Source organism: Myotis daubentonii, chromosome 17 (assembly GCF_963259705.1).
Source record: "Myotis daubentonii chromosome 17, mMyoDau2.1, whole genome shotgun sequence".
Classification (NCBI taxonomy): domain Eukaryota; kingdom Metazoa; phylum Chordata; class Mammalia; order Chiroptera; family Vespertilionidae; genus Myotis; species Myotis daubentonii.
This window is the reverse complement of record NC_081856.1, coordinates 13,377,501-13,521,679: the sequence shown is the minus strand read 5'-3', so window position 1 is coordinate 13,521,679 and position 144,179 is coordinate 13,377,501. Positions and strand designations below refer to the sequence as shown.

Genomic DNA, 144,179 nt, shown 5'->3' with positions numbered 1-144,179 from the left:
TTGTCTCATCATGATAATAAGGCATCAGGTTTTTAACATTCAATATATTCTGAAATGCAATTTCATAAAAAGAGGTGCAGGGTACTGAAACAGTTGCTACCCATGTTTACACATAGATTTCACTTACATTCATATTTCTGAAGGTACTGGCTGCTCTGTCTAGTAATATATGAAAATTAAATCATGGTTCTGAAATATGGGTGGCTCATTGAAAATAAGGCAGGAATACCCAATCTCATTTTTATGTCTTAGAGGTAATTTTTTTATTCTACATTTAGAAATGCCCCAGAGTTTATCCTGTAACCACAGGCAACTCATGAAGTAGGATGGGAAGAGGCGGTGTATTGCCATATGAGATTTTTGAAGGAACATGCATGGTTTTGCTTGGTTGGGTCACTTGCAATCTTATTATTACTTCCTGAAGTTCTCCCACATCCTAAGCCCATGTAAGATAGCTGAGCCACACTGTATTTCATAAGTTCTGGAATTATCACCCTATCAAGAGAACTCAATGGGAATAGAGCATTCTAGTACTTTTTCACATAAGGATAAGGAGCTCTTGTGTTCCAAAATTTAAGAACTCTCAAAGATTTTTAAAAATGGCTTTGCCTTTCAATATAAGATATGGTTATATATTTTGGGACTAGAGAAATATCCAAAAAATCAGAAAAATCATAGTGATTTTAAAAGTTTTTTGGAGCCATCTTACCTAATAATATACAAACATGTAAATTGACCATACCTTCACTACGCTAACCAGCCAATCAGGAGAGTATGCAAATAACCCAACAAAGATGGAGGTTAATTTGCATACGTAGGCTCCAAGCAGGGGAGCGAAGACTAAAGGCGAGCCGGAGCAGCGAAGACAGAAGGCGGCTCCGGCTAGAGCGAAGGCCTGGGTCCCGGGTGCCGGAGGAAAACCGGTGCTGGCAGCCAGGAGAAGGGAAGGCCTATTGCACGAATCTCTTCGTGCAACAGGCCTCTAGTAAATAAATAAATAGATAATGAATAAATAAATAAACAAATAAATAAATAAATGTATGTCAGGATAAAAAAATCTTATGAAGTTTGGAAAGAGTAGAATACTTTGTATGTTCTCTGTTATAAACCTTCCCATTTAGTGATTCTACTCTGTGCTATATCATTAGCTTCATGAGAACAAAGCCCTATGTGTACTGTATGGCTCTCAATAAAAGTCTGCAAAATTAATTAGTATTTACCTTTAATGTTCAATAAAGAAAACTGAGTGGAGACTGCAGATATATTAATAAGTTCTAAAAGTAATAATGCCAGCATTATTGTATCAAATATTGAGGTAATTAAAGAAAAAACAAGAGTTTGTTAATAAAAATATAAGTAGAAAACCTGAATGCGCCATTTGGGACTCCCTATATAGCTTCTCACACCCTCTCCCCTCACTTTTATCATAGAAACTTTTAACTAAGCAGCTCTATTTTTATTCCAAATTTCCTTTCCACATATTCTCCTAACAGGGGCAAACTGGCTTCACTCCTGTACCAGCCATGATTGATTGATACTGGCGAGGACTGTCTCAGTGCAGAGGTGAGCATGCTGGACTTTACTAGAAATGTCTGCAGCAGGTGAAGGTACTAGGTGGGGCAGCCTTAGCAGTGTACATGCTGATGGCCTGTAATCTTCCTTGTCTTCAGTGGTTTCTCCCTTCTCTATGCTTATCCAAATGCCAGCAAATCATCACATGCCATCTCTTGTTTAACAGCTTTCATAACCATTAATCCTAAATCAAGTCCTATGGGGTGTATTTGCCTAATTTTATTGTCTATGTGTTGGTTAAACTCCAGACATTTTGGTATTTTCAGTTATCTTTCTGTTATTAATTTCTAGTTTAATTCCATTGTGGTCTAACAGTAGACGTTGTATGTTTCCTAGTTCTTTAAAATTTGTTATTGTTATGTTTTTTAATGGCCCAGAATATAGGTTATCTGGTGAATATTAGATGTGAGTTTTAGAGGAACGCAAATTCTCCTGGTGTTGGCTGAAGTAGTCTATAGATATCAATTACATCCAACTGATTGATGGTGTTGAGTTCAACTATGTCCTTACTCATTTTTTCTGACTCCTAGATCTGCTCATTTCTGATAGAGGATATGATATGGATTCATCTATGATAGTGCATTCATCTATTTTTCTTCTTTCTGTTTTATCAGATTTTTCCTCATCTTGATGCTCTATTGTTTTAACTATATACATTAAGGATTATAATATCTCCTTGGAAAATTGAACTTTTTTATAATTACTTAATGCCCTTCTTTACCCCTGATAATTTTCTTTGCTTTGAAGTTTGTTCTGCCTGAGGTTAATATACCTATTCTGACTTTGTTTTGATTAGGGTTAGCATGGTATATTTGTTTAAATCAATTTATTTTTAATTTACATGCCTTTATATTTAAAGAGGGTTTCTTGTAAACAGTGTGCCATTGGGTCTTGCTTTTTGATCCAATCTGATGGTCTCTGTCTTGTAACTGGTGCCATTTGGAATATTGACATTCAAAGTGATTATTGATATAATTGGATCAATATTTACCATGTTTGTTACTGTTTCTATTTGTTGCCTTTGTTCTTTGTTCCTGTTTTGGACTTCTACTCTTTGTCTGTCATTTGTGGTTTTTATTGAGCATTTTATATGATCCCATTTTTTCCTCTAATCCTATATCAGTAATTCTCTTTTAATGTTTTTATTGGTTCCTCTAGAGATAGAAATATACATTTACAACTAATTCAAGTCCACTTTCATAACATGATACCAGTTCACAGGAATAGTGAGTACTTTATAAGGATAAAATAATCCTTAATTCCTGCTTCCTGCCCCTTGTAACATTGCTGTCATTTCACTCACATATATGCTGAATGTAAACATGCATTTATACATTAGATGTGCACATAAGCATACATATGTAATAGAAATGATTGTTGCTATTATTTTTAACAAACTGTTGTTAGATCAATTAAGAATAAAAGAATTAGAAAAAAAATAAAAGTTTTTATTTTACTTTTTCCTTCTCTGATGTTTTTTTCTTTATGTAGATTTGAATTTCTCACCTATACTATTGTTTTTCTTTCTAAAGAATTTAAAAAAAAAAAACATTTCTTGCAAGGTCTACTTGTGACAAATTCCCTTCATTTTTTGTTTGTCTGAGAAAGTCTTTAATCTCCTTTCTTTGAGAGGATAATTTCACAGGGTACAGGTTCTAAGTTGGTGGCTTTTATCTCTCAACACTTGAAGTATTTCACTCCACTCCCTTCTTGCTTGAATGATTTCTGAGAAGTCGTATGTAATCCTTATCTATGTTCCTCTTGAGAGAAGAAGATTGTTTTCTTTGGCTTCTTTAAGGATTTTTTTCTTATCTTCGATTTTTCTATACTTTGAAAATTATCTGCCAAGGTATCATTTACTTGTCATTCATTCTGCTTGGTTTTCCTGCAGATTTGTGACTTGATGCCTAATATTAATTTGGGAGCATTCTTAGTCATTGCTTCAAATATTCCTTCTGTTTCTTTCTTTCTTCTCTTCCAGTATTCCCATTTGTGTATATTTCATCTTTTGTGGTGGTCCCTCAGTTCTGGAATACTCTGTTCTGTTTTATTTTTCAGCTTTTGTTCTCTTTGTTTTTCAGTCTTGGGGGTTTATATTGAGATAGCCTCAAGCTCAGAGATTCTTTCCTCAGCGTGTCAAACCTACTGAAATGCCAAGCAAGGCATTCTTCATTTTTGTTACATTTTTTTTTATCTCTAGCATTTACTTGTGTTCCTTAAGGTTTTTATCTCTCTGTCAACACTGCCCATCTGTTCTTGCACGCTTTCTACTTGATCTATGAGAGCTCTTAGCATGTACATTATAATTGTTTTATATTCCTGTCTGATCATTTCAACATACCTGTCATATTTGGTTTTGATGCTTATTCTGCATCTTCAAATTATGTTGCTGTTTTTTTTGCCTTTAGTATACCTTGTAATTTTTTTCTTGATAGACACAAGTGATGTACTGGGTAAAAGATTATGATAAATTGGCCTTTAGTAATGTGGTGGTGAGATATCAGGGAGGGAAAACATTCTGTAGTCCTATGATTAGGTCTTAATCTTTTAGACTCTATGCCTCTACCAGTGGTCGGCAAACTCATTAGTCAACAGAGCCAAATATCAACAGTACAACGATTGAAATTTCTTTTGAGAGCCAAATTTTTTAAACTTAAACTATATAGGTAGGTACATTGTTATTAACTTAATTAGGGTGCTCCTAAGGCTTAGGAAGGGCCACACTCAAGGGGCCAAAGAGCTGCATGTGGCTCGCGAGCCGCAGTTTGCTGACCACGGCGTCTAGACGATAAACTTCACACGTGTTGCTCTGGTTTTCTCTCCCCCGTTTTAAGTAAAATAGGATAGCTAGGGGGGCTGGAGTTGGGATTATTTCTTCCCCCACGTTGGCTAGGCTCTGACAATACCTCAGTGGGTTAGGCTCCAGCTAATTAGCATTGATAAGAACCAAGTGCTCTGGCATACATCCCAATGATTCCTTTCTCCTCCTCCTGCCGGAAGAGTGAGGGGATTTTTCTCTGATAATTACTATGAGGACCTGGTCAGGCTCCTGAAGCTAAAAACCCACAGAAGTATGAGCGATCTCATGACCAGGTCCCTTAGAAGTTTTTAATGATCAGAGAGAGCTGTTGTCTACCTGGAGCCTCTAGCAATTTGCTAGCTACAGTTTGGAGTTTCTTACCCGGACACAGGTTCAAACAGCGATTCCTGCTGGTGAGTCTCTCCTCTGGGAAGCTATGACTCCCTGTGCTCAGTTTTCTGTGTCTCCAGTATGGGAGCCACAGTATGCAAGGTGTCCTCCATTCTCTTATGGATCAAGAAGAATTGGCAATATTTCCCTCTATTCAGCTTTTTACTTTAGGATGGAGTGGTGACTTCTAAGTTCCTTACATGCAGAACAGAAGCCAGCAATCTTCTAAATACATTTCCTATCTTCTAGAGTTTTCTTTCCATGCCTAGAGATGCCATTCATGGGAGAGCTCATTGGAGCTAAATGGGAGCTTAAGGGCTAAGAAGAGATGCATTAAAAACAACTAACCTAATCAAACCGAGGCAACATCTTGATGTTGTAAATATTGAGTAAGAAGAAAGAAGACATAATTGTAAAGAGGAATGATATGTTTATACCAAAGGGAAAATTAAATTTTGCCAAAAAAATTGAAATCAGAAATCCTGCATTTGAGTGTATCCAGGGTTTAGTTATAGAACTTTCTTAAAGGTTCTTAATTCCCATCATTTCCTTAAAAGGCCCGTCAGCCTACAGCATCAGAAAAAGACCAAATAAGATAAAATTCATGAAATGATTTGGTAAATTTTAAAAGTCATGGGGATATTATATGATATTATTAAACAAAGAACAATATGAAAAGCTGCTTAAGATCTCTTGAGCTTATTAATCTGTAAGTACTCATTGGTGATGTTTTTGAAGTATTTATTGTGGCAAGAAATGGAGCTATAAATTGCCCATTTTGGGCATTTAATTATCACAATAAATTATCAATGGTTAAAACATTAAAGTCTTCACTTTTAGAACTGGTGTGTGTGTGTGTGTGTGTGTGTGTGTGTGTGTGTGTGTGATTTTAAAAATTCCTTCTATCTATTAACTTGTCATGGTAAGATTTCTGAGAACTACCCAGTCTGAAATTCCTATCCAAACAAACCTACCTTTAATATAGTCAAGGTTCTATGCATTAAGTTATGGAGATAAACTCAGGTTTCAAAAGAATCTTCCTTCACTAAAACATAGATACTCTGGCTTTCTGACTTTTATTAACTGGGTCAAAATTAAATTTCAAGAGTAAGATGTTTCCTTAATGTTTCCTTAAATGAACTGTTGACAACTCTTTGGAACATTTCAGTATTAAAATTGGCTTCCCTCACAATAAGGCTTCTTCTGCACAGATTGTTAAAATCTAGTCACCACACAACCATAGATCCAGAATTTTCATTTTTGTTCCAAAATGTCACTGGATGGGATTTTGTCCTTGCAAATGGCATAAAATTTACAGTAGAATATTTGTGAAAGCAGGATGCCGAACTAGATCTGCTTTGATTCCTTGGTAAAGAGAAAAGACGGGCAAGCAGCTTCCGCTTCTGTTTACCCTGGCATTAACTCAAGATAAGCCTGAAAATGACTTTTTAGTGCACAAACAGTGTGGTTTCTCCATCAAAAGGTTATTTGTTATAAAAGGGCTTTATTCTGTAAGATATTGGGTACATTCATTTTTTAATTAGAGGTGCCAAATGCTAGGCCAAGGGGAGGTCAAAATCATGCTATCTTATTATATTCTCTCTCTTTCATAACATGAAAGGGAGGAGGGAGGGTGGGAGAGAGAGGGAAAAGAAAGAAAGAAAGAAAGAAAGAAAGAAAGAAAGAAAGAAAGAAAGAAAGAAAGAAAGAAAGAAAGAAAGAAAGAGAAAGAAAAGAGAGTGGAAGGAAGGAAGGAAGGAAGGAAGGAAGGAAGGAAGGAAGGAAGGGAGGGAGGGAGGGAGGGAGGGAGGGAGGGAGGAGAGGAGAGGAGAGGAGAGGAGAGGAGAGGAGAGGAGAGGAGAGGAGAGGAGAGGAGAGGAGAGGAGAGGAGAGATAGAAAGAAGGGGAGAGGATAGGCAAGATAGAAAGAAGGGGAGAGGAGGGGAGGGGAGGGGAGGGGAGGAGAGGGGAGGGGAGGAGAAGGAGAGACCTTGGCTGTAGTGGCTCAGTTGGTTGTAGGTCAGCCCATGCACCCAAGGGTTGCTGGTTTCATTCTTGTTCAGAGATTGATCCCCAATAGGGGCATGCAGGAGGCAACCGATTGATGTTTTGCTCTTGCATTGATGTTTCTCTATCTTTCTCCCTCTCCTTTCTCTCTCAAAATCAGTACAAATATTTTTTTAAAAAAAGAAAGAATCCTTTTCAGTTCACAAACATTGAGCAAAGCTTGCGATTCTGAGTATAGGGTTTTCCTATAAAAGCCATAGAAGAGAGGATGTCATAATATAAGGAAAGCCCCTGCAAACCAAAGGGACAAGGGCAGTTCTTGGGGTGGGGAGATTTGGAAGAGATGCCTTCAAGATACATAAACAACTTTTCCTTCATTCAACCACTCAACTCAACCCTAATGAGAGGGACTGAAACACTGGAGAGTGATGAAGAAACGGAACTCAAAGGCTTTTTGTGTGTGTGCTTGGCTGTTTTGGGAAAGCCGAGAGGAGACTGTATCATTGGGCTCGTCATAACATCATGGGCAGCCAAAGCAGGGTGACCGGAGAGATTTCAAGCAGTGCGGGCCAGTTCCCCATAGTCTGTGACACACAGTAGAGGTTCCCGAGGGCTTAGAGAGGGGACCGAGAAATGAGGAGAAGCCTGCCAGACACCATCCAGGATACCCAGGGACACAGAGGCACCAGGGATGTTGCCATGGCGAAAGCCCATCCCCAAAACTTTTCCTTCCCAACCAGGAGGATAAGGACCCTTTGTTGTGCATTATATCACATCTTGGTAAAGAGAAGGAAGAGAGAAGATACCTCCAGATGGGAAGAAATTTGAAATGACCATCGAAAAGACACTAAGAACAGGAGTAAATACTAGTAATTAGCCTACCAAGGTTAAGGTTTGATTTAGTTTTGCTGTTTTTTCATCTGTGAGAAAGGGTGCTTAAGAGCAAGATGAGATCAGTTATAGAAAATTAATCACACCCCACTGCACCACGTCTGAGCTGTAGTACGTCTGACCCTGTGAAGGGGCGTTACCCAGGCATGTTTGGCACCCTTTCCCCGACAAGCTCTGCTTCTGGTCTTTCCCGTGGGCCTATAGAAAGTTGGTGATAACTGTCCCATGCTAACAGAAGCATTTATTGAGAAACAACGTGACTTGTTCATTCTGAGTGAGATCTTGTAATAGTGAGCATGTACAACTGTGCTCTCCCACAAAAAAAAAGGAGAATGAAGGTCAATTAGCTGAATTAATCATTGGTTAATGTTAAATAAAATCTTATGATAATGTAAAGATATACACAAAACTAAAACCAAATCAAACTAATGGAAATTGGACAAAGTTGAGAAAAATTACATCAAAATGAATGTTATTCTTGGAAAATAAAAATATGCTAAATTAATGTACATTATACAATACCTTCTAAGAAATGGTTATGATAAATACTAATACTTAACTGAGTTGCAGGACTCTTATTTTAGTTCTTTTTGTGTGTGTGTGTTTTTAGTTTCATGTATTTCTTTCTTCTTTTAATGTTTTTTAAATTGATTTCAGAGAAGGAAGGAGAAGAAGAGAGAGATAGAAACATCAGTGATGAGAGAATCATTGATCTGCTGCCTCCTGCCCCCCCCCCCCCCTACTGGGGATGGAGCCTGCAACCTGGGCCTGTGCCCTTGACTGGACTCAAACCTGGGACCTTTCAGTCTGCAGGCTGACACTCTATCCACTGAGCCAAACCAGCTAGGGCTTATTTTAGTTCTTTATATGTTAGCATAAAGCTATTGCTTTGTAAAAAAAAAAAAAATTGTATTCCAGAGCAAAATATGCTAAGATTTAATCATTTAAAAAATGTTTTAGTCTTCTATTTTGCCAAATTTCCCCTATAAGTGAACTGACAGATTGAAAGCAAAGTGAAAATTTCAGCATTTAGACTTATATAAGGTCATGAATAATTTAAAGAAATAAACCTCTTATTTTTTCCTTACAGAGTTACAGTATTTTTGATGTCCTTTTCTCAATCCTGCATTTGAATTAGACTTCAGTTTGCATGTGAAAATAAAGCCCAAAAGATGAAGAAATGCATATCTTTTAGGTATCAAGTTCTTAACCTATAAAATTAAGAGTTTGGACTTGAAGATAGCTAAATATTTAGAAGTTCTGTGATCGAGGGGTTCTTTAAAATTTATCACACTGGTCTTCAGTTTTTATACTAAAATCAAAAGAAAAAAATACATACATCATTGTATTCATATCCATTATATCATCACACTTCAATTATTTTAAAACTCTATAAATATTATGCAAAGAATAGCTTACATCTTTAGTTTTCTAAGGGGAAAAATCCCAAACACTAAAATTCAAAACAAGAAAGGGCCCAGGTAGCCATCTGGTGGCTACTTAGGGAAATACATCTGAATATGCCCATCAATATTTGAATAGAGGAGAATAAATAATTCTTATACTAAATTAATGTTTGTATGATTGTAAAGATTATCTAAAATGTTTTAATTTATTTTGAAATTTATATTTGTTTCATATTTTTCTTTAAAACATATAGTTTTTCCCATTCTAATACTAGTAAAATATACTATTGTCCTTTGCTAATTATTGTAAGTTAGGTCATCATTACATTTTCAAGATAATAGCTCTTCTAAAATATCAGCCCTACATAGACTATGCACTTAAAGTTGTATAATTATGGGTTATATTTTTATAAATATCTATCTATCTATATATATATATTATTCATATTTATATATAGAACCTTTCAACCAATATGCATATATAAATACATATATACTAATAAGTGCCAGGTTTATAATCACATGAAAAGCATAGCTCAAGTTTTATAAATAACAAAAAAGTACATGAGTAACAATATATAAGCATACATTAACATTGTTAAGCTTCACTAAAGTATAAAAAATCAGAGAAAGATCATATCATTCTAAAGAAAGATAATTGTAGGAAAAATCTGCGTATTATTGCTTTTATATACTATATCTCAGCTACATAATTTTATAAATATTTAGAAAAAGAGTTTCTTTTCAATGTATCTCTTTTAAGTAGTGAAATAAAAACAAGTTTATAATTTAATATGACCATGATGAAATGAAAAAACCCCATAGATATTCTTAGTGAAGTTCTGTAGGCAGAGACAAAACAAATATATAAATTTACCAGAGGATTGTTTATGCTATATGTCTACATAAAAAAAGAAAAGAAGGAAAGAAAACAAAATTAAAAGCTATGAAAAATAATCCATGTGGCATATTTTTCCCAAAAGGCAAATAATATTCTCAATATATTTAAATAAGTGTTGTTCAAAAAGCAAGTATATGAGGTTAGCAGTGCATTTGCATAACGCAATCATTTTATTGGTAACAGAGTGTTTTGCTTGGCTTTTGCAGCATCATTGCAGATGAGATTTAATGTAATGTTCACTTAAATATGGAGGCTTGTCTACACGTATTACCCTGGTGAAAACCCTGCTTAGAATTGATTTTTAAATGTGTAATATTTCTATCCTGTATGACTTCATTGCCAATTTTATGAACAGTGAGTTTTTCAGTCAATAAAGCTGAAAGGAGCCATATACAAAGTTTTAGTCAGGCGAGGATGCAAATTGAGAAGACGATGAACCTGATAACCAAGGCAAACATTAAGCACTCAACCGCACTTATTTTGCAACTCCAACATCTTCCTCTAGAAATGTTGGTGTGAATAAGTTCTCATGAAAACTCGTGGTTTTTTAACTGGTTTCTTTAATTCCTCGCTTAAGTGCAAGTTTGTTCACCTCAAGCCAAGAAAAAAAAAAAGAGGACATTTTTTAAAGATTTTATATTTTTACAGTAGTTTTAGGTTCATAGAAAACTTGAGAGAAAGGTACAGAGATTTCCTGTATACCCTCTGTTACCCTCTGTTCCCCTGCCCCCTCCCCACACGCATAATCCCTCCCCCCCCCCCCCCGTTATCAACATCCCCCACCGGAGTGGTACATTGTCACAATTGATGAACCTGCATTGACACATCATAATCACCCAGAGTCCATAGTTTACATTAGGGTTCGCCTTGGTGTTGTATGTTCCATGAGTCTCAACAAATGTGTAATGACAAGAACCCATCATTATGGTGTCATACTGAGTATTTCCCTGCCCTGAAAGCCCCCTGTGCTCCACCGATTCATCCCCCAGCTCCTGGCCCACAAGCACTGATCTTTTTACTGTCTCTACAGTTTTGTCTTTTCCAGAACAGTTGGAATCATATAGTATGCAGCCTGTTCATATTGGCTTCTTTCATTTAATCATTTATGGCATGATAGTTGATAGCTTTTTAAAGCGAAATGCTATTCTATTGCCTGAATGGTTTATTAATTAGCTCACCTACTGAAGGGCATCATGGTTGCTTCCAGGCTTAAGCAATTATGAATCAAGCTGCTAGTTCCAGAAGCCAAAACCTGCGGTCATCCGTGACCTTCCATCTCTTCACTTCCCAATAATCATATCCATCACTCTGGCTCTTAAATAGCCCCTGAATCTGCACCCCTCTTTCCATCTCCACTGCCAGCACCCTAATAAAGACTACTCTCATTTCTTGCCTAAAATCTTGCAATAGTCTTTTAACTGATCCACGGATAGTTTCTTATTTTCTCTATAAACTACACTGCAACAGTAGTGGTTTGTCAAAAGCACAAATTTTATTAAAGTCCTTCTACTGTGCCTTGCATTCCCCCACTTCTTACACACACACACACACACACACACACACACACACACACACACTCACACACTCACACACTCACACTCACTGAGAACCCATGGGTGTGTTGAACTGTCTCTCATGATAGGGCCTTTTTACATGCCAGGTTCTTAGTCTGTGTGTCTAAACGTTCTTCTTTGTGCCTAGATAGCTCTTCATTCTCTTTCATATCACAGATAAAAAGAGTATTTCCTCAGGGAAGCCTTTCCTAATACCTCGGTCTTATGTGCTCTCAGTGAACAGTAATGTGGGCACCTGGACCCAAATCCCATGCTTTCAATTAGTAAGGTCCCCATCATACTCAGCTCATTTCCTCCTCCACTGTCTCATAGTTCAAGTAAGGCTACACTATTGAATATAGAATCTTATTTTTAAAATGTTTCAATTTTATTTAATTTTTTTTAAAATTTTTCTTTATTGTTGAAAGTATTACAGATGTTCCCCCCTCCCCCCCCATTGGTCCCCTTCACCCACTCCACCCCCTCCCCAGATAACCCCTGCACTATTATCTGTCCATGGGCTATGCACATATGATTATAAGTTCATTGGTTAATTTCTTCCTGCCCCCTAACCTTCCCTCTGAAATATGTCAGCCTGTTGCATGCTCCAATGCAGGGGTCCTCAAACTACGGCCCGCGGGCCACATGCAAATACAAATATTGTATTTGTTACCGTTTTTTTTTTTTTTTTTTACTTCAAACTAAGATATATGCAGTGTGCATAGGAATTTGTTCATCTTTTTTTTTTAACTATAGTCCGGCCCTTCAACGGTCTGAGGGACAGAGAACTGGCCCCCTGTTTAAAAAGTTTGAGGACCCCTGCTCCAATGTCTCTGGATCTTTTTTGTTCTTCAGTTTATTTTGTTCATGAGACCATGAACCTGAAGAGCAATAACCTGACCAATATTGAAAAGAAGAGTTTCTGTAAAAGCATTAATGTTTAACAGTTTTTGCTTATGCCCCAAGTAGACACTTAATAGAGGAGAACCCATAGGATTCCCAAAGCTGTGCTGTACGGACAGGTACACCAGGTGCATTCGTTAGTCAGCACGAGTCCTGTCCAGAAGCAGGGCACGTGAAATGAAGCATTGACATTGGGAGGGCTCTCACAGCCATTAGCCCTCGTGGGAAAAATACAAGAACACAATAGGTAACTTGGCAAGTCATCTTAGCAAGTAAAAGAGTAAGTAAGTGCCAGCACCGGTTTGGCTCAGTGGATAGAGCGTCGGCCTGCGGACTGAAGGGTCCCAGGTTCGATTCCAGTCAAGGGCATGTACCTTGGTTGCGGGCACATCCCCTGTAGGAGATGTGCAGGAGGCGGCTGATCAATGTTTCTCTCTCATCGATGTTTCTGGCTCTCTATCCCTCTCCCTTCCTCTCTGTGGGAAATCAATGAAATATATTTTTTAAAAAAAGAGTAAGTTAGAAATCTTCTGTCCTTGGAGAAAAGAGGTGAGATGGACTAATGAGGCAGCTTAGAGAGGTTTGCATTTTCACTGTTTGTGCCACACGATAGATAAAAGGGCTCCTGTCTCCAAGGCTTGTCACTCCATCACCCTTCACAACACTAAATTCATTAATTTATTTCCTCATTTTAACAGCTAAGGATGTTATCACTTACGCTGAGGTCACTGAGAGGGTAATACTACTTTAGTGGCGCTAATGAAAAGGTACAGTGGTGACATAAGTTAATTGCATAGTTACCACACAATTACCAATTTGTGCTCTACCGATGTTAACAGAGAATGGAAGACTCTGAATACTGCCTGATATAAGAACAGTCTCTTGGTAGGATGTGACATTTCCATGAACAGGTTTACTCACACAAATAAAGAGGACTCGGGCAAAGTATGTTTTTCCATGTGTACTGGTCTAGTGCTGCTTTAAAATGGACCTTTCTTTGTACTTGCCCTCTTAATCATTCAGGTCTCAAATACCTGGTTGCTAGAATTTAAAAAAGAAAAATTAATGTCCAGCTACAAAAATAGCTCTTTTACTCCTAAACTTTAGCTTAAATTTGACTTTGTTTTCCTATCATGAAGTATCATATGATATGTAAGAAGTACAGAGGGAAGAAATAGATTAGGTTACATGGACTGGGTTTCCATAACAGAAAAAAATCTCATTAAACAAATTCGTTGGATGAAAGTAAATCTCTGTTACTAATATTTGAATAGTTCTTTACTTCCACTTATTTTTCAGGATCTTAGTATGTGGTTTATATTAACATTTTCACAAATCCCTGGAAAATCAAAAAGTCCCTATTGTTAAAAAAATGTTTTGATTTATTTTAAGAGAGAGAGAGAGAAAAACATCAGTGAGAGAGACACATTGATCAGCTGCCTCCTGCATGCCTCCCCGACTGGGGATGGAGCCCACAACCTGGCATGTACCCTGACTGGTAATCGAATCGGTGACCTTTTGGTTCCTGGGTCAATGCTCAACCACAGAGCCCACACTGGTTTGGGCCTACTTTTTTAAAATACTTTTTTAATCGGCATCATTGAGGTATAACTGACATATGATAGAATTAATGTATTTGGAGGGTACAGTTCAATAAAAACAGACCAATTTTAAAGCAGGGTTTATTTGGTGGTTCTCTGAAGGCTGGCTTCAGTTAGCACTGGGAATTGATTGCTCTATATGGTCATCCATAGCATCTCTAAACTCATCTCTTGAGAAATTTAATTCTCAGAACACCAAGCGGAGTACATATCTTACCTTTCACCTACACAGCTATCCTAGTAGAGTGAGCATAAAAGTGAACTGTCAAAATAATTTTGTGCTGAGAAGTTTTTGGTTATGTCGAAATATAACACACACATTTGCTGATAATGAGGCACAATGAGCAGAGTGATACGAATCAAAGCCATGAATGCTTGGCATTATGCAATCAAAAAATATGTATTAGATACAAGTTACCTGTGGAGAGTACAGACACAGTAATGAACAGAATGACACAGTCCCTAAAATTTGTTCTTCACCTTTCCTAACATTTTATAAGTTATTTAATACTATGTACTAAAACCAATTCCTGCTTAAACTAATACAGTTAGATCTGTTCTCTAAATGCTAACCAACACAGCTACTAATGCTTGTTTTTCTATTTGCCTGCTCCCAAACCACTCTGTCTTTCATTGAGTGTGTCTTGACTGCTGACTCAGTATATTGTCTACTCTGTAGAGTACATATGGGATTATTTTCCCTCTCCATTGATGGGAAAAGCAATTTTCCAGTTGTTTAGGAGCCGAATAGAATACTCATTGCGTAGAAAAGTGACCTCCATGATGCTTGTTCTTAAATTGTTTCATGCTCATAGTTATACGTCTGCAAAAGAATATTCAAGTTAATACTGGGCTATGTCAGGAGTGGTTAGATCAGGTTCTCAAAGTGTGGTCAGTGGACCCACAGCATTAGCATTAGCTGGGAACTCGTTAGAAATGCAGATTCTTGGGTACCAACCCCAGACTTACTGAATCAGAAACTCAAAAGGTGAGGCTCCCAATCTGTGTAGGAACAAATCTTCCAGGTAATTCCGATGAACCCTTGGTTGGAGAAGCTCTGCGCTGAATTATGCTTAGTTAATAAACTCCGTGTGACCTAAAATGCCACGGGTTAATGTCTTGCCCATGCAGGATACTTTTTGTGTGTTACCTAGCTGTTCTGTGATGTCCTCACTTCAGAACCCAAGTTGAAGGAACAGGGCTGCCACCATTTTAGGCGGGAAAATATATCTGGCAATTAAGTGTCCTGGCCTAGAAATACACATGTCGCTTCCAGGGACTCTCTCTACGACACTTACCACCAGGATGGCGACCTTCTCACTTGTCAAAGAACCAAGTGATCTAGGTTTATCTTTTACTCTTGTAGCTAAGAAATATTTGAATTTTCCAACTCTACAAGTCTCCTAAATTTTTCTATTCACTTTTACATGTTAATCAGCTAAATCACTTCTATAATCATGTGGTGTTTTTTCCTGTATCATTTTGCCAAACATAGCCAATATGTTTCCTGGCAACTCATGTAACTAGGTGTATAATCTGACTTCCAAGTTAATATAAACAAGAGTTTACCAAATACTTCACTGAAACATTTCATTGGAAGTGTGTTTCAGTCTTCTGTCTGTGTCATGCCCTGGGGGTGGTAGCCTGCCAAGAGCTGTCTCTCTGATTGTTCCAGTCCTATAGGCCCCCAAACACAAGCTCCTCTGGCCACCAAAGCCAGGTGCTCAAAGGGTGTCCCCTGTGTAGACTGCATGTACCCACTGGCTTTAGCGGGGCTGTGAAAGACCATGGGGAAGGGGTGCACCTGCCAGCGCTAGCAAGGTAGATGAAGTGTGCAAAAAGGGTGCCCACTAGTACACCCATTCCCAGAGAGAGTCCCGACAGGCCCCTGTGGCAACCTAAGGACCTAGAAAAAGAACAAACAAAGCCCAAAGGCAGTAGATGGAAGGAAATAATAAAGATCAGTGTGGAAATAAATGAAAATAGAGACTAAAAAGACAATAGAAAAGATCAGTGAAACTATGGAATGGTTTTTTTTAAAGATAAATAAATAGATAAACCTTTAGCTAGGATCACTGAGAAAAAAAAGGGACAGGGATAAAATAAATAAAAGCAGAAATAAGACATTGTAATTAATACCTAAGAAATGCTAAGGATCATAAGAGACTATTATGAACAATTATATGCCAACAAATTGGACAATCTAGAAGAAATGAATTTGTTTCTAGAAACATACAATCTTATAAGACTGAATCATGAAGAAATAGCAAATTTGAATATACCAATTACTGGTAAGGAGATGGAATCAATAATAAAAACCTCCCAATGAACAAAAGCCTAAGACCAAACATTCAAAGAAGATTTAAATTTATCCTTCTCAAACTCTTCTGTGAAATTAAAGAGGACATATTTTTAAGAACATATTAGCAAATGAAACTCAATAATACATTAAAAGAATATATACCATGATCAAGTGGGATTTATTACAGGTATGCAAGGATGGTTCAACATCTGCAAATGAGTCTACATGATATATCACATTAACTTAATGAAGGATAAAAATCATATGATGATATCAGTGGATGCAGAAAACGCATTTGACAAGATACAACATCCATATATGATATTTAAAAAACCCTTAATAAAATGGGTACAGAAGGAAAGCACCTCAATATCATAAAGGCCATGTATGACAAGCCCATAGCTTGTAGCATACCCAATGGTAAAAAACTGAACTTTTCCTTCTAAGACTAAGAAGACAAGAATAAGCCACTATTATTCTACATAATATTGGCCATCCTAGTCATATCAACCATTAGGCAAACAAAAGAGTAAAAGGCATCTAAATTGAAAAGGAAGAAATGAAACTGTCTCTTTTTGAGGACAACATGATTTTATATTTGGAAAATCCTAAAAGCCCCACTAAAAAACTATTAAAAGTAATAAATTAATACAGTAAAGTTGCAAGATACAAAATCAATATACAAAAGTCTGTTGTATTTCTATACATGAACAATGAACTAGCAGGAAAAAAAATTAAGGAAATTATCTCATTTATAATTGCACCAAAGAAAATAAAAAACCTAGGAATACATTTAACCAAGGAAGTGAAAGACCAGAACACTGAAAACCATAAGGAAGTTGAATTTCTCGCCACCCCTTGAATCTTCACTTGGCCCTTTGGATGGTTTGACTGATGGGACATTCACAAACATATGACTAGATGTTTAAAAAGTATTAGGACATTAGGGCTTGCCTTCTTTTGCTTTTGGAGACCCTGAGACCACCGAAGGAAGAAGAACTTGCTGCCTGAAGGACGAGAGGTCACATGGAGAGGAGGGCTGCTCAGCCATCTCAGCTGAGGTCCTAACATGAGCATAAGATCACTGCAGGTCACTCAGCCTCAGCCGAGCCTCTCAGAACTGCCCCACCCGACCCCCAAAGAACTGTGAGACACAGTAGTTATTGTTGTCTTAACCATCACATTCTGAGGCAGCTTGTTACAGAGTGAAATCCAATGGACTAATACATACTTATTTACAAAGCCCCAAATATATTTTACTGGGACATCTGGCTCAGAAAGATACCATCTTGTGATGTGTAGCTGGAAACAGTAGCTTGGTGATCAATTCTGGCCAAGGAGGCATAACGTGAATGGCTGTTTGGCGTTTGAGAGTGAAGCAATCTAAAGGGAGGCATGTTGAGAGTGGGCAAAATACTTAGACCTTCTGATAGTGGGCATGGTGCTTAGACCGTTCCGATAGTGGGCACAATACTTAGACCTTCTGATAGTGGGCATGGTGCTTAGACCGTTCTGATAGTGGGCACGGTGCTTAGACTGTTCTGATAGTGGGCACGGTGCTTAGACCTTCTGATAGTGGGCACGGTGCTTAGACCGTTCTGATAGTGGACACGGTGCTTAGACCTTCTGATAGTGGGCACGGTGCTTAGACCGTTCTGATAGTGGGCACAGTGCTTAGACCGTTCTGATAGTGGGCACGGTGCTTAGACCATCTGACAGTGGGCACAGTGCTTAGACCGTTCTGACAGTGGGCACAATGCTTAGACCGTTCCGATAGTGGGCACAATACTTAGACCTTCTGATAGTGGGCATGGTGCTTAGACCGTTCTGATAGTGGGCACGGTGCTTAGACTGTTCTGATAGTGGGCACGGTGCTTAGACCTTCTGATAGTGGGCACGGTGCTTAGACCGTTCTGATAGTGGACACGGTGCTTAGACCTTCTGATAGTGGGCACGGTGCTTAGACCTTCTGATAGTGGGCACAGTGCTTAGACCGTTCTGATAGTGGGCACGGTGCTTAGACCATCTGACAGTGGGCACGGTGCTTAGACCGTTCTGACAGTGGGCACGATGCTTAGACCGTTCTGATAGTGGGCACGGTGCTTAGACCTTCTGATAGTGGGCACGGTGCTTAGACCGTTCTGATAGTGGGCACGGTGCTTAGACCTTCTGATAGTGGGCACGGTGCTTAGACCGTTCTGATAGTGGGCACGGTGCTTAGACCTTCTGATAGTGGGCACGGTGCTTAGACCGTTCTGATAGTGGGCATGGTGCTTAGACCGTTCTGATAGTGGGAACAATGCTTAGACCGTTCTGATAGTGGGCACGGTGCTTAGACCGTTCTGATAGTGGACACGGTGCTTAGACCGTTCTGATAGTGGGCACGATGCTTAGAACGTTCTGATAGTGGGCACGGTGCTTAGAACGTTCTGATAGTGGGCACGGTGCTTAGACCTTCTGATAGTGGGCACGGTGCTTAGACCGTTATGATAGTGGGCACGGTGCTTAGACCGTTCTGATAGTGGGCACGGTGCTTAGACCGTTCTGATAGTGGGCACGATGCTTAGACCGTTCTGATAGTGGGCACGGTGCTTAGACCTTCTGATAGTGGGCACGGTGCTTAGACCGTTCTGATAGTGGGCACGGTGCTTAGACCTTCTGATAGTGGGCACGGTGCTTAGACCGTTCTGATAGTGGGCACGGTGCTTAGACCTTCTGATAGTGGGCACGGTGCTTAGACCGTTCTGATAGTGGGCACGGTGCTTAGACCGTTCTGATAGTGGGAACGGTGCTTAGACCGTTCTGATAGTGGGCACGATGCTTAGACCGTTCTGATAGTGGGCACGGTGCTTAGACCTTCTGATAGTGGGCACGGTGCTTAGACCGTTCTGATAGTGGGCACGGTGCTTAGACCTTCTGATAGTGGGCATGGTGCTTAGACCGTTCTGATAGTGGGCACGGTGCTTAGACCGTTATGATAGTGGGCACGGTGCTTAGACCTTCTGATAGTGGGCACGGTGCTTAGACCGTTCTGATAGTGGGCACGGTGCTTAGACCGTTCTGATAGTGGGCACGGTGCTTAGACCGTTCTGATAGTGGGCACGGTGCTTAGACCTTCTGATAGTGGGCACGGTGCTTAGACCGTTCTGATAGTGGGCACGGTGCTTAGACCGTTCTGACAGTGGGCACGGTGCTTAGACCGTTATGACAGTGGGCACGGTGCTTAGACCTTCTGATAGTGGGCACGGTGCTTAGACCGTTCTGATAGTGGGCACGGTGCTTAGACCGTTCTGGTAGTGGGCACGGTGCTTAGACCTTCTGATAGTGGGCACGGTGCTTAGACCGTTATGATAGTGGGCACGGTGCTTAGACCGTTCTGATAGTGGGCACGGTGCTTAGACCGTTCTGATAGTGGGCACGATGCTTAGACCGTTCTGATAGTGGGCACGGTGCTTAGACCTTCTGATAGTGGGCACGGTGCTTAGACCGTTCTGATAGTGGGCACGGTGCTTAGACCTTCTGATAGTGGGCACGGTGCTTAGACCGTTCTGATAGTGGGCACGGTGCTTAGACCGTTCTGATAGTGGGCACGGTGCTTAGACCTTCTGATAGTGGGCACGGTGCTTAGACCTACTGATAGTGGGCACGATGCTTAGACCGTTCTGATAGTGGACACGGTGCTTAGACCGTTCTGATAGTGGGCATGATGCTTAGAACGTTCTGATAGTGGGCACGGTGCTTAGACCGTTCTGATAGTGGGCACGGTGCTTAGACCGTTCTGATAGTGGGCACGGTGCTTAGACCTTCTGATAGTGGGCACGATGCTTAGACCGTTCTGATAGAGGACACGGTGCTTAGACCGTTCTGATAGTGGGCACGGTGCTTAGACCGTTCTGATAGTGGGCACGGTGCTTAGACCGTTCTGATAGTGGGCTCGATGCTTATGTCCTTTGCTCTTCCTCCTCCTTCCTACCTGGAATGCAGATAAAATGAATGCATATTAAAAACCAGGAGTAGGAGAATCCCGCACTAAAGTTGGAGGAGCAGGAAGATAGAAAAACTTGAGCCCTGACTGCAGTGTTTGTTTAGCTTCCCTGTCAGGTGAGAATGACTCACCTGCAGATATTTATTTATTTATTTATTTGTAATTTTTTAATTTTATTTTCAATATTTAATTTATTTATTGATTAAGGTATTACATATGTGTCCTCATCCTCCCCCCCCCCCCGCACACACACACACACTAACCCCCACTCATCTACTGATGGGCACTTAGGCTGTTTCCAAATCTTAGCTATGGTGAATTGTGCTGCTATGAACATAGGGCTGCATATATCCTTTCTGATTGGTGTTTCTGGTTTCTTGGGATATATTTCTAGAAGTGGGATCCCTGGGTCAAATGGGAGTTTCATTTTTAGTTTTTTGAGGAAACTCCGTACTGTTCTCCACAGTGGCTGCACCAGTCTGCACTCCCACCAGCTCACCTGCAGATTTTTAGTTATGTGAGAAAAATAAAGCCCTTTAAACTGGTGGTCGCCAACCGGTGGTCTGTGGACGACTGGTGGTCTGTGAAGTCTGAAAGGTTGGCGACTGCTGCTTTAAACCACGGGGCAAGGATAGCTGAAATACCAACTCTGGGTAACGGAACATGAGGAGTCACTGATGGCATCTATGTTGCTGGCTTAGGCAACTGGGTGAATAATGGTGCCATTAATCCAGAAAGAACAGCACATTTGGGAGAAAGATAACTTCGGAGACTTTTGGAAACATTGAGCTTGAAGTGCACATGAAAATAAAAATACACTATTTAAAAGTTAACTGGAACTCAAAGCTCCTAGAATTCTGATTCTTAGGAGAAAGTTCTGGGTTTGAATATAATTTGAAGAATCAGCAGCCAATTTTGTGGTAGGGAACATCATTAGAGTGCCTGGGATCACCCTGGAAGAGTATGTAGAGTGAGAAGAAAGGAGTCCAAGAGGAAAGTCTTAGGAAATAGTAATTGTTATAGAAGGTTGGAACCAAGTTGTAAGAAATACAGATAAAATAATGTTTAAGAGGGTTGGAAATAGACCCTGGTGAACTTGATACAACAACCGAACATGTGCTTGTTGGATTACCGACCAGGAGGCCACTAAGGAAGGCCCTAATGAAGAGCAGGGGAGTGGAGCCACGGAAGGCCAGGATAAGGTGGGGGAGGAGTGAATGAAGGTGTTGCTAAAGGGATCATAAGTCACCCTGACTAGGCTGCAACTGACAAAAATAATACAATAAATAAATAAACTAAATAAATAAAATATAGGGAAATGCCAAACGGGAATGGAGCAGAAAGAGCAAATTCTATTTCTTTAAACAATTTTTTTTTTCTTTTAGTTTATTGGTAGGAATTGAACATATTTATAGCCTTCAGGAAAGGAGTCATTGGAAAGGGAGAATATGAAGATATAAGAAAAAGAAATAATTGATAGAACAAGGTCGGGCCTAGGCAGGAAGGGTGGGATCAAGAACACAGGTGGAGGGATTAACCTTAAAGGGGACTTGAATCTCCTCTTCCTGTGAGAGTGTCAATATTTCTTCCTGAGAGGGGAGGTGCACTTAGATCCTCACGGATACACAGCAGAGACACGGATACACAAAGGGCCTGACTGCCATAGTCTGGAGCTTTGATCTGAGACCTGATCTTGATTGAAGGTGTGTGGGAGATCAGGAAGACACAACTAGGGATATCACTTGTAAAGATTAAACCATAGCAGGAATCCTGAGCCAGCTGCTGTCAGCTTTTGAAAGCATTCACAACTCTTAAATTCATATCTACATAATACAGTGCTACTTAATTAATATTTCATATGTGGACTGAAACAAACAAAAAACGCAGCTCACCTAGGGTCACCCTACAGTTTCTGAAATTATCAATACTTATCAATACGCTTCTAAAAGTGCAAGCTGGTTCTCATGATACGGTGGTGTGGAGAGGATCTGAATACATTTCATTGTGATGATTTCAGATTCTTAACTCTCGAACTAGCTCACATTTATAAAGTAGCTGTCCTGAAAAGAGGGGAATATTTTGCATAATTAGAGAAGAGAAAAATAGGTTCACAGTGTATACACGTTTTGCTTGGGGCCAGTTCAGTTCAGGGGTAAATGTTTGGCAGTATGTTGGAGGGCTTTTCAAGGATGGTTTAGCTTAGCATTGGTGACTCCATTACTTGAAATTAAAGTACAAGTGGGCATTGAATCTCGGGCAAGTCTGTGGTAAAAGTTTGCAATAGTATCTGTTCAAAACTGTACTAGACAGATGAGGTAAAGGAATATGCCATTTACTATGACCATATGTTTTTCTTAGCAGTTGATTTCACAGTGGGGGTAATTAACTGATTTTTATGCTTTTTGTATGGATATCTAATATTTTTCAGATCAAATTTAAAAATTAAAATAAATGTTTCTTGTGGATGTATCTCCATGTCTGTTTTATCCCATGACAATGGTCTCTTTTTGCCTCTTTTCTCAGCTTCATAATTCTGATCTTCAGCTTCCTCACTTATAAAATGGTACAAATAATATAAATCTTCTAGGGTTTGTAAGTACTCAATGTGTCAACTGATTAAAAGCCCATAAAACAGTCCCTGGCACATTGTGAGCATTCCCCCAAAAGTCACCCAGCTATTAAAATATGGTCAAGATCTTTTAATGACTTTTTCACTCAGCAAACCTTTTACATATGCTCAATGTAAACCTCAAGGAAACACAGTTTATGTTGCCATAACCAACTAGATTTTAACCTACTGTGTTTTGATATTTTATGAAGTCATTTTTTGAAGGAGTATAATTACTTGTAACAAGGCATCAAGAGCAAGTATATAATTAACTCCATCTTCTCTCTTTCTTTTCTTTCTTTTTTCCCTTTTTATTTTTTCTCTCTCTTCCTCTCTCTCTTGCAAAGTGGAAAGGCTTTTGTGGATATTTTAAGAGTCCAAAAAGGAAGGGGATATTTAATAGTTTCCCTTTAAATTCTTAATATGAATATTAACTATATCTAAAGCTTATAATAAGCTTAATCCCAAAGAAGACAAACAACATAAAATCTATGTGAAGAGGATATGCAGAAGAAAAGTGAGTATGATAATAAATTGATTATTTCAGCAAAGATCAATAACCTTAATGATTACTCAAAACAAAAGGAAATTGGGGTGCAATTGAATAATTATGTTATGAAGTCCCTGATCCACTTGTTTATTTCCTTTCCTTTACCTTTAAAGTTACATTTTTTTTTTTTTATCTTTTAGACTTGTCCTGGTTTATACTAGTAAATATAAAAAAAGCTAGAGACTGAGTCCAGGATGTCTGGAATCATCACTTTCCCTTATGCCCACTAGATGGCAGGTGTAGGACTCTGAATACCTTCCAGAAACTAGGTGTCAGCTGTTTTATTGGCAACACTAGATGAGAAAACCGATTTGGTTCAAAGTAGGAAATTTAAAATGAGTCTCTTTCTTTCTCCTCCTCAACCTCCTACACATAACCTTAAAAAAAGGAACCGGTAAAACTGGTAACGGAGTATAGGATTACTAATAAGGCTTTTAGGTTCAGTCTACAATTACAGAGTAAAAACAACAGCCCTCTTGCGTATTTATTTTCTTTATTGAAAAATTGTAAAACTAAAATCTAGCAACAAATCTGTACTTAACTAGCCAACTATTTTCATGGAAAACATTAAAGCTTTTTTTCTTTCCCCTTTGGGCCATATGCTCTGAAATGGTGTGCTGTCTCTGAATAATCTCAGTCATTTTATTTTCTCACAGTGGGAAGGTCCGGTGGATCTCTGTTATGTAAGGGGCAGTTAGAGATTACACTGTAACTTGGAACTCAATTTCCTTTTTTGTTTCTCTTTATGATAGGACATAGTAGGGAAGTAAGAAACTTTAAAAAAAATTATTTTTTCTTTTTTTGCTCTGTAGTTTTGATAAGGAATTTTTTCTCCTGGTTTGAAATAACCAAAATTTCTGCTTTGAACATGTGTGCCTTCCCATTGAGGGGCCAAAGCCCTGGAAATGTGAAGGGTCAGTCTTAGTTACAGAGGGGTTCATTGCAGAGAAGGGCGTATTCTGCAAAGACAAACAGGTCCCACTGATAGTTGCCAAGGGCACCGAATACATCTTTGCATTACACCTTGAAAGAGCATGCTCATATCGCCTTTTTTTTATTGCATGCACCATAAATGACTGTAAAAGTTTGCAAATCTTGCAGAGACCTTGGCAATCAATACTCCAGCAGGAAGTCTACAAACAGAGGGGGTGGGGAAAAGAGATGCAGCCTAGCAGTTTGCTTTTTGGGCCCAGAAACCTAACGTTGACATGGAGAAGTGTTGAATGTACTATTTTCACAGTCTCAGCCAGATGCATAACATATGCAAAGCAGTTTCCGTTTAGACTCTCAATCTGAAATCTAGGCTTTACATGTATATTACCAGGCTCTGTAGTCTGGGGACATTCCTGTGGCCTTATTCACATGGGTTTCCTCTGGGAGCTCCTGATCTGTGACCTGAGAATATAATAAAGACTAATTTTTTTTATCTGTGTCCATGTGTGGCCAAGCAGGGCGCCCAGTCCTGGAGGCCATGCCTGCGGCTTTTCACAAGTGTTTTTAAGCGCCTGACTCCCCAGAAGGGCCAGGCAAGGTCTGGAGGTTGCTTTTTAGAGACTCCAGGGTGTTGATGCTGGAGGGACCTTAGTTAATCCCTCCTGCGTATTCGATCTGCCTCCTCTACTGATGTGTTCGACCTTGTTGAAGGTCCGACAAATCAAGTAGCAGACGGGGTATCAGAGCCCTGGGGTGCGGGCAGACCTGGCTGGAGGCCTTGCGCAGGGTCAGAGGAGATGCAGCAGCTGTGGCTGTTCCACTTCCCAGGGGTCGAAGCCTGCAGCTCTATCCCCTGATAATCTGTGTCCCCTCTTTGGGCTGCGCTAGGGACGGAAAGGACTGTGCTACACTAGAAAGAGACGTGGGTGCGGGGGTAGTGATGGGCGGCGGGGGGGGGGGGGGGAGGGGGGAGGGGCAAGGTCCTTGCACCCCGGGCCTGGATAGCTTCAGGCTGTTCTCGCCCCCACCCCCGCACCACCCTGCTGACTGCGCCCTTCCCCCTCCCAGTCCTGGTGACCGGAATCCCGGCCTCCCTTCTGATGCATAAACGTTCAGTGGCCTCCAGGGAGTGTTTGAAATTCTGGTGGAGGCTGCTTTACGCGTCCTTTCGCCCCCAGGGTCAACCACGGGCCCAATGGTCGTGCTTGGGGGATGCACTTAGCAAGGCTCTCGACTTTTGATTTCACCTGCCACCCGTGGTCCCTCCCCGCCTGAGGTCCTTTACAAACCAGCGGCTTGGAAGGGGTCATTGGGCTTTATCCAAACCAGAAAGGACCACCGGCGAGTGAAGAAAAGGTTTTTTCTGTTTTTCTCCTGCGCACAAAGGTGCGTAAGGGTGAGTGGTAGTCTCCCTGGGTTGCGCCCGCGCCCAGCGGTTGCCGGATGCACTGTGGGCGCCAAGGCCGCGCCTAGGACCCCGGGCTTAACCGGGTCAGCAGAGGTGGAGCGCCGGGCAGGAAGAGGGCACGTCCCGGTAGCAGTGTGTGACGGTGTCATGTACAGGGCGACCTCGGATAGAGGGTCTCCATGCTGGTATCAGGAAGACCTTTGCCCTGCAAGTCCCGCGCCCGCCCCACCTGAGCGCTCTGCCCAGCGCCACCGTTTTTAATAGTGTCAGAGCCACTGGTGGGAAAACCCAGTGTCCATCTAGATCAGTGGTTCTCAACCTTCCTCAAGCCGCGACCCTTTAATACAGTTCCTCATGTTGTGGTGACCCCCAACCATAAAATTATTTTCGTTGCTACTTCATAACTGTAATTTTGCTACTGTTATGAATCATAATGTATATATCTGAGATGCAAGGATGTATTTTCATTGTTACAAATTGAACATAATTAAAGCATGGTGATTAATCACAAAAACAATATGTCATTATATATGTGTTTTCCGATGGTCTTAGGCAACCCCTGTGAAAGGGTCGTTTGACCCCCAAAGGGGTCGGGACCCACAGGTTGAGAACCACTGATCTAGACGGTCTGGAGGAAAGAAATGGTGCCAAATAGGTGATGGAGGCGGAAAGGAGAAGCATGGGCTACATAAGACATTTAACTGAAAAGGGAAGTAAAGGGGTTTTTAATGCCGAATTTTGTTTAGGTTCAAAGATCAGATGTGGCATCAATAGATGTGCATATAATTTCTTCCTAAGCACTAACTATTGAAACAGAACTTAGTGCCTGAGACTCTTTCCCTAAAAAATGATCCTGATCTCTCTCCTTCTCGTAATGCTCCCCCCCCCGCCCCCGCCCCCATGCATCAGGAACAGCTCTCCATTGAGCGCATTTTTCATGTTCAGCATCATAAACCGACGCCACGAAGAATCCTAATCAATTAGTTTCAGGAGCATATAAGGGATTCGCTAAAGCTTGGTCAACTGAAATTGGTTGGTCTCTAGTAAAAACTGCCTGGAGCCCAGCGGCTCCCGTTCTTGCCGCTTGTTTGTTTATTTATTCTGTCACCCGAAACCACTCCCTTCTGCCGCCTGTGCGAGAGGACCGGCACCGGTCCACACACTCTCGGAGAGTTTTCAAAATTAGGCAAATCAGTGCTCCTTCGGATGGCCACTACGCCTCAGCAGAATGGGTTATCCGTCCACGAAGGGGCTGCTCATTAGTCAGAATCCTTGCGCTGATAAAATCCTCCGGCAGAGCTTCTACATATGGCGCCAAAATACCTTTGAACACACAACATGGGGTGGGCATTTCCTTGGTGATCAGCGCATCCACCGCACAGCAGATGTTGAGCTGATTACCCAAACCCACCGAACATCCAGAATTCACAGAGAAATAAACTGTTGAACTAAAATAGAGTTTCTCTGGTGGAAACAAGTGTCCAATGGCATTAAAGCTTCCGTGAATGGGGGATATGGAGAATTTCTGTCTCCAGACTTTCAGCGTTTTATGGGAACTAAATGTTTAATATTTTGGCATATAATGAGGCAGCCTTCACTATCCGCGTCGCTGGAAATGTTTTTAAAGAGACTGTCCACAGGTGATGTATAAACAGCGCACCTGCGGGAGATTTGCATCCTGAACAGGACCCGCTAATTGTTACTTTTCCGCCTCCGCCGCCTCTGAATGGGTTCCAGGGGGACAGAGGCCGCTTTCCTGACACCGTTTGCGCAATGGAGACCCAAAGAATGTGTTTTGTTCAAGAAGATCGACCTACAGAAAATAGTATAGGACCTCTCCCCTTTGTTCTGATTTCTAAAACAACCTACTACTTGTTTTTAAAAGAGTCTTTCGGCGGCAAGAGATTCAGATCGAGGAAACCAAGTTTAGTAAACTCGATCTAAAAGGGAAAAACAACAACCACAAGGCAACAAACCCTAGCCCTTTGATGTCCCTGGCATGGTTATTAAGGTCTTAAAATATCCGCCAACCCCCAGGTCGGAACAGAAAAATCTTACGGATTAAATAACTATTTATCTCATGCGGATAATTACTTGTTTGACCTGAAGTCATTCATTCCTGAAACCACCACGTTAAATTGTTAAGATGTTTCTAAGCGCCACCGCTCCGGGGATAGTGCGTGGTTAACCAAAGCCTGGCCCAGGCGGCCCGCGCATCTCCGCGGGTCTGAGCAGCACTTCTCCCAGCGCCCAGCTGTGAAGGTGCGGGCAGGGGCGGGAGGGGATGGGAAGCTTCCCGACGGCGCGCAGTAAAGAGGCGCTAAGGAACGAAGCCACAGGTGGCCGCGCCGCCCGGGATGTGGGACGCCTCTCCCCCTCCTCCCGGACTCTGGCCGAGCAAGGCGGTCCCCAGGGCCAGGGCCGGAGTGAACCCCAGCGGCTCAGGTGCAGTTTGTCGAAATGGTTGCGTTTTCCCCTGGTGCGGTGGCCGCACGGCTGTCTCTAGGAACCTGTTTAATTCCCTTTCATCACACTTCCGGCCCTTGCCTGGCCCTCATTGGCCCGGAGTTAAACCTGCGATCTGGGGGGGGGGGGGGTAGGGGGGGTAGGGAGTGGGGGCAAGCTTCCCCCCGCCTCCGCGCTGCTCCGGGTCCACGCCGCTCCAGCCGGGGCGCGCCTGGGGGTTGGGGGGGCACAATGCCGGGTCTCCCGAGGCCACGCTGGGCCACGGGCGGCACCTGGCGGGGCTCCCGAGGCGCGGGCGGCGGGGGAGCGGTGACTCCGGCCCCGACGGCCGGCCGCGGTGCGCCCCGCGCTGGCGGTGGGCGTCAGGCACGTGGCGTGGCGCTGGCGGCCCGGCGGCCTCCGGGAGGGAGGTCCGGCGGGGACTCGCTGGCCCGCCCGCCCGTCGCCCGGCGCTCGGCCCGGGGAGAGGAGCGCTGCCTCGCCGCTTTCAGTTCTCCCCGAGGCCGCTGGTTACTGTTTAACATCCCCACCCACGCCTCCGTTTGCTCAGGGGATCGATCGGCTGGTGGGAGCCGGGTCGCTGTCTGGTCGCCACCCAGCCGACCTCATATCCTCCCGGCATATGGTCCACAGTCTGCGCGGGAGCCCGGGGGCCACACACAAACAAACAAACAACCGCCGCGTCCCCGGGCGCCTCTCCCCCGCGCACGGCCCCGCCCCCACCCCCGCGCCCGCCCCCGCGCCCGCGGCCAACTTCCCCGACTCGGAAAAGTGCGGCCCCGACGCGGCTGCGGGGCGGGCGGGGGACCTGCGGCCGGAGATGCGGCGCCGCCGCGCAGCTGACCGCGACGCCACTGCTCCGCGCAGGTAAGTGTGGCCCCGCGCCCGGCGCCCCGCGCCCCGCGCAGGGGCTCAGCCCGCGCCCCCCGCCCTCCGCGAATCCCCGAGCCCCCGCAGGCTTCGGGAGGAGGAGGGGCCAGGCAGGTTGGAAACAGATACCCCGAGGCCTCCCGCAGCCCGCGGAGCGGGAAGGGGAAAGGGCTGCAGCAGAGGCCGCCGGGGGCGCAGGCAGCCTCGGGCACGCGCCGGCCGCCAGCCCTGCCAGGACCGTGAAGGAAAGTGGGATTTGTTGGAGAGAGCGCTCTGGTGTCTGCAGAGGGTCACGTGGCTGCCAGGCCCCTGGGGGCTTTGGTGGATGGAGTCTGTGTGGCCTGGGCCTGGCTTGGGCTCCTGGATGCCTGTGGACAGTGCAGATTGGTGGGGAGGGGCTTGGTCTTGGAGCATCACCCCAAGGCTTTGGCTCCAGGCTCAGCTTCTGTGGGTTCCCTGAGAGACATTTGGGGAGTGGGCGTCTTCCGGTGACCCTGCTGGGCTGTTATAGGAAAAACTATATATATACACACACACACACACACACACACACTTACCTACATGTACATTTACCTGTAGGGACATTTACATATATCTACATGTACATATAGATATATTATTTACCTACCCATACATAAATACATGTATTTACCTGTAGATACATTTACATATATCTACATGTACATATAGATATATTTACCTATGCATACATAAATACATATATTTACACACACATATATATATATATATTTAAACCGTTTAGCTTCCTTTGGGAAGAAATGTTCTTTGCAAGCTTGTTTAGACAATGCACTCGTTAAGCGATTGTTACTCCGTGTCTAACGGGCTGAGCCAGCACGTGATAAGACCTTGGCTTTGGATATCATAGGTGTTTCACACCTGATGTGCCCTGTTCCTAAGGCTTGCTCACCACCATCGAAGGCCCTTCTCCAGCATTCAGACAGTGTCTAGTCCGCCTTCAGAGGAGGCCGAGAGCTGGAGAGTGCGGCCTGCGGAAGCTCTCAACTCCTGGGAGGCCCTGAGAACTGAACACCTCACTGATGGGAACATTCCTGTTTGGTTTTGTTACTTCTTCCTGATTTTCCACTCATTTTCCACGTTTCTCCTCTCTGCACAAGCATTTATTCATCGTTAAAATATTCTTCCTCTCCAGCTATCACCATTTTCCCATCAAGTCCCCACCCTCTCTGGACACACCTTCTCTGTTTTCCTCTTCTGTGCACCTGCTATCACTCTTCATTGTGCCTTTGAAGTCAGAGGCCAAGTGTAGGGTTGGGCTCCCCTCTGGTACCATTTGGGGGAGAGGGGAGAAGAGGGAGGTGGCCAGTAGCAGTGGTAAGATCTCATTTTTCACTTTTCTCCCATTCCTCCTAAGCTCCGTTTTTAAGACTACAAATACAGAATTTTTCTCAGTGTGCGTTATGAAGGTAGTGCAACCCTTTCACTAAAGTGTGTCTATTAACATCTCATAAGCATTTTATTCTGCAAGTGTGATTATCCTATCTAATAAAAGAGAAACATGGTAATTAGAGTACGACCGCTACCCTTCCCATTGGCTAATCAGGGAGATATGCAAATTAACTGCCAGCCAAGATGGCGGCCGGCAGCCAGGCAGCTGGAAGCGAACATGAGGCTTGCTTGCTTCAGTGACGGAGGACTCCAACGTTCCCCACCTGCCTTGCCGGCCTCTGAACTTGCATTTTGAAACATTGTTACAAATATAGAAGATAAACAAAACCCCAGAAACCTGCTTTCAGCCAGCCCTGATCTCAGAGCTGGAGTTGATACAGTGTTTCGATAATAGAACCCAAACAAACCAGATACCTGCTTTCAGCAGCAGAGGCCTCAAGCTGGAGCCAGAGCTAAAGCTGGCCCAGAATAAAAAAAAAGAAAAGAAAAAAAGGAGCAGTTGGGAGCTTCAGTCACCCACCAGCCTGAAAACAGCCCTCAGCCCCTCACCCAGACTGGCCAGGCACCCCAGTGGGGACCCCAACCCTGAAGGGTGTGTGACCAGCTGCAAACAGCCATCAGCCCCTCACCCAGGCTGGCCTGGCACCCCAGTGGGGACCCCCACCCTGATCCAGGACACCCTTCAGGGCAAACCAGCCGGCCCCCACCTGTGCACCAGGCCTCTATCCTATATAGTAAAAGGGTAATATGCCTCCCAGCACCGGGATCAGCGAAGCCGCTAGGCCTCCCAGCACGGGGATCAGCGGAGCTGAGAGGCCTCCCAGCACCGGTATCAGTGTGACAGGGGGCAGTGCCCAAACCCCCTGATCGCCCTGCGGCTCTGTGTGTGACAGGGGGCGGGGCCACAACCTCCCTATCCACCCTGCTCTGTTGGTGACAGGGGAAGGCGCCCCAACCCCCTGATCAGCCCTGCTCTGTGCCTGATAGGGGGGAGCTCCCTAACCCCCTGATCGCCCTGCGGCTCTGTGCGTGACAGGGTGCGGCGCCCAACCCCCTGATCGGCCCTGTTCTGTGCGTGACAGGGTATGGAGCCCCAACCCCCTGATGGGCCCTGCTCTGTGCGTGACAGGGGGCAGCACCCCAACCCCCTGATTGGCCCTGCTCTGTGCGTGACAGGGTATGGAGCCCCAACCCCCTGATCTGCCCTGCTCTGTGCGTGACAGAGGGCAGCGCCTGCTCTGTGCGTGACAGGGTATGGAGCCCCAACCCCCTGATCTGCCCTGCTCTGTGCGTGACAGAGGGCAGCGCCTGCTCTGTGCGTGACAGGGTATGGAGCCCCAACCCCCTGATCTGCCCTGCTCTGTGCGTGACAGAGGGCAGCTCCCCAACCCCGATTGTCCCTGCTCTGAGCCCGACCAGGGGCTGCACCTAGGGATTGGGCCTGCCCTCTGCCACCCGGGAGCAGGCCTAAGCCAGCAGGTCGTTATCTCCCAAGGGGTCCCAGACTGCAAGAGGGCACAGGCCTGCCTGAGGCCCCCCCCCACCCCCGCCCCCTGCACAAATTTTTGTGCACCAGGCCTCTAGTAAGACTATAAGACAGTGCAAATTAACTTTGAGGACTACTAAGATTTTTCTAAATGCCTGCATGTAAATAATAACTTTATTTATTTATTTATTTTTTATTGCTTAAAGTATTACAAAGGGTATTACATATGTATCCATTTTATCCCCCCGCCCTAGACAGTCCCCTAGCCTCCCCTATCCCCCAGTGTCTTATGTCCATTGGTTATGCTTATATGCATGCATACAAGTCCTTTAGTTGATCTCTTACCCCCCTACCTCCTGCCCCCCAACCCTCCCCGGCCTTCCCGCTGCAGTTTGACAATCTGTTTGAGGCAGCTCTGCCTCTGTATCTATTATTGTTCAAAAGTTTATAATGGTCTCTATTGTCCATGAATGAGTGAGATCATGTGGTATTTTTCCTTTATTGACTGGCTTATTTCACTTAGCATAATGCTCTCCAGTTCCATCCATGCCGTTGCAAATGGTAAGAGTTCCTTCCTTTTTACAGCAGCATTAACTTTATTTTTGAGTTCCCTGTTTCTTTTGAAAATTCTTATTATTTCTATGAATTCTGAAAGTACTACTTGCTTATAAAGCATCATGAAAATTATTGTAAAATACAAAGTGAACCCCTTTCTTGTTTTACTCTATATGTGTAACTACCATTGCTGGCTGGGTTTATGTCCCTCTTTCTGTATAAACAGGAATTTTTCCTTCATTATTTAAAAAAAAAATTGGATAATGGTTCTGAAACTTATTTTTCTTTAATAGTTTCCAAATATTTATCTGTCAATATATGAAGAATTTTTTTTCCTAGTGCATGTACTCTGTGTAGCCAGCTAATATCCCCAGAATATTCGCTTGGATTTTCCAATTTCTTACTATTACAAACAGTGCTGCCACGAATATTTGTGTTCATTATCTCTGCACCAGTGCTGCAGAATGTTTATTCTGAGAGGGTTGCTGGCTCCAGGGGCTGTTTACTTTAAATTGGCTAACTATTGCAAAGAGCCTTCCTCACTCCCCACCGGATATTGACCATGCTCTTACCCACACTGGATAATAATGATGGAAGATGTTGCCCATCTGATTGCTGAAAAAATGATTTCTCATTGTTGTAGTTTAATAGTTAGAAATTATATGGACCAGTCCTGGAACGCCTGATTTGCAGAGTCTGAGAATTTTGCTTTAAAAATATAATAAAGTAGAAAGGGAATTAACTGCATTTCAAAATACTACCTTATTTTGAGCTTCTAAAAGATACTACTGCGTTAGTTGTTATCTCTCCATTTACGGAAGGGCTAGAGATACTGGTGCATGCTAAGTGAGATGTCTGTGTTGCAAACAGATGACTACAGTGTGCCTACTAGTTGGTGGTGTGATTTTGTGGCTCTTGACTTACACGTTTGCCAACTTCCTTAACACGGATTCCGTTCTCTGGGAATGAAGGCATGGTCTTCAATGAGATATCATAGCTTTGGATCCTTAGGAAGTTGTAGATGCAAACAAAACAGCAGAGTGCACAAAGATGCATCCTTGTGGAATCACTTCTCTCCACCCTCCCCATGGGAACTCTCACCTGTTAGTATTGATCAGCTCATGCACAGACAGGAATGCTTCACATATGGTTTACTCTTAGAGCTGAACAAACGATTTAGGAATACAGTCGGGCCTTGACTTACGAATTTAATTCGTTCTGAGACCGAGCTCAAGCTCATTAAGGAGCTCGTTAAGGAGCTCGTTAACTCAAATTACTCTATCAACTCAATGCAAAAAATCGGCTGAGAGACAGCTGGTTATCTCAAAAAATTCGTTAGTCGGGACACTCGTAAGTCAAGGCCCCACTGTATTTGTAATACATATATTTAGCTAATACTTATCGAATCCTTAGTATGTGCTAATAATATTCTAAGTCACTTATAAGCATTTTTTTTCTTTTAGTTTCCTTAAACAACCCTGTGCAGTTCATGCTAATATTCTCCCCCTTTTCAGATGGGGAAAAATGAAGCAGAAATTTTAAAAGTTGAGTAAGGTCACACATCTACAAGGGTAAACGTGGAGATTCAAATCCAGGCACTGTGGCGCTAGGCTGTGAGAGTAACCAGGCTGCTCCATCTGGTCGTTGGTTGCTCCCTGCACAGGGGTGCCCCACAGAGGGAAGTACAAACCTGAACCTTGGCAGGACCCACAGGCCATGCCATGTCCCCTTGCTCTTGGCTGGGCATTCCAGGGGAGGGCACTTTTCTGGGTCACAGCAGGTCTGTAAGGGCCCACAGCACCTGCTCCTGATGTATCAGGAGCTGCAGGTGTACACATTCGGATGCTCACCTAAGTACCTTTGGAACTCAACACTGTCTTGCCCATTCATTATGGATACATCTTCAAGAACAAAGACGGCCTTAGTTACTGCCTATCCTTCCTACCTTATATTTAGTACTGGGTGGCCCAGGATGTTCTCCACATGGGAGACTTAGCTCAGAGCCTGTGGTGTTGTGTTGCTGTGAATATCTTTTGTTTTATCAAGACATTTTTCTGGAAAGGTATAAGAAGTTTGTGTGTGTGTGTGTGTGTGTGTACATGCTTGTGTGCGTGCACACATGAGTCTTTTAACATTTGGAGGTACATGAAGGTCTTTGAGGATGCATATAAGCCAAGAGAGAAGGCTTTATTGTCACATAGGGAGTTTTATATTCTTGTTAAGCTATTTACTAAAGGGGGGGGGCAGAGGATGGGGGAATTGGGCAAGTTAACTTTTTTGAGGCCCAATTTTCTCATTTTTGAAGTTAATGATTGTAATACCTATCTCATAGACTTAGTATGATTATTAAATATGTTAATACATGTAGACCTTTTGAACAATGCCTGGGACTTAGTAAGTACCCAATAAGTATTTGGTATTGCTGTTGTAGTTGTTCTAGAATGAGATAAAGCATCTAAACACTGCTTGATTCATAGTAAGTTCTTAATGTGTCACCTGCTTTTATTGACACTATCTCTGGAGAAATTGTACTTACATACTCAAATTGTACATGGCTTCAGGAGTTTATGAATCCATAGAAACCTGGCCACGGCCTCTAATAAGCCTTGGAGATACAATGATGAGTAAGAGACACGGTCCCTGAATTCATGGGGCTTTTAGTGAGGCAGTGTAGAAAAGGATTGTCCTGCATGTAGTCCAGTGGTTAGAACCTGCCCTCTCCCAGCTGTGTCCTAAGCAAGTTCTCAATGCCTGTGCTCAGTTAAAAAAGTTGTAAAATGAGAATAATAGTCCTGACTCTCAGAGTATATTTAATGGATTAATTAATTCTTGTATTATTTAAACCAAGCATGTTATTTGTTGAATGTTTGACCTTTCTCTACGCTCTATTTCAATCTAGAAGAATCACATTTATCTATGATAGCAAAACGTCCACATGGACATCTAGGTATTGTATCCCCATCACTTAAAAGTGTCGGCTGAAAACATCATCTGGGCCTGGCAGTTTAGTTATTTTTAGTGTTTTGAATCTTTGAGTGTTTTTCTTTTCTGGTTGCATACTGAGTGTGCTTTGCTTGTGCCCTTGACTTCCTTGGGTCATGGCTACAGGTTGCAAATAGTTGATGTATATTAGTTTAGCAGGAATGAACTTATGTGCACTGTACCAGGTGCCTGGAACACAAATATAAATAAGCCGCATCTCCACCCTCAAACACAAGTAATTTACTTGGAAGAAAAACATGTATCCCCTTCTATACCATATGTGATAACTTTGGCATTGGTGCCATAGATAGAAATACCGTGGGAAATGGGAGCACGAAGCATAGTTTGAAGAGTCTGGAGAGATTTCACGAAGGAGTGAATGACCTCCTGATTAGAACTTGCTGAATAGAGAAGAATCAGAAAGATGTTTGGGGCAGAGGATATTACATGTGGAATAGGTGGCGCAACAAGAGATAAAATGGGGATGGAACACTGAGCCAGATTTTGACAATCTTGAATGTGGGTGACAAAGATTTGGGCTATGTTATCTAGCCCAGCGGTTGCCAACCTTTAGGACCTCATGGACCACCAGTGGTCCACGGACCACCGGTTGGCGATCGCTGAGGCAGTGGGGAGCCATCAAAAGTCTGCAAGTAGACTGAGTTATGACAGCATTTTGGAGGACAGATTAAAGAGGGAGAGACAAAAGACAGGGCAACAGTAGGAACCTTTCACAAGAGTCCCCTGGCCACAGTGAAATGCAAACAGGATAGGATAGAATCTAGTGACGCTTCAAAGGTGTTTAAACTGAATTTAAGAACCGTAGAGTGTGGAAGAGGAGAGAAAGCAGGGGATTGAAGCTGACCTTAAGTCCATATTCCTTAGGATGGTACAGGACACTTTGATTTGATTATGCTTATTAGGAATTTATAGTTTTTTAACTATTCTTACAAGTTATTTTGGATTTAAAACTTAGTCTGTATGGCAAAACTAAACTTTTCGGTCATTTAACTGAGGTTGTTAGGTATGTAGGAAGACTATTGTTTCCATAGTTTGGGCTAATTTTCAGCAAAGTAATTATTATTTCTAACCTGAATTTTTGCAACAACCAACTGCTCCCCCTTCCTTATCTTCCTGGCCTCCATTCAGGTCCCCAGATGACAGTTAGAGTGACAGAGAGAAAGCCAATGTGATCATTTCCTTTAAGTTGTTAAGCCATGGCTAGTGTGGCTCAGTTGTTTGAGCATCATCCCGTGCACCTAAAGGTTTCTGGTTCAATTCTCTGTCCGGTGGTTGGTTCAATCCCCGGTTGGGGTGCATATGAATGAGAGGCAACCAGTCTATGTTTTTCTCTCACATCAATGTTTCTTTATCTCTCCCTATGCCTTCCTCTCTCTCTAAAATAAAAAAAATATATATATATTGAAAAAAACCACCATTTGTTAATTTTTTAATGCCTTAATACCCTTAGTCTGCAGTCCATGTGACTTCCACTCCATGCCTCATCTCTCTCTTTTTGAGGTCCCAGACTTAAAACTTCAGCTGGAATAAGTATTTTAGTTCCACAAATGCACTATTCTCTGTACCTTCAAAAGTGATGTTTCTATCATTTGAAACAGGCACCATCCCCATCATTTCCCCCCCATCATTCTAGCCAACTTCCCTTTATCTTTGCTCAAATACCACCTTCAAAATCTTTTCTAATCTACTGACCCAATATAACAATTTAGTGTATCTTGTTCTTTCCCTGTCATAATTACCAAGTTCATCACACACTGTGGTTGGATGTTTGACAGTAATTCTCCCAGACTTGACTGATAGACATCTGAGGGTAGGAACTCTGTTATTCTGAACCACTTTTTAAATTGGACCTTTAATTCAAGCTTAATGAGGATGTGTTCACTGAATAAATGAGTAATTGTAATGGAGAAAAAAGGTGAAATACCAATAAAATAAATGTGTTGAGAACCTCATTTTCAAGCACTACATTCTGTATTGGGATCAAACAGTGACTATAACTGTTTTCTCCTAAGATTTTCATGTCTGGTTGGGGATATGAATGACAATATTTCTACTCACTGTGATAAGAGCAAACGTGGAATACTGGAGAAAGATTACAGGAACCTAGCAAAAGCCATACCAACTTTTTCTGGAGTCGGTTACACAAGAGATGACATAGGAATTTTTTATTTTTTATTTAAGAGGGATATAATTTATTGATATTGAATATAATTACTCAGATAATTATATTGAGATGTAATTTACATTAGTTAAAATCCATTATTTTTTATAGCATACACTTCAATGAGTTTGACAAATGTATGCCTTCATGTAACCACTGCCACAATGAAGATATAGAACATTTTTTGTCCCTTCCCCCTCAAATTGCCTTATGCCCTTTAAGCAGTCATCCCTTCCTCATTTCCCCAGGCAACCACTGATGTGATTTCTGTCCCTAATGTTGCCTTGTCTAAACTAACATATAAATAGAATCACATAGTGTGCAGCCTTTTGTGCTTTGCTTTTTAAATTTAGTATAATCATGTTGAGAGTTAGCCATCTTGTTGTATGTATCATTAGCCTATATTCCTTTTTAACAAAACAGATCTAGGAGGTACAATTGGCATACAATAAACTGCACATATTTGAAGTGCACAATTTAGCAAGTGTTGACACATGTATGCACTCATGAAACAGTCGCCACGATCAAGACAGTGGGATTGCCAGCTCTGCAGGTGTGCTCATGCTCCGTTGTAAACCCCCTTTCTGGCTCCTGAGACATCCACTGATCTCCTTTCTGCAAATTAGTTTGTATTTTCTTGAATTTTTATATCCATGGGACCATTCACTATTCTATTGTGAATTCCTCTTAGATTCATTCATTCTGTTGGACCAATCCCTTTTTTTCCCTTGACTACCATGACATTGTATGGATGTGCCTCAGTTTGTTAATTCATTGACCTGTTGAACATTTGGATTGTTTGCAAATTTTGGCTTTTAACAAATAGAGCTGTTATGAACATTCTCTTACAAAGTCTTTGTGCTGTCATTTGTTTTATATAATTACCTAGGAGTAGAATGTCTTCTCCTCACACCTGATCTGATTTGTCAGCGAATAGCAGACCTGCCAGTATGACCTCCAATGAGCCCCGCTTTTCCCACTTTCCCTCCCTTCTCCTGCTCAGTGTCATCACGGGAGTCATGGTGATTGCATAGGCAGACATCTGCCCCAGTCTATTCACTGCTCCCTCAGTTTCCATATCATTCCCTTCAGGGTTGATCTTCCTAAACCACGAATAAGAACATGTCATCTCCCTGCTTAAACCCGGCCCACGGCTTCCCACAGTGCCCGGAATAAAGGCCATACTCTGAGGCATTCGGTGATCTGGCCTCCCCATCTTCCTCACTTTTACCTCTCACTCTCCTTTACTCCCTGGGTTCTGGCCACATCAGGTTTTCTCAGGGTTCCCCAAAAGCCACGTATTTTTCATCTGAAGGCCTTTCTCCTTTGCATTTGACCTCCTTTCAAACACCCCCACCTCCCACACATAAACATCACATGAGTATCTTCATGCTTTGGTTCTCGGTTTACATGTCACTTCTACAGAGACAGTTTCAGGAGTTTCCTCTGATTTCTAAACATGCCTTCCTCCATGTGTATTGCAGATCCCAGATAATCACACCCCCCACCCCACCCCAGCCAGCTAGGAGGTCTCAGCAGCAGAAGCTTGGGTGCACATTGTAAAAGGGATAAAACAGAAGGCCAGGGGAGCAAGAGAAGGGAGGGAGTCGGGGTCCTCAATAGTTAATAAAGTAGAAAAGAATGAATGACACATTTCTTATTCTACAGATCACTTGAAAACTGATATTTCATGACACATTTTTGTGTGAATACTGGGTAAAATGAATGTTAAATTTCTGAGTGATGCAAAAATCATGACTAAGCTAAGTGTAGCAGTATAGCTTTGATAAAACAATGAGTTTGACTTTTTTACAAAGCCTATTAAATTGGAGGGAGGGTGGAAATCCAGTGAAATAAATCTTTTCTCTTTATTTTATTTTCAGGCTTTAATTTTCTTGTTGCGTTATCTAATATTGACTGAGCACTTGTTATTGGCAGGCATTGCTTTCCATGCATTACCTGCAGTACCTCATTAGTCCTCCTCACAACCCAATGGCTCTATGATTAGTGTTCTTTCCAGACACAGGTTACACAGCCAGTAAGTAGCAGGAGTGATGTTCTGAAACTCTTAACTGCTTCATTTTATTCTCTCTGAGATCCAGCCTTCATTTGTTCCAGTAAGGCGGGATCCACTCTCCCTTGATCTCCTGCTATTCTACAAATTTATATCCAACTACACAGCCACTTGAGTTTTTTGCCTAGAACTTTTCCACTTTGCATCATTCAGAACTCTTGTTTCCTCCATGTCTCTCCTAAGCCACTCACTTTATCTGAAAATATCATCTCTGTTCTTTTTCCATAGATCTGCCCTTTAATAACATTTTATATTAATTAGTTCTTAAAACTCTCAGTGTATTTAGACCTGTTCTTAATGATCAGAGGAGAATCATAATGACATTTGAAGAATTTTCTTAAATAAAAATTTAAGTTGCCCATAATTCAGCATACACGCATTTCCTTTTTTTTGCACATTTTTTGCCCAGTCTCACGTATGTGTGTCTGTGGGCATGTCTTGTTATTTTATTCACCATGATTAATTTGTATTAGGATTTTTTCACTGATTATTGAATTAAAAGTTTTTATTGAGTTGTAGCTAATATTAACAATATACTCAAATTTCTACGTACGTAAAATTTAACCATTGCCATCTAAAATAGAGTATTTCCAGTTCCCTAAAAACTACCATTGGGCTCCTACTCAGACATAGATTACATTTGCTTATTTTACTATGTTGCTGTGTATATTAGTAGCTTGTCCTTTTTCATTGGTCTATAGTGTGACATTGGATGAATATGTAATTGTTCATTTACCAAGTCTACTGTTGACGGACACTTGAGTTGCTTCCAGTTTGGGGCTATTACCAGTAAAGCTGCCTTGGTCATTTTTTAGTCTTTTGTTGGTTATATACCCTCATTTGTGGTGGGTATATTCCCAAGAGTGGAATTACTGGGTCACAGAGGATGCATATGTTTAGGAAGTATTTTCTTTAAGTTTTAAAGTCTATTTAAGGTACTAGTAGACATATTTCTATATTGTAAAGTGGTAAGAATATTATACTCATCATACAAAAGGGGAGAGAATGAATAATTAGAAAAGTGGTAGCCTGGTTGAATGTACAAACGCATTTATGGCAAAACTTAAAAAGTTCCTCCTTTCAGTGCGAATTTATTGCAAATGAAACTGAATAACTATTAGTTCACATAAACATATTCCTAAATGAATTTTTAGTAATAAAATTTTTGTTGAGATATTGATATTCAACTATGATTACAAATACCTTTGTTTTTATTCTTCAAGGATTTTGCTCATGCCATTCATTGTGTCTGCCCAGAATCACATTCTCACTAGTCCCTTCATGTTCCCCATTGCCCTGTGTGACCACTTCACACTCCCTAAGTCTGAACACACACTGTCCACTGACAGGTAAGTGTTTGTTTATGGTAATGAACCCAATGAACCTGGGTTTAACTAGAGTTCATAGGTGAGCACAGCACACAGGACCCTTCCCTCCCACACACACAAATCCTGAGCTTTACTGTCGATCAGTGAGCATGATTTTGAAAACTTACTTTTTATTTCGGTTATGACAACAATACATTTAAAATAACTTAATCCATTCTTGTGAATTCTTTCTTCTGCTCTTTGTATGGCCAAATGTTCTCTAAATGATTCAAATGATTCCTTTATGTCCTCTCTCATACCTCTGAACCAGGAAGTGGGCACCAAAAATTCCTTCCGCGCTGGCATTCATGCGTCCTCATTAAGCAGCTTTTATTTGTTAGGGTGTGTCAGCAGTAAATATTTTCTCTCCAGTCACCCAAATTAGAGCCACGGTTTGAGGCGTAATAATATCGTTGAGATGCAGCTCAGACATGTTTCCATGGTTGCAATTCTTATTTATTGAAAGATAAAAGGACCTGAAGTGAAAAGTAGATGGGAAGTGATCATGATTGGCTGAGACTGTGCCGCTTCCTGGCACTGATCGAACCGTGTTGATGTTTCTTCAATGCCCAGGAGTATTTCAGTCACTTGTTAAAGCTCCATCATGTGAAGGCATTTCCAGGCCTGGGGTCATGATGGGGTGGGAGAGACATGCAATGATTTATTTTGAAAAGAAGACAAAAATCAGATTTAAATATTTCACATCTGTTTATTCTTTTCCCTGTTGTTATTTAAGTGATTTTACTTAAAAAGAAAGTTTTGGAGTTAATATTTAAAGGCATTTGCTCTTACATGAGAAGTGAGACCATAATAATGTGATTATTTTAGGGCGCTTTTTATCAGCAGTTTACAACATAACCTCTTACTGGCTATTTGCAGGCATCTTTTCACTTCTGCTCTCACTCTGGTTCTTAGTATCAGGATGAAGCTTATTTTCTTTTCTTTTTTTTTTTTTGAAGCTTATTTTCTGAAGACCAGTGAGTGCTGAGCCTCTAAGAAGCAGGACATAAAAAACTCAGAATAATTTAACCTCTAGTATAATACCTGACACATAGTGGGTGCCTCAATAAATATATGCTGAATGAGTTAATATATTAATGAAATAGGTAAAATGTCTTGAATGTTTGATTTAGATAATAGCAGGGTTATTTTGAGAAAAATGTAGAAAATAAAATCTATATAGTACTCCTGTCAATGCATAGTATAGCATATGAAATAACTTGTATTTGCTAATTTTCATGAACTCTGAAGTTTGTGTAGCACTTCAAGCCCACAGTTCTTTTCTTCTATGTGCTGTAGACGAGCTCTTGGACATGTATGAGTCATATACAGCAATACAGGCAACAGACATCAACCGTCAACCCCAGTGTCACCAGTAGGACGGCAAATAAAACATTGCTTTATATGTTTCTAAGATTTAACCATGTACCTCCCATTCAGGTGTACAGCATAGTGGTTAGACGATCATATGCTTTACAAAGCGATCATGAATGTTAGATTTATTCGTTACATTCTGTAAAAGGAAGAGTGGGAATAATGATCAAAATCTCATGTTAATGCTTAATTATGTTGGCATATACCTGGCAGTTGGGTGTGCGATTGGAGAAACACGCACATGGGGCTCTCGTAGACTGGCAGTGTTCTTTCTTCACTTGGGTAATGTTACTCAGTGTTTCACTTATAATTAACATTTCATCTCTACCTGATTCCTTTTCTGACATATTTCACAATTAAAAAGAAAATAAGTTGTTCCTTAGAGATAACAGTATGTTAAGTAATATCCTTATATTCTTGGAGCTTTCTGCTAAAGGTAGACATTAATTCATTCAACAATTGCAATTACTCTAGGCTCACTGAATGAGAAGCATGTGGTACCATCAGACTGCAGTAGGAGGTGAAATGATGTACTCAATGATCATAATGCACAGATATTTATATAATATGTGTGTACTCATGTTTTCTCCAATATTCACTTTTGAATTACAGTTGCCAATCAAATCTTAAAACTATCACGTGGTCCTAGCACTCATGACTCCTTTGTGCTTTTTGTTGATATTGTGACTCACGACCTGAGCTGTCAAACTGGTAAAACCCTGTTAAATGAGATGAGTTCACTGATGGTGAGCTTGGATAGTACAGCAGGTCCAATTACTATTAAAGCTTCTAAATGATTACCTTCCCTTTCTGTCTTACCCCATCATGGACTTGTAACACAATTCATGAACTGGCTTGGATCCGCAAGCCACGTGTTGATATGTGTACCTGGAAACATGCTCTGGAATATTTATAGCAGCAAAGTTTGTGAAAGCAAAAATTGGAAACACCCCAAAATGTCTATCAATCGTAGAATGGATAGTGCATTGCGGTGTGTTCATGTGATGATTTACTAAAAAGCAGAGAAAGTAATAAATCACTCCACTGTCCATCAACAGAGAAATCTCAAGCAAAATGTTCAGTAACAAAACAAAACAAAACACAGAAGATCAAGTCAAAGAAGAATATATTATGGAAACATTTTCACTTATATAAAGACCCAAACAAACAACTAAATTGGTGCTTCCTTGTAATCAATTCATAGATATGTGTTAAAGCTCAAAAGAAATGTAAGAAATTATTAGCACAGGGTATTAATTTACCACCTGGAGTGGAGGTTCAATCAAGAAAGGGACCCAGGCCCTTCATTTAATTATTATTATTAAACTGAACAGATATTATATTTTATTATATATGCATGTATGTATAAATATTTAGATTTACATATAAATAAATCAGGTTTTGTAATAAAATTACTAAAATTATAAATATGCACGACTTTAAAAAATAGGACTTTTCTGAAAGGCTTATATAAAGATGTGAATAGGAAGACATTACCGAATGGGAAGACTCAGGATTATAAAGCTTTGAGTCCACCTGAATATATATACCTGGTTTGGTTCCCATTAGAAAAACGATAAACAAATAAAATTCAAAAATCAACACCAATAAATATTCTGAGGCCTAGGAGGGACAGTAGGTCATTACTTTATACTGAGTTTCAGTGTAGGGATTTGATCATGACAGTCTAAAAACTTTGTTCTTAAAGTGTTTTGGGATAAAAAAAAAATGTAATCAAGTGTCCACATTAATTGAGTCGGCCAGACCCCTCGTAGCACAAATGCTCAGGTCACTGTGGCCGAAAACCAGAGAGCAGGTGTCCAATCTCAGGCTCTGCTGCTCAGTGACCTCATGATTTTAATTGAAGCACTTAATTACTTTATCCAATTTTCTAGTAACTAAAGTAAAACTAGCCGTAGTATGAAAAACTCAGAATTATTGCAGAAACTATATGAGAAAACACATTAAAAGTCTAATGTTATACTTTAGTAGACAAAAATTATTAGTCTCAGCCTCACTCTAATGAATAATTCTGTTGAATTGGATATTTTGCAAGTTCACTTTTCAGAATGAGAGCGTATGGTATAAGTAATGTAATGTATTTGTGTGTTTTTAATCTGTGTTGTGAACATCTGTTCATCTTTCTGTGGATGTGACAAGTAAAACCAATTATAATGTATTTTATATTTACCACATGACAAAATTAAATTTCAAAAAGCATCCCCCTCTTCACCCTCCGCCTAATGTTAGAAACTGAAAGTATAGATAAATAAGGGTGATTTTCCACACTGAATATAATTGAATTCCTACAACTACAATTATTAAAATGCTATGATACCGATTTAAGAAAAGGATACAGCAATGGAACAATACAAAAGCTCAGAAACATCTGAATGTTTATAAATGTATAACACACGATTACATGATATAAATTGAATATACGGCTCTAATATGTAAGTTATTATAATACATCTATGGAGAAACTATTCAAAAAGTGATGCTGGCTGGATGCCATTGAAAATGAAAAATTATGAGTGAAATTTAAGCATAATAAAAAACACAAAAAGAACAAATATCTATCTGATCTTGTGATAAGGAACACTTGATAAAACAATGTAAGGAACTGTAAGAGAAGGTAATGATAGGTTTGCTAGAAGACAAATATTATAAAAACTATATAGAAACATAATATAAAAATCAAACAACTCCTCAACATTATTTTCTGTAAATACTACAAACTTAGGTTTAAATCTCTAACATACAAAGAGCTCTGTAAATTCAAAAAATTGTCTGGTGTAGGTTGAATATTTATATTTAACATGGTCATTTGGGGACTCAGGTTGTTTCTTTTTTTAATATATTTTATTGATTTTTATACAGAGAGGAAGGGATAAGGCTAGAGAGTTAGAAACATCAATGAAAGAGAAACATCGATCAGTTGCCTCCTGCACACCCCCTACTGGGGATGTGCCTACAACCAAGGTACATGCCCTTGACCGGAATCAAACCTGGGACCCTTGAGTCCACAGGCTGATGCTCTATCCACTGAGCCAAACCAGCTAGGGCTCAGGTTGTTTCTATGTTATTGCTTTGCCATCTCCTAGAGCAGCATTGGGCACTTTTTTTTTTGTGAATGTATAAAGGCTCAAATAGTAAATATTGTAGAATTTGGGGACCATATGGTGTCTGTTGCAATAACTCAGCTTTGCAATGGTAGGGTGAAAGTGTCCATAGACCACACAGGAACAAAAAGGCATGACCGTGTTCCAATAAAACTTTATTTACAAAAACATGCAGCTCCATAGTTATGTGACCCTTGCCATAGGGCATTGTCTTGCCTTGCCTCCTTGATGCTAAATCACAGGCACGTTTGCATTCCAGATTGCAGGAAGGCGAGAGTAGAGGATTGCATGCACTGTATTTTAACGCCTAGACACTTAAGTGGCAAGCATCACTTTTGATCACATCCCATTAGTGGAAATTTAGCCACATGGCTACACCCAGCTGTGGGGTGGCTGGGAAATGTGGTCTCCACTTCCAAATAGTGCCCAATTACAAATCTTGCTGTGGAACTACTAGTGGTCTCTGCCAAACTGGTAATCAAATAAATTCAACATTATTTTACAGTTTTACAATAAATGATATAAATAATATCAAAGAACAGAAATAATACTCAGAGTTGGCATTGCGCCATTACTAGTTGTAGCAGTAATCTATACTAATAAAAGGGTAATATGCTAATTAGACCAGACGTCCTTCCGGACAAAGCCATGGTGGCAGGGCCAAGGCAGAGGCAGTTAGGGGTGATCAGGCCTGCAGGGAGAGCAGTTAGGGACATCAGGCTGGCGGGGGAGGACAGTTATGGGGATCAGGCCGGCAGGGGAGAGCAGTTAGAGGGAACAGGCCGGCAGGCAGGTGAGCTGTTAGGAGCCAGTGGTCCCAGATTGTTAGTGTGATGTCCAACTCCCAGTTTACGCCCAATTCCTCTGGGATCAGGCCTAAATTGGGAGTCAGACATCCCCCAAGGGGTCCCGGATTAGAGAGGGTTCACGCCAGACTGAGGGACACCCCCTCCCATGCACGAATTTTGTGCACCAGGCCTCTAGTGTTTGCAATAATAATCATTGCAATCTTATAGTCAAGAGATGAGTACATTTATTGTCACTATTTTCCAAAGCAGTCTCTGAAGTTTGAAACATTCAAAGACGAAAGTCTGCGGTTAGTGAATATCTGAGCCCTGACTCCACTCTGTGCACTCCTACATTAGCGGGTAATGAAAATAACCGCCCTTGTGGAGAGTGCATTGACATTGTGGGTCAACATCTATAAAGAAATTCATAACATCTGACTTAATGATTCTACCTTTAGGATTGTTTTTCTCTTTGAACATAATTAATGATGTAGACAATCTTTACAGTTTGCCATGGAGCCATTAAAAGAGTGTTTTGAAATAATAATTATATAGCAGAAAGTACAGGGCATAATATAGTGTTAAAATAAATAAAAAAGTTTGGCTTTTTACGAAGATGGCGCCGAAAGCTAAGAAGAAAGCCCCTGCCCCTCCCAAAGCCGAAGCCAAAGCAAAGGCTTTGAAGGCAAAGAAAGCAGTGTTGAAAGGCGTCCACAGCCACAAAAAAAAGAAGATCCGCACGTCACCCACTTTCCGACGGCCAAAGACACTAAGGCTCTGGAGGCAACCTAAATACCCTCGGAAGAGCGCACCCAGGAGAAACAAGCTTGACCACTATGCCATCACCAAATTCCCCCTGACTACCGAGTCAGCCATGAAGAAGACAGAAGACAATAATACACTAGTGTTCATTGTGGATGTCAAGGCCAACAGCACCAGATCAAACAGGCTGTGAGAAGCTCTATGACATTGATGTGGCCAAGGTCAACACCCTGATCAGGCCTGATGGCGAGAAGAAGGCATATGTCCGACTGGCTCCTGACTATGATGCTTTGGATGTTGCCAACAAAATTGGAATCATCTAAACTGAGTCCAGCTGCCTAATTCTAAATATAAAAATTTTACACTGAAAAAAAAAAATTAAAAAGTTTGAAAAACTCCAGGTAGAGAATAATCTGTATGTAGCAGATATTTATATACATGAATGTATGATATGTGTATGTATGCATTCATGGATAATGAATCTGTAAATACATATATATGTGTATGTGGTATTTAATATAATAAAAGATTAAAGGAGTAATTTGGATGATAAAACTATAGGTTATTTTATTCTTTATATTTTCTACATTTTACAAAATTTTTGATAATAGACATACATTTTGTTTACATTGAAATAAAATTATTAATTAAAAGTAACTTTTACCAGTCATATAATTTTTTAGTACTAATAACTATGGTTATTTTAAAAAAAAAGAATGAACATTTTTAGAAAACTGATCAGATCAAGTAAATTAAATTTAGATGAAATGCATTCTATTTATGGACATGTTTCTCACTTAAATTGGTGTGTTTTCCTAGCATATATATGTCTTTCATGTGGCTGCTTTTATATTTCTACTTCGCTAGCTTTTGGTGCTATATGCCAATTGGTAGGCCATCTTATTTTCGTTTTAGTTTTAATTTCTACCAGGAAAGGGCTTATCTCTGAAGTCCTATTTGTTTTAGTTTCTAGCATAGGACTAATACCATTCCAGCCCATTTAATTGAGTTCCAATTATAGTTGAAGACAGAGTCGATCAGTGTGGCACCAAAAGCATTCACAGTGGCTCACCAAACACTACTTCGAAAGTTGTGAATTCTATTTTCCTTTTTTCTCTCTGATAATTAATTTAGTTATTATTTATCACACTATTTTAAGTTTTGATAAAAGTGGTTGTATTGCAAACAATTTAATGTCCGGAACCAGGAAACTTTTGAGACCTAAATGCACGCTAGTTTTAATTACGCTTTTGCAACAGTCAAAAACTGACACTCCCTTGTGCAAACTTAGACTCCTGGTCACCATAACAAGATTTAGTTATAACCAGTAAAATTTACTTTCAATATTCAAATGGAAGATTTGTGATTCAACAATTAGGAAGTAATCACAGACTCCTTTTAACGTAGCATTGGTGTTAGAACAGGACTTGATTTTAGTGATTCCCTCTATTAGAATGGTAACAGCATTAAGTTTCACCTTTATGTTATATATTAGAGGCCCGATGCATGAAATTTGTTCGTGATGTGGGGGGGTCCTCAGCCTGGCCTGCACCCTCTCAAAATCCGGGACCCCTTGGGGCATGTTCGACTGCTGGTTTAGGCCCAATCCTGCAGGGGTCCCTGTGCATTGGACCTAAACTGGCAGTCAGACATCCCTCTTGCAATCCAGAACCGCTGGCCCCTGACTGCTTGCCTGCCTGCCTGATCGCCCCTAACCATTCTGCCTGCCTGCCTGATTGCCCCTAACCACCTCTGCCTGCCTGCCTGAGCTCCCCTAACCTCCTCTGCTTGTATGATTGCCTCTAACTGCCTCTGCCTGATCACCCCTAACCACACTGCCTGCCTGCCTGATCTCCCGTAACCACTCTGCCTGCATGCCTGATTGCCCCTAACTGCCTCTGCCTGCCTGCCTGATCGCCCCTAACCACTGTGCCTGCCTGCCTGATTGCCCCTAACCACTCTGCCTGCATGCCTGATCGCCCCTAACCGCCTCTGCCTGCCTGCCTGATCGCCCCTAACCACTCTGCCTGCCTGCCTGATCGCCCCTAACTGCCTCTGCCTGCCTGCCTGATCACCCCTAACTGCCTCTGCCTGCCTGCCTGATCGCCCCTAACTGCCTCTGCCTGCCTGCCTGATCGCCCCTAACTGCCTCTGCCTGCCTGCCTGATCGCCCCTAACCACTGTGCCTGCCTGCCTGATCGCCCCTAACTGCCTCTGCCTGCCTCCCTGATCACCCCTAACCACTCTGCCTGCCTGCCTGATCGCCCCTAACCACTCTGCCTGCCTGATTGCCCCTAACTGCCTCTGCCTGCCTGCCCGATCGCCCCTAACCACTCTGCCTGCCTCCCCGATCACCTCTAACCACTCTGCCTGCCTGCCCGATCGCCCCAACCACTCTGCCTGCTTGCCTGATCGCCCCTAACCACTCTGCCTGCCTCCCTGATCACCCCTAACCACTCTGCCTGCCTGCCCGATCGCCCCAACCACTCTGCCTGCTTGCCTAATCACCCCTAACCACTCTGCCTGCCTCCCTGATTGCCCCTAACCACTCAATGGGGGTCAGTCAGCCAGGGTGAGGGGCCGTGGTCATTCTGGTCATTCGCCATTTCAGTCACTGGACTTTTATTATATAGGATTATGCTGTTTTGAAGAGGGTGGAGACTGTAGGAACTGACTTCTTTTTCCATTTGGAACACTGATGAGTTCCTTTATGTCATAGCTCCAACCTGAAATTCAATATTTTACTGACTCATTTATCTAAAATATTGCTTTTCATTTTTTCTCTCCGCAATATTCTTTTCCCCTCATCACCATATATCTCCCCTATACCCTCTTCCACCCCTCTGTCCTCCACCACCACCCCAATCATCACACTGTTGTCTGTGTCCGTGAGGTATTTCTCTCTTTTTTCTTTTTTGCTCAATACTTCTGCCCCCCAACATCCCCCCTCCCCCAACACCCCTGTCACTGGAGTTGTCTGCCTGCTCTCTATCTATGAGTCTGTCTCTATTTTGCTTATCCATTTCTTAGGATTCTGCATGTTTTCTTTGTTTTACCAGCACTATAATAGAGAAATGAGATTTTAGTTCCTTCAGAGGAATGTCATACTTAAGAGAGAAAGATAAAGCTTCTTCAAGATGGAGTTTCTGAGTTCAGCTTTGTTCACCCTCTAGTTCAGAGAGTTACTCCTACAACTTTTTCTCTTATCTAGAGTTTTATTATGTGAGCCTCAGCACATAACTTATCAGAAGTCAAGCTCCTTTCTTATTCCTGGACTTACGCAAACCCTCAAAAGTTAATTATGTGGATGCAAGGTATCTACAGGAGATGTTACTGAAATTGCATGTCTTTAGTTATATAAGTTTGAGCTCTTCCAAGTTTATTTCCTCTAACATTATACTCTGAAAACCTGAGTTTATTCAGAAAATGTTAAAGGAAAGTGGAATATGCTTGCACTTACTCTTTGTATGCACACATTTCATTTTTGAGTAATAGCCAATGCTTACATACTTAGGTTAAATTCTTTCCATCCATTATTATTGTTATTAATCAAGAAATTCATGACCTGTGAAGATTTCTGAGCATCTGACTTATTATTAGAAAAATAATTTAGAATTACAGGGATTGTTACAGGAAGGAGAGAAAGACGAATCCAGTATAGCCAATGCCTGCCAAAAAATATTACTATTGCTTTCTCATGGGCTGCATAGAATGTTACTCAATGATTGATGGTTGGAATAACATTATATTAGGAAGGCCCAGGGTGATCATGTAGCTTAATTCCTTCATTTTACAGAAAACTGATGGACAGGCAGCATTGTGTTTGGCTTGATGTTTCCATAGCATGTTTTCTACCTATTTATTGGACTTAATATTATCTTGAAGGATATGCCCTTCATTGGTTCGCTTTCCACTTGAGGAATTCTTGAAGGCACACTCAATGATCATTCATTATAATTCTGGTTCACATTGGTCCAGTGGTTGGCAAACTCATTAGTCAACAGAGCCAAATATCAACAGTACTTCTTCAAAATAGACTCGCCCAGGCTGAAAATCAACTTCTGCGCATGGGCCATGAAGTTTCAATCGCACTGTACATGCACGCCTGCACGTGGTATTTGGTAGACGAGCCACACTCAAGGGGCCAAAAAGCCGCATGTGGCTCGCGAGCCGCAGTTTGCCGAGCACGGGCTTAGTCTATAATCGGCCTTCCTCAGTAGATATGTTCAGAATGCATTAATGAGGAAATGATGATTATATAAGTTAAATGTTAAGAGGTTAAATGATTACTCCTCATCACCCACCTGGGTAGCAGTAATGCCAGGTCACTTCAACTTGAGCTCCCTGTTCCCTTGACTGGGCTGTTCTTATATCTGCAGCCAGACACGCTGGTCCAGGATAGGAAGTTGTGGCTGTATACCTGCTAGAAACAGAATAGCACAGGAGCTAAGAACATTGATTTGGGCCACGTGGAACTAGGTCCCTGCTCTACCTCAACTGTGGGCAAGTTATTTCCTATTTCTGATCACTTACGCTTTACCTTGCAAAATGAAGAAAATAATGCATGCCACATAGGATGCTACTGAGGATTAGATAGGTATAAAATGTTTAGTACATTTTCTGGTACAGCCTACGAACTCCAACTGTGTACTATTTTGTTATCCAATCACATCAGCCAACCTGAAGATTCCAGAATACGCACAGATTGTTACTGCTTCAGTGTTGTGCTCTCCACAGAAGTCCCTTTTTTTTCCAGTTATTTGCTTCCTGAGTGGTGAATTCTTAGAGAGGTCTTTCTAATCAGTTTACCTAAAGTAGCCCTGATCATGCTATCATCGCATCTTCCTGCATTTCTGTTCCTTGTACTTAGCAGTCACTGACATTTTGATACAGATTTTTACAGTGTTCCTCTTGCTTATGAGAATGAGGTCCGTAAAGGCAGGGACTTTGTCCTTTTTATTAACTGCTTTGTCTCCAGTGCTTAGAAAAAGTACTGGCTCTGTAGCACCATTAAACACCTATTTTTTTTTGACTAAATGAAAGGCATTGTTTAAGAAAATGCTGCTATTAAGAATCTAATTATGTAGAAAACTCCTAACATATATATATTACTATAAATGTTAGCATTGTGGAGGGAATGGCATAACAATGTCAATCATATATGAAAAATGAGATGTAGGTATTGAGTCCTTCTCTCCCAGTTGCTCCCACACCCATTGCTTTTGTGCAAATAACAGGTTCCTTAGATGCATTTTTCTATTCCATCAAAAACCAAACAACTCATCTTCCAAATTATATAGATCAGCCCTCAAAGCAATAAAATACTAACCAAGTTTCTGGGTGATTGACTTCCTAAGAAATGACTACCACATTACCATGCTCTTCTTGAGAACACTGCAGTTTTTGAGAACATAAAATTTATGAACTTTTTAAACCTAAGTGTTATATTTCATAAAGCTCTCCCATCTGTCTCTACTTAGAGATATTTTATCTATTTATTTTTAGGTAATCACATTGCTTCTAAATGGATAGGAAGTGAATAATAACTAAAATGTTTCATAAAATGTTGGTATCTTTAGTTATACACATTTTCAACAATGACAATCAATGTGATGAGTAACGTTCAGGTAATTTATGCTCCAGAGAACAATTAAATCAATTGCTACAACCTGGTGTTTCCCGTTATGCATGAACATGGAGAACTATAATTTTCTGGATAATTCAGCTTAAAGCAAAATGAAATGTGCAAGTAATTAAAGAAAATGTTCCACTAACATTTATCTTGATAAACTATTTCAGTTCTATGTTTGATTTTGCAGACACATCCACGATGTCATTGAATTAGTGAGATAATTGCAAGAGCTCATAAAAGTGGTAATTTCCTCCATATTTTCTGCTAGGATGCACTGTTAACACAATTTCGTCTAGAAGTTACTTTTGCTTCTTTTAAAATATTAGCAGTTTGCATATTTTCTGTATGAAGACAGATTTCATCTCATCACCTTCTAAAAACTATCTTGGCCTTAAGCTAGATGGGAGGTTGGTGCCTACCCTAAGATATGTACCTTAAAGCCTATCCCTCTCTATACCCCTAAGGTAAATCTTTCTAGGACCGTTATTTAGATGAAGAAACTGAAGTTGTTCAGGATGAGACAACAAGTGGCAGAGCCAGAACTAAAAACCTGGGTCTCTGTAACTCTAAAGCCATTATTCGAATAATTGGAGGAGAGAGCTGATATCTTAGAGAGGTTGAACCTTTCCTGGAGCCTGACGTGTTGCACTGAATCTAGGAGGTCGGTCTCCTGCTCCATGCTTTAGAGAACACCTCTGAGAAGCATGTGCAAAGTCTGGGTTGAGAAGGTGGTGGTGGTGGGGTTGATGGCTGTGCAGGTCTTGCTCAGCACAGAGATATTTCCTCATTGGAACAACGCCATAGGGTAGGATGGAGCCATTTTTGGAAATGAGGTGGCAGGATCTAAGATCTGATGGTTCTGGGCCTGATTTATTGGGAAGAGCTGTTGGAATTCAGTTGGTGGTTGAAGTGAGGTGTGAGCTACAGAGGTGAGCCATGACCAGCTTCATGGGGAGCCTGGCATCACCTCTAGGCTGGGTTCAAGAGCCTCACATGGGATGACTAAGTGACAGAGAAGTGAGCATGGTAAGGTAGAGCTACTCATTAGATTGTTGAAATTTTTATGAAAATAAGAACTTGCTATTACTGCTACAGAAATTAGGTTCTCCTTCCTGAGGAATTTTCAAAATGGGTTCATGATAAATGCAGTATATAAAAGGAAGGACCGGTTATACTTTAAAAAATACATACACACATGCATACATACAAATATATATATACATACATATGTATATACAAATGTATATATTCCTAGGAGTGAAATGATAGCCATTTGCAATAGAGGAAAAATTAGAGAGTGATGCTAATTTTAAGGAAAACATAAGGAGTTGTACATATACTAGTACTTTAAGACTCACCTACACACTGGGAGGTGGTTAGGATTCAAAATATAAAATAATAGTAGCAGCTCCTATGATGTTAGATCCCTGAATTAATAACAAGACAGGGTTAAAAACCAAGTCTTGGATTAAGGATGGGAGGAAAATGTGAAACTTGACTGAGGAGATGAGGAAGGAAGAAAATAATCGGAGAAAAAGGACCACTGTTTGTTTACCTTTAATGAGCTAACCTTTATCTACACCTCAAGGAGACATAGTTGTCAAAATGAGGGAAACCCTGCCCTAGCCGGTTTGGCGCAGTGGATAGAGCATCGGCCTGTGGACTGAAGGGTCTGAGGTTCGATTCCGGTCAAGGGCAGTCCTTGGTTGAGGGCACATCCCCGTTTGGGGGATGTTCAGGAGGCAGCTGATCGATGTGTTCTCTCTCATCGATGTTTCTAACTATCCCTCTCCCTTCCTCTCTGTAAAAAAATCAATAAAATGTATTTTTTAAAAAATGAGGGAAACCCTAAGAACAAAGAGACGCAGACTGATTTTCAGAGACTTCCTTTTCCCAAAGAAAGCAGGGATCAAATAGTCATGGTTTCTACTGAAAAACAGCAAACCTGTTCTGACTTTGACAATTCAAAAAATATAATACACACACATATATCTACTGTCCTGTAAGCTCCTTGAAGGCAGGGGTAGTGTCTTCTTCATTTCATTGTTTCCTGAATGTCTGGTACATGCAGCGCATTCAGGGCATTGAATTTACACCCTCGTGGGAAGAGGCAATAACCTCCGCTTCCAGGTTGGCACTCGGGGCAGAGTTCAGGTGGCTTCCGCATCGTAACTGGGTCAGAGTTAAGAACACAGTTTTCATCTCATGCATGTTTTTTAAAATCAAAAGTGAAAGCTAAAGAGAATAATGATAATCCTTCTTGCTCCATTTGATTTTTCTAATGACTTTCTGGTATTTTTAACTACTGTTTAATGGATATATTAACCAAAAATGCTGGTTATCTTAAAGTGTATATTTTTAAGAGAAAGTAGTGCTCTTTATTTCCGGTGGTAAAGGTTATGAAGAAGCTGTTGTAACCATATTCAAAACACAACAATATAAAATATTACACATTTTTCCATTTATTTTTTGTTCTTTTATAATGACTACTAGAGGCCCAGTGCATGAATTCGTGCACCGGTGGGGTCCCTCTGCCTGGCCTTCAGGGATCGGGCTGAAACCGGCTCTCCGACATCCCCCAAGGGGTCCCAGATTGCGAGAGGGCGCAGGCCAGGCCGAGGGACCTCACTGGTGCACGATCAGGGTGGGGAGGGACTGCAGGAGGACTCCAGGACATGTCCGGTCCATCTCAGCCAGTCCTGATCAGCTGGACCCCAGCAGCAAGCTATCCTACTGGTTGGATTGTGTGCCCCTGGTGGTCAGTGCGTGTTATAGCGATTGGTCGAACAGTCGAATGAACGGTTGGACACTTAGCATATTATGCTTTTATTATACAGGATATTCATTTATAACCAGTCAACAAATATCTGTCTATTATCATCTATCTATCTATCCATCCATCCATCCATTTTTGTATGTATCTTTTACACCTTTCTAGGCAGAGTGAAGTATATAAGGGGACTTAATTTATATTCCCTAGTAGGAATGCATTTCATAGGAGCTAAATAAATAATGCCTATAAAATTGAACAGAATTCAGGCTAAATAATAATACCAAACATATCTTGCAGCAGCCTATGGCTGTATCCTTTGTCAGTATGATATTCCTAAAGTATCACAAGTTCTTAGGAAGGAGAGAGCCCATTTGGCCTGTCAAGAATATGAAGCCTAATTTATGTACAGAATTTTAAACTTGTGCCTGGATTTTTCTCATTATATAAAAAAATATTCTGATTTATCTGTGCTAAACACACAAACTATATAAAATCTGATCAGGAAATCAGTAGGAGCACAAAGAAGAGAGCTGATTTGTTGGGTGACGAGATTCTGATAATAAAGTATTTATTCCAGCCTTGACTCCATCGTGTTGCTTGTGTAAAGGTGTCTAGAAATGCACCGTGTACGGTGGCTTCATTTTAGTAAAGGGAAGTGAATTCCGCCACATTCTGGTGTAAAAATCAAGTAACTGATTTATAGATATATTCACTCAGGGGACGATTGTTCATTTATGCATTTACTCATGTACATATTCATTCATACCTTTGTCTTAGTTTGGGCAGCTCTAACAAATTACCATAGGCTACGTGGCTTAAACAACTGATTTCTCACAGTTCTGGAGACTGGAAGTCCAAGATCATGGCGCCAGCATGGTGGGGCTCTGGCGAGAGCCCTTTCTGGGTTGCTGACCTGTCATGTATCTTCCAGCCTCTCCTTATAAGGGCACTGATCCCACACATGAGGGCTCCACCTTCATGAATTATTTACCTCCCAAGGCCTCACCTCCAAATACCATCACATTGGGATTAAGGTTTTGACAAGAATTTGAGGGGGGGGGGGGACACAGGCATTCTGTTCATACACAGTGACCCAGACACTGGTGAAGTGCCGTTAGCATGGACAGGCACCTGTCTTCAGAATGCTCACAGTCTAGAAGAGCTCCCACTTCTGGGCTGTGAACTCATTTATATTTGTGTGCGTTAATGACCTTGCTGTTTGATGATGTCTGAAATTCACCCTCAGATGCTAGATAAGAAGTACCCGAAGCAAAAGTTTACTTAGACCAGAGCAAAATAACTGTGTAAGAGCTCTGAGCTCTTCTTTTGGTTGATATCAATGATGGTTCCCTAAAGAATCATCTTACAGTGACGTAGGTCATGTCTTGAAAGGATGCACCTATCATTGAAAAACTATGCACCATGGGTAGGGAGAGCCACGTAGTAAAGCATATTTCCTTAGTCACAGCTTATACTCTGTAGAGTGATCATGGTTTTTTAGTGAGACTTTGCCTCGTTGTGAGGCCTCCTGAATACTAATTAACTCACGCCCTGTTGTGGTCCTGTACACAGAAAGCTTAAATCAGTACTTTGCATCTGAGGGGGGAAATCTCTATATCCACGATCTACACAGAAAATTCCTGAAAATGATAGGTAACTAAGTGGTTTAAAAGAGTTAATCTCATTCCCCACAAGTCTAGTTAATGAAGATAGTCTTGAACATGGACATGACTTTCAAATCTAGTCTGTTTATGTGGGGAGAGTGTGGTGACAGAAAATACTTATTTCCTTTGAGTTTACCACTTAATCTGTAAATGTAAACCATGTTAAAGGATGCTTGAAAAAAAAAAAATAAACCTGAAAGCCAACATTAACCTCCCAAACCCATTGAAGGTGCTCCAAAGACAATAAGAGTGAAATTTCATTATACAGACTTCAAATGCGGTTTTAAAAAAACACATAGGTTTTCCAACTAAAATGATGAATGCTGTTCTGATTCTAATTGACAAGTGTTATATATAAAAGAGATCTTGCCTTCTTTCTTATCAAGACTGTGGGGATTTCCAATGATGGGACAATATTTTGTGGGTGGAAACATCTCAGAAGAATAGAGAACTTATCAGTATTTACTTAGGTTCTATTACATTCACAGCCATAAAAGCAACTACACTCATAAATTTATAGCCAGTCAAGGATATTGCCTCTTCTCCAAAGAGGCTAGATATTAAAGGAGTGAGTGAATAAGCTCAAATCATGAAGTGGTTTCAGTATTGGAGCTGTTTTCCTCAGTGTTTCAACTTGTAGCCAGTATGTTATGAAGAATCCCAGGCTGATGAACTCTGGGGGTTTGGAAGCAAAAATACAATTATAATCATTCTTTCTTACGAGTTTTATTTTTCTCCTATAATTAGTAGTTACTATCTACCCTCTAAAGCAAGCATGTCAAACTCACAGCCCGAGGGCCACATGCCTCGTTTATTTACAAAGGCTAACACGGACCAAAAAACGAGGCATGCGGCCCACTGGCTGTAAGTTTGACATGCTTGCTCTAAAGAATTCTTAACTGTAGACTAATAATCATCACATTTTCTTGAATAGATGTATTTATCATTTCAAATTTGCACATAAAGAAGCCAGCAGTCCATAGAGGTTAGGAATCTTGCCCAAAATTACATAGCAGAGATAAGACTGACGCCCAGACCTTTCTGATTCTCTTAGCAGACCCTGCATTAGATTTCTGTTTCTGCTGTAACAAACCACAAACTGTTTGCCTTGAAATAACACAGACTCATTGTCTTAAAACTCTCAAGGTCAGACGTCCCAAGGAGGTCTCACTGGGCTAAATTCAAGGTGTCAGCACAGCTGCATTCCTCTGGAGACTTGGGAGAGAATTTCTTCTCTTGCCTTTTGCAACTTCTAGTGTCTTCCTCAGTTCCTTGGTTCATGGCCCCTCCTTCTATCTTCCATCTTTCAAACTAGCAACCCCATCAGTCTGACCTCCGTTTCTGTCTTCGTGTCTCCTGTTTGGACTCTTCTGACTCACTGGTCCATCTTTTAAGATCCTTTTGATTTGGCCCCCTAGATTATCCAGGATAATCTTATTTTAAGACCTTTACCTACATCATATCTACAAAGTCAACTTTTGCCATTAAAAGTAACATATTCACAGCTTCCAAGACTTAGGGCATCTCTGGAAGGCCATTATTTCTCTTACCACAGAAGCTAAAGAAGATATAGGTAAACATAGTGCAGTTGTAAATTAATATTTTGATAATATAATTTATTAGACTCAAAATATACTCAGTGAGATTAATGATCAGTAAAATGATTATAGTGGCATGATTTAATAGAAGTAGTTTTGAATCTAGAAAAACTCTTGCTCCATCATTTACTAATGTCAGATAAATCTCTTAGTGCCATTTCTTTAGCGTTGATGTGGTGGGAAACTATACCAAATTTTATTCCTCAGGACAAATGGAAACATATATCAACACACCTGGTAGGAATCAACAAATGCTTCTTCTCTCACTTTTAGAAAACAACAAAGAGAAGGCAGGTAACATAGTACATGGCCTACTCAAATGTCACCAATGCTATCTGATAATAAACTTGCAAAAACTGTTATTTTCTGGAACTGTTAAACATCCCAGAGGTCTTTTTTTATTTAACAAATGGTATACTGCCATCCAATATTCTGTTCTTTTCCCCCTCTGATATTCGTTTCTCTTTGTCAACAAGTTTATACTCTACACTTTCTAAGACAAGGTATTAATATTCCTACTCATTTCCTCAACATTTCCTTCCCCCGTGGCTTACTTTGTAAACTAAACTTTCACTTCTGTGTTGGCAAGCTTGTTTATATTTACATTTTTTCCTATAACCACTAACAAGTCTTCCTTTTTAAATGTGTTGACTGTAAAGGTTGAAAACGTGTAAAACATGTTAGCCCTTCACAAATATTGTCCGAAGGTGAGTCACGTAGTGTGCTGTGTGTTCTTGTACATAGATCCACCCGAGGTTTGAAACCTCAGACATATTTGGGGAAAAGTTTACCATGTTCAAATGAATTATCTTTTTTGGTGTATTTTTTAACTCAGTGGCTTAAAATCTTTTCAATTTACCCTTCTTTAAATCTGGGCCTTGACATTTTCATACAGGTTTGTTTTATATCTTGACTTGAAATTGTGTTTCTTTTTGCTTCCTGCTCCAAATTTGTTGTTAACTCTATCCTCATCTCTCATCCTCAGGTTTCTTTTCTTCCCTGGAAACTTTCCTTGTGGAATTCCACATATTTTTGAAAATCTCACAATTCATAGTGTCCCAAGATTTCAAAAGAATGTGTGTGTGGGCCTTTTTCACTCATTGTCTTGGGATCCCCATGGCCTGTTCAGTTTTGAAATTGATATTCTGTGCTTTAGTTTGGGGACATTTTCTAGCTTTTTCTTTGATGATTACGTCTTTCCAGTTTTTTTGTTTTCATTTTCCCATTCTCACTTTCTATTAGTGGGACCTCCTATATTCCTTTTATTTGAGTTTTGTCTTCTATATCATATTTTTTATTCTCTTTCTACTTTTGCTCTTTACGTAAGAAATATTTTCATTGCTGACTTTTTAGGCTTCTGATGCATTTGATGTTTTGGTTATTATATGTTTAACCTCTTTCTAGTTCTATAATTATTTCTATTAATTTTATTTCTTTTAATTTTTTAAAAGTATAATGAATATTGTACATGCATAGAAGCAAATAAAATATTGTCTTCAAGATTGTCTTGGCTATTCTTTTGAATTCTGTATAAATGGTTAGAATGAGCTTATTAATATTTATTATAAGTCATGCTTTGATTTTCATTGAAAATGCTGTAATTTTATTGATTAATTTGCAAAGAAGTGAAAACGTTGATTTATATAATTCATGAACATGATATATTCTTCTGTTTATTGATATCTTCAAGTTGGGGCATTCTGTATGACAACATTACATATATGTAGCCTAACAAGTAGATTATAATTTTATAGAAGACCACAGTTTGAAGGAAAAACAAATTTCTTTGTTTTTTTACTCCAAGGTAAAGCGGAAGCTATATTAGTCAACTATTGCTACAAAAATGCTGCATAACAACAACAACTAAAATCCCACACCATGAGATGCTCAGTGGCTCAGTGATGTTGTATTTATTTTTAAATTCCCAGGGGTACAATATGGCTGATCCTGGCCAGGCTCTGCTGGACGAGGGCTACACTACAGGCTTCTGATTGGCTTTCAGGTCTGAGGTACAAGCTGAAGGACCAGTGGATGGGTGGCTGTGTGTGTGTGTGTGTGTGTGTGTGTGTGTGTGTGTGTGTAGCAGATCACAGGTGCACTAGAGAACAAACCACGCCATGCAAACAAAATTTCTGTTACATCATGTCCACGAAATTTCTATTAGTAAAAGCAATTTTGTGGTAAAACACAACCTGAGTGGGATGGGGAAGTGTAGTGCACCCACAGTGGGAAGCACCATAAAAGTACATGGCACTGGGTGTGGATGTCTGACCTAGAACAAGACACTGAATAATTGGAACAGTAATCCAACTTATATCCGAAGGAAAGTATATAAATATGAGTATTCTTGCTGTGCATAAAGTTTTGTTTGTTTTGCCATTATGAGAAACTTCAAGTGTTGTGGTTTTTTTAGAGTTTCACTTATAAGATTATAAAGGTTACTCATTTACTCATTAGAGTCATATAATTAGTGTCATAGAAGAGAAAATCAGAGGTGAAAGGACCTCAGTGTCTCTCATGAATACAGGACCTGTATTTCAAAATGTTAAATGGCCCTAGCTGTTTTGGCTCAGTGGCTAAAGCATTGGCCTGCAGACAGAAGGATCCCAGGTTCAATTCCAGTCAAGGGCACATGCCTGGGTTGCAGGCTCGATCCCCAGTGAGGGGCGTGCAGGAGGCAGCCAATCAATGATTCTCTCTCATCATTGATGTTTCTATCTCTCTCTCTCTCCTTCCTTTTTTCTCTGAAATCAATAAAAAAAAAAGTTAAATGAATATTCCTCAGGCACCTTATTCACACTATGCACCAGTGATGTCATTAATTCTCGGTTTACCCTAATCCTCAGCCCCTTAATTTCCCATCATGAGATCGCTGTGAGTGATCCTCAAGTTTTCCTTCTTCCTTATCCCTATATCCAATAGGTGAAGAGGTCTGTCCGTTCCAACTCAATGCACCTTTCAAATCCCTCTCTATTTTATTCTATTAGAAGCTTTTGTTTTTAACCCAGAGTTTTACTTCACACACCTCTGGAGCTAGTAGCATCCCCACTGGCTACGGGATGAAACCCAGGTGTCTATAGGATGGCATCTAAAGCCCTTTACATGTTGGTCTCAGTGTTTTCCCGCCCAGGGAACGTCGACTTCTGTCTCCTCTCCCCATCCACCACTCAAACTAGTGGAATGATGACTTCAAAACTTTTCTAGACAATCGTCTCACTACCTTGGCTCTCACCCCCTGTCTTCTCCACTCAGCGACCCCCTAGTCACCCGCACCCTAGTCACCCTTCACAGCCAGTGCAGATGCCACTGTGCCCTCAGGCGTGGTCTGGCTCACATGCAGGGTCCTCTCCCAGGCTGCTCCCAGCATTCTGCTCAAATATCCATGAGAGAATTTCCTTCTCAGATTCTTTTTTTTAAAAAAAAAAATTTTTTTATTGATTTTTTACAGAGAGGAAGGGAAAGGAATAGAGAGTTAGAAACATCGATGAGAGAGAAACATCAATCAGCTGCCGCCTGCACACCCCCTGCTGGGGATGTGCCCACAACCAAGGTACATGCCCTTGACTGGAATCAAACCTGGTACCCTTGAGTCCACAGGCCGACACTCTCTCCACTGAGCCAAACCGGTTAGGGCAGATTCTTTACTTTTGATTATAAAAATGTTTTTTAAAATCCTTATGAAAACCAGATGTCATATATGATTTCAAAAAAAGGAAGTCTGTTCTTCTTTGCTTCAGAGAATACAGTTAATATTGGGGTACTTCTAGTGTTAAGGTTGTTTGCTTCATTTAACAATATGGCATAGGCATTTTTGATATTGCATTCTTTTATGATAACGAATTCAGCTGTTTGTCTCTCGCCCTACATCATTCATTCCTTCTGGAGCCTCTGTTCTTTTTTCACACCGTTTCCAGTGACTAGTGCAATGTCTGCAAGTAGCAAGCATTTAACTCACAGTTTTGTGAATATTAAATGAACTGGGAACATATTTCTAAGTCCAAGTAATTCAACAAACCAAAAAAAAAAAAAAAGTGTAACTAGAATCAATGATAAATTCCCGAAGGGGCAGTGGTTTACTAATGTCAGCGCCTCTTGTTATGTTAAGTATCATTTTTTGGAATCCTGGCCTTGTGACGAGGCGATAGTTATGCTGTAATTCTGTGTTAATCCTATTTTCCACTGTTTTGACCTTGGGAAGTTATTTGCCATAAGGAATCTAGTCATATAGGCTGTGAATATTGATCAAATCATGCCACAGGTTTAATGCTGGTAAAAGATACAGGGAGTTAAATCATTCTAGTTCTTTTTTTTAATTTCTTCTTTTAAAGACACGTAACTTCTTTGTCTGATCTCCTCATGGTCCTTGTCACAACTGTATTGCTTTTAATCACTCATGCACTCTGTGAGTTACTGCACTGCTGGAACCTTAATAATGTTCTAGTTTGTTTGGATGCTCGTCCTGATAAAGTCCCTACAATCTTTCAGTATAATGGGAAGACAATCAAAATAAAAAATGCTTTAAGAGTTCAGGTAGTAGAGCATGCTATTATTTTCACATGGTGCAAGGGTATTGAAATACTGACTTTCATGCTTTTGATTGAGTTTGTGATGAAATCCAAGAAAAATTGAAAATTTGAATTATTCTACTGCCAGTAGGGGCTGTATATCATGAACAGAGAGCAGGCATATGTAACCGACTCTTGTATCATAATCTCAAGAGTGTCAGATTGTCCTCCTTTTGTGTGATTTCCTGTAGGCTGTCTAAGCAATTAATTCATTATATAGCCCTCTTACATTTGCAGTCACCATGTGGAATTTTATAAAAATATAAAATGTTATCCTCAGAGCACACTGTTTAATAGTTAATAATAACGACTTCCTTTGACAGGGTGTTCAGATTTTTCAAGGTGCTTTCCATTCAATGAGCTCATGTAACTCACTAACCTTCTTAAATAAGCAGTGGAATTGTTATAATTCTCCACCTGTCCCACCCTTTCTGCCTCCCCTCTTATTTTCCCCCGTTTCTCTTTCTTCCTTTTAAAGAAGGCAGTTTGGTATATGGAAAGAGCACAGAATGTGAATTTAGATATTTAATTAGGTCTTTGCCCCATTGAATGACTTTGACATTGGGCTGGTCAATTTCAGTTTCCTAATTTCCTGAAATTTGGTTTCCTGATTGGCAAAATCAGAATAATGCTGATGTCTTCTTCTCAAAGTTGTTAGGATAAAGTCATGTGAAATATGAGGGAAAGTAAAACACACCACATGCCATGTCCCTGTTAGCTTCTTTTAAGGTAAGTGGATAACGGAAAGAGAACAGATTTTGGCCTCACTGCTTCTTAATTGGGCACTTACATCAAGTTACCTGACCTTTCTGAACTTCATTTTCCTCATGTGTAAAATGGCCTAATGATTCATATCTTGTGAAGTTGTTGCATGGAAAAAATAAGGTAACATATATGCTTACCCTAACATAGTTCCTGAAACATACCAGTGTAGTATACTCTACCACAAGTACTTTCTCTTTTTCCCTCCTTCCCTCTTAACCATCTCTTTTTCCTCCCACCTTATTCTTCTTCCTCCATCTCAACCTTGCATGGCAGAGAAGGCGGGGCACATGATTGCACAATCTTGAGATTTAATAATTAAAAAAATAGCACTCAGACTATTTTGAACAAAATTCTAAGCTCCAATGAGGCAGGAGATGGGGATCCAAGCCCCCACCCCCATTTTTTGAGTGAAGATTACTTACTGTCGTTCTCTGGAACCTCCAATGAATCCCGAAACCTTGGTGTGGTAGAATTTGAAAACCACTGATGTAGCCCAACTTCTTCTTTTACAGATGAGGACCCTGAATTTGAGAGAAGTTGATTGACTGGCCCAGACTTGCACAGCGGGTAAGTGGTGAGCTAAGGCTGGAATGCAGTTGTTTTTTGCTTTTGCCCAATTGTTCCCCTTACTAAGTGAAGGTACAGAGTGCAAATATGTCAAATTAAGATTTCACTCTTAGAGGATATTACAGCTTATTCATGGAGATGGAATTCTGATGCGAAAGATGAGTAAATATAAAGTAGCATGATATAGCTCTGAAATGGTTGGAGTAAGTAAATACTTAAAGAATGGAGGAACAAGGAGAATCATTGTCTTTTGAGGATGGATACTGCAGATTCCTGCGGGCAGGGAATACTGTTTGCTCATTGTCATTTTATCCCTGGCACATACAGAAATGCCTGACTTCCATCAGGGGATTATTACCCACCTCTTTGAATGAATGAATGAGTGAATGACTTAATGAAACATATAATGAATCACATTTAGGAGAAGATCAAGGATTTAGATAATCAGGCTGTTTAAATAGTGGGTTGCACTTCCCTATTGGGTGATGAAATAAGTTTAGTGGATCATGATTTACATATAAAAAGTTACAGTGTCATTATGTCATGAAAATTGTTTAGATTTACAGGTGACATCGACATAAAACACACATGTACAATTACACTTATGTGTGCACTTGGTCACAATTTAAAATGTATGTCTCGCCGAAACCGGTTTGGCTCAGTGGATAGAGCGTAGGCCTGCCGACTGAAAGGTCCCAGGTTCGATTCCGGTCAAGGGCATGTACCTTGGTTGCGGGCACATCCCCAGTGGGAAGTGTGCAGGAGGCGGCTGGTCGATGTTTCTCTCTCATCGATGTTTCTAACTCTCTATCTTTCTCCTTTCCTCTCTGTAAAAACTCAATAAAATATATTTAATTAAAAAAAAATAAAATAAAATGTATGTCTCACCGTAAGCCATGGCTTTTAGACAAGGGATACTAGAGTCTCCGGTAGGCATGTGAAGGCTTTGTGGAGAATAGTGACTTAACAGTTTTTGCTAAGTCAGAGGTGACAAGAATAAAGAAATCAAGGTAAAGTTTATCCCGAGGAAGCGGAATCCATTGGGTTCTTCAGCTGTCACAGAACCATTGGGAGTCCTCTTTGCCTTCTGCTGTCTCCATCCTCCACTCTGAAAGGCTTTAACCAAACTACCTTTAGAATGATTAGGAAGATGAATCTGTCAGGAGTGGAGAAATTGGACTGGAACTGGGGATCCAGAAAGAGGACGGTGCAAAGGAGGCAGCACTGGGTCAGGAAGTGTGAGACTCTCCATGGTCAATTAGGGAGACTGAACAAAAAGGCCCCTGGACGCAGACTAGAAATGAACCTAAAGAAGAGCAAAATTCTAAGGAGAGACCTGGGAAGGAAGGGTAAATTTGTCTATTATATTAATGTTACTTGAGATTTTATATAACTTTGAGCATTTCCCATATTTCATGTAAGTTAGAAAGATGAGTATTGAATGAAAACTGATTCGCCTCAAATCCAAATGTCCCTAAAAACTTGCTAAAATGAGAGCTAGAAAAAATAATTAAAAAGTTGAAATATATTCACATAAGTTGAGCCTTTCTTTTTTGTTTGGGTGTATCTGCCTTTCAGAGGAAATTCAGAAGTTAAGAATTATAAATAATTATAATTTAAATTAAAAAGTCATTGCTTAAGTTCCTTATTTCAAAAGGAAACTAAGTAATGCCCCTTTGCTGTTTATTAAAGGAAAGCTATGATGGCATTATAGATGGCCCATTAACACGTGTCGTATGTGAGTTTACATAACTGAGAGAGAACATGAACTAAGTGTGTATTTGTGTGTGTGTGTGTGTGTGTGTGTGTGTGTGTGTTTAATACAACTGTCTCCAGGCATGGCGAGGTACAAAGGTCCATCATTTAAGCTTCAGAACTAAATAAACATGTGAGGTTATGATTATTTTATTGAGCTTTCTAACTTTATGACACGCTAATGGCTCATGGGTGAGTTATATTGATGAGCACTGGAAACCTACAGCTTCAGTGAGGTTTTCTTAAATTTATTCATTTATTGTTTTTATTTTAAAGTGCCAAAAAGAAAATGCCCAATTCCCAGTCTCATTTTTCATTTACAATAAACCATAGAAATACAATTTTTACTACAGAGAAGGAACTAGATCTATATGTTAAATGAATATAACTGGCAACTCGTCTGCGACTTTCTAATTTTCTTTCGATTTCTAATGCAAACTTGAACTTCTGAGTTTGAGTGTATGTCTCACTGTCAACTTCATTATCAGGCTTATTAGACTTGTTAGGCTGAACTTACTGGCAAAACTAACGTGGTTGTACTGACGAGATAACGCAATGAAGCACAATTTTGAAAAGGTGGTTTTACATATATTGTAATTTTATTCATGCCATATTTTATTCAGAATTTGGGAAGTAAGAATTGCTTTTTGGGTAATCTTTTGTGGGAACTTTCTGGCAACATGTTCCCCAAGGCAAGAGGGCCCGGATGGTCCAGTTCAGGGTTCCCAAATGTGCCAGCCAGAGAAGTGGCTTCCCTCCTCTGGGATTGGGCAGAGAATTGGTTCACAGAAGGACACACCAGGAGAGAGGAATAAGTGCCCCCACCAAAGCATTACTATTTCTAATAGTCGAGAGTAGATTTAGTCGAGAGTAGATTTAGCCTGAAAATTAAGCGTAAAAGGTTTTTTTAAATTTAATTTTCAATTACAGTTTACATTCAGTATTATTTTGTATTAGCATAAAAGTTTCATTTAATGTAGGGGTTGATAATATGGCTTACTTATCTTTCAAAATAAAAGGAAAGACTTCCTATTTAACATCAGAATTAATTAGACTACCCTTCAATCTACTTGTTTTATCAACATCTTGTCAATTTTACTGACAGCACCTACACTGGGGTTTGTAGAGTGAACTAGAAACATTTACCAGTGTAGCTTCAAGGATCTTAAATATTTTCTTTTTATAGATTATCCTAAAATTAAAAAGGAAACTGTACCAGTGAAAGCCCACCTTTAAATTTTTTTCATTTAAAGTTGACACTATTACAGATCTCTCCCAACACCCCCCTTTGTACACCTCCACTCAGCCCCCACCCATTTTGAAAGGATTCTTAGCTTAGTTTTTTTAACCATGGATTTTTAGTGCTAAAATATTTATTAAAAATCACACTAGGGAGAAAGAAGTACTGTTGTCTGTTGGATCCTGTATATTTAGAATCAAATCCTTCAAGTCTCTTTATATGTACAGAATGGAAGGAACAGTTAATTTCTAGACCAGATTTGGAAACACGTGTACAGGGAGCAGAAAAGCATTCAGTGGACATTCAAGCAGGAGAGAAACTCCTATTTTCTGAGTATGTAAATGTTCTAACTAGAACCTATGTCCAAGTAGAATAAAACCAAACTCCTGTTACATTTTACAAAAATAAACCAAAACTTTGATGATATTTCTAAGAAGAGTGTTGATTTAAAATATGTATCCATTTATTTCAAATGGATCAGGCAAAAAAAAAAAATGTCCCTAATTTTATCTGAAGTCAGTCAAGAGAAGTTTACTTTCTTTTCCAACACAGATGGAATCCTGTAAGTGGTTTGGATGTCTCAGAGCTCTTTGCGCCACTCAGCACCTCTTCTTTTCAGCTGTCCTGTTTACAAAGTCAGATGTTCTATCCTTAAAAAAGAACCGGCCACCGGGAAGAAGGTTCTGGTTCCTGCCCACAGGGACTCAGCAGCGCTGCCTCTCTTCCCTCTGCCTTTGTTACACTGCCCCCTGCTTCTCAGCCAGGGGCCTACAGGGTAAATTGTTCGGCTGACTCATTTCACCTGCTCCCTAAAAAATATACAGTCTGTGTCACTTTTCACTGAAGTTCAGTATTATTGACCTAAAGGAGCTCTTATTTGTGAGGGGAAGGGAGAGAAAAAATAAAAAAAAATACAAGTGCTCTTATGAATGATAGGTCTACTCTCTAAGGAACATGTTAGCATTTAAGTAGACAGTCGATACTATTTTTAAAACTAGGTGTTAGCAGATCTTTCCCTTAAAATTGATCTTAATATCCACTGCAGGATTAAACAGGCTAATCATAAGAGCTTAATAAGTATTATTCATTATAGTTGCTTAGAACTATGCTCCCTGTGTTGTATTCTTGGCCAGTGATAATGCCCAGTATTGACGAATAGCCAATCTCTTAGTACAATTTTTTATACAGATGACACTTTCATATGAATTATGAAAGTTTCAAAAATAAAGTTAAGAAAGATTCAAGTTAATGAAGCCAAGTGGATAGCCACTTTTCAGAATGTAAATTTTTACTCTTTGGATAAAATGAAAATTTGTGAAATTAACAATATTTTTTTCTTTGACCCAATATAACATTATGAGAAAGTAGTCTCAAGTATACTTAAGAATTTTTATCTCAGCATTTCTTAAAGTAGAAATTATTAGAAGCATATCAAATGGTTAAATAGCATGATTAAGTATATTATTATTTATTTTCATTATGAGCATTAAGTAGCCATAACAATTGATATTTTTAATAACATGGAAAAATTAATGGTAAGTGAAAAGAAGAGGATATACAATATATAATCCATATGATCACAATTATGGAAACTGTCTCTGAGTCAGGAGCTTGAATACTCCAATGCACAAAGCTTAAAGCCAGGGGTAGGGAACCTTTTTTCTGCCAAGGGCTATTTGGATATTTATAACATCATTCACTTAATAGAATTCACTTAATATAAATTTATGTTGCTATGAAAAAAAGCTCCTAGATTTATTAAATGTTGAGTCCCGCCTGATGTTGCCTTGGCAGGGCCAGACCAAATGACCTCACGGCCCTTATATAGCCCACGAGTCAGACATCACCCACCATCTCAGGGCCCTTTCTGGAATTCTCTTGCTCCACCTCTTTACTTGGCTCCTCCTCCTTCAGGTTCCAGACTAAATGTTACTTTCTCAAGAAAGCATTTGCTGATCTTCAGGGACATTTCAGACCAGATATGTCCCCTAGTGATATGTTCTCACTGCACTCTCATTTTCCTTCACAGTACCTGTAACGATTATAATTCATCATCTTTTGAATGCCTGCCTTTCTCAATAGACTAGAAGCTTCATTGAGCAGTAACTGTGTCAACCTTGTTTGCTCAATGCCTGGCCCAGGGACTGGGACACAGAATGAACTCAGTAAACATTTGTTGAAGAAATGAATGAACGCATGGAAGGCACTGTGCTGAGAACCTTTCATGTAATCTGATTGAGATCCCCCCAAAAAGTCTGAAGTAAGGACCATCTTTATTGTATTTTATGAATAAGGAAACTGCATCTTAGAGAGAGAAGATTGTCCAAAGTTATAGAGCAACTAAGTGAATAGAATTTGAACTAGAAAAATAAACTTATTCTTATATGTACATCATAGTTCCTTATCCCAACAGTACAGTGCCTTCCAATTTAAGGACAGATGTTCCCACACCCCTCAGTATCTCACAAATTCTTAGTCTGCTGTAAGGCCTGAGCAATGATTGATGTTTTTAATAATGATAGAATTGGTATTTCTGGAAGGAAGTAGAACCAAATTGAACCCATCTTCCCATTTAAATGATCAAAAGTCACATCGCAATGGAGTTGGTGAGTCAGCCTTGTTCAACCTAGAGGTGATTTTCTGCTACCCTTGTCTCTGAACCTGCCCATTTCTCTATGCTTAAAGTCAATTTAATAGTATAACCTTCTGACTTAATCAGATAAATTATGCCTAATTATTTAGTGCGAAAGCTATGTTTGAGTTTCACAAGACACACTTGCAGAAATGTTTTACTAGATCTTTATCACATACTTCCAAACAAAAAGGGACTTAAAACTGCTCATTGCTGTTCCAAGATCCAATTCCCATTTTATCTGATGACTTACAAACGGGAAGTTGACCAGTGATTCTATTTAATCAGATCTCTCAATATTGTTGTGAATGATCATTCTGGTAGCCAGATAGTGTAAGTCTGTCGTGGCTCCTTCTTATATTTACTTGTTATTCTGGAGGGAGCTTGCTGTGGCACTAGGGTTTTCTTAAGTATAAACCATTCCAAAATCACACTGTTATTACAGGTTGCTTTGTCCTCAGGCCCTCTAATATTCCTTTTGGGCTATTGGTCTGCCAACGTGCAGTTAGGGGATTAAAGTAAATCATTTAATCCATGCTGCATGTCACTCGGTAGTATACTTTTGGAAATTGTTTCCACAGAAGCACCAGTGGAAGCAGCCAGTCTGAGATATTGACACTATAGGAAAAACTGACAGCTTACTCCTTATATTGATTCTATTCTTCTCTACAAATATAGACTCCGTTCCCCACCACAGCCTTGTAAGTGGTGACTGCTGAGATTTCTAAATTGCTCTGTAAATTATTTATTGCTTGGACACCTTGTAAAGACCTCTTTTTTTCCTTGTCTGACGTGCTTGTGATTGCTCAGGTCTCATATATATTGAAAAGTCTCAATGTGTTTGCTGACCACAGCCTTCTCATGGAACTCCTTTCCTTCCTACTTTATTTTGAAAATATGATCTGCTCTGAGCTTATTGAAATTGTCTTTTGTCATTCTTATTTCTGCTTTATTCATACAAAATATTATCAGTACATATATATATATGTATCATAGGCCCAATGCACGAAATTAATGCATGGGGGGAGGGGGGGTCCCTCAGCCCGGCCTGAGCCCTCTTGCAATCCAGGACCCCCTGCTCCTAACTGCCTGCCTGCTCAGTCGTCAGTCGCTGAATATATATATTTTCATATTCCAGACTGAGCACTAGACACAGTCAGCACATTCTCAAACTAAAAAGTGAAAGTATTTGAAGGACATTATTTAATGATGGAGGAAGCAGTTTCTATTAAAATACTCTTTATCAGAGCAGAGGTACATGTTTGATTCAGTTGTACTGATGTAGTGGGATCATTGTTCTGAAAAAAAATTACAAATGCTTTTTTTCTGAATTATTCTCATCTCTTAGATTTTTTTTTCATTTTGTGAACACTGAGTTTTTTAATGTTTATAATTTAAATAATGAAAATGTACTTTGTGTGCAATAAACACAAGCACTTTGAAATTGTGACTGCCTACTTTTAGCTGATTGAAACTACACACACACACATGAATATTCCACAGAAAGAGATCTGTGTTTAATAATAGGAGTTTCTCCCTCCTCATCTCCCTGGCTTTCTACACCATTAGGCTCTGGACCTGTAAATACTTTGTGAATTAGGGTTGGAGTTATTTTAGTGCCCTTTATAGTTTGGAAATCCAAGAAGCTACTTGTCTCCTCTATTCCTTAAAATTCATTTGATTATGTCTGAAGAGTATGGATTTTTATGAACTCTTTGACTTGAGGAAAATAACTAGGTCCTTGTAAATAACAGTATTTTTCCTACTATAAAAAGAAATAATAATAATAACATTACAGTAGTAATAATATCTAACCAAAGAGTTATTGGAAGAATAAGTGCACATATTAGATATTTATAATGGTTATGACATTATTAATATATAATTTTTGCTAAAGGATTTATAGTTTTATGATTATATTAGTATATAATACCAATAGATACATGTGGAGAATGAAGAAAATAGACATTTAATAATTGTACATTAGAACCATAGGATCATGTGGGCAGTTGTTTCTAATGATAGAAATCTGAAGAGCATGAAAACATATTTCTAAGATCACTATAATTCTCAATGAAACGGGAAATACAGATCCATTAGAAGGCAAAGCTTTAGATCCGTTATGAAGATTTATAAGCCGAGGAAGCCAGCTATATGCAGACAGAATGCTGTGCCAAGTCCATGCCAGGAGATGGCACAGGACCAATAAGCCATTGTGGAGAGTGGGGCAGTTACGGCTTTTTGCTTCAAGGCCTTTTCAATGCCATCCCCTCCAAGCAAGGTTTGCTCCTGGGGAGTGTGGATTTTCTTGGCCACGGCTTTGTGCCAACATATATTGTTTCCTAGGGTAAACAAAAGCTTGGTTAAGAGTACAGAGTTTGACACTGGATAGCCCTATGTTTGTGTTTGGTTTCATGTGGTCAATTCCATAAACCCTCTAAGCCTCAGTTTTCTCTCTGTAAAATAAAGATGAAAATGGTGGTCACCTAAGAGCCAGCCCAAGTATTAAATAAGATGAAATGAAAAGTAACTCAGGGCCTGGCAAAGAGTAATCATCCATTAAATGCGATATATTATTTTTATTAATAATAGTAACAGTAATGTATGGAGTTCTTGGCTTTCAATTAGAGCTGCTGTGAAGACATTCTGTCAGTGCCTGCTGATCTTTTTTCAGTTACAGTTTACATTCAGTATGATTTTTATTTTAAATCTTTATGGTTGAGAGTATTCCAGATGCCCCCCCCCCCCCGTTTGCATTGGTTTCAGGTGTACAGAGTAGTGGTTAAAGAACCATACACTTTACAAAGTGTGGCCCAGATGTTCCCAGTACCCCCCTCGGGCACATGCATAGTGATTACAGAGTATTGATGGTATTCCTGTTGCTGTACTTTATATCCCTGTGACCATTTTCACACTCCTGCCAACTTGCACTTCTCAGTTGCTTCACTTTTTTCACCCAGCCTCCTAACCCCCCTCCCCTCTGACAACCATCAGTTCGTTCTCTGCAACTCTGACTCTGCTTTGTTTGTTCACTTATATTGTTGTTTAGATTCCAAATATAAGTGAAATCAGTAGTATTTGTTTTTCTCTGACTGACTTATTTCACGTAGCGTAATACCCTCTATGTCCATCCATGCTGTCGTAAATGGTAAGACTTCATTCTTTTTTATGGCCGAGCAATATTCCATTGTACGTACATATGTAGCAGCGCCTACTGAATTTTTTTGTTAATGCTCACCCAAGGATATGGTTTTCTTGATTGAGAGAAAGAGAAGAGAAGAGAAGAGAAGAGAAGAGAAGAGAAGAGAAGAGAAGAGAAGAGAAGAGAAGAGAAGAGAAGAGAAGAGAGAGAGAAAGAGAGAGAAACATCGATGTGATGTTGTGATATACTGGACAGTGCTCCAACCAACTGAGCAATGGCTGCTGATCTTGATCAGAGCTTCCTCTCCATGGTGCCAGGAGAAGCTAATGTGTTGCAGTCATCGTATGTATTGTGACTAACTTGCTTCTTACAATACTCCACCAAAGTTTGAGGACTATTTGTTTTATGTTAGAACTGAATCAGTGCTGTGTCTATAAGAACTCTTACACTTGATTGAAATAAGAACTGAGTTTTTGAATGAGACAGAAATGGGTGGAGTTAGAGCCACGGTGCAGAGAACTGCTGACAACCCTGGGTGTGCCTGTGGGAGGGAGCCACGTATGAGAAAATCACATCATCACAAGCTATAATCCTGGGCTCCGGAAGGGAACTAGTTTCAAGTCAGTAAAACTGAAGTTGGAGATGATCTGAGGACATAGAAATCACTGTAGACTATTTTCAGACTTCACAAGCCTAAATTGCCTCCATAATCCTAAAAGCCAATAAAAGTCTGGGCATGATCAGGAAAGAAAACAAAATATAACCATACCCTTTCTTTATATTAAACAGTAGTGTTTCTGCTTTTAAAATACCAGGTGCAGCTCTGGTTATTAAATCTAAGAGAGACACATTATCAGAGCTGGTGTTACTAGGCCAAAGGTATAAGCATTTTAATAGCTCTTGATAGGTCCATATCCACCGACATATACACATACATTTTGGAGGAGGACAGTTTGCATAGTTAACAACTTCATGTGAATGGTATTGGTTATCTGCGGCAAATAATGTTATTTACAAAATAAGCTAATTTACTAGGCATAAAGTTATATTTTGAGATTAATGTCCTTTGATTATTACTAAATTCGGACATTTCCCATATGTTCGTTTTCCATTTATATTTCCCTTTGTCTAGATTGTGTATTTTTATTTCACTGATGATGATTTGTTTACTAGGTTCTTGATGTTTTTATTACAAATTAAAATGGCCTCATAGCTTATATGTACCTAACCCTCGGTTCTAATAAAGTGAGTTATGAACTGTGGAAGCTAGTTTGAGACTGTCGACTTCTATCATGTTGTGATTTTGAATTACACCTATTCCATTTGGTGGTTCATGCGTAGAAAGGAGGGTGGATATTTCATAAGTCCACTCACTAACGTAGGGGTTTTAGAAATTTCTACTAGGATCTGGGATACACTCAACTCTTAAACACTTACTATGACAGTCACTGAGGAATTTTCTTTTCAGGGGATTTTATCAGTAGTCTCTTAGGGTTTAGAGAGAAGATCTCTGTTTTTCTCTGCTGACACTCTCTAAAAATAGGTGAGCTGTGGAGTGCAGGTACTGCTTTGACTGGTTAAATTTGATGTAGTTACTGATTTCTAAACCTGATTCTCCTGCTAACTTCTTGGTGAACTTTTGACAGGTCACTTTAACCTCTTTGTCTCCTCAACCACAAATGAGGCGCCAGCCTGAGATGTCTCTGGGCTTCATGCCTGCTATACCTCTCTGATTCATAGGATGCATTTCTTGCTTCCAAATACACCTTTGGGATTTCCAAATGAATTTGAGGTTGTTCATGGTCAACCATGAGTTGGCTTCTCTATCTCAGTCTCTAACTTTTCTTCCAGCACAAAGCAAAACAGTACAAAGGTTTCAAAAGTCTGGAACCCCCAAACCACAGTGTACTCAAATGATACTCACCAAAATATGGGCAAAGTTAAAGTGAAATGTGCAAGAACGTTGTTTGTTTTACCTTGCAGCCTCTCTGACCGGCTTCACTGTCTTGTCACTTGAAAACAGATGCAAATGCACCTGATGCAAGGGAGAGTGCTATTGCAGCTCCAGAATATTATTTATAAAAAGTAAAGATACAGGCCTTGCGAATGTATACATTTGAGGGTTCTTGCCACCTTTTCATGTAGTTTATAAATGGTCTGAGGGAGAATGTGATGAATCCATTCAACTCTCAGTTACATTTTAAATATTTGGTAGATACATGGACTTTGAATAATTAACTCTGCTTAGGACTCCGTGATTGAAGTGGAATGACCCTTGACAGCCTGTTTGTAATAACTAACACAGTGCATTTTAATTATTTTCTTAATTAGGAAAAGACATCCCCAGAGTTTAACATTCTTGGAAGTAGAATTGCATTTTTAAAATTGGTCCATTTTACTAATTTTTCTCTCCTAGTGAAAATGAGACATTTTACTTTTTAAACACCTGAATGTTCTTCTAAAAATGATTATGTAAATATTTAAGATCAGGCATATATTACAGACCATTGTACTGTTTTTCCTACCACGGCATACATTGTTCTGGTCTATTAGAACCTGTAGAGCCGGGCTCAAAGTTATACGTATAATAATAGGTCTGAAAATAGAGGATTTAGTGATTTTTCTAAGAATCTGACTTTGAAAGTTTAAACAAATACTAAACTAATTCCATAAACATAAAAGTTCAGTTTATAAGATAGCAAGAATAAAATCTATCTTTAAAAAAATTTACAAGCAGCTTTGGTAATTGTTAAATACAAAGTTTAGTAAGTAGGGAACTCTTATCCTGCATTTGAAGTGGCTGTTTATCTTGAACTCTCATTTTATTCTTTTCAATAATGCTGCACTATAGTGCATCTCTGATTAATATTTAAATGTACATGGATAAAAATAGGTAACATAATCAGAGAAAATAATTAACAAGCTACCTCATTTTCATATCCCTTAATTCCTGCAAGGTAGCAGATACCTTGATTACTAGATTATCATTCCCTTTGACCTGCTTTCTAATTCAAATTAGATTTCCTGACTGAACTAGGAGAACAGGCTTGTTAAGAAACTGTCCTTTTCCTCTGTATGTTCTTGGCTACTTGGTCCTAAATTAGTTGACCGTATATTTATGTGTTTTTCTATTCCATTCTTTTGATCTATATGTCTGTTTTTATGCCAATACTATACTGTTTTGATTACTATACATTTGTAATATACTTTGAAATAAGGGAGTATGAAATCTCCAGCATTTTCTTTTTTCTCAGGATTGCTTTGGCTATTCGAGGTCTTTTTTTAAAATATATTTTTATTGATTTCAGAGAGAAAGGGTGAGGGAGAGAGAGATAGAAATATCAGTGATGAAAGAGAATCATTGATCGGCTCCTTCCTGCATGCGCCCCACTGGGGATCGAGCCCACAACCCGAGCATGTGCCCGACTGGGAATCGAACCCGGGAACCCTCAGTCCTCAGGCTGATGCTCTATCTGAGCCTAATCGGCTAGAGCTATTCGAGGTCTTTTGTGGTTCCATAGAAATTTTAGAATTGTTTGTTCTATTTCTGTGAAAAATGCTATTGGAATTTTTATAGGGATTGCATTGAACCTGTATATTGCTTTGAATAGTATGAATATTTTAACCCTATTAATTGTTCCAATCCATGGGCATATTTTCATTTATTTGTGTCTTCAGTTTCTTTCATAAATATCTTATAGTTTTCATTATACATGTCTCTCTTTGTCTCTGTCTCTCTTTCCCTATTGCTATTCCCATCTATACTTATAGATTCTGTATGTTTATATATGTGTGTATATATGTGAATTTTATTCCTATGTACATAATTGCAACCAGGAGGATGAGATTGCCAAACTTAAGAGCATAAGAACTGAAACAGCAAAGATCTCACTGAAAGAACTGAGCAGAAGTGATTATAGGATTGAAAGTTCACTTGAGGAGACACCAAACAGAAAATTCAAAGAGTGTATTAACAGTGTGTTTTCAATGATACTAAATAAAAATCATGACCTTCTGGATGAAAATTATCTTTTAAAATGTCTGTTGCATATCTATTTAAAGTTATAGTTCACTCTATATCTCATGCTGTTTCATATCTCCCTTGCCAATACTTAGTGATTAATTAACTTTGAAAGCTATAAAAGCTGTATTTGTCAGACTTCCATGTAAAAGATTCTGACCAGGAATTACAACTTCTATGCTTCTGTATTAGTTCATCAATTAAACAAACTTGTTATACACATATTACTGCCTTACTCATGGGATAGTGGGTTCATATGATGTATAAGAGGTTATGTCTGAATAGTTTAGAGTATACCAGAATATATTTATACAAACCTTTATTTTATAACTTTAAATAAATACATCTACACTAATAAAAGACAAAGATGCTAATTGACCTTACCTTTGCTACACTCATCAGCCAAACAGAAGAGTATGCAAATTAAACCAACAAAGATGGCCATTAAATTTTCATACTGCAGGCAGATCCCGCTGTGCTGCCCCACCCGGGGTGGGCGGCAGACCCAACCCAGCGTGGGATCCGGGCCTGCCGTGTGTGGTCCAGGGCTGGTGGCCTGCTGCAGCGAGTTCCCAAGCTGCCGCCCGCCCCAGCGCGGGATCCGGGCCTGCCATCTGTGACCGGGGGAGACGGGGCAGGCACCGAGGGATCGGGCATGCCATCTGCCACCAGGGGAGCAGGCCTAAGCCAGGAGGTGGTTATCTCCCAAGGGGTCCCAGACTGTGAGAGGGCACAGGTTGGGCTGAGGGGCCCCCCCACCCCCGCCAGTGCACAAATTTTTGTGCACCGGGCTTCTAGTGTTTAAATAAACACATAATGATTAGACAGTTCTATGTAATTTCCAAAAGGCTTGATGAAGCCTATTATCACAGTTGATCTTGGTAATTTTCAAAATACTTAAATACATAATCACTATTGATTCTCATTTAAAATACGTTGAATTTTAAGTGAGGACACATGGCCTAGGTTTCTCCACCTCAGCATTATTGACATTTGACCTGGATAATCCTTTGGTCTTAGTGGGTGCTCTGTCATTGCAAGATGTTGGCAGTGGTCCTGACCTGTACCCACTAGATAGATACCAGTATCACCCCTCTTTCTCAGTTGTCACAATAAAAACACATCTCCAGATGTTTTCAAGTGTCCCCTAGGGAAAGACACCCCTCATGGAAAAACCGCTGCTATAGTTAGAAGGTTTTCCTAATATGCCACCTAATCTAGGTGAAGTGATATTTCAAGAGTGATCTGCCATGTAAAGCTGGGAATATGCCTGGCCCACAGAGGGGGAAAAGCTTTCACTGGAGTTTGGTTACTTGTCTAAGTAGCTGGACAAAGGGAACTGAAGCGTACCACAACACAGATGACACAAAAGGAAAAGCAAAATTTTTGGAACGAGAAAAAACTGTGTTGAATCTCAGCTCTCTATAAATTATGCAAAGAAATAGGAACCTCCTTGAATCCCCGGGATGATCAATATTCTATCTCATGCTTTTTCCAGATGCTCATTCTGCCTTTTAGAACCAAGGAATTGGGACATTATATTTCTATCATTATCTCTTAGGCTCTCTAAATAGCCTCTAACTCCATTGCTGAGATGGCTACTTCTTGTAGAAAAAATTTAAATCATTTATTTCACTTTCTTTTGACCTACTACTAGATATATACTAAACTAATTGTTTCAATATTTTGAACCCTAGGGATGAGCAGTAGTTGAAGATGTGAGGAGGTACCTGTGTGTGTATGTTGAACGTGTGAGGGAGCGTCTATGCTCAGTAGTGCTACATAAGCGTACACATGGGACTACTGAACCCTGGAACTCATTTCTTAAAACCTTCCCAAAGCCCATAATCTTGAAGAGAGCCTTACATTTAGTAAAAAGCTTACCAATACACTTCATTCACGTTTACATTGATTATAATGACCAGAAAAATAATTCTGTATCATTTTTCTTAGAAATATCAATAATTGTCACTTCTCTAAGAATATTCTTTTTTTAATGTGGTTTTATAGATTTTAGAGAGAGAGGAAGAGAGAGGGATAGAAAGAGACATAAAGAGATCAACCAAAGGACTTGTATGTATGCATATGAGCATAACCAATGGACACAGACAGTAGGGGGGTGAGGGCATGTGCTGGAGGGTGGGGGCAAATGGAGACTTATGTAATACTTTAAACAATAAAGAATTTTTTTTAAAAAAGATAGAGACATAGATGAAGGAGAAACATTGACCAGCTGCCTCCTGCACGCTCCTACTGGGGATCAAGTCAGCAACTCAGGCACGTGCCCTGACCAGGAATTGAACCGGTGACCTCTTGGTTTGATTCTCAACCACTGAGGCACACTTGCTGGGCTCTAAGAATATTCTTAGTGTACTGGTGTGTGTTGTATAATGAAACATTTAATGGAAGACACTTTATATGAGCTACCTTGAATTCTTAGTAATAGTGATATTTCCTTATGATACAATCTTTTAGCAGATTAAATTTTTGACTCTTTATTGAAGTATAATATAGGTAAAGAAAATTACACATATCTTAAGTGTATAGCTTGATAAAATTTCACAGCTATACACTCCCATATATCCACAGATTTGAACACAAATTTGAACACAAATTTGAACACAAAGATCTGAGTATCTCTGAAAAACCTATGGTGGACACACATTTCACATGGGTTGACTTTCTTTTAATATACTTATTAAATAAAAATTTATGGTGCACATATATACACAGTATATACATTATAAAACCTAGATACAGTAAGGAATATGAATAGCTAGGTAAGATTATAACTGGAAGGAATTGCTGTGAATTTGGTAGACATAGTAAAAGGAAACCCAAGTCAACAGTTTAAAACATTCCATATTTACATGCGCAACCTCTTCTTCAGTGGGAGCGAAGACTCAAGAAATTACAAGATCAGACTGGTTAAAATGGTCATCATGAAAAACGTTTGATCATTTTGTATCCTGAGTAGTTTTGAAAACCTTCCTTATGTATTTATGTCTACAAGCTATGCTTTTTATGTTGTCACAGGCATTATATCTGAATGATAGCACTAGAAAATAGCACTTTTGGAACAGTAGCCTGCATACAGAACAGAGTGCACATGATGATATGGATGAACAGGAGGAAGCAGTAAGTGAAAGGACTGGGACAATGGCCCACACAGGAGGTGATTTCATCTGTATTAGGAAAATTGTGAGAATGAATAGGTAGGGACAAGTAAGAAATGTTTACTTAGGATGAACCAATATGACTTGATTGTTGAATTGATAAAAGTAGACTGAATTTGCTATGATTATCAAGATTTTATATTATGTATATATACTACAAGAATAATTTTACCAAGATAAAATTAGGGAAATCATAAAAGAAAGCCTTGTGGTTTGCTGTGGGTAAATGAGTTACATTTTATGTATAAAACCTGAGAACATGGTTGAGCCCCCTGACATTCACCTGTAAGCCAACTAATTCTATAGGCCGACTTGGGTCATTTTATTAACTTCACAGTAATGAGATTGAAGTTTTTGGTCCCCACTTATATTATTGTGGAAAAGTTTTACTGTGTGTGACAGAAAAGCATTCTAGGGGGGAAAGGATTAATAAAAATTCGGGATATAAAATTTTAGTAACATTTTATTATGGTATTTTTGAAAAACCAATCAGTATGTTTTTCAAAAATAAATTTATCTAAAAGGGTATGACATGTTTAGCATTTCATTTGAGGCCATCATATACCTATCTTTATTAAATGGAGTGCAAATATTTAGTTTGATAATATCACATTAATATATTGTTCTCTGTATGTATATAAAAAAGCTTTAGGAGGGACATAGAGCAGTTCTTGAGTGTATGACTGTCTATATAATCTACTACTACATTTTTGAAATGAAGACATAGTAACTCATGTATGTATGAATGCATGTATGTATGCATGTGGTATGTATAAATGTATTATATTAGCTCCCAGATACTTCAGATACTAAAGTTTAACAGTCATAGTACACATGTTTCAATGTTCCAGTCTGTCAGTCAACATATTAACTGCTTCCTTTTTTTTTTTTAATCCTCACCTGAGGATATTTTTCCATTTATTTTTAGAGAGAGTAGAAGAGAAAGGGAAAGACAGAGAGAAATATCAATATGAGAGAAACACATTGGTTGCCTGCTGTATGCGCCCTGACCAGGGCCAGGGTGGAGAGGAGTCTGTAGCCCAGGTACGTGCCCTTAGCCAGAATCAAACCCAGGACCCTTCAGTCCACAGGCCCATGCTCTATTCACGGAGCCAAACCAGCTTGGGCTAACATTTATTAAACATTATACCTCTTCGGAACACATTTGGCATATCCTTGGCCCAAACTGAAAACCTCCTTGCCTGCATTTTGCGCAGTGCAGCAACTTTGGTATCAGAGTGCCTCTGCAATCTTAAATATTCCTCTAACTTTTGCTGAGCTAGCAGCAGCAACAGAGATAATGCCCATTGTAAAAGGAAATGCAGAAATAATAGCTGTTGAATGCTAACATGTTCCTTATATCCAGACTTGTTTTTTCCCTACCAGGATATCTATATTCCAGTTAATAATTTAATGCTAATCAGCTCCTTATCTTCTGAAAAGGAGAGTCTGTTTAGAGTCACACGGCAACTGACCCTGAAGGTAAATTAATATATGCAGATTTCTCAGATCACCTCTTAGTTTTAGTCAGAGTATGTTCTTGATTACATTTAAATCTCAGCTGTGCAATCCTCCTTTTATCTATCCAAAGAGCATCTGATTTAGTTATAATACAGTTTCAAATCTTTTTTAGCTTTGCATTTTATTTTATTTTATTTTATTTTATTTTATTTTATTTTATTTTATTTTATTTTATTTTATTTTATTTTATTTTATTTTCCACCCTTGACAATCCCCTGGCCTCCCCTACTAGTTTTGCATTTTACATTTATTTGTAGAACTAGTTTTAATAATCTGATGCTTTATTAGCAAATAAATATGAACATGAGCCAAATGATAAATATTATAAAGAATAGTAACATATAGCTCAACTAATTCCACTATTTGGCAAGATGCTGTGTATTTCTGTCCAACTTGTTTAGATTTTATTATAAAATGGCATTTTTTTTAGTAGTGATGTGAGTTGTTTGTTTGCATTGATCAGATTAAAGATGGGTCTAAAATTAGGATTTAAATTGTTATCTTGGCCTTAACATTAACTGAAAAACAATATGAATGAGTGATAAACTATGGAATAATTATAATTATTTAAGGGGGATTTAAACATATGCAAATAAGTCTATGAATGTTCAGTTTAACTTAAGAATGGTCAGCAATGATAGGATAGGTGTATGTTTCAAAACTAATAAGAGACTTTTTAAATGTTGGGAATGACTGGTTTAAATGACCTGGTGAGCTCAGTGGTTCTGCTGGTTACTGCATGGTCATCAGCTAGAAGAACGGGGGAAAAGACAAGCAAAATTTATTTTTGTTTATCTAAAAATGATATGCCATCTGGGCCTTAAGAAAGGATCTGTGACGTTCTTTGAAAATAGAGTCCGATTATTACAGCCAATTTCAAACATCTTTTTTCCATGTCAGTAATAGCAACTTGCTTTGAAGCTTGAGATGCCTATTTGTGTTTGTTTTAATTTTTTTATATGCTTATTTTCCCTCATCTAATGTAGAATGGAGAGGAGTAGAGATTTCTTTTTCAGAGAAATACTGGTTAGCTTAAGACAGTGGCAATAAGGAAAATAATGATTTTTTTTAAAATTGAGGTGTTTATTTTAATTTTAGAAATGAAAGGAGGCTTTGCTTAGAATTAATAAACCATTTGATTTGTTGGAGTTCTCCACTTAATGGTTCCCTGCTAACACTGAAACAAATGCTGGGTTGATTTGGATTGTCATTCTTTTTCATTTGAACTTTAGTGATCACATGTGTGTAACCTTTGCACTTGAAAAGGTGAAATATGGAAATAAGAGAAACTACAAATGCGCTTTTGAAATTAGTATTTATGTTTTCTAATGAAAAGTAATCTCAAAGAAATAAGTTTACAGAAAAAAATTTTTAACTATAACTGAAAAATAGAATGTTTTAATATTGATATTAACATTTCAAAGTATTTTCTTGAAAATAACCTTGATTTTTATTAGCCTGTTTTCTATTTTCAAGCACGCTATGAAGGAATGATTAAGTCAAATATAAAGTTTAGAACAATTTAACTGCTTTAATAGTCTTGCAGATAAGATAGAAATGTTTCTGCTATTACATTGAATAGTCAGTAGTAAATTGAGTTGTTTTTTAGAACACTCTGTTGTTTTCATCTTTCGTTATGTTGCTCTGAATAAACTTAAATGCCATATTTCACATGCCAGTTTAGAGAACCATTGTCTGAGAGAGACATTTCTCAAGAACATTAGTTGTGTTATTTAAAATCAACCTTTTATCTGTAAGTAATACTGTCTTTCTTTCTGAGGTATGTGACCTGATTAGGACTAAGGAGGTCCATCTTAGCTCACAAACTATGAGATCATGCCAAAGAACTGTAATGTTCTGCTCAGCTTCCTGCACAATGACCTCTATTTAGTGATCTCTGTTAAGAGAGATTTTTAATAGATCTTAGTTTGTCATATACTAGAGGCCTGGTGCACGAAATTCGTGCATGGGTAGGGTCCCTAGGCCTGGTTGGTGATCAGGGCCAATCAGGTTCCCCCGCCTCTCCGCCTTTCCGCCTCCTTCTTCCCTCTCTCCCTCAGTGCCCTGCCGCTGCCGCTGGTTGCCCACCATGTTCTGCACCACCCAGCGCGCGTCATAGATTGAACTCCCATTCTCCTGGTCAAACTCCCGCGGGGCCAATTTTGCATATTAGCCTTTCATATATATAGACGTTATATTTGGGGGCACAGATTAAATTTATATATTTCACTTTAGAATATACACTGAGTGGCCAGATTATTATAACCACCGGACGTTTGTAGGCAAATTTGCTATAATTTTGAGCTGAAGTTGCTAGAGGGCCAGACCATTATAAATAGGGAAGCAGGTTGTTTACCATGACAGTAGAAGTGATTTTTTTCTGAAGATATGGGTAAACAACACGATTTAACAGCCTTTGAACGTGGGATATATATACACTGAGTGGCCAGATTATTATGACCACCCATCAGTATGTTGTCGAGCATTGCAAAAAAGTCATGTGGTCCAATGAATCACGAACAGTTGCAAATGACAGAGTGAGAATTTGGCAGAAACAGCATGAAAGCATGCACCCCACATGTATGAGTACAACCCTTCAAGCTGGTGGGGGCAGTGTTATGGTTTGGGGCATGTTTTCCTGGCATGATTTGGGCCCTTTAATTCATGTGGAACAATGTCTGAATAGCACAACATACCTAAGTATCGTTGCTGATCAGCTTCATCCTGTGATGTTGATGGCGTATCCCAGTGGAGATGGCTTCTTCCAACAAGACAATGTGCCATGCCACAGTGCTCGTATTGTGCAGAAGTGTTTTCATGAACATGAGGGAAACTTTACCTTGCTTAGGTGGCCCCCACAATCACCAGATCTCAATCCAATTGAGCATTTGTGGGATGAAGTTAAAGAGCCATCAGGCAGCTGGTTCCACAACCATCAAATCTCACAGAACTGGACAGTGCTATTCATCAGGCATGGTGTCAGATGCCTCGCATCACCTTTCAACATCTCATGGAATCAATGCCAAGAAGAATCGTTGCAGTATTGAAGGCAAAAGGTGGCCCAATGAAGTACTGATGGGGTGGTGATAATAATCTGGCCACTGTGTGTGTGTGTGTGTGTGTGTGTCCTATCTAATAATAGACAAACATGGTAATTGACTGTTCCTTTGCTATGCCTCCCATTGGCTAATCAGCATGATATGCAAATTAACCACCAATAAAGGTGGCAGCTAATTTGCATACTGCAGGCAGGGCGAGACAGTGCCATCCCGCCTGCCTTGCTGCCATCTGTGCCTGCTATCTGTGACCTGGGGCGGCGGGCGTCCGTGTGCAACCCGACCTGGGGTGGCCGGGCATTGCAGCAGAAATCAGCCAGCTCGTCCGAGCATCCCGTGTGCAACCCAATCCGGGGAGGCCAGGTGGGGCAGTAGCAATCCACTGGCCCGCCCGGCCGCTGTCCGGTGTCCCGTGTGCGACCCAACCTGGGGCGGCTGGGCGGGACAGCAGCGATCCACCGGCCCGCCCGGGCGTCCCGTGTGCGACCCGACACGGGGTGTCCCATGTGCGACCCGACCCAGTTCAGCGCCCCAACCCCCAGATCGGCCCTGCCGTGTGTGTGACGCACGGAGGCAGGGCATGCACTGAGGAATCGGGCCTGCCATCTGCCACCCGGGGAGCGGGCCTAAGCGGGCCTAAGCCAGCAGGTGGTTGATCTCCCAAGGTGTCCCAGGCTGTGAGAGGTTCACAAGTGGGGCTGAGAGACACCCCCCACTCCCCCTTCCCCGCCAGTGCACAAATTTTTGTGCACTGGGCCTCCATTATATATATATATATATATATATATATATATATATATATATATATATATACACACACACGCACACACACACACACACATATACACATATATAATACATATATATACACATATATATCCCATGTTCAAAGTTGTTAAATCGCGTTGTTTACCCATATCTTCAGGGAAAAAAAAATCACTTCTACTGTCATCGTAAACAACCTGTTTCCCTATTTATAATGGTCTGGCCCTCTAGCAACTTCAGCGTGAAATTGTAGCTACTTTGCCTACAAACGTCAGGTGGTCATAATAATCTGGCCACTCAGTGTATATGTTACTTATTATAAATTACTGTCTTAAGAATTAACATGAGCCCTGGCCAGTGTGGCTCAGTTGGTTGAGCATCATCCAGTGCACTGAGAGATTGCTGGTTGGATTCCCCGTCAGGGTACGTGGCTGGGTTGTGGACTTGATACCCAGGTGCGGGCTAGCAGGAGGCAGCCAATCGATGTTTCTCTCTCATCAATGTTCCTCTCTTTCCCTGTCTCTTCCTCTCTGTCTCTAACATCAATAAAAATATGTAAAATATTTTTAAAAGAATTAGCATGAATATATGATGTTTTTCCCCAATTAAACCTTTAGAAATAAAATTAAAAGCACTCATACTTTATGTTAAATGTAAGGTTTAATAATGTAAGTCCCATTTATTTAAGGGTAATTGGTTCTATATCACCTATGCATAAAATTAATATAGTTTTCCTAATAACTAGTTAAGCTTTTAACCTAATGTAGTCTTAATGAATTTACTTATAAAAAGTACTTGAAGCAATAATGGAAAGCTCCCTGAGTGAGATCAATCTGTTGTTTGCCTGAAAAAAACTGAAATTTAACATGAAAATATGTAAACACATACCTTAACTGTTTCATGTACCTATGGTTTATACAGTTAAATTGTATAATTTTATTTTGTTTAGTTGCATCACAGACATGCTTCCAAAAATCAGAGTTACTAAATTATGAAAATTCTGCAATCACCATTGAATGGAAAACACCAAAAAATACTAAAGAGAGTATCTTTTTTGGGGGTGATATTTGCTTTGATTATGATGCATAATTCAAAAGTCACTATGGCTAAAATTGTTTCTCTGTGACATTTTCTTTTTCTCCATCTTCCTTTTTTTTTTTTCATTCTTCTCCCTACTCTTGTTTAAGCTAATAAAAATATTCTAACTTTAGCCTCATTAATTTTAGAAGTAGAGGTTGGGCACAAGAAGGGATATAAATTAATGTATAAAGACAAGTTATCTCATGTTAAAAATTAATACTAGAGAAACTCTGACAGTCTCCACACAGCCAACTCTGGTTTAACTGGGGGTCTCAACTTCCTTTGCGGAGCACACCAAGGTAGGCTACCTTCCTTAAGTAGCAGGTACCTTTTCTTTTGTTAAGAGCATTAACTGTTTTATTTTACATTTCTCTGATTATTACAAAGGTTGAACACTTTCCCATGATGTAGTTTACTTCTCCATCATCTTTTTATTTGATTTTCTTTGGGTAAGAACATTTAACAGCTCTGCTCTTCCAACACGTTTTCAGGTGTACAACACATTATTGTTGACTGTTGCAACATTGTACAGCAGATCTCCTGGTTTCTTCTTCTTGCTTAACTGAAATTTTATACCCTTTGGTTGATATCTCCCCATTTCTCCCTCCCCCTGGCTCCTGGCAACGACTGTTCTTCTTTTTGAATCTATGAGTTTGACTACTTTAGATTTCTCAGATTAGTGGACTTACGCACAGTTTTGGTCTTTCTGTGACTGGCCTGTTTCACTTAGCATTGTTTTTAGGATTCATTCATGTTGTGGTAATATGGTAGTGCACTCCTTTTTAAGGCTGAACATATTACATTGTAGAACCCATTTTCTTATCCATTCATCCACTGATGGACTCTGTGTTATTTCCATCTTGAATATGGCTGCAATGTCCCCCGACATCTCAGCAACTTCACATAGTGATCTAGGGTCACTAGTATTTGTCACCTAGCATGTTAATGCATTTGTTCCTGTTATTTTGTAATTTAGTTAAATATTGCGTAATCCAATGAAATATGAGTGTAAAAAAGATATTTTTCTCCTAAGAAAACCAAGAGAAATACTTTTGAAGTAGATAAAAACAAGTTGATTAGAATACATAAAATATTTTGAAAAAAGCATAAAATTCTAGTAGGTTTCAAGATTCAGATTGCTTTACAGATAGCTTTGACTTTGTTAGCCACTAAAGAAAACAGACTAGATATCAAGGTAGCGTATGGGATTTATTAAACAATAAAGAATTCCTAATAGTGGATTCTTATTCAAACAAAAGGTAGCAATTATACATATTGAAGCCAAATACACTATGAAGTGTATTTTTGTGATTCTCTATTTTATTTATTTTATTTTTTTAATTAAATCTTTATTGTTCAGATTATTATAGTTGTTCCTCTTTTTCCCTCCCATAGCTCCCCTCAACCTGGTTCCGACCCCCCCCTTACAACCTCACCCCCCCCCACTGTCCTCATCCATAGGTGCATGATTTTTGTTCAGTCTCTTCCCGCATCCCCCACACCCCTTTCCTCCCCAAGAATAGTCAGTCCACTCCCTTTCTATGCCCCTGATTCTATTATAATCACCAGTTTATTCTGTTCATCAGATTATATATTCACTTGGTTTTTAGATTCACTTGTTGATAGATGTGTATTTGTTGTTCATAATTTGTATTTTTACCTTTTTCTTCTTCCTCTTCTTAAAGGATACCTTTCAGCATTTCATATAATACTGGTTTAGTGGTGATGAACTCCTTTACCTTTTTCTTATCTGTGAAGCTCTTTATCTGACCTTCAATTCTGAATGATAGCTTTGGTGGATAAAGTAATGTTGGTTGTAGGTTCTTGCTATTCATCACTTTGAATATTTCTTGCCACTCCCTTCTGGCTTGCAAAGTTTCTGTTGAGAAATCAGCTGACATTCGTATGGGTATTCCCTTGTAGGTAACTGACTGTCTTTCTCTTGCTGCTTTTAAGATTCTCTCTTTGTCTTTTGCTCTTGGCATTTTAATTATGATGTGTCTTGGTGTGGTCCTCTTTGGATTCCTTTTGTTTGGGGTTCCCTGCACTTCCTGGACTTGTAAGTCTATTTCTTTCACCAGGTGGGGGATGTTTTCTGTCATTGTTTCATCAAATAGGTTTTCAGTATCTTCCTCTCTCTCATCTTTTGGCACCCCGATAATTCAGATGTTGGTGCCCTAGAAGCTGTCCCAGAGGCTCCTTACACTATCTTCATATTTTTGGATTCTTTTTTCATTTTGCTTTTCCGGTTGGGTGTTTTTTGCTTCTTCGCATTTCAAATCTTTGACTTGATTCTTGCGCTCCTCTGGTCTGCTGTTGGGAGTCTGTATTTCAGTCAGTGTATGCTTAATTTCTAGTTGGTTCCTTATCACTACATTGAGGGTCTCATTAGATTTCTTGAGGATCTCACTATCTTTATCAGCGGTTTCACCAGTCTTTTCGAGGGCCTTACTAAGTTTATCGGCGGCTTCCAGACAGTTCTTGAGAGACTTTAAAAGTGTTGTTTTGAACTCTATATCCTCCATTTCTGTCAGTTGTGTCCTGTTTTTTTGTCTCCGCATTTTTTATGCTTTCTTGGTGCACCCCCTTGTGGTCTTTGTGCGCAGTCTTGTTGTAGTTAAGCCTTGATTGTTGTAGGTAATACAGGGGGGGATTTCACCTCCAGGCCAATTGGCTGTGAGACAGAAAAATTCTTGAAAAACCTTAAAAGTGTGCTTTTGAACTCTATATCCAGTAGTTTGCTTTCCTCCATTTCTGTCATTTGTGTCCTGTTTCTTTGTCTCCCCATTTTATATGCTTCCCTGTGTTGATAGAGTGGCTTTCTGTGCTAGGTGTCCTATAGGGCCCAGTAACTCAGCCTCCCTGATTACCTGAGGTAGACACTCTTGGTGCACCCCTTTGTGGGCTTTGTGCATAGTCTTGTTGTAGTTAAGCCTTGATTGTTGTAGGTAACACTGGGAGGGATTGACCTGCAGGCCAATTGGCTGTGAGAATCAGCTGTGTCTGCAGTGGGAGAACTTCTGTGCTGGAGACACCCTTCTGGGGCAAGACTTGCTTCAGTGTGGCTTTGGTGCTCACTGAGTCTGCCCCTTGAGTATGTCCTTTATGGATCCAAGGAGCTGCAATCTGGATGGTCCCACTCAGACCACTGGGCACACTGGCTCCTGGATCTCAAAGGAGGTGCTAATCTAGTCTCTGCCTGAGGCTATCCAGCAGAAGCCAGCTGTGGCACAATGCAAGTTGCCCTGGGGCCTTGGGCCAGCTGCAGTTTGTTAGGTAATTATCAGATTGCAAAGGGCCAAGCCTTTCATATGCAAAAGCCTCCGTGCATTGCTTGGGCGGGGCGAGGTCCCAGGGGATCAACAGGGCGGAGCAAGCAGTTATGGCTGCTCTAAGTCCTGCCCTCAGAGGCCTTGCTTCTCAGTGTCCCGGCAATCGCTGCAAGCACCCCTGAGAGAAAGCTGCCCTCGAGTTCCAACCGAAGCCGGACAGTCCAATTCCTCCCATATGAGTCTGGGTCACCAGAGACTCGCCCGGAACTGGAGCTCAGAGCTTGAGACTCCCTCCCGATTGAAAAAGACAACCGTGTCCTCAGCTACCAGCCCTCTCCGCATGCACCTCCGCACCTTTGTATTTTACTTCCGCACTGTGCCTCCTCTGAGTCTTGGTATGCTTTTCTCTTTCCTTCTAGTTGTAGAATTTCCACTCAGCCAGCCTTCCTGTGATTCTGGATGATGTCCATTCCGTCTTTTAGTTGTATTTTTGAAGTGGTTGTGCGAGGCAGCAATCTCCGGTGTTTACCTATGCTGCCATCTTGTTTTTTTCCGTGATTCTCTATTTTAATTATATTATTGGCTTAACCAGTTAAGTAAAATTACAAATCCTAGAATTTAAGAGAGAGAGGACTTCTGTAGTTTGTAATTTATTTGATGGGGGTTGGGAAGGCAGGCTGGGGGCAAAGAGAATCTTTCCTTTACTAGATGGAAGCTGACTGGATTCTGTGTGTGTGTCCAGATCCCAATATCATTAAAAAGACAAACTGTCCACTTGAGGAGATATGCCTGTTATTTGGATCTTTAGTATTTTCTGGAAATTCTCCAGTTTTTACTCTATAAAATGAAAAAAATAATAACAGTAACATGAATGGCAAGCAGGTTTCATCTTAAAAGGCAGCTCTGGTTAATTGCTAGTGGCTACATTTGGCCACTGTGCCAAGATGAACCCTGAGTGGAACGCCATGCCCATAGTGATTCTGCCCACGGGTGTGGGATGAGGTGGACAGTAACGTTGTGACAGCGTTGTTCTCCTGAGCTTTACACAGCCCCCTCCCCCTTACCCATGGTTTTGCTTTTCACGGTTTTAGTTACTCTCAGTCTGAAAATATAAAAAGGAAAATTCAAGCAGTGAAAAAAAAAAATCATGTTTTAAACCATGCTGTTTTGATCCTGCCTTCCTGCTCTGTCTTTGCCCAGCATCTAGTTAGTCATGTAGTAACAGTCCTGGTGATCAGATTGACTGCCATGGTATCCGATTGCTTGTCTTTGAGTAACCCTCATTTTATTTGATGATGGGCCCATTGCCATTCACATAACTACTATAGTATATTGTTATAATTGCTCTATTTTATTATTAGTTATTGTTCATCTCTGACTGGGCCCAATTTATAAATTAAACTTGATCGTAGGTATATATGTATAGGAAAGAACATAGTATTATATAGGGTTCAACACTATCCACAGTTTCAGGCATCCACTGGGGGCGAGGGTGGTTCATAGAATAAATGACCCACAGATAAGGAGGGATTAGTGCATCCACATTTTTCTAGTGTTTTGCAATCTTATAAATGAACTAGAGGCCTGGTGCATGAAAATCCTGCACGGGTAGGGACCCTTGGCCTGGCTGGTGATCAGGACTGATCAGGTTCCCCGCCTCCCTGCCTCCTCCTTCCCTCACCACTTGCTCACTGCCACCGTGTGGTTCCCCTCCCCCACCACTGTCCCCCCTCCCTGTCTCTTCCTTCCCTCACTCCCTCAGCGCCCCACCACTGCTGGTCGCCTGCCATATTTCGTGCCACCCCCTGGTAGTCAGCGCACATCATATGAGTGATCAAACTCCTGTTCTCCTGGTTGAACTCCAGAGGGGACACTTTGCATATTAGCCTCTATAGACTAGAGGCCAGTACATGAAATTCATGCATTGGGGGGACGGGGGATTACTCAGCCTGGCCTGCACCCTCTCACAATCCAGGACCCCTCAGGGGATGTCCAACTGCTTGTTTAGGCCTGATCCCATGGCAGTTGGACATTCCTCTCACAATCCGGGACTGCTGGATACTAACCGCTGGCCTTCCTGACTTTCTGATCGCCCTTAACCACTCTGCCTGCCTGCCTCATCGTCCCTAACCACCTCTGCCTGTCTGCCTGATCACCCCTAACCACTTCTGCCTGCCTGCCTGATGGCCCCTAACCACTCTGCCTGCCTGCCTGATCACCCCTAACTGCCTCTGCCTGCCTGCCTGACTGCTCCTAACCACTCTGCCTGCCTGCCTGATCGCCCTAACTGCCTCTGCCTCAGCCCCCGCTGCCACAGCTTTGTCCAGAAGGACATCCAGAATGATATCCGGAGGTCATTTGGCTGTCTGGTCTAATTAGCATATTAAGCTTTTATTATTATATATTGTTCTCAAAGGTAACTTGGTGGGATGGTGAATACACAATACAGTGTACAGGTGATGTGTTGTGGAATTGTGTACCTGAAACCCGTATAATTTTGTTAACCAGTATCAACCCCAATAAGTTCAATAAAAAGGAAAAAATGAATGGTTCTCTGCCTTATATATATTTTTAATTATATTTTATTGAGTTTAGAGAGGAAGGGAGAGGGAGAGATATGAACATCAATGATGAGAGAGAATCATTGATCAACTGCCTTCCCATGCCCTTCCCTACCGGGGATCAAGCTACAAACCTTGCCAAGACCGATTGGCGACCCATCTCCCAGTTCACAGGTTAACATTCAACCATAGCCACACAGGCCGGACTCTCTGCCTTGTATTTTTCTTCCTTTCCTTCTGTTGCAACACTCCCATTGGCGACATCTCTCAGCACTAGTGAGTTACTACCTAGACAAGAGAGTGCACACAATTCAATCCTTTGGTTCACAATGGAAGCACTTTTGTGTAAGTTCGCCACAAATGAGAACCACTTCGTGCACATGAAAGCCACAGGATTTCCTTGCTGTCTACTTCTCCAAACACTGAATAACTACTAGTACAGTTAGCCTTCACTAAAGAAAATCAGCCCATAAAATGTATCCTGCAAATACTATTCTCACTGTTAAGAGACTACAGAATATGAAGGCCAGAGGGCTATTTCGGGATCACTGTTTGATTCAGTGACGTGCGGCTAAGGTGACTCTGCCATTGTCTTCACAATTCTTCATGTGGTTTTGAGTTTAAGAGGCCAGCCTAGCCTGCCCAGGTGAAGAGTACAATAATTTCTTTACTAATTTATTTACAACTTTTATGGTTTTAAAAAAATTGAGTAAGAAATAGTACCTTATAGTAATCTGACTTCATAGTGTAACCGTGGGTGGAACTTTTTCTTAGAAGATAAAATTAATAAGTGTATTCTCAGAAGTAAAATATAATCATTGAATACTATCTTCTAAATGCTCTTTGTCACATATACACATAAAAGATATTGGGTGCTATACGGAAGTTAGATATAGAGGGTTGGTGATGAGATTGTGTAGATCCACACTGGTGAGGGAAGGCTTCATTTCAGGTTAATACCTAGAATATAATAGGCATCAGAAGTCTAAAGAAATGGAACCTTATTCATGTCACAATTATTTACTCAATGCTTCTGCCCTTGGGATGTTTGCAAACACCCAAGGGACACAGACTCATACATTGATAGTTAGAGAGAATATGTTAAAGGCCTTATTAAGGTTATGCCCGGTTCCTACTGAAATATATCTTAAATCCCTGTCATTTCAAATTACAAGCTTGTTTTATTACAACATAAACAAAGTTAGCTTTATTGTATGGGTAAGAACACTTGAAATTGTTAAGAGCTTATGTTAAGTGTTAGCTTAGCGTTGTGACTTATCACATTTACAGCGGTAAAGTCCCATCTTTGGGAACATGTAGTATGTGATTTCAGCCCCTTCAATAAGATAAATCTTGGTTCAATTACAATTTAAAACCTGACACTCGATTCTCTTTTCTATGTTGAATCCTCTTAATGACATCATTTATTATCTACTGGAAATCAATCTAGGAAATCAAGTTAGTCCACTAAGCACTTCAGGTAAGGTGATTTCATGCAACATTCCAAGATTATCACAGGAAATTGCTTTCGTATGCCATAAAGTAAGAAGCCAGGAGCCGAGCTGACCTGCTGAAGGAGCTTACAGCTTTACGGCTCCGCCCACAGCCGCTCTTGAGTCACTCAGTTACAGTTAACTTGGGGATATCACTCGCAGATTGAAACCCTGGCAGCCCTCACACAGCCGGGGCTTGTGGCGGCCTTGGATGTGTGTCTCTAAGTCAATGATGAGGGTATCGGAACCGATCCTGGACATGGATATGGCAAATTACAGTGAAGTTTTGGACCCAACGTATACAACCTTGGAGTTTGAAACCATGCAGATTCTGTATAATTCAAATGGTGAGTTCTCATCTGCTTATAAATATATATTTTTAAGTAAGTATAGTGGGAGAAGTCAGAGTGAGCTTCCCAGGGTGGTAGTCCCAGGCTTTACTGCGAGATACATTGGGACTCATATTTTAAAGCCATACATCTGAGCTTCTGGACTGCATCACAAATTTTAAATTAATAATGCTCTGCCCATTTCATGTTTGTGATAGAAAAAGCCAGCTATGCTTAATAAAGTAACCTCAGAATTCTGTCATGGCCCAGTTAGGTAAAAAGAGTTATTTTGTTTACTGTAAATCACAGTACTAAGTAACATTGGCTGTAAAGTATATTTTCTAGGCAACATTTAGATGACAAATAGGACAGAGTTTCCATAGAACACTGGACAGTTTTCCTAGTTGCCCCCTACTTCATTATTCCAGTTCTCATTGCTGCCAGTGAGAAACTGCATTGAAAATTACTACCAAGTTTTTTCATTTCACACAAATATGAAGGGAAATAAAGGTTTATATTATAACTCCACTTGACAAGCTAATGTTTAGCCTCAAAAGCTCTTGGTATGCATCTACTGTAACATTTTAACTTTAAATAAGACATGAGTTGTTTAGGGTTCAGGTCTTTTTATAATACAGCTTACCATTGACTTTAAATTTATTTTTTAAGTAAAAATATTGTCTATGATCAGTTATAATTGATAGAACTCTTAAAACCTAGTAATTATGTGTAGTGTGGAAAATGTGTGTGTGTATGTGTGTGTCTGTGTGTTTAGTTCAGAATTGAGAATGTAACATACTCAGATTAGCTTAATTTTCTTCTATGTTGTATTATTGGTAGAACAAGTATTACAAATTGTCAGAAGATGAATTCTGACATTTTAGCACAAAGAGAGTTAAAATGAACCAATAATGCAAATCTTAGAAAGTCACTGTTTTGGTTCCTTATGTTTAGATTTGATGAGAGATATTTAACAGAGTATTATTTATTTCAGTAGAATCATGATTTTAAAAAAAAGACTATTGATTGCTAATAGTAGAGCTAGGAATACCATAAGTATTTACTACAATAATTGACTTTTCAAAATGTTTTTGGACTTGTTTCTTTCTAATAATGTTGTTAATAACATATGAGTATGACATTAAACTTAAAGCTGCTGAAGGAGCTCACAGCTTTAGGCTCCGCCCACAGCCGCTCTCGAGTCACTAAGTTACAGTTCCCTTGGGGTTATCACTCGCCTATTGAACGCCTGGCAGCCCTCACACAGCCCGGGCTTGTGGAGGCCTTGGATGTGTGTCTCTAAGACAATGATGAGTGTTGAACTTTTTCGTATTTTCATATAATCATAGAATGCTGTCAATTCTAAAATACTTCTAGCTGCCTATTTCTAGTATCTATTTTGTTTATGTTACAAAAAGAAAAATTCTTACATTTGAGAACTATAAGTCACATGGTTAACCATAAGCATGTTCTTATTATTTTTTTCACTTGATGAAATTATACATGACTAGAAGCCCAGTGCACAAAATTCATGCACGGGCGGGGTCCCTAGGCCTGGCCTGCAATCAAGATCAATCAGGTTCCTCGCCTCCTCCTTCTCTCGCCACCCACGCGCCGCCACTGCACAGTTCCCTGCCTCCTCGCCTCCCAGCTTCTTCCCTCACCACCTGAGTTGGCCTGCCACCCACCCCTGGTTCCCCGTCCCATCCCAGCCCAGGGTCCGGCCCTGATCTGGTGATCAGGACCTGCGGGAGGGACCTGGGAGGTTGGCCACCAGTCCCAAGGAGGGAGCTGGCCCTCAGCCTCCCTGGGAAAGGGGCTGCGTCCGCCACCACCCACCCCCGGATCCCCATCCCAGCCTGGGGGCCCAGCGGGGGGGAGGGACCAGGATGTTGGCCAGCAGGCCCCATTGGTGATTGGGGCCTGCAGTCTGGGGGCAGCTCCTGCATTGAGTGTCTGCCCCCTGGTGGTCAGTGCGCATCATAGCAACTGGTCATTTGGTCGTTCTGTCATAACAGTTGCTTAGGCTTTTATATATATAGGTTATATCTGTCTACTCAGAAATATTAGTAAGTGGAAAATATATGTTGTTACAGAATGTACTTGGGACATAACAACCATTCATTTTATCTTTTGTTATTTTGGAGATGTAATAATGAATTGTTATGTTAATATTATACAATTATATAAATTAAAAATATTACCTTATATATTCAGTATCTTTTAAGTACATACAGATTTTTTTAAGCCCCATATAGTGTTTTTTTTTAAAAAAAAAATAGATTTTTTGTTGTTATTTAGAGAGAGGGGAAGGGAGAGAGAGAGGAAGAGAGAAACACTGATTGGCTGCCTCCTATACACACCCTCACAGGATTGAGCCGGCAACGCATGCATGTGTCCTGACTGGGACAATGCGCAACTAACTGAGCCACACAGACCAGGGAGAGTACATACAGATTTTTAAAGATGTAGTCAACAACATTAACTCATTTGAATACTTAAGTAAAATCATCTGTGGATTTTTAATGCCTCTTTCTTCATAACTATATAGTAGATCCCACTTTATGCCAGGCACAGTTCTTAGTGCTAGAGACAGTGAATGAGACAGATAAATGCTCTGCCATCACAAAGTTTGTATTCTACAGACAGAGATGGATAATAAATGGGCAGACCATTACAGAATATAATTTAAGACAATAAATCAATTGTTATTTTTATTATTTTTAAATAATCAGAGTTCTAGGTTCTACTTGAAGGGAAGATGGGAAGTGACTCTGGGAGGTTCAGAGAATATTTCACATAAAATGAGCAAGTAGAACAGAAACTGGAAAACTGGTTGGTAGATATTTCTGATGAAGAACTTCCTTCCAGGCAGAAGGAATAGCAAGTGTAAAGGCTCTGAGATAGAAAAAGACTTCGGGGAGAAAAAAGGCCACCTTGCTGGTGGACAGTGAACAGGGTGAAAAATAGATAGTTCTAGATGGTAGAATGGGAGAGGTGGGAAGGGGCTCTATCCACGGAGCTTCAGAAGCCACGATGTTACTTACCTGTATCTAAGGGTTGGATGCAGAAGGCTGGTAAGATGTGGCTTTCTTATACCAGGTGCGCTGTGGGGCTTTGGAGTACTGAACAGTAGGGAACAAGGATGAAAGGAGAGAACTTGGACAGAAGGCTATTGCAATGACCCAGGGGAATGATTATGGTCAATTGGATAAGGGTGGCCATTGTAAAAAGGAGAAAAGTTATGGATTCTCTAAGTATTTTAAATACAGACTTTACTATTGGATTGGGTATGAGAGATAAGGAGAGAATCCATTGAAGACCCGTAGGTTATTGGCCTTAGGTTCTGGATGGTACTACAGACCTACATGGAAGACTGAAGGAAGAACATGTTCTAGAAGGAAAATCAAGGTGTTCTGTTTTATACATTAATTTAAAATTCCTCTTAAATGTCAAAGTAAAGCTGTTAAATAGGTATTTGGGCATTTCAGCCTGATGCCTGTGGGAGACATTGGGGCTGGAGATAAAATTTGGGGCTGTTAATCATGCAGATAATATGTAATGTTGTGGGACTAGGTAAGCTGCCCTTGAGAAAGAGTGTGGTTGGGGGACTGAGCCCTGTAGTGTCCCAATGTTTAATAGTCAGAGGGGAGAATGGATGAAGATGGCAGAAACAGCCATTGGTTCAAAGGAAGCAGTTTGTGGGGCCTCCAAGAAGCCTAGAGTGGACTGTTTCAAGCCTCTGAATATTTAGTTGGGTGGTTTAACCAGAAAGACTCAATACTGACTCAAACTCTACTCCACCCCCTTTTTTTGAACAGAGAGTTCTGCCCCAGAGACGACAAGTATGAATACCGCAGACAACGGGGTCAACTGTCTGTGTGCCATATGCGGGGACAGAGCCACGGGGAAGCACTACGGAGCGTCCAGCTGTGACGGGTGCAAGGGCTTCTTCCGACGCAGCATTCGCAAGAGCCACGTGTATTCGTGCAGGTACCTGAAACGCTCCTTGTAGCAAAGGCATCTGCGCAGGTGTTTCAAAAGGCATGCAAGAAGGGAACGCAATTCAGAGCTTTTCTATTTCTGTAGCCCTCGGAGCACAGTCTGTAAGCTGCTTTAAGAATGAGGATGTTTGGGTGTGTGAGCAGGACGGACGTTCACCAAGGTGGTTCTCTTTTATGAAATGTCCAGAGTTATTACAACGTATATAAAAAATTCCACATACTTATCACTCAACTTAGACCAATAGAGTTGGAGCCCGGTGGACACCGCCCCTGAAGGCTTTCTCTGTCTCCCCTCTCTCCCAGAGGTGACTGTTGTCGGAAGTTTCCTGTCTTTTCCTGGTATTTCTTTATTGTTTTACCACATGTTCATATGCCAATAGGCATACTTAAATCTGCATTTCAATGGCTTCACAGTTTGCATCCTTTTTGAAGTATTGATATTCTTTTAAGCATCATTGTATCTTGAGTTTTTTCAAACAAAATTATAAAAGTACGGATGACTTTGGTAGCATTTTTTTTAGCTTTTTTAAGTTAATGGATGAATTTATATTTTCAGTTCTAATATTTTAAATCTATTTCTTGTGCCACAATTTTGCCATTGAATTTAACATTTTATCTAAAACTATATGTTATGTGCCCCACATTTCTAGTAGGCTGACTTTTCTGTTTGAATATCTAGTCAATGTCATAGCACAATTGAGGGTTAGATATGTCACAGCGAGTGTTCAGAATGACAGTTCTTGAGTGCAGATTGTGCCTGGGAAGAAGTTAATTCTTTTCCAGTGTGATGCCATTTGATTTCTAAGGGCATGGAAAAGTTAATACATAACTCTCCAAATATTTAACTAGTATTTTCTAGTAATTTTTCCAGGAAACCTTAGTATGTAAAAAAAATCTAAATCATTCACTTTAACACCTTTTTGGTAAACAAAAAATAATATTTAGATAGATCTTGCTTTTATAAACAGCAAAACTCCAAAGATAAAATGTAGACCAATGTAGATTTCCAAAGTCATCAACAAAAATAAATACAAAATAACAGGTAAACAGTACTTTTTTGAGTCATGTGTTCTGTTAAAGGTGAAATCCATAGATATGAACAATAACAATCCAAACAACAAAATCCATCAAAAACTTTTAAGAATCAGAGACTATCAGCAGCATAAAGGGCTTTCAAGATTTCCGTGCTTCCTATCTGAGAAAAGTAGGAAAGGAGTGTTACCATAGCAACTTTCAGAAATTCAGAAAAGATTCCACCAACATGTAGAGTTGACTCACACTTTCCCTTCATGAGTATTGCTACCACCTTGTCCTTCTTTACATATTTTGCTCTTAAGCAAATGCTACAATTCTCCATTTGGAAAATTGTTATATTGATACAAATTTAGGATCATAAAGGTTTTTTTAAAACTCACATTTTGCTGGTTTTAAATTTATCTGTTCTCTTAGATTTACTAATTTCATTTCCACTATAACTCTTCCATCACACTGAAGTTGGATTTGCCCTTTCAAGCACTTTAAATTACTGTCTCAATACTTCTCACATTAGGTTATTTATTATGGTTGTCTGTAAACTTGTATGTGTACCCTACTAGATTATACTTTCCTTGAGTGGAAGAGATAGATAACATTCTCTGTTTAATCCCTACACCAGGATCTTATACACAGTAGGTGCTTAATACGTATGTATGCCATTTTGCATTAGTTTAATGTTAATTGAATGTGTTCTCCTGCTGTGATTGTTGGTAACCTGGCCCTCTCTCCTGAGTCTCCTCAGCCATGTATTCTCAAATGAACAATGATTTTTTTCCTCATCCAGGAAGTATGTCTCTCTTCCAGCTCAGTTCATCTATAATAGGCTTTATACTCATTTTATATTTAGTAGCCATTCATATTTTCTAGAAGAAATATTTTATATAGGTCACAAAATATATTATTTTATTCTCATCATTACTAATCAACCACAAGTAATCAGGGATATGCATATGGATAATATTAAGCCAGAATTTTAAAGAAATGTTATTGCTTACTATATGTTTAATATTTGTCCCAAAGTCTTTAAAGTACATTCACATAACAATCTTTTACAGCAAGCCCTCCCTATCTTACAATTGTAAATTAACTGGGGGGTGTGTGAGTGGGTGTTCAATTACATTGCCAAATCCTATCAAGAATGGTGGACCTGGGAATCAAGCTTCAGGTCTAATTCCAGAAATGGTACTCCTTTTTTTTTTTAAGTGCACAATTCAGTTTTTTTTTTAGTATGTCCACAGAGTTGCAATCATCACTACAAATTGATCACTACATTTTCATCATCCGATAAAGAAACCTTTTACCCTTTAGCAGTCACTACCCTTTCCCACCAACTTCCTCTCCACCAATATGAGTCACACAGTAGTGTACTTTCTGTGTCTACACATTTGCCTCTTCTGGACATTTGATATAAGTGAAATTATATACTATGTGGCCTTTTGTGTCTGACTTCTTTCATTTAAAATAGTGTTGTCAAGGTTCAGCCAAGTCCTAGCATGTATGGGAACTCCATTCCTGTTCATTGTTATTTATCATATCCATTGTGTGTGGGAACCACATTTTAGGTATCTATTCATCAACTGATGGACATTAGGGTTGTCCTCACCTTTTAGATATTAGGATAATGCTGCTGTGGACACTTGTGTACAGGTTTGTGTGTGAACATATGGCTTCTTTCTATTGGGTTGATACCTAGGAGTGGAATTGCTGGATCTTAAGATAGCTCTATGTTTAACTTTTTAAAAAGCTGCCAAACTTTCTTCCTAAGCAGCTGCAGCATTTTGTATTATGACCAGTGATGTGGGAAAGTTCCAATTTTTATGCATCCTCATCAACACTGGTATTGTCTGTTTGTTTTTTTTCCTGATTAGAGGCATTTTAGTGGATGTCAGGTGACATCTAATCGTGCAGAGACTACTCAGTGCTGTTCTTGGCGTGAAATTGGGCATCTATTTAGAGTAAACTTTAATTGGATGTGAAGCACATTTAAAATAAGTTGAAAAATATTTACTGAGAAAAGCATGAAAGTGCAAAGGAAGGAAGTTCTGATGCAGTCTCCATTACACCGAAAACCTTTAGCAACAGGCAATTGAGATTTATATGTCAAAGATGCTTAAACTAGGTTTGGCTTTCATGACTCATGACAGAAATGACCATGCGCACTGTCATTCAGTTTTATTTTATTCTAAAGGCTACATGGGAGGTGAGGCTTGTGTTCCCATGTATGTGCTGATCATGGTTTTATGTTAGAAATGATAGCAGGAGGAAAGCTACAAATGTTCACAATCTGGAAAAGTCAGTTTATTGTTCTTTTTTCTTGTTTTGTTTTGTTTTTGAATTATATATGAGTGTTCAATTAATTGTTCTTATACATTCTTTCTATTGGGCCAAATTTAGGCATACTTATTTAAAGTCTGTTTCTTTGCTTCTTTCCATAAATAATTATCTGAAAAATTAATACATCTTTTTTTTAATATTATAGGTTCAGTCGGCAATGTGTTGTTGACAAGGACAAAAGAAATCAATGCAGATATTGTCGATTAAGAAAGTGTTTTAGAGCAGGAATGAAGAAAGAAGGTAAGATATAACATACTAATGATATTTAATACTATCAATGAAGAGTGTTATACACACATTCTCATTTCATCATAATAACAGTTTCACATGAGTTCTGATTTTTCTTAATGAAGAATCTGTGGTTCCTTGAGTTTAAGGATTTACCCGAGGAACCGACACCCAGTCTCTATCTGATGACTAAACCAGATGCCATTTTTTATTGCTGTGTTACAGCTGTCAGCAAAACTGTTGTCTAAGTAACATTCCAACATCCTGTTCAAAAAATAGATGGCCAATATCTATTAATCAGTTGAAATTATAACTATTTTTAAGCACATTTTTACTGTTAATAAGATTGAATACCTTTATTTTATAAACATTAACTGAACAAGGACTGTGCATGCATTCATGTATTTATTTAACAAATATTTATTGAGCACTGCTACTTTCCCAACACTGTTCTGGGTGCTGAGGTTTCAGTAGTTAACATAATAGAATATTTCTCCTCCTCTCGGAGCTTATCTTCTATTGAGGAACAGAGACATCGAATAAATACTCTATTTTAGTGTGAACAATTTCATTCTGAACATATTAAATAATCTGGTTATATTATCCTACAGCCTAACTAAGGTTAATTTAGAAAGGTATTGAACACGTTTAAACGTTTGGCAGGGAATAGTCACTGTTAAGATTTATGCATATCAGTTTTTTCCACATTCCTGTGCCGGTCATATACACAGAGATAGTTTTCAGAACTATTTCACAAACTATTAAGCAATCAATGGAATGAAATCCCTATTCTTTAGAAATGTAAGATGTACCAAACCTGTCTTGAACATAGCTAGTTTATTCTTTTGACACTCAATATTTGAAAGAGACCAAAGTTTCAATAGTTTTGTTCAGGTTGCTCGTCTCAAAAAAGAAGGCGAATGAAAGTTCCCAGAGTTAAAGGAGAGGCACTTTCCTATTTAGAAATGACTTATGCCTGCCCTGGCCGGTGTGACTGAATTGGTTGGGCATCGTCCTCTGCACCAAAAGGTTATTGGTTCTATTCCAGGTCAGGGCACATGCCCAGGTTGCAGGCTCGGTCCCTGGTAGGAGGTGTGTAGGAGGCATCGATCCACATCGATGTTTCTCTCTTCTCCTTTCCCTTCTCTCTAAAAATCAATAAACTGTTTTAAAAAATAGTTTATATCTGGTGGCATATCAGATAGTTTATGGGTTGATTACATACTTTTTCCATCATTTTCATCCATCTCCACTTACAGATCACCATCCTTTATTTCCTTTAAGAGTTTTACCCTTTTTTATATGAATTATTTTTTAAAATAGTGAAATTATATCATCTACCATTCACAGAATAATACATTAGTATTTTCTAAATACATTAGGAAGTAACTTTTGGATTTTATCATGGTTATATTTCCCTTATTTACAATGATAGCATCATATCCAGTTTAAGGTGGAAATGCATATAAACATGGTTTTCTGTTGAAAACTTTAGCAGTAGGAAGGTTACAAATGTCCATGATATGTTTTAGCATTTTTTTTAAAGATTAATAATGTAAGTTCAATTCATAAAAGCATAACTTACATTTTTATTTTTATCTCCATAAATGTATTTCATTAGTTTAGGCTGAAAGTCAATGACAATTTCTGCAAAAAAGAGAGAGAGAGGGAGAGAGAGAGAGAGAGAGAGAGAGAGAGAGAGAGAGAGAGAAAGAAAGAAATGAAAAAAGAGAAGGATAAGCTACCAGTAAATAAGATTTTAAAATAAAATATTATTGATTTATTCCAACTTAAAATCTACTCACTCTTAAAGGCAAAAAGTCCAGTGTTTTCTCTTCCAAATTAATGAGTTGATAGGTATGTTTTGGATAGATAGTAGATTTTAGCATAGAAATTCATGAATTTTTAAAATATAAAGTTGTTTATTATAATTATAATTTTAGAGAGAGAGGAAGGGAGAGAAAGAAAGAGATAGAAACATCAATGAGAGAGAAACATAGGGATGGAGCCCTCAACCCAGGCATGTGCCCAGACCAGGAATCGAACTGGTGATCCCTTGGGTCATGAGTGGACACTCAACCACTGAGTCACATTGGATGGGCAGAAATTAGTGAGTTTTTTAAATAAAAAAATTAACTGCATTAAAAATTATGATAGCTCAATGTTTTATCCTCCCAGCAGAACAGGGCAGAGCATTAACTTAAATAATTTAGGGGCTACAGGACTTGTTTCCATCCTTTTTGGTTAACAGAGATAATTTCAAAACCTCCTAAGTTTTGAAATCCAACTTTTAACATGTGACCTCTGTTCCTCTTTATGTGACAAATACACAAGTCAAACCCCCTCTTATTCATCCTTATTAGTTTTAGGAAATTTTATTGCAAATTTTAGTTTTCAATAAGGAATTTGGGGATACACATTTTTCTTTCTCCCTCTACTTAGAAAAGGTTGAGCTAGCTCTCTCTTAGAAGTCTTTTCTATATAATAGGAGGGTTTTTCACCTTCCCAAGTGCTGCGTTTCCAGCCTCAGTCTTCTCAGGAGAGATGTCCTACCTGCTGTGCCTTTGGCTTAATTCATGTTGTAAAATTTTCTAAGAACATTGTTTCCTAAGAGATCATAAGATTGCAATCTTAAAATCACCACAACTAAACTAAATTTTCTTTCCATTTTTGCTCATGACTTAGAAGAATAATAAAATGGAGGTTTCAACTTGACTCATACCTCTGATAGTGAATACACTCTTCTCTTTGACCTAGTCAATCTCATGGGTGATAGATACTCTTCCTCCAGTTACCTCACGGTTTTATTAACTTTAAGAGTTTGGAAAACTATCTTACCGAAATACAGCACGCCTGAACTGGCTGACCCAGCACTTTCTAACATGCATGCCATCATGAAATCCCAACAGGCAATATTTTTTGAGCTCAAGTGACAAGCCTGGCTCTGTCTTTAAAGCTGACACAGAATGAGAAGTGTCTTCAGTCACACTTCTTTACTTTCCCAAGTCTTTTAGAAACATCCCTTCTCACTTTCCATACTTTATTTTGTGACACGTAGTGAAGAGAAGCAACCAATAGACATTGTGATTTTTCTCCCCTAGCTGTGCAGAATGAACGTGATCGAATCAGCACCCGAAGAAGCACTTTTGATGGCACCAACATCCCCTCCATTAACACGCTGGCACAGGCAGAAATGCGGTCTCGCCAGGTACCCACCTCGCACTAGCATCCCACCCGCTTATAGAATCAAATGCATTAACACCCTGCCCTGCTTATAGAATCAAATGCACCAGCATCCCACCCGCTTATAGAATCAAATGCATTAACACCCCACCCTGCTTATAGAATCAAATGCACCAGCATCCCACCCGCTTATAGAATCAAATGCATTAACACCCCGCCCTGCTTATAGAATCAAATGCACCAGCATTCCACCCTGCTTATAGAATCAAATGGCTGTTTAGGTGTAATGCTGAAATAATCTAACTTTTTTCAAATGTGCTCATTACTAACCTAAATGATGTTTATGCAAATTCAAGAGTTTTACTTTGAAAATATTGGTCGGACTGTTGACTTCACTGTGATGTATTCTGGACCAGTTCCTATTTATGAATGGGACAATGAAATGTATTTCAGTGGAGGGTTGTAAAATATACATTTGTTTACAAAGTTCATTTGAAATATTTCATGTGTGGAACAGGGCTCTGGGGGGAGAAACTCGTTTTCTTGGTTGAATGTGTAAAATCAGTTATCACAACTTTTGGGGAATTTGGTTGAGACGGATCATCAGAGCTTCTTTCCTTACAAACAGTTTCTAGACTCAAGAACTCACCTTGGCACCTGCTTTGGAAATAGGTGTTTTAAGGGAAGAGCCAGATTTTGAAAAGCGCAAGAGAAAGTTGAAGTTTCTAGTGTGAGAATATCAGTTCTAAAGTTTTCATAGGACATTAGTTATCTACATAAGTAACAGTGGCTTAAGAATCAACTAAACAGACCCTTTCAGACAGTTTATTTTAACATTGCTTCTATTAGAAATGTTAGTGATATTTTTTCTATTATAAAGCAAATTATGAAATAGCTAACTATTAATCCAGCTCTATAATGAGTCAGTGCAACTACTTTCGTTTTTGATAACACAAGGGTAATACGATGAGGTTAACCTCACCGTTATCATCAGCATTGCTTGCAGATTACCTGATGGCCTATAAAATGCTTAGAGAATGGCTTATGGGGAGGTGTGAGGAAGGACACACGCACTACAGAAAGACACGTACACACACATTCAGAAAGTGCAGAAAAGTTCCTAACTTTCAGAAAGTCACTTCTTCAGCAGAAGGGCATTTTGACTCCACTTATATTTTTATAGAGTTCAAAATCATATAGAGTTGTAAAAATTATTATTAGATTAAGCTTTTTAATGTTGCTAATTCAAAGGTTGGTTTCTTGATTTTATTTCTACGGGTTTCTATTTAGTGCAGAACATAAATCGTCTTCTTTCTCATCTAAATCCTTTCTCTCAGTTTGTTAAACTTTGTCCACTATAAATATTTTCAACAAATTAAAGATGGATTTTTCTTAATGGAAATATCACTTTTTGATGAAAAAGGAAACCACAGAGCATATTTCATATAAATACTCTGTTATTTCTTTGTATAGTCAGTTTAGATTATGGCACTCCCCAAAAGTTGGGTAACTTTTTCTACAATTGTGTCCATTAAAATAAGATAGTGCTCCCACAGTATGTGCTATGCAGGGAATGTTTTCAATTAAACTTGTACTGAAAGGTATTTCAGTTCTCAATTTAAAAATATTTAGCATATTTCAAGATACTGTGACAATGATAGCGCCACTTCAATGGCATTCATAGAGAAAAGAGGAGTATTGGTTATGTCTTGTTTTCAATGAGAAGTTAACATAATGTTCTTGTTCATGCTAGATGTCAGCCTCAAGCCCTGGTGTGAGCACAGACATAAATGTGAAGAAAATTGCAAACATTGGTGATGTCTGTGAATCTATGAAACAGCAGCTCTTGGTCTTGGTTGAATGGGCAAAATATATCCCTGCCTTCTGCGAGTTACCGCTGGATGATCAGGTAGAAGTTAAAGAAATTCTGAATGCTTAAAAAAACACCACACACCTGTTTGTTTGTTTTTTAACTTTGCGAGGTTTTTTGTGTTCTTTTAATTATGGTTATAATGGATTTACCCTATTTGACAAAGGTGAAGTTATCTCATGAGAAAAAGATTGGTTTTCTTATCGATTCACCTCCTTGTTCTATCAGAGGCACAGCTGTTTAACTCCTATTTTAGGTCTTGCATACTTATTGACTTGATAAAGTTGAGCAGGACAGTTATCCCTTCTTGGAGTGTAAAAAGCTTAAGTGAGCCCAGCTGGTATGGCTCAGTGGTGGAAAGTCAAGCCATGAACCAAGAGGTCCCTGGTTTGATTCCCGGTCAGGGTGCATGCTCGGGTTGCTGGCTTGATCCCCAGTAGAAGGCATACAAGAGGTAGCCAATGGATGTTTCTCTTGCATTGATGTGTCTGTCTTTCTATCCCTCCCCCTTTCCCTAAAAAATAAAAAAATCAATTAAAAACATACATTTTTTTAAAAACTTGAGAGAGATAGCAAGTAACTGCCATTGTGAGACAAAGGATTGCAGACCAAATGCCTGGGACGTAAATGGTGCACTATTGTGTCTGGGTATTTAGTGAAGGAACCTGTGAAATTTTTCAGAAATTCCAGGCCACTCCTAGAGGAAACCATACAGGTGTATTGGTGTCTTTGTGGACACATTGTACAATTAACATATAAAATTTTGCCTTGTATATTGACAATTTTATTCAAGCATTACTGTAAAAAAATTATATGTCTAGCAAAAAAATCTGTAGAACCATGCTCTGAAATCTACAGAGAAATCGAGAAAATTCAGATATAATGGTTTTTCCTAATACATATATTGCCATGCTTTGTCATACGTACATTAAGACATTTTAATTATTAGCTAAAAGCTTTAGTTTCTTAATTAGTCTATGAAGATTAGATTATTAGTTTCAGATTCATTTTGAACTCTTCCATCTAAGCAGTATATAATATCTTGTAGATGCAAATAATTTGAAAATTTCCAATTCCTGCACATTGAATAAACCAGGATATGTAGTTTATCCCGTGTATATCTTACATTCTCTGACCAGTGTTCTTTATCACGGACACACAAAAACAAAAACAATAAAAGGGAAAGGTGCAATTGTTTAAAATTCAAAGGACAAAATATTTATACAACCAGAAAAAAAGTAATCATAGGAAGTTTAGTTACATTTCTAGGAGAACGTTATGCTTGGTGACGAAAAAAAAAAATCTTGTGAAATCTGAAATCATTCTCAAAATGTTCTGTAACTACCTTCCTGTTATGAGTCATGGTTATTGACATATCATAAAGATAGCTTGGCTCAGAAGGTTGTTTCACGGTGAATAATGCTAAATTGCTAAAACCTCCTTGTCTCACCCCAAGCCATATAAGTAGGGTTATGTTATTTATCAGTTTTATATGTTTACTATCACTCCTCTTTCAAAGTTGCTGACTTAAATATGAAGATAGTGATTAAAAAAGTTGGGAAATTGAATTCCAGTAACCTGTCAAAAAACAATTTTTCTTTACAAGCTCAGACTTTAATATTAACAATATAGCATTAGTAGCCATGGCTTGCCAATGTCTATTGTGGATAAGACACTGGGGAATTAGCTTTCAGTTGCCTTATACATTAGATTCTTTTACTTAATGCTCTCAGGAGCTCTGTGTCCTAAGTTTTATAACTTCCACTTAACAGTTTTTAAAACTGAATTCTATATCAATTCACTCAGTAAATTCACCCAAACGCATGTATTAGGACTAGTGTTCAGTTTTAGGAACTGTGAGCATTCAGCAAGTAAAAATTCAGATTGCATCATTTTTCTCATAAAGTTTACCTTCTGTTTGGGAGAGACAGACAATAAAAGATGTACAGATTATGAGTAAGTTGATTCTAGGTGGGGATAAATCCTATAAAATGAGATGGGATGAATTGTTGGACAATGACTGGGGGTCAAGTGGTAACAGATACTTTAAATTGGGGATCAGAGAAGATTTTTCCTGAGACCCGGATGACAAGAAGCCAATCATACCAAGATCAAGGAGAAAAATAGCATTCTGGGTACAGAAAGAGTATCTTAACAGACTCTGAGGGAGGCAGAGATGTTGCAGGGTGCATGGGGACAAAGCATTGAGCTATAACCTGTGCGGCCTTGGTCAAGCAGTTTGGATGATATTCTAAGGACAATAAGAAACCAGTGAGGGGTTTTCAGCAGAGAAGTGATATTAAGTGATGATTATTTTACAAATCTCATCTTGGTAGCTCTGTCAAGAAGGACTTAGAATGGAGGAACTTAGGATGGAGGAACCAGGAAGGAAGCAAGAAAACCTGTTAGGTTCTTGGAGTATAATGTGAAGGCCAGGGCAAGAAAAGCAAAGGCTTTGGCCTGGGTGGTATAGGAGTTGCTGGGCCATTAGAGAAGAATCAAACTGGAGTCCTGTTTTTGTTATGAACAAGCTTGATGGACAAGGATGAAGATGTTGGAGAAGCATTACTTTGAAGTGTTAAATTAGAAACGCTTCCTGTTATCTCTAGTGGTGATATTCAGTAGGCAATGAAGTATATGCATGAAACTCAGTTCAGAGCTTAGTGCAAGGAATTATGGGTTCAGTCTTGAGTGTGTTAGCAGTCCGACTCACCATTCTCATTTCACCACGTCACAGGCCCTCACTTCGCTCTTGTCTATTTAGTTTATTATGTGTAAGAGATTGTGTTTTACATGTATTTTCTCATGTAATCCTCATGTCTAGAATTTGAAATTTTATTCACTATTTCTGCTGGGTAGATTTAAACAATTGAGTCCCAAACATAACTGGTTGGTTTATCCAAAATCAAACAGGTAGTAAGTGGCCAAGCCAGAACTTGAACACTGCTTGGTTTGATTTTACTTCATTCCAGAACACTTAGTTGTTCTGTTGAGTCTTTTTGTTTGTGTGTTTGCTGACATTGACTCATTAGTTTTAGAAATTTTGAAAAGTTAAACTCTATGATATTGTCAAATAGAAACATAGAAGGCTTACTGATGGCAACTATCTATGAATATTATAGTTTGTTAAGTAAATAAAAAGTCTTAGGCTTAAAGAACTCTAAGTTAATCCCAGACTCATGTGATACCATCTGTTAATCATCATATTTTATCATTAATTGTTCAACTTGGAATTTTTCATTAAGGTGGCCCTGCTGAGAGCTCATGCAGGGGAGCATTTACTGCTTGGAGCTACAAAGAGATCCATGATATATAAAGATATTTTGCTTTTGGGTAAGTTGTTGTTTTTTTTTAATTTAAGAAAAAATTCTGCCTGCTTCATTCTTACACAGGATCTATTCTGTGTGTCCCGAGCGTTCTGAGACACTGACAGATGGCGCTCCCCTTTCGCAGACTGGGTCTATTTGATATCCTCACCGGGTCCCGTTTTCCCTGCTTGATTGCAGGGAAGTTCAGCATGCGTTCAGGGTGTATTAAGATGAAAAGTAAAAGAAAGCTGTTGCTCAATGAACAGACTCTTGAGTCTAATTAAATCATCAGGACAAAGAATTAATGACTTGTGTGACCATCTTAGGGAGTCTCAGTGTTGTTTCCCATTCTTCTGTGTCTACGTAGTAACTGTAATATAGGTAATTGTAATATGTGCTATTGGGTACATTTTTAATGAGCATGTGTATCTCCTATGATATCATTGCCCATGATATGTGCAACATCCCAAGTTAAAAATAATTTGGTGACAGTGTCTGAAAATTTCTGATGATTCAATAACAGTGCCAGAAGAAGCAGAAGTAGGGAGGTGGGTGGAAGGGAAGGTGAGTGGAGAAAATATGACACAAAGGGAAAGCTTTTGTCCTCATTAAATCTCCAACCTCCCACCCTACTTAACTTACATAGATTTCTCTCATGCTTATTAGCTTTACCTTTTCCTGGCTAGTATTAAATGATTACTAAATTGTTTATTCTATTTATGTGATAGATATTTTTGTCCCAAACATGAATAAATTGAATGTAATATAATAATATTTAATATTTACTAAGCACTTATTATGTCATATGCATTGCTGTAAGTACTTTTTGATATGTAGATCAGCACTATCTCATTTAATCCTCACAATAACCCTAAGGGATAGGTACCATTTTTCAGATGGAGAAAGTTAAGCTGAGGTTTCAAGGTTAGTGAGGGATAGAGCCAGGATTCTAAACCACATAATGTGACTGTAGAGACCATGCTGTCAAATTCTATTATATGCTCTGTTGCATTTAGAGGACCCTACAGTACCTTTCTCATTATCAATTGGAATAAAATATATCTACTTAGGTTTGTTAAAAAGTGTCTCAATCGTAGTCATACCTACATATACCAACCCCACTAGAGGATGGTGTTTTTAATCCACTCTAAGCCAGAAAGATTCTTTGGGCTTTGAATTAAGCTGATTAATGAGTAAGACACTGGTAGAAAACTGACATAGCGGAAAGCTAATCATTATACTTTGCTTCTCTCTTGTCAATTATTAGCTTGTTTATTAGCCTGTACTTTAGTGTTATCAACAGTGACTGAGGCTATTAAAATGCATGTGATCATATTATCAATGTTATTGATCCTTTAAGTGTTCTTAAGTTTTTCTAACTTAACACTACTGAGAAATGAAGTACTATTATTATTAATGCAAGGGAAGGCCATTTAAAATATTGCTTTGTAAAAATTTAAACAGCATCTGATAATTTGGGGGCAGGATGACTTTATTATTTTTCCCCCCAGGAAACAACTACATTATTCAGCGCAACAGCTGTGAGGTCGAGATCAGCCGCGTGGCCAACCGGGTCCTAGACGAGCTGGTCCGGCCGTTTCAGGAAATCCAGATCGATGACAATGAGTACGCTTGTTTGAAGGCCATTGTATTTTTTGATCCAGGTTTGTTCCCAAAGACCCACTAAACAATAATTATAATGAAGATAAGACTACTTTTTAATATTGGAACATTTGTCGTCGCACGTTGTTAAGATCCAATCTTCAGGCTGCCCTCTCTGTTCCTTTACCAGATGCAAAAGGGCTCAGTGACCCCATGAAGATTAAGAACATGCGGTTCCAGGTACAGCTGAGCCTGGAGGACTATATCAACGACCGGCAGTACGACTCCCGCGGGCGGTTCGGGGAGCTGCTCCTGCTGCTGCCCACGCTGCAGAGCATCACCTGGCAGATGATCGAGCAGATCCAGTTCGTGAAGCTCTTCGGGATGGTGAAGATCGACAACCTGCTCCAGGAGATGCTGCTGGGTGGTGAGTCTCTTTTATTTGTTCGCATCCCGCCTTGCACTTCGAATAAGTTTGTCCCTTCTATTTTCTGTCTGTGACAGAATGAACTCAATTTCTTTTTACATTTAGAAAGTCTGCAGTACCCATTGGATGGGGACAAAATACATGAACGCAACGAAACCCCCATTCTTACTAGCCTCCACCATCTAACTCCTCACGGTCCCAATAACCTCAAATTTCAGGTCCTTCAAATGTGGTGAATAGAACTGTATTTCCTATTTGTAATAGTCCTTGAAGTATCATTGTATTTTTCTATGCCTTTACTTCTTTAAAAACCCCAAAGATATCAGAATTGCAAACTAACCCAAAATATGTGTATATGCACGTGTGTGTGTGTGTGTGTGTGTGTGTGTGTGTAGGGTGTCCCAAAATTCACGCAAGAAGTAATTTTGATAGAAAACACAGGTTTATAATTAAAAATTGTAAATTTTTTATTGATTCATAAAGTATACAGTATAGGGTTATGTATGGAATAGCACATCGGGTAAATGGCCTCCACGGCTTTGCTGGCACATACGCAAAGCCGTGGTCTTCATTGGTCTTCACTGTCCCTGCTCCTGGGCCATAATTGGTACTTGGTAATGCTTATCAAATTGAAGGGATCGAAATTAAAGGGCAACAGATATTAGAATCTGATTCAATAAACCAAGTAAAATTAGGCTTTTATTTGTTGTTGTTGTTGTTGTTGTTAATGCTCACGCAAAATTCAAATCTTGCGTGAATTTTTGGAAACCCTATATATATGAACACTTTGCTTCTGAAATAATTAATTGACACAAGACAATGAGAAGGGAAAAATGAGATTTCATTACTGCAATAAATGCCAGGAATAGTTAGGAAAGTTAGGAAAGCATTTTGATCTAGATTAAATTTCCTGATAACATCGCTTTATTTTATTTTTAGTTTTCTGGTGCTTAATGTGTCCCTAATGATGTCTTCCTGAAATAAAAGTTGTTTATGCTATTAGGGTGACCCCAAATACTATAAACTTGAGGTAAGTGATTCTTGGAATTGCCTTAACAACAGGCAGCCACCCTAATGATTCCAGGAAACAGCATACAAGGTCCATTATTAATAGACAGCATAATATGATACAGCATTCATCTAGCCAGTGTACAGTGAAAGCTGACATTGTCCTTAATACAGCAGTGGTTCTATTAATTTATTTTTGAACTCCCCAAAAGCACTTTGCAAAAATAGCAATATTCAAGTTGTCAATCAAAAGATTTGTTCCAAGGTAAACTCGCCATTTCTGATTAAATATCACCATCTTTTTATCTTCGGTAGGTGCTTCCAATGACGGCAGCCATCTCCATCATCCGATGCATCCACATTTGTCTCAGGACCCATTAACTGGACAAACCATACTTTTAGGCCCCATGTCAACACTGGTTCATCCAGACCAGATCTGTAAGTATGTGGGCTTCTTTTCAACCATAAATTGTCCTAAACTTAATTACTTGAGAAAAAGAGGAATCGGGGGAAAGAATCTATGAGTACCCAGAACTGCAAGATTTGGGTGTTATCCTCTCCAGGGCTCCACTGTGGGAGACTGTGACATTCAGCAAGTCACGTCTTCTCCAGGCATGAGTTTGCTCCCTAAAATGGAGATACAGTACCTCAATCTTTCTACTTCATGGGTTTGGGAGCAGAAAAGAATATAGGGGCAGTCCCAGCTCTGCTGGTCTGCAGGCTTATAGAAATAATTACGCAGGCTGGGGCCATGCGTAGAAACCAGAATAATCACTGGAAAATTATGGTTACTTGTGAGCTTTAAAAATGTCTATCATATCATGTTATAAGTCAATTATACCTCAGTTACAAATGAACAAAAATATCTGTCAAAACATTAAGAACCCTTTTAACTATACGTTAGAAAAATATAGGGAAGTTTGAAAAACAAAGTAAATTAAAAAAAATAAATATAGGGAAGTTGAAAAATATAGTAATCCTAATATTTATTTTGTTCACTGTAATGTAAAACATTAGAAACACTGAAAATTAAAGTTTTACTTCTTTGTAAAAATTTTAAGAAGCATAGTTTATACAGTATTTTTGCTTCCTCCTCCTGCAATTTGTAAGAGCAAGTGAGGATTTTTATGTGCTTTAATGAATGTTACTCTTTTGAAGTTTGGATCAGCTTCTAACATTTTATCCTTTGCATTTTCTTTTTCCCCCCTCCTTTTATTATTTTTTTAAAATTACAGTTTATATTTAATATTATTTTACATTAGTTCCAGGTGTGCAGCATAGTGGTTGGACAATCATATACTTTACAAAGTGTTCCCCCTGATGTTCTCAGTCCCCACCTGGCACCACACAAAGTCATAATAATGTTACTGACTATGTTTCCTGTGCTGACTCCTTTGCATTTTCCCTGTCCTGAAATATGTCAGAGAATCCATTTGATGTGAAGTTTTTTTGCCAGTTTCATTTCCCCTGGGGCATCATTGTCCTTTCCAACACGCCCAGTCCCCTCACTTATGCCGAACGCTGATGAGTGTCCTTCACTAAGGTCCTAGAAGCACATTTAGGGTCTCAAACAGCAGTCCTGCCCGCATTCCCACCGTCAGCTATCTTCTGTCACTCCACTCATGTGCAATTGGAATTTTGATTCCATGATTATCACTTTTTGTTTCTTTGCTGCACTTGAGTCGTGTTGTATGTGTGGAGTTTTTTTTAGCCAGTTCTCTTTCAGTTGTCTATTTTTGCAAAATGTCACGTGGATTTATCATTGGGAGACACAGAGGGAACTCAAGTACACACTCTGTTGTCAGTGTGTGAATTGAATAAAATATGTGCCAATGTGAATAAAATACGGAAATACGGACGGAACGAAAGACGTGATGCCCTAGGTCACTGATGACAGGACATCTGTTACTTAGGTGATTATTGGAGACACATTAGCAGTGAAGTTCCTGGTTATGCGGTCCTCACAATTCATTGGGAGTTACCAGGCTAACGACACTTGGCCATGCTTTTTGCAGGACTGGTGCCATTAGCTGTGCTGACTGAGATTCGTGCATATCAGAATTGTGCACAGTGAGGGCTGCTTGGGCAAACACTTTGAAACTAAAATAATTATATAAATACTCAGGATTGGGAGTGGCTCACTTAATATGATATCATTGCAGATTTAACACGATTCTATTTCTATAAGCTATCCTGGAGATAATAATCCCTATTTGACCAAATATCAAGAGTTACCACTGAATTGATAGTAATTATCCCAGATTTACCTGTGGTCCATCGCCTGTGGACACTAAGCCAGCTACCTCACTGAGATGCCTTGAGTTACGGTGATGCCGTGATCATGCATACCTGCATGACCCACTGAATTGGCAGCAGCCGCTCACATCTCGTTATAATGCTGTTTTACCTCAGTGTTCAAGGAAATGGAACAACTCAGTGGGTACCACCCGACTGCTACCTAATGGCCAGAAAAGTAGAGGCCACAAAAATGTGTGTTCTCACATCTCCCCTGTAGTGTACAAGCATTGGTCGACCGATGTAATTGTGTCTAAAACAGAAGTTCTTTGAGTATATGACAGAGGCGGAAATGAAATTGTTAGAAAAAGTACCATTTTTGGAGTTAGGGTGGCACAGTTAACCTGCGGGTCCCAGTGAGCTTGGAAGTGATAATTTGGGGACCATCCTTGCAAAGCAGATGTGACCATTTTCATGTCACAGGTGGTCAAGAGCCAAGAGAGGCAAGCTCAGTATCACACCAAAATACTCGGAGTTGTGTCTCTCCAAGTTCAGTTATTCATAAACTTAGAACATTAACAACACATTAAGCATTATAGGCATCAGCTGGCGAGAAGGTTGAACAGTTCTGCTGGCGGTTGAATTCTTTACTTTTTAATTGCCAGTTTTCTAATAGTTTGAAAGCATGCTGTTGCCTCTAATATGTTTAGAATCTCATCATCACATTTTCCCCCCTCTTTTGACAATATTTATAAGACTCATTTAAAGGAAAGCTTTGCTTTGCTTGTGCTCATTTAGAATAGTTTTAATCCAAAACAAAACATATACATAAACACAGGAAAGCTTAATTTGTGCATATTTTCTTGGTGTTTTAGAGCAGGCCTCTGCAGTTTCAGATCCACCCTAAGAATCCCAAAATAAATTTTTAAGGCAGCTTGTTTAGTCTTTTGTCAATTAAACTATCTCAAACTGTTGTTCCTAAGTAATTGCTAATCCATAGTTAATAATACCAAAGTTATTATAGTAAAGATAACCAAGCAAAAAGAGTCTGTCCTCGTATTTGTATAGAATTTTTTTCAAAATTTTAAGTAACTGTTTTGGAGAAAAAAAAATCTATAAAGTTTGCAATGCTTCTGTCTGATCATCAAATATTTTCTACACTGTTGAATATATGAAATAATAATGAGTACTAAAGTACTTTTGAGTTTTTAAAAATTACAGAATAGCTCCTAGATTATTTTATAATATGAAAAAAGTTTGCAGTGGAAGGAAACACTATTCTAAACCGTGAAATAACTAGGTTTGCTCTTTGCATTGACAGGGGCAGTGACAAACAAGAGCAATTATAATAGAATAATCTTGATGTGACAAAGCCAGTATTTTTCAGATGCCTTTAACTACAACATAGATTTCAAAGCACTTGAAAAGTATCTTATCTTCATTTTAAAATGTCATCTAATGAGGTCGAATTAGTGGAAGCCAAATCAAACATATTTTATTTCATGTGCACTTTTATTACAAAATTATAACACTTGAGATCTAAGATTTGAAAAAAACACTAGCATTCTGTTCGTTCTTTTCATTAACTTTTTTCTGCTGGGTGTGTGGGAGAATCAGATGCTCACAAATGCTATTAAGAAAGACAGACCACACCTTAAAAGGATTCTTTAAGGTTTTCAAGAATGACCTGGTCCAATAGAAATCTATTTGGTGCGGTGTAGGGTAGAGGAGCACCTTCAGTGGTATGTCAGTGCACTGATAATCTATAATAATAAAAGGGCATTATGCTAATTAGACTGGACATCTTCCAGATGTCCTTCCTGATGAAGCTGGGGCCAGAGGGAAGCCAGCCCGGGTCCCGGGTGCCTGCTGGCGGCCGGAGGAGGGAAGCCCGGTTCCCGGGTGCTGGAGGGAAGCCAGTGCCGGCAGCCTGGGGAAGGAAGGCCTACTCTTGCACGAATTTCCGTGCATCGGGCCTCTAGTGTTATATAAAGCACCACTTTATGTGTGATCTTTAAAAACACACGAAGAGTAAAACAATGTGTATTGGTGTCATGCAGGACTTAATGGGATGATGGGTCAGGGTGACTGTTGCCATCACATACAATTCTCTGATTCTTTTTTAGCAACTCCTGAAACCCCACTCCCTTCCCCACCACAAGGCTCTGGACAAGAACAATACAAAATTGCCGCAAACCAAGCTTCCGTCATTTCACACCAGCCTCTCTCCAAACAAAAGCCATTGTAAGGATATGTTTACTTCTGAACAGCACTGCTTCAATGTGAAAAATTACCAGTCTTGAAAATCTCAGGATATGCTTTTGGCAAACTCTTAGCCAAGGCTTCTTCATGGTGCTGTTGTAAGATGGTAACCTATTTTCTTGTTTTTATACTCATTTTGTTTGTTTTTGCTATTGTCTGAAACCTTCAGTTGCAACCATTGTATATCTGAGTTTCCATACATTTATACCATATGGTTTTCCCAGCTCCCCTAGCACCGGGCCTTAAGCCATTGAATCTTATGTACTATTTCTATTTGTTGCCTTCATATTAATTTAAATCTGTAAATAATTGCTTTAGGGTGATGTTATGCAGAACTAAGTGTTCTTTTTTGACTGAAATATTATTATATCAAATCCCAGATGAATATACATTGAACCAAGTTTTTAATAAATAATAAATTTTAAACTTGCAAATTAGAAAACAATAAAGCAGTTTCTATAAAATCGGGCCTAGTTCTTTGAAGAACAATTCCTCATGGACATCCTGTGGCTAAGAAGTGTCTTTGGGCCACAGTTAAATATACCTATTTTCAGTTTAGAAAAATATAAATAGCCATTCCAAGGATGACTGTGTATTCTTTCAGATCTGACTGTATTTGAAGGTGTATGTTAAGATAAAAGGTGTTAGTTTGTGCAGATAGGTTACAGGTTAAACTGTAAAAAAGAAATCCCTAAAACAGTGGCTCCACCAAGAGAGGCATTTGTTTCTCCATCCTAAACAATATCCGGAAGTCGTCATCCATTGACTAGGACTTGGCACATACCCACACCCAATCCCCAGGGAGACTGGGGGAGGAGGAAGAAAGCCTGTGCCAACCAAAACTACAACTCGGGGAGACTAATATTGGAAGACAAATTAACCATCCACCTATCACACACGTGTTGCCGCATTTAGTCCTCACAACAACCCTGAAAAAGAGGTTTTATTATCTTTCAGTTATAAAGAAACCTTTAGCCTAGGGATTAAATAATGTAACCAACATTCATAAACCTGGAGAGTAGGAGAGCTTCATTTAGGCCAGGGTCCGGTTGACTTTCATGAGAATAAATCTTTGGTGTGGGATGAAAAATGTGAGCTTCTTGCTATGGTTTTTAAATATATGTAATTGACTATTGATGGAACACTATCAGTCATGTTACCTATAACACATATTTACATGCAAGCAGTGAGTGCCAAATTTTGGCAGCTTGATAAGAAACCACTTTTGTACTTTGAATAAAAGTCTTACCCCTAAAATAATATTTTAAATAAATTAAAGAAAATAAAAGATACACCAGATGGGTTATCATGAAAACAGAAGCAAAATGACTAATTTATCAGGTTTTCAACAATCCAGCAACCCAGGGATATACTGAATGCCTAACTCTGGACCGAGAAGCACAGTTCATTGGCGCCCTAAACTATTTGATATCATCTGAAGCTGGAGCTTCTTAAAAAACAATGAATGATGGGTTGTCTGTAAACCCATGACCTTTCTCTCTCTCTCCCCAGCCTCCTCTCTCTGTCTGAAGCAGGCAACAAAAATTTGAATAATTATCAATGATACAAAGAAGTATCCCAAGCTGAAAGAGACTGACATACATGATAATTTCAGGACCTTTCAAAGTTTCTAAGCTTATGATGGTGTAACCCCCAGTTACCCTACAAATAAAAATGTTAACTAACCCATTGGCTCTTAAAGTGAAATTGAACTCTTAAAATAGAAAATGATTCCTTAGAAGCTATCGTTGGTTAAATAGAATCAATAAATTCTTTTAAGAGCTGGTACCTTCATGTCACTGGGAAATCTTAGAGAGAGAGAAGGAGAAGAGGAAAGTTTTCTTACATTGTTTGAATATTTACTTTGGTATTTCTATGTGATGAATAAGAATGTTTTTGATTGTTATAAATACAGATACTATTTGTAGATTTCTGCTTACTTTTTTTGTGTTGTTCTCTTAGAATATATTAAAAAACTTTAAAATATAAAACAAAGTCATATTAGTAAACCCTTTAACTTATCTGCATGTATTTACTAAACAGTTATGTTTTACAAATTATTGCCAACAATTTTGTTTTAATAACTGTGGTCAGGGACTTTGTAATATATTTTTGTATACTTAACTGCCAACAGTGCTGGATGAGAGGAACTGATATTTTCAAAATATTGATAAAGTTATTCCTTTTATATAGCACAATACTTTTTTTCATGTAATAAGATGGAATAATTTATTGTGAAATAATGATTCATTTTATAAATGTAAAATTATTTTTATAAATTTTATTGTTGAAAATCAAAAATTACTAGATTTTTTAAAATGTTAAATTATAGTGAGATTAAAATATTTCAAAACTGTGATACCATGTTGTTTCACTGAAGTTTTGAAATAAAAATTGAGATAAAAAACTGAAATGGGGTGCTTCACTATTGTTCAAAAATTATTTTATAATTGTAGAGATAATGCTAATATCTTTTGTATGGGCATTTAGTTAAATTTACATAGAGTTCCATAATACTGGTGTTTAGATGCCAGAGCAAAATTAATTAGCACATTTCCAAATCATCATAGAATTAGACACTGATTAAAGGGACCATCCTCACATTTGTGTGTTAATTATGTAGTTTTGCTTGCTTTATAGTTTTGTCACAGTAATGAAATATATGGCCTCGGCTAGTTTCAGCCTTGTATAGGTATACTTGGCATGTAAATTTTTAAACTCAATGTTTTCACTTCTGTTATTCTGTAGTCATAGTTAAAGCTTCTTTGTAAATGTTCTTGTATTATGAGGACCGGTCGTTTTTATAAAAGTCTACTAATTTTTATTTTAGTTCTACTTTTATCAGGGGAATATGAGTACATCATTTAAAAACACAATTATGCTTGAAGTTTATAGTGCAGTCCTCCACCCCACCATTCCCTTCTTCCCTACCTTCTGACCTTCAGTAGCAACATTCAAATGTTGCAGCTGCTCGATTTATTTTTATTTATTTTTATTTTTTTTAAATATATTTAATTGATTTTTTACAGAGAGGAAGGGAGAGGGATAGAGAGTTAGAAACATTGATGAGAGAGAAATATCGATCAGCTGCCTCCTACACACTCCCCACTGGGGATGTGCCCACAACCAAGGTACATGCCCTTGACCGGAATCAAACCTGGGACCCTTGAGTCCACAGGCTGATGCTCTATCCACTGAGTCAAACCGGTTAGGGCTATTTATTTTTATTTTTTAAAAGTTTATCTTTATTGTTGAAAGTATTACAGATGTCACCCCCCCCCCCCTTTTTCCCATTGACCACCTCCACCCCTCACTACCCCTCCCAGGCCTTCACCACACTTTTGTCTGTGCCCATGGGCTATGCATATATGCGTATAAGTTCCCCGGTTAATCTCTCCCCTCTCCCCCAATTTCCCTCTGAGATTCATCAGTCTGTTCCATGTTTCCATGTCTCTGGATCTATTTTGTTCTTCAGTTTATTTTGTTCGTTAGATTCCACTTGAGTGGGATCATGTGATACTTCCTTTCTCTGAAGGCATATTTTGCTCAGTATGGAGGGACCTGGAGAGTATTATGCTATGCAGCTGCTCGTATTTTTTCTCTGCAGTTTGAAAGTATATGTTTATATCACATTTTTCCAGTATTGTTTTTAGTTTTACACCTTACATGTATACACTCAACTCCCACGACAGTCTCCCAATTTCTTAATAAACTAATATTTTACTGACTTAGAAGTTGTTACTTAAATACTTGGAAAGAGCTCGATGACTGAAGGCTCAGAGCCCAGGGATGGGTGAAGATCTGGATCATGCCACCAGGCGAGCCACTGAGACTGCAGAGGTTCAGCTGAAGGCGAGGAGACTCTAGGTGAGATTCTAGAAGAAAGAGGTAAATATTTGCTGTGGCCTCAAGCCCAGCTTCCTCGGTGGACCGTCAATCTGTCCCACTTACCTTCCTCTTAATTTTGTCCCCAAAAAGCAGTTCACCAGAATCTTGGAGAAGCTGCTACCTACATTTATAGGAAGATGTGCATCCGAGTGGGAGGCACAAGGCGTACATTGTAGTCAACAGATTGAAGGACTTGCTCCACCCATGGCTGGAGTGCAACTGGCTAAGAACTCCAGCTCGCAGACATCTCTGGGATTTACTTCATTTGAAAGCCACCTCATCCATTGCCAGGCCCCTTCCTGGAAGCAGCTTACATCCAAAGAGGACAGCTCTGCCGTCTTCCCCCAGCTCAGGGAAACTTGGAAGAGCCATCCCATTTTCAGCGCTCACGATGGGCTTGACTGCGGTCTGTGTTGAGTCTGCATCACAGCTTAACTTCTTTCTCTACCAACGTTTGCCGCCTCCTCTTTTTTGGGTGTAGGTCCATAGAGCATTCCCTAAATAATCCCTAATAAATGTCCTATATGATAATCTTGGGAGTGTGATTCCTAAGGATCTCAACCTGAAACAACATGTAAAATTCATTTATATTTATGCATCATATGCAATTGTAAGATGAAATTAACCAACCATAAGGACTATAATATCAATAAAAATAAAATTTATAAAATCAGACTTATGAAATAGCCTATATAATAAAAGCCTAATATGATAAGTGTCCGACCCTCTGTTCAACCGTTCGACCAGTCACTATGATGCACACTGACCACCAGGGGGCAGATACTTTCCACTGGTAGGTTAGCTTGTTGCTGGGGTCTGGCCTATCAGGACTGGGCAAGACAGGTCGGACATGCCCTGGAGTCCTCCCATGGCCCCTCCCCAGCCCTGATCATGCACTGGTGTGAGGGACCCCACCAGTTCACGAATCCTCTAGTAGATTATAATACCGTCAGTAGTCAAATTTCTAAAATACAGTAAACTAATAAAAAATGTTTACATTGAAACACTGAAGATATGAAACATTTCTGAGAGTTTAATTTATTTGCAAAGAAATTAAGGCATGGAAGACTGATGGGTTAGGAGAAAAAGGCATTAAATGGGTTGATGGAGTTGAATTACAGATGTTTGGAAATAAGTGACTAAGTGAAAAAGCTGGCTAGATCTGATTTTTAGTTAGAAAGTGTTATGTTAGTTAAGGATTTTGTAATGTCAGAGACCAGTTGACAAATTTCTAGCTTCCCCCTTTCCACAGTCTATTTCTTTTGGTGGGCATTTCCTTTTCTTCTATCTTCTAGTGCTCCTACTTGAGTTAACATCACCTTCACCCTTCCATGGACACTTTTACAACCTTCTCAGGGTAAAATTAAGGACTTCCTCATGTGTCTCTATTGGTTGTATGTGCTCCATTTATAGAATTTATTGCAATACTTTTATTATTGCTAATTAGAATGAACCCCAGGAGAGTAAATACCACATTGGGTACATTTTGAATTCCCAAGAGTCAATAGAATTCCTAGCAATTAATAGGTGATCAAGAGTGATTTCTCAATCAGATAAGAGATTAGTCACAACTATGAATTTTTTTTTGTTATAAAGCTCAAGAAGGAAATGTGCTGAAGTTTAAAATAATATACTTATTCAATGGATTATATTTTAAAATATATATATATATATTTTAAATACGTATTATTGATTTTTTACAGAGAGAGGAAGGAGAGGGATAGAGAGTTAGAAACATCGATGAGAGAGAAACATCGATCAGCTGCCTCCTGCACATCCCCTACTGGGATGTGCCCACAACCAGGTACATGCCCTTGACCAGAATTAAACCTGGGACCTTTCGTTCTCCGCAGCCGCCGCTCTATCCACTGAGCCAAACTGGTTACAGCGTCAATGGAATTATATTTAGATAATGGTAACTATTTGAACAAGACAGTTTATCATATTTCTTAAAATAAAAATTGTAAGAGACAATTATTTGTAGTAATGAAAACATTAATCATTTAACCTCATATATTATTATTAACTCTTCTTCTCATAGATGTTTTTAAGACATACTTTATCAACTTATTTTTCATATTTTAAAGTATAAACTTCGTTTAAAAAGATACTCTGCAGCACAAAATGTATTATATTTTATATGGGAAAAGTGGGCAAACAAATCATTAAAGGGTTGTATCAGAATGTAATTCACTCAAGTCATTCTCATATTGGAATCTGGTGCTTATAATGGGATCTTGGGCTTAGTAAACACTAAAAAAATGAGCAACTATTATCAAAGGTATAAACAGTGAGGCCTGAGAGAACAGATTTTAAAAAATCAATGATTACTGCCCTGACTGGATAGCTCAGCTGGCTGGGGCATTGTCCTGATATACCATGGTTGCACGTTAGTTGGGCACATGCAGGAGTCAACCAATGAATGCATAAATAAGTGGAACAACAAATAAAGCTTCTCTCTCTTTCCTCTCTAACACCTTTTTTAAAAATCAATGATTTCTTATATTAAGTATTGTGATGTTATTTCAAAGTCATGATCTAATGTAGATATTAGAGTGTTGTCTCAATTATATTTTAACATATGTATCTCTTCCCTAGTTTCTTAGAACATATTTTGGAGAAATTTCTCTTTAAGATGTCATTTTGAAAACTAATGAGTCTTTTTCAGGCTATCTATATATATAAAACCCTATTATGCAAATAGACCGAAAGACAGAACAACCAAACAACTGGTCGCTATGACATGCACTGACCACCAGGGTGCACGTGGAACATGGCGGGTGTTGGCAGCAGGCGACAGAGCATGGAACATGAACTGGCTTAGGCCATGGAGGGACGGTGGAGCAGGTGAGCGGGGGCGCCAGACTAAGGCGGGGCACCAGTCACTATCGATTGGGGTTGAGCCTCTGGTGGTTACTGAAAATTCTTTGCTCCCGCACACTGCAGTCCCATTGAGCACTTGCACCCGCTGTCAGTGCAGAGCTGCCACTCACACCTGCTACTGGGCACCCGGTGCCAGCCCCGATCGCTTGGGTGGCCATCAGCAGGTGCAAGCAGCGGCTGCTAGCCCCGATCACCCCTCAAGGCTTCTCCACCTCCCCCTGCTCCTGAGGGGCTTCCCTCTGCTCCTGAGGGGTGATCAGGGCAGGCAGCCACTGCTTTGCACCTACTGACTGTGCTGGCCCAATTGCTCTGCACCGTCAGCGGTGTGCAAGCAGGGCCGGCGCCATCAGCACATGGGAGCAGCAGCAGCGGGAGTGGGGCTTCCAGCAGACAGGGGACCAGAGGCTGTGGGGGGAGGGGCCAGGTGGGGGCGCAGAGGATGGGCCAAGACCCACCCCTGTACCCACCGCAGCCTCATGGCCCACAGTTTCTTTCAAGGTGCACGAATTCATGCACTGGGCCCCTAGTTTATAATAAATCATCTTAATGTTGTCAGATGACTTTTAAGAGCTTAGATGAATAAATCTATATATTTTTTTATTTTTATTGGTTTAGGAAGAGGGAGAGGGAGATAAAAACATCAATGGTGAGAGAGAATCATTTATCAGCTGCCTCCTGCACACTCCACACTGGGATCGAGCCCGCTACCCAGGAATGTGCCCCAGCCAGGAATCAAACCATGACCTCCTGGTTCACAGGTCAATGCTCAACCACTAAGCCATGCCTGCCAGGCTTTTTTAAACAGTTAAATAAATTCTCAGGTTACATTCCACCTTCTAAAAGTAATCCACATAATCTGGTATTGATTATAACTTGAATATACATAGGAATTTTTAAACATATTGCTTATTACTTCTTTAGATGGTATTCTAAGATGACAATGCTATTTTTATATTGCTGATAAAGCATTGCAGTTAGCTACCTATACTACCCAAGGACTTACTGACCAACATTTTATAAATATGACTGGAAACATTATCATTATTGAACTATAAATGACAAACAAACATCTATATATTATATACCAAATAAAGTGTTTTAAATTATAAATAAATAATATATATATATCTTAATACATACTTTTATTACTATTTAAAAAATACCTGGCTGAAAAGGGAATGATAGATATGCAAAGAAATGGTTAACTCTCAATCCTGGAATTGATGATGCACCTGAAACAGGTAGTGGGAGTGACCCTGAGGCAGAACTCGGGGGTTCAGGTTTTATGTGGCAATACTTAAGATCCAGACAGTCTGAGTGACATAGCCTGTGCTCTTGCTGCTCTAAGTCCTGTAAATAATTACACAGGTGGAATTGCAAGAGTGCTATAAATGAGAATCACTCTAAGCTAATTCCTAAAGGTTGAGAATTTTCTGTAATCACAGCAAGCTCAAAGTGCTTTGTCACACATGGCTTTTGAGATCTGGCCAAGTGTTTACAGCAATTCACTCTGGGGCCATGACCGTTTCCTGACTCCCAATGGATTCAGATAAAAGCAGACACACAGCATACATAGCCTTTCTTAGGAAAACTTTGGAAAAACTGCAAAGTGATTCTTCAACTTCTATATTTTCCCAGCTAAAAAAGCATGGCATTTCTGTAGTAGTAAGTATAACAAGAAGATATTTACTTAAATTTACATTTTAATCAATGAAATTACAGTTCATGCAAGTGAAAATATTTTGGTTTTTTAAAAATATCTTTTAAAGAGGTAGTCATTTTTTAAATTATTTGGCTCGAGAAAGATGCCTTGGTAAACCATAAAACTGGACTAAGATTTCAAAGTAGAATGAGAAAAGGAGTTCTGTTGGAAATTTGTATTCACATGTCATAATCAAATATAAATGATCATGCCCCACCTCCTTTTTAAAAAGACTCTTTAATACAGTGGTTCTCAACCTGTGGGTTGCGACCCCTTTGGGGGTCGAATGACCCTTTCACAGGGGGTTGCCTAAGACCATCGGAAAACACATATATAATTACATATTGTTTTTGTAATTAATCACTATGCTTTAATTATGTTCAATTTGTAATAATGAAAATACATCTGCATATCAGATATTTACATTACAATTCATAACAGCAAAATTACAGTTATGAATTAGCAACAAAAATAATTTTATGGTTGGGGGTCACCACAACATGAGGAACTGTATTAAAGGGTCACGGCATTAGGAAGGTTGAGAACCACTGCTTTAATAGCTTCCCATTACTCTCTGAATAAAATTTAAATTTCATGATATGCCCCCCAGACCCTATTTAATGTATACATTTTGTCTCTCTAAGCTAATCACTTAACATTGGACCCTCTTGACTCACTAGACTGGTCTGGCATCATCATCATTATCATCGTCATTATCGTCATTATCATCATTTTTGGTTAGTGGAACTTAGGGCTTTTGACCATGCTGTTTTCTCTATTCTGAATACTTTTCTCATGTTAACATGTTATTAACAGATTACTCTCAGCTCTTATGCCACCTTTTCAGAGAGACTTTCCTTGAGTTATCTTTTCTCCCATCACTATAATAAATGCCTTTAAAAATGTATCTCAATAGTTTTTTATAACTATTATTTTATTTGTTTATTTGCAATTTATCCCAGGAATGCAAGGTTGTTTCAACATTCATTAAATGTAATTAAGCACATTAACAGAATAAAGGAGGAATTCCTTTGATAATCTCAATGGTGCAGAAAAAAACTAATAAAATTTATTCTTAAAATCTCAGAAAAAAGTGATACTTGTTCAATCTGAAAAAATAAAAAGATAAAATATCAGTCATTCTCCTCTTGAAAGAAGAAGCTAGTTAAAAATATCCACTCACCACTTCTATTCAAAATTGCATTGGAAGTTAAATCCTATAATAAAAGGCTAATATGCAAATCAACCGAATGGCAGAACAACCCGTCACTATGATGCACACTGACCACCAGGGGGCAGACGCTCAACACAGGAGCTGCCCCCTGGTGATCAGTGTGCTCCCACAGGGGTAGCGCTGCTCAGCCAGAAGCCGGGCACATAGCTTGGCAAGGACAGTGACAGTGGCAGGAGTGCTAAGGACCCCTCAGGGGATGTCCAACAACCAGCTTAGGCTGCTCCTCAAGGCGTGGGCCTAAGCCAGCAGTCAGACATCCCCCGAGTGGTCCCGGACTGTGAGAAGGGTGCAGGCCAGGCTGAGGGGCCCCCTCTCCCCCATGGCATGAATGTCATGCACCGGGCCTCTAGTCCATAATAAATGACATGAAGATGGTAAAGAAAGAAAACTGTCATTATAATATAAACAAAAAATTTACTTTTATATAATAATCAAGTAACAGTTGGGAAATGAAATAAAATATGATTTACGATAGCATCAAAACTTAATGAAACATAAATCAAACAAAAGTCATACAAGAATGATAGCCTTGCTGGATAGAGTATTCTTGGACTCAGCCACCTTGCATTGCATCACTTGATAAATTTCTTTCCATTCCTTTATGGCCTGATGTGTTTCTGTGAGAAATCACTTGATAATCTAATGGGAGATCCCTTGTACATAACTTTCTGTCTCTCTCTTGCAGCCTTTAAGAGTCTCTCTTTGTCCTAAACGTTTGCCATTGTAATTACTATGTGTCTTGGCGTGAGTCTTTTCGGGTTCATCTTGTTTGGGACTCTCTGTGCTTGTGTGATTTTTTTCTTCCCCCACATCAGGGAAGTTTTCTGAACTGGAGAGCATTATGCTAAGTGAAATAAACCAATCAGAGAAAGGTAAATATTACATTATCTCACTTATTTGTGGAATATAATGAACAACATAAATTGATGAACAAAAACAAATCCAGAGGCAGAGAAGCATCGATCAGACCATCAAACCTCAGAGGGAAGGTAAGGGAGGGTGGGAGTAAGGGGGAGAAATCAACCAAAGAACTTGTATGCATACATATAAGCCTAACCAATGGACACAGACACCAGGGGGGTGAGGCATGAATATTGGGGTGGTGGGGAATGGGGGAGCCAAGGGCACATATGTAATACCTAATCAATAAAGAGAGAAAAGAAAAAAAAGTCATGCAAGACCTCTATAATGAGTGCTACAAAATATTTTCTGAAAAAAGTAGAGAGAAAATATACCAAGTTGAAAACTGGAATATTCAATAGTGTTAGAATTTTAATTCTCCTTATACTGCTATATAGATTGTATGCAATACTAGCCAAAAAAGGAAAAGGAAGAGGAAGAGAAGGAAAGGATGAGAAAAAGGAGAAAGACAAAGAGGAGGAGGAGGGAGGGAGGAGGAGGAGGAGGGAGAGAAGCAACGAGCGGTAAAGACAAAGATATATATTATTCATAAAAATTACAAGAAATAGGAAAGGAAAAGCAAATGAAATAATAAAAATAAAGCCAATAGAATGCTGACTATGTGATTATATACATTGTAAGGTATAAAAATGTCAAAATCATATATTATACAACAGAAACTAATATAACTAATATAAGATTGCATACCAACTATAATTAAATTTAAAAAGAGAAGAAAAAGAAAACTAAAATCTTTAAAAAAATAGTTTAAGGTTTTTCCATAAAAATATTTTAACAAAAGAAAGAAAATTTATTCTTAAAACTGTATTCTAAATATAATTTCTGACGTTACTGTCTAGTAGAAATATTTTTCAGGTAATTTAAAATTTGCTTAATATTATCCTTTTGATTTTCCATGACTGTTTCTTCAATTGAAAATTTTCTCTTTTCTGAAGTCCAGTGTTCACTTCCAGATCCATCTGTATTTTCACCGGGGACTGAGGTACAGAGTCTTACCCTGGGACCCTGATGACCTACACTAGGTCCTGGTGACCTAGCTCTTCTGTAGTTCCAGTGAGATGTTGCCAACCTCTCAAATAAGAACCTTCATGAGACTCCAAGGTACATATATTTGTAATCATCTCTTACTTTGTTCTTGAGGCTAAACCTTTCACAGCAAGAGTCTGACCAAGTGAGATGTCAATACGTTTACTTGTATTACATTATGCTGAAAAATTCTAATTACAATCTAATTCCTAAGAGGAGATTTCCCAATCAGGGAGTGAAAATATAAGTTATAGTAATAACCAGGAACAGGAAGGGGAGTGATCTGAGATAGGTGAGAGGAGCCCAGAGTAGGAACTGGATGTCTAATTAGGTAAACCGATTAGACAACCTAGATAATCACCATGGCAATTCAACCTTGTAATAGAATTTATTGAAAATATCTACACCAATATATGAAAAGCATTTTTCCTTTACCAAGCAGATATTTTCCTTAGTTTACTTAGTGTATAAACAGGACCATCTTTAGGGTGAATTGGCAATTTTAGAATAAAAATAGGAGCACTAATTTGTTTATATAGAAACTTTCAACAGTATTTCTTGGTAGTTCGTTGTAACTCATTTGTCGGATTGGACTTTGGGCTTGGGAATGTGCAATCAGAAACCTGTGGGTTATAGGGTTCAATTAAGGTTTTATTTATGACACAGAATATCGGAGTTATCCTTAAGTCATATATGATTATATACATAGCTATATATTTATATTATTTTATTTACATAATTTTATAAATATAATTATATAGCCATATATCATCATTTACCTAGCAACTGCATAGATGGTACTGCAAAACACTGAGGCAATATCTATACACAAAAAGCAAAGTGACAGAGAGAACTGGTCTGGGTCTTGGATAGTGTGGAGTAGGTGAAGAGTTTAAGGAACAGAAGTGATCTCCAAATAGAGACCTGGATTGATCACATTCAACTTTCTGAACATTTTCTTCCGTAATCCCTGTTGGCCAATTAGATCCACCGAAACAATCGTGTGGCCCAGTTAATATTTAAGCTTTGTACCAGGGCTCAGCTACGTCTGTTCCCGTGAGTCACATAAAGGGAAGGTGACTGAAAGCAGACGGTGCAAAAACAGCCACGTATTCATCACACTTTCAACATCACTATGTGGTAAAACCTTCTTTTTACTTTTACACATCAAAATACAGTGTTACAGCTTTGTGAGATTCCTCACTCCTGTGGTAACCCTCCAGCCCTATTACCGACCTCCACACAATGACTTCAACAAACTTGTAATTTTGCATCTTTCAAGGAAGGGTAGAGAGAAGTTAAGCCTGTCAGCTTGAAACCACACACATGAGTAAATGGGATTTCATATTGTCATATCAATTTAAAAACTTAAAACTGTCTCAAAGTTCATAGAAGACAAAGCTTACCAAATATAATCCATTTTACAAGTTAACAATTTATTTGCTGATGCAAGTGATTATAAAAATAATATCACTTGGGTTATGGTATTACCCAAGATTTGGGTGCTTTCCTACACATGGATTAATTTGTATTCACATATAGAAAACCATAAAATGTAAATAGAAATGAAAAACTTAACCTATACTGAGTTCACTGACTAGAAGATTCAGTATTATAAATAATTGAAATCAGTTTCCCCCAAAATATGTTTAGGCTCAATTCAATTCTAATAAAAATCCCCACAAAATATTTTTCTGGCACTGGATAAGATGAACCTAAAATTTATACAAGAATGCAAATGGGCTGTGAGGGTGATCTGGCTGTGACATCTGTCACCCCATTGAAGCAGGGCTGGCCTGGCTGGCTAGGCGAGTGTCCGCCTCCTCCCTTACGGATCCATGCGCACCCCTCCCCAAGCTGGGAGTTTGGTCAGAGAAGAGGAACTTCCCCCCAGAGGAGAGGACCGGTCTTTGGTCAAGAGTCAAGGGTATATGAGTAGCTATACTCCCCTGCTAGAACCTCCAAACATGCTCTCAAGAATGCAAAAGATCAACAACAAGCAAGACAAACTTAAAGCACAAAATGAGAGACCTTTCTCTGCCAAATGCCTTTCTCAGCTGCCAACCTTTCATCTTTGGAAAATACCTTGTTCACCTCTCCCAATGCTTGTTGCCTTGAAGTCTAATTTGCTTGGATGTGGTACAACTAAGCTTCTTACTTTTGGGGATTATACTACCACCATAGTACCAACCCATTTTAAAGGTCAAAAAATTAAGGGTGCAGAGATGACTGAAAAGATAGAAAAATAAAACAATGGACAGAATAGAGTCTAGAAACAAACTAACGCATCTATATTATCACAAGGTAACATTCAGAATGGTGAGGAAATGATGTCTTCAATAACTTGTGTAATTGGATAGTCATGTGAACAACATGAATCAAGAGCCTGACTTCACCCGCATGAAAAATCAAAATCAGAATATTCAAGGTAAAGCAACATAACTTTTTTAGGAAAATAAAATGAGAGTGACAATAATGATTTAGTTTAAGCAAAGCTTAAAAAAAAGATATAAAATCCAACTAGTAGGAGAAAAAGAGCAACTTACACTGAATTAAAAGAAAAAAAAATATTTTCATCAAAAGAACATTAAAATAGCGTGAGTGTGTGTGGAGGAGTGGGGGGGTAGGCGGGGAGAACAAGGTATAGAATGGGATATCTGCCATTCTGCCATCCATATACCTGCCAAATGGTTCAAAGAAGAATATATACGGAATTCCAACAAATCAATTTTCAAAAACAGGAAGCAAGCCACTATAAAATGTGCAAAAGACTTACACAAGATCTCACAGAAGGGGATACCCACTTGGCCAGGAAACATGGGAAGGTGACAACTTGAGCAGGCACCAGGAAAAGGAATTTAAAACCACCCTGCAGTCCCATGCACACCGACCCAGGTAGCTCAATGAAACAGACGGGAAATACTTGGTGTGTTTGAGGGTGTGGATCAAATTTTGAGGGTGTTTTTGAGGAAATAGTATACACTGTTAATGAACGTGTAAACAATTTACTTTGTAAAATTATTTTCCAGTATATAGTTGTGTTAAATAAATACCTACCTTGTGACCCAACAATTTAATTTCTAGGTCCATTCCTAACACCTTGGGTACAGATGCTGTGGAAACAAGCCCTTGAGGAATGGTTATAGTGGCAGGGGACATTTATGAGAGCTCCAAAGCACAGACTGCCCAGCTGTGATGTAGATACACAATAGAAGAGAGTAGAATATCCTGCAACAATAAAGTGAATGAGCCACATGCAGCATCACAGTTAATCACAAAAATATGCCGGGCAAAAGAAGTCAGGCGTAAAAGAGCATGTACTGCACGTCAGTTTAAAAACAAGCACAGCCCTAGCTCGTTTGGCCTAGTGGATAGAGCATCGGCCTGTGGACTGAAGGGTCCCAGGTTTGATTCCGGTCAAGGGCATATGCCTGGGTTGCAGGCTCGATCTCCACTAGGGAGGTGTGCAGGAGGCAGCTGATCAATGATCCTCTCTCATCATTGATGTTTCTCTCTTTCCTCTTCCTTCCTCTCTGAAATCAATATAAATATATTTTAAATAAACAAACAAATAAATAAAATAAAAACAAGCACAGGTCATCAGTGGTGTTCAAGGACAAATAGTGGCTACAGTGGTTGGAGAGGTGCAGGCCGGGCTTGGCGCTGATATATTTTATCTGGATGCTATATCTGATACATTTCTTTTATGAAAATTAGTCTTTGTGTTCATGGCTTGCGCACCTTTGTGTACGTGAGCTCTATGTAAGTAGAAGGTTTATATAGAAAGTCCTCACTTAACGTTGCTGATAGATTCTGCAAATTTAAGTAAAATGATATATAATAAAACCAGTTTCACCAAAGGGCTCATTGATACAGATAAGTTCCTAGCCATCTCATCAACATTTTAATTATTCCAGGACCTGCTGTACTTCTTAAATGAATGAAGGGGTTGCCACATCTTGTCATGAGGGACTCTGAGAAAATGGACTTACTCTCCCACAGTAAGACAGAAAACTGGACAAAATAAATGAAACTACTGGCTTCAGAGCAGAAAGTGCAGGATTATGATTCCTTAGGGGGAAAATGATGTGAGCCCTACAATCTCCTCGACTCCTTCCTTGGGGACAGTCTAGCTCTGTAGGCAGTGGTGTGGGGAGAGGAATTTGAAACAGACACATGTGCTTTCACCCAGTTGAGTTCAGGAGACAGAACAGAATTCAGGGCGGCTGAGGTGATTGAAATTTGCTCATTAGTCTTTGCATACAGCTGAGGGGGGAAACTTCATTTGTTATTTCGATTACCTCATCCACAATACATGTTCAATATTGAGCATCCAAATTATTCTAGTTTATCCAATATGTAAAAATTATGTATAATGATGTTCATTCATGTTGTCAAGCAATAAATAACATGATTTAATATGGGAAGACGGACTCTACCTTGGACTAAAAAGGAAATGTGTTTTAAGGTATCTGAAACTCGCATTGAGTTTATTAAGCTTTTTCTCTTTGGGTCCAGAAGGTGAATAGAACAAACACCCTCCCAGATACCGTAATTGTGCATGCGGTGGGTCTTAGATAGCAATGGATTTTTCTTGTAGTCTAAGGGATCAGCATCAACTGTAACACATGAATTAGCTGAGCCTCTGAGAGGCCTTGTATTGACCTCAGTCATTTTGCTCAACAATTCTTCAAAAGCACGCCAGGGGCTCACTGGTGTACACCCTTGCACTACTGATGTTTGTGCTGTGGAAAATTTTAGGAAGGGATTTCTATTTCCCTGAGCAAGTTTCCAAGCACTAAACTCTCTTTCAAATAATAAAAGAGATTAGAGACTAACTTATGGAATAGATTCAATTTTTCAATATGGCGTTAATAGGGGCAAAGCAAAGAGACAGATCGCGTTGACAAGGAAACAAAAATGGATAATGGATTTAATGGCTTGAGTTCTAATGGAAAAAATAACATTCTCCATGAGATTGTCGTATTTTTAAAAAATGTGGCAACCATTAATAGTTCATATGTGGACCAAAAAAAAGCTTATATGGTGGTGTATAAATCGTTAAAAAGTTTTCAGCAAAATCAAGTAGAGAAATATTTGTTTCCTTCTGTTCACTGTCATCTTCACTAATCATATTCTCAATTATTTCTTATGTGTTCAGTATCATTCCTAGTAATATTTGTTGCATTGAGTATTAACCTGTGATTTTCAACTTTTTAAAACAAAAAGTATCAATAAAAAGAAACATGAAGCTAATTTGCATGTTAGGTTAATCATTTGTGGGGGTTTTGAATACACGTATATGATAAAATTGTTAGATTCAGTGTGTTATCAGATGGCTAATAAAGGGACATTTTAGTTCATAATTTTGCTAATTGCCCCTGTTATTTAAGATATTCATAAAAGATTAACCAACTAAAAATTCTGAAAGTCCCATGAAATCAATGGACCCATAGTAACCTACACATGACCATACCCCCCAATTTTGTACAAAATTTATGTGATCAAAGTTTTGAAAATAGATTTAAAACCCCTAATTTAAACTAGAGAGTAATAATTAAGTAACTAGAGGGAATGATAACAATAGGATGAAAGGTAGAGTTAAATTTTATTTCCATCAAAATGCAGAGTATGCCAATTGATCCTCACATAGAAAAAGGCATGAGGACTCAAAGGAATAGGATATAGTAACAGGTTGATAGTTGGAAATGAATTCAGTTTTGTTCGTTTATAAATGGTAATCGTGATTATTTTATGATAGCGAGAGAAGGTGGGGTGGGGAGGGGGAGGGAACAGATCTTCACAAAGAGAAGCAAAGCAAACAAGTAATTCTGACATTGAAGTGCCTAATAAGAAAATACAGACAATGGAAAATTACAAATTAGAAAATTATTTTCAATCCTACTTCATAAAATATTTATTTGGGGACTTGAGATATGTATCAACTCTAGAATACTGTTTCTGTGTCTTCCGAAGCAGTTCAGTAAATGAATGGGCATATCAATGAAAACAAGTATGGTAACAATTCAAGCATGAGAAACAGAAGAGTTAACTCAGTCTCCAATCTTACTGGGTGAGCGCTACTGTATTTGATTCTGATTTTCCATTGTAAAGTGCTGGCAAGGATGTGGAGAAAAGGGAACAGAGTAGAATATCCTGCAACAACAAGGTGAATGAGCCACATGCAGCATCACAGTTAACCACAATTTGTTGCTTTACCATCTGTAAAGACTTGTGTCCATTCACAATCACTAGATCTTATTAAAACATCTCTTGAAGAACATCATGGTGAGCACTAACCAAAGAAATGCAATGAATGTTTGGAACTTTTAGAATACTCTTTGAGAAACAAAGAGCATTTTCAGTTAGTCATTTAAGCCTCAGACGCTCTAACAAGCCATGTATTTCTGAGTTAGGTATAGTCTTCCTGGAACCTTGAAGATGTAAATGTTGTGTTTCATATTAGCTTGCAAAAGAGATGCCTAACCCCCTAAATATAACTCACAGATGTCCCCAACCTTTGCTGAAAACAAAATAAAATAAAAACAAAATCCAGGCCAACAAAAAATTCCCTTAGAGGAGTAAATGTACTAGGACTATTCCGAGCTTAACTAAAATTTGTGGGTGGGAACAAAATCAATTAGAGGAAATGGGAAGCTAATTTGCATGTTAGAATAATTTTTGTGTTATTCTGTTGGCAGGGTGTCTATGATGAAAATGTTTAGATTCAGTGTGTGATTAATAGGCTAACTAAAGGATATTTCAGTACATAATATTTTTAATTGTTTCTGCCTGTTATGTAAGATAGTCACAATACATCAACTAGCTAAAAGGCTTTTATTTGCGACTAAACATCCCAATCTTTGCTTTTCCAAAAATATCTATAAAGATAATTTTTCCTTGACTCTTAAGCGCTGTGCCCGATAATTACTAGTCTTCTATGTTCTCCCATTGCTTTATTTCCCCCTGCTTTTTCCCAAATGCTTTACATGGGAATGTTAATCAGATAGTTTTCTTTTTTAGCTTTATTGAGGCATAATTGACAAAATTGCACATACTTAAAGTGCATAATGTGAAAATTTTACTTATATAGCCTTTGTGAAATGACCACAATCAGGTTACGTAGCACATCCATCACCTCACATACTTACCTCTTTTTGTGTGTGGCTTAATGTCTACTCTCAGCAAATGTCAAATATATGTACCACACACTATCATTAACTATAGTCACTGTGCAGTTTCTAGATCCCCAGGGAATATTCATTTGGTAACTGAAGGCTTGAACCCTTTGACTAGCATCTGCCATCTCCTACACCTCCCCACCCACCCACCCCCAGCTCCCAGTAACCACCATTGTACTCTCTATTTCTAAGAGTTCTACTTTTATTTTTAGGTTCCACATATAAATGAGATCATACAGTTTTTATCTTTCTCTATTTGGCTAATTTCAGTTAGCATGATATCCTCTAGGTTCATCCATGTTGTTGCAAATGGCAGGATTTCCTACTTTTTCATGGATGAATAATATGCAATATTATATGCAATAATAAAATGCAATATATATGCCGAAATGACTGTTACAACCAGACAACCAAACGATCAGTTGACCAGTCACTATGATGTGCACTCAACGCAGGAGCTGCCCCCTGGTGGTCAGTGCACTCACTCCCCCCCGCCCCCCCCCCCCCCCCACGGCCGTCCAACCTCCTACAGTCCCTCCCCACAGACTGGGCAAAATGGCCCTGATTGGCCCTGATCACCGGCCAGGCGGAGAGACCCCACCTGTGCATGAATTCATGCAACGGGCATCTAGTATATATAATTTTATCTTCATTATCTATTCATGTATCAATGGGAACATAGGTTGTTTCCATATCTTGGTTATTGTGACTGATGCTCCACTGAACATAGAGTGCAGATATCTCCTCAGTACACTGATTTTGTTTCCCTTGAATATATACCCAGAAATTGCTGATCATATGGTAGTTTAATTTTAATTTTTTGAGAAACCTCCATACTGCACCATTCTATATTACCACCCACTAGTATACAAAGGTTCCCTTTTCTCCACATCCTTGCCAGCACTTGTTATCCATTGTGGGGTGATATCTCATTGTAGTTTAATTTGCATTCCCTGATAATTAGTGATGTGGAGAATGTTTTCGGTACCTGTTGATCATTTGTATATCTTTTATGGAAAAAATAGAGGCCTGGTGCACGAAATTCATGAATGGGTGGGGTCCCTGGGGTGGCCTGTGGAGATTGGGCCCTAGCTTGCGCCCCCAGGCTCACAGCCCTACAGCCCCACCTGGCACCCCGCCTTGGCCTGACACTGCCCGCTCACCTGCTCCACTATCCTGCTGCTGTCCTGGGCCCATCGGAACCCATCAGGGCCAGCAGCACCTCCACTGCCACCTGCTGCCAGCGCCGCGTTGCTGATGCCTGCCATGTTCCGCACTGGCCCCTGGTGGTCAGCGCATGTCATAGCAAGTGGTCAAACTCCCAGTCAATGACCACCCAAGGGGACAATTTGCACATTAGGCTTTTATTATATAGGATGTCTAGTTAGGTTCTTTTTAACTAGGATTTGTGTTTTGGTGTTGTTTTGTGTTGCTGTTAAGTTCTTAATATGTTTTGGATATTAATGCCTTATCAGATATGTGATTTTCAAATATTTTTCTTCTATTCCATAGATTGCCTTTTCATTGTTGATTATTTCCTTTGCTGTGCAAACGGTTTTTTGTTTGGTGTAGGTCCACTTATTCATTTTTTATTTTGTTGACTGTGCTTTTGGTGTCATGTCCAAAAATTCACTGCCAAGACCAATGTCAAGGAGCATCTTCCCTATGATTTCTTCTAGGGGTTTTATGGTTCAGGTCTTACAGTTTAGTTTTAATCTATTTCAAGTTAATTTGTGTGAGTGAATCAGATAAGCATCCAGTTTTATTCTTTTGCATGTGGCTATCCAGTTTTCAACACCATTTGAAGAGACTTTCCTTTCCTATTGTATTCTTAGTGCCCTTGTCAAATCTTAGTAAACTGTATATCTGGGTTTATATCTGGACTCTCTAGTCTGTTCTATTAGTCTGTGTGTTTGTTGTTATGCTAGTACCACACTGTTTTGATTCCTAGAGCTTTGTAATATAGTTTGTGTCCTGTAACTTTCCTGAATTAATTTATTAGTTTCAACAGTTCTTCTGGTAGAATCTTTGGGTTTTCTATCTATAAATTCATGTCATATGCAACCAGAGACAATTTTACTTCTTTCTTTCCAATTTAGATACCTTTACTTCTTTTTCTTGACTAATTGATTGAATTAGGTCTTCCAGTACAAGGTTGAATAGAAGTGGCAAGAGTGGGTATCCTTGTCTTTTTTCTGATCTTAGTAGGACGTTAGTTATGGGCTTGTTAAATATCGCTTTTATAGTATTGAGAATATATTCCTCCTATACTTAATTTGGTGAGAGTTTGTAACAGGGAAGGATGTTGAATTTTGTCAAATGCGTTTTCTGCATCAATTGAGATGACATATGATTTATCCCTCATTTTATTAATGTTGGTGTCTCACATTGGTTGATTTGTGTAGATTGAACAGTGCTTGCATTCCAAGGATGAATCCTACTTGATAAATCCCACTTGATCATTGTGTATGATCATTTTAATGTGCTGTTATATTCTGTTTGCTAGTAATTTGTTGAGGATTTTTGCATTTATGTTCATCAGCGATATTGGCTTCTATTTTTTCTTCTTGTGGTATCCTTGTCTGGCTTTGGTATAAGGAAAATGCTGGCCTCACAAAATGAATTTATTGTTCCCTCCTATTCAACTTTTCGGAAGACTTTTGGAATGCTTGGCATTAATGCTCCTTTAAATGTTGGCAGAATTCACCAGTAACACAATCAGATCCTGCACTATTCTTTGTTGGGAGACCACCCTCGGCATTAGGTTCTGCTGTCTTGGGGTGGGGGTGGGGTGGGGGTGGCGGTGGGGAGGTGACATAGGTAAAGCGAAACTGTTCCTTTTAATCTTATCAATTAGTCCAATCTCAGATATTTTGCTCCAGTGGTTTTTTTTGGAACTTCTCCACTTGACTCCAGATTTCCACAAAGTCATCTTGCCCATGGGTTATGGTCAACATTGATGTTCTTCCCGGGGGAGGCGGGGTGCGTAGGGGGAAGAGAACTCCTATTTCATTTTTCCATTTTCTTTCTTTCTTCTTTTAAAAAATATTTTTTATTGATTTTTTTTTTTTTTTTTTACAGAGAGGAAGGGAGAGGGACAGAGAGTCAGAAACTTCGATGAGAGAGAAACATAGGTCCGCACACCTCCCACTGGAGATGTGCCCGCAACCAAGGTACATGCCCCTGACCGGAAGGAATCGAACCTGGAACCCTTCAGCCCATAGGCCGACGCTCTATCCACTGAGCCAGACCAGTCAGGGCACATTTTTCCATTTTCTATTACAAACATTTTATGGTCCCAATGTGTGGATATACATAAGCCTTTTGGTTAATGTCAAGAAGGTTGACCCTTGAGGACCCAGACCATCATCTCAAGCTTACGAGCTAATGAAAGGAGCTTAAAGTGAAGTGAACTAAATGCAAGGCATATTTCTGGACAGAGCCTGGGAAGGACAAATGAGCTCCGTGTGCAGGTGGAAGAAGTCAGCCAACCATTATACTGGCAGCCTCCTGTGATATCCTCCGCCCGTATAAGGAACCAAGACAGTAATTTTGGTATCTAAACAAGTGAAAAGCTTTTGTTCCTGCTCAATATATGACCCACCATCTCAGCTAGCTGTTCCATCCTCAGCTACCCTTATCCAATCAATGCAGAAAAAAAAACCTACTATTAATTCCACGAACTCCCATGACAAATACAGATTTATACAAGTTCTTTTAGTGAGCCTTACAGCTTTGCACTTCTTGTTGCACATGTTCCAAAATACTGCCTGGTAGCCATATTGCTGCTTTCTCTAGAGCTGTGTGCCCACCTTGGCTGTCAATCATCCCTTCAAGCACAGTCCCCAGGTGTCAGGAATTCACTGTTGTCTGTCTTGCCGCCCTGGCCGCTGCCTGAACACAACTCTCCTCAGTGCAAAACAGTCCGACCTCATCCCAGCTCTTTTTTCTAAATGATTGAAAGGTCCTCTGCCCCACTTAGTTATTCCTCCCCCACGGTCCGGCTCCATCCAACCAGCACGTGCCTCTGCAGAGATTTTCCAAATTTTTGCTTTTGCTTTGCATTTTTCAAATCAGGTCAGCTTCTGCTTGTTTTAGGCTTCATATTTTGCACAGCTTCGAGAGTGCATTTTGTCTTTTTAAGTGAAATAAACGGGAACTGCTGCAGGGAACGCACGCCTTGGAGCAGGTTCCAGCCTCTGCCATGGCCTCGTCAGGGAGCAGAGCTGCCCACACCCCGGCTCTCAGGCCCTGTTGGAATAAAGGAGGAGAGGGGAGTCGGGAGAATTATATCGTCTTCCACATGGTCATGAGCAGGAGACACGTTTGTCTCAAAACGTTAGGGGTTTAAATAATCAGGAGTTATAGACACTGCCCAGGTATAATGAAAAATAGTTTACTTTTTCTAACAGTTGCTGTTTGAAATGGTTGCAGTGCCCCTGTTGCTGATCTAAAGAGAGAGGAAGAGAGAGAGAGAACAAGGCTGAGAGCAACTATAGAGGAGAAAGCACATTTTACACTGCGAAGCTCTTTGAAACCAGTGTGTATTATCCAAGCTTGAGTTCCTGGGCATTTCGGATATTGGTTTTATGTGGCAAACACAACTAAGTGATTTAATAGTGTCATGACATTGTTCAACAATCTGACCGGCGAGATCATGACAAATGAGGAGAAACTGATGAAAACTGAATTTTGTTATAAGTTTAAAACATGCATGGCACTATGTTATCACTGTATTTTATTGCTATGTTTTAAGAAAGATGGATGAAAGAAAATTAATTTTGATCCCAAATTTCTGGAATTAGGATATATGCCGTATATGCCAAAGTTCTATGAGCATGTAGCAGACAGGAAATGTTGGACTTTGAAATTTTCAAGTTAGCCTGCAGGACCTGGAATAAAATATCAAGAAAATGCTCTTCCTCTTTTCTGTCTTTTCCATTCATTTTCTGACAGAATGGCCAAAACTAGTCAAGGAGATTCTGGAGAATTTTATAAAAGAGCTACTACTGTAACTAATTCACACCAAACCATCACAATATAGCAAAAGCTTTTTTTAAAAAAAAAAAATTGAAAATAATAATAAATACCTTAGTAAATGGTATAAAAGCAATCTCCTTATTCAATTTGTATTTAAAATTACTATATGTTCCATAATGTTTATTTGGACTGATTCATTTTAATTAGACTAGTCAGATTATCATTGACTATCAGATACTCCACACAGTACATCATCCATGCACTTGAATAAAAATGACAGGGAATATTAATGTGTAACCACAGAGCACCCAGATAATTTGTTTTTCCTATTACTGCATTTATTGCCAGGGGCCACAGTGTGAAGTTGTGGATTTTTAAAGAGATGTCTAAACACTAAGAGGGAAAGAGAACAATAAAGGTATTGAGTTCACGATCTTTAAAAAAACAACTTTGAAGTCAGGAATTAACAAAGAAATGCTATGAGGAATGAATTACATACAGAACAAAGATGAAACTTCCTGTGACCAATCTTTTTCTCCTTCTATTTTTTTAAAATATATTTTATTGATTTTTTACAGAGAGGAAGGGAGAGGGATAGAGAGTTAGAAACATCGATGAGAAAGAAACATCGATCAGCTGCCTCCTGCACACCCCCAACTGGAGATGTGCCCGCAACCAAGGTACATGCCCTTGACCGGAATCAAACCTGGGACCTTTCAGTCCGCAGGCCAACGCTCTATCCACTGAGCCAAACCAGTTAGGGCTCTCCTTCTATTTTTTTGGCACATTTTTGTAGGTGTCCCTCTATGCGTGTATTCACATATGCAAATATATTTAAAATGTTATGTTATGCAGCTGCCAGCAGCCTGGTGTGAATTTGAGGTCAAGATGAAGAGGCAAGTCGTGTCAACCAAAATCCAACTTCCCATTCTGAAAGTACAAGACATCTTCCTTTCCTCATTTATCACCAAATTTTCTTAAAACAAAAGAAAAGCATACTTGCACATTAATTTGTTTCTATGGTAATCTTTCTATCTCAGGGAAAGGAATTTTCAGATTAAAGATCTGTTTTACATTGCCTTTCTATGTTTGGCAAGAAATTTCAAAATACAGGGAGAGTCTTAGAGAAGCGTGATTCGTGCATACGTCAGTGTTTGTGGACAAAATATTGGAATTCACAAATTATTCATTGGCACCAAAGCTCAGAGCATGAGCACATGGCAAGCCATACAGAACTGGGCATCAAGATAGCTGTCGCTCTTATTTGTTTCAATTGCTGTTTACATTCAATATTCCATCTGTGTTGGTTTCAGATGTACAGCACAGCGGATAGAGAATTATGTACCCTTCAAGCACCTGCCTGGTCCCATTCATAGTTATCACAATATTATTGACTGTATTCCCTGTGCTCTAACTTACATCTGTAACTACCACTTTGCACTTCTTAATCCCTTCACCTTTTGTGCCTTTGATGCCAGAGATATGACTATGAGTGAGTTAATTACCCTCTTTTGGTGCACTTTCCTCATATCTGTAAAATGGGCAGATTATTCTATATATTCTCTAACATGTGCTTCTAAAAACCTACCTGATTTGCTGTTTTACTTTTAAAAAATCTTACTCATTTTTAAGCAAATGTACATACGTGGAATCTTGGCTTGTTTTCTTTCATTTATATCGAGACTCTTCTTAATTTATAAATTACTTGAACTTCTGCAGCCATTCATAATTGGTAGTTCCATAAAGTTTTCATCGTGCAGGGAATATAAGTAACTATAAACAATGCCCTGAAAATGAAATATGTCAAGAATGTGTAAAATAAAATCACTGCTGTCATTCATTTTCTTAAGAAAAAAATGTATTCTGAAAAGTGTCTCTGTTTAGAAAACGACTACCACTTATTCACACAACCTGTAAGAATATTTTGCAATTATACATATTGATTTGAAACAAGATTATTTCAAAAATTTTATTGATTTTGAAATATCTTGTTTC

General features: G+C 39.3%; 1 protein-coding gene and 1 pseudogene across 2 annotated transcripts; both read left to right on the top strand.

Annotated features, from left to right (window-relative positions):
- Positions 1–29,003: 29,003 nt before the first annotated feature.
- HNF4G (hepatocyte nuclear factor 4 gamma) lies at positions 29,004–121,596 on the top strand. Of its 2 annotated transcripts, XM_059672838.1 has the most exons (11): positions 29,004–29,143; positions 64,776–64,830; positions 98,695–98,866; positions 102,392–102,486; positions 105,576–105,682; positions 107,411–107,566; positions 110,773–110,860; positions 112,347–112,499; positions 112,628–112,864; positions 114,188–114,310; positions 118,234–121,596. In XM_059672838.1, the coding sequence occupies exons 3-11, from the start codon at positions 98,721–98,723 to the stop codon at positions 118,353–118,355; spliced, it is 1,227 nt and encodes a 408-aa protein (XP_059528821.1). In that variant the 5' UTR covers positions 29,004–29,143; positions 64,776–64,830; positions 98,695–98,720; the 3' UTR covers positions 118,356–121,596. The 2 variants fall into 2 exon arrangements, with proteins under 2 accessions (XP_059528821.1, XP_059528820.1); XM_059672837.1 differs by lacking the exons at positions 29,004–29,143; positions 64,776–64,830 and adding an exon at positions 94,664–94,891.
- On the top strand, positions 47,110–47,623 carry LOC132219993 (large ribosomal subunit protein uL23-like; annotated as a pseudogene).
- Positions 121,597–144,179: the final 22,583 nt, after the last annotated feature.

What these genes read in the sequence shown, in the direction of transcription:
- HNF4G (XM_059672837.1), top strand. Translation starts at nt 94,756, where the DNA reads ATGTGTGTCTCTAAGTCAATGATGAGGGTATCGGAACCGATCCTGGAC. An exon ending in CAGAAATGCGGTCTCGCCAG is followed by an intron (nt 105,683 to 107,410) that starts GTACCCACCTCG and finishes TGTTCATGCTAG; the next exon opens with ATGTCAGCCTCAAGCCCTGG. An exon ending in CATTGTATTTTTTGATCCAG is followed by an intron (nt 112,500 to 112,627) that starts GTTTGTTCCCAA and finishes TTCCTTTACCAG; the next exon opens with ATGCAAAAGGGCTCAGTGAC.